The sequence below is a fragment of the Mustela nivalis genome (assembly GCF_964662115.1).
Source record: "Mustela nivalis genome assembly, chromosome: 18".
NCBI classification, from domain to species: domain Eukaryota; kingdom Metazoa; phylum Chordata; class Mammalia; order Carnivora; family Mustelidae; genus Mustela; species Mustela nivalis.
This window is the reverse complement of record NC_139037.1, coordinates 822,371-956,343: the sequence shown is the minus strand read 5'-3', so window position 1 is coordinate 956,343 and position 133,973 is coordinate 822,371. Positions and strand designations below refer to the sequence as shown.

Sequence of the window (133,973 nt, the reverse complement as noted above, 5' to 3'; positions counted from 1 at the left end):
TTACTCTCTTTAGGAACAAGATGCACTTTCCCCCCTCTGCACCCCCCACCAGGCTCCCTGGCCAGCGTGGGCGGTAGGCCTCCCCTGGGGCAGCATTTTGTCATTAAACTGGTTTCTGTTGGGGACTTGGTCTTTGCAGTGTTTAGGGTGTAGGGAAGTGAGGCCGGAGGGCAGGCGGTGGGCAGAATGCCCTCGGGATGTGCACGTGGGAATCCTGGATGGCCCAGTGGGCCTGGTGTCCCCTGGGCCCTTGTTGGAGGGCAGCAGACTGCAAACCTGGACAGCAGCAAGCTGCTGGCTCAGGATGGAGGGTGGGCCCTGAAGCTCTTAGAAGCCGGGAAAGCCATGGACACGGTCTCCCTGGAGCCCCCAGAAGGAACTGGCCCCAGCAACACAGATGGGCACTTCCACCATCTAGAACCTGAAGACAAAGTTGTGAGCTGCCCAGAGCATGACCTATCGGAGCCGCGACTGGACAGCAGTTCGGGCAGCCTGGTTTCCTGCCTGCTCTGGGCCACAGGAGGCCTGGGCAGCTGGCCAGGTGGGATTCCTGCATGTCGCCCCACGGCCCCGCCCCAGCACCTGGACCGAGAGCAAGCACTCTAACAAAGCAGTTTATTCACGTCTGTCTGTTAAGTGCACCTGCAGGGGGCTGGGCCCCGGCCTGAACTGCTAGCTCCAGGCCTTGATACCTCCAGATCCAGAGCCCGCAGGAAGGACCGAGACCACGGCCTAGGCACTTTGAAAAGGCAACTGCATGCACAAAACCGTTAAAAAAAAAAAAGTCCAGGCTGATGGCCGGTGCCCCCTGGCGGCCGCGGCGCCATCACTCGAACTGCAGGAGAGAAAAGAAGGGCACGGGTGCCAGCTTCTCCCTGCCCTTCAGCGACGTCAGCTCCACCAGGCTCACGCACTCCAGCACCTCGGCCTGCAGCCGGCTCAGCAGCTCACAGGCTGCGCGCATGGTTCCTGGGCGGGGGGAGAGGGGATCGGTATGGTGAGGAGGCTCCCAGTGGCCCTTGCGGAGTCCCGCAGCTCACTGGAAGCTGGACAGTGCTGCCTGGTCTGCTTCTCACTCCCCCTGTGAGGCACATTCTTCCAGCCCTAGCAGCGCCCCCACCAGGCCCTCCTTTGGTGGGGTCGGTCAGGGGAAGACCCTCACCGCCAGTGGCCAGCAGATCGTCCACGACGACCACCTTCTGCCCTGGCTCCAAGGCGTCTCTCTGGATTTCCAGCTCCGCCTGCAAATGGGAAGCAGGCGCATGGTCCGCCTGTGTCTGGGAATGGCCTGGGCGGGGATGTCTGGGCCCCAGTTTCAACCCACCCAGCGGTTTCCTGGCGGGCCTGGCGTCCCAGACAGAGGCTGAGCCCCAACCACGGCAGTGCTCCTCGACCCCATGACTGTCCTGGGGTGGGGGGTCCCCGAGGGGGGAAGGCGGCGGTGCCCAGCCCATTCACCTTGCCGTACTCCAGGGTGTATGAGGCAGACACAGTGGGGCCGGGCAGCTTCCCTCGTTTTCGGACGAGCACGCAGCCCAAGCCAAGCTCCTGGGCCAGGGATGGGCCGAACAGAAAGCCTCGGGAGTCCAGGCCTGTTGACGAGAGCTGGGGTGTCAAGGGGCAGCTGTGTGGTACAGCAGCCTTAGATCCCCGTGAGCCAGTGCTGGAAGGGGACACGGGGTCTTTGCAAAGACCACAGGCTCCTGGGTCTGTCAGCTGCAGCTGCAGCTGGAAGACCAGGACATCACACTCTCAGCAACGCTGACCAGCCCAGTACGCACGTGCTGCGCCTCAGGAAGTGACCGGACTCCCCCGCTCGGCGTCTAGCGGGGACTATGACAGGGACTCGGCCGTTCCTCATCCTTAAAAGCAGCATCTGCCTGGAGCGGCCGGAGCGGGGTCCTGACGCCATCCAGGAGAGCAGTGGGGGCGGGCTGCCCTGGCCGGGAGGACTCAGCCAAGTGGAAAGCTGTGGCCCCTGGGGAGCTTTGGGAGCCCCAGGCGAGGGGACTCGCACAGGGACCAGACCTGCCAGGGTGCCGCGGGGGAAAGGGCGCGGCCCAGGGCTCAGGGCTCTCCAGGGGAGAACACCAGCGTGCCTGGCCCGTGGACTCTGGTCAGACACTCCCTGGGCAACCGGGCCGCGGGGCCCCACGTGTCCGGAGCTGGAGGCCAGGAACCTGCGGCGGGGGGCGGGGACGCTACGGCCCGCCGGGCCACCCCAGGGGGGGCCCACGTCCGGCCGCCACGTGCGGCGCAGCGGGTCCGTCCCTACCACCCACCCCGGGGTCCCCGCCCACACCCCGGTGCGGCGTCCAGTGTGTCCGCCGGGGCCGCCCCCCAGCCCCTCCGCGCTCACGGCCTCCTGGCGCAGACCCTGCGGCCCCGGACACCCCAGGGCGCGGGCGCGGGCGCGGCGTCCCCGGTTCACTTGCCCACGACGTAGTCGATGTGGCCGCCGTGCGTCTGTCTCAGGTGGCGCGCCAGGAGGCCGATGGACGCGCGGAAGGCGGCGGGGTCCTTCAGGAGCGGCGAGATGTCCCTGGCGCGCGCGAGCGGGCGGGTGAGGCCGGGCGTCGCGCGTGGGCCCCGCGCCCCCCGCCCCGCGCGCCCCCGCGGCCGCCCCGCCCGCACCTGAACAGCACCCCCGGGACGGGGAAGTCCGGGAAGCTGCGGATGCGCCGCGCCACCAGCTGCAGCTCGGGGTCCGCCATCGAGCGGCCGGCGCGTGTCGCGCGCGGGGGAACCGGGCTCGGCGGCGAGGGGGCGGGGCCGGCGGCTCTGCGCCTGCGCTCGGCGCCCGTGGGCGGGGCCGCACCGTGGGGCGGGCTCACCGCCGCTCGCCGGAACTACCGTATTTCTCCGAATCTGAGGTGCCAAGGTTGTTCCGGCGCGCTTGCGGTTTTGCACCCTGAACAAACGCGTCCGCATCCGGGGTGGCTGCGCGGCCGGAGGGCGACCGCGGCGACCGCGCAGGCCCGGCCGGGCTCCCGGGGAAGTGCCGAGGGGCGGGGTCGGCCCGCGAGAGGCCGGGAGGAAGAAGGGCCCGGGCTACCCGAGAGCACCGCCCCGTCCGCGGAGGTGGGCGGTGGCTGGGCCGCCGCGGGGCGGGACGCAGCGAATTCCACCCCGGCGCACCGCTGCCCTCTGGCCGGCTTCTGCAAAAACAAGAACTCCCAAGTGCCCGCTCCTTTATTCTAAAACTCCTCTTCGCCATTTCCCAAGTCTTAGGGCGGCGCAGTACGGGTGGCGTCTCCACCGGCTCGCTCAGGCTCCCCGCGCCAGGCAACTAGGAGCCCCGGGGAGGAGGGTTGGCGGCAGGGCAGCTGAGAGGCACCGACTGGCCACAGGGCCCTGGGGTCAGGATCCCTAAGGAAGGGGGAAGGTCAAGGTCCCCACCGGACCAGGGAGGCCTCCCTTGGCGGTTGTCAAGATCGCCTTCCGCCTTCACAATCCCACTCAGTGGGGTGCAGGGGCCAAGGGGCCAACACAGGACTGGCGAGGCCAACTGTGATGGTGAGATTCAGGTCGCAGCCCTGTCCTCTGGATCGCTGGATGGAGGCAGGGCCCTGGAGGAGGCCAGCAGGAGGTCGGAGGGCAGCATCCAGCTCGGGCTGTGAGGCTGTGGGTCCTCACCGCAGGGTCAGGCCGACCAGGAGGGCTGAGTCTCTGGCACGTGGAGCCAGCAGATCCCGCTGCTGGCTGCAGATGAGGTTTGTCCCTGTGGGCACGGCCGGAGGGCAGCCGGGGCTCAGGGTTCATCCAGCAGGGAGCCCTAAGGCCAGAGTCTTCCTAGCCGCAGGCACTAGTGGGGCCAGGAGCACTTCTCTGGGACGGACTCTGGGGGCGTCAAGCACTTCCCTAACTTTTCACAGCCCGGGGGCGCCCAGTTCTGGCAGTGAGAATTGAGAGAGAACAGCAAGTTACTCTAAGCACGTCTGGGCTCCACCATGGCCAGAGTCCCTCCCCGCCCCATCTCCTCCAGACACACTTCAGCAAGGGCTGACCCTGGAGGGCCCTCACAGCCTGCTCAAGACCATCCACAGAGAGCTCTCTGATGGTCAGCTGCGGGGAGAGCTGGCCCGTTCCAGTGGAGCACGGACGGCCCCTCTACCCAGCGTCCACACGCCTCCATATGGCCGTATTCTCCTGGTGCGGAGGATGGGCCCTCCCTGCTTCGCCATGGCCTCCCACTGCCCATGGGGGTCTCTGCACCTCAGAAGGGAGACTCCAAGTCACTCTGGAGGCGTACCCCCCCTGAGCGGGCCTCCCAGGCTGTTCCCGAATCAGGTTACCAAGGGCAGTGAGAACCGCGCTGAAGGTCTCTCCTGCCCTGGAAGGCATCACCTGGCTTGTGGCTGCCCAGATGGGGAGAGGGGCCGGCCAGGCTTTGGAGAAGGAAGCTGCTCTCAACCTCGGACACAGAGCAAAGCACAGGGTGTGTGCAGAACAGACTCCGCCCAGCCAGCACCCGACTCTGGAGGCTGGTCCACACTGCTCTGGGCTGCCTTCAGTTCACTTGCGGGATTGGGGGGGGGCAGGTCCAGGGGTCAGGTGGCTGTGGTCATGCCCCGGCCAGTTCCCTCCACGCCCTCCCCCACTATATCACGCAGTGGGAAGGGACACGGGCACCACACGCACTGCTTGACAGAGGGCATGCTGGGGGTGGGGACAGCTCGCCTTCCCAGTGAGATTAAAGTGGAGTGGGCACGTGGGGCTCTCAGATTCCTGGGACCCCAGGCACCTTGGTGGTCCTGAGACGGGTACCTTCCTGCTCTACTCGGTGCGTTCAGAAGGCAGACCACTCCGCGGAGGGAGGGAGGAGGCCCTGGGGGCTTTTGCTCTGAACGTCCTTCTGTGGGGGACTTCGGGACACGAAGCTGCAGGTGTGGACAGCAGCGACAGGCCACCCCACCCTGGCCCTGGCTACCAAGGCAGCCCTGCCCGCCCCAGGATCACGCTCAGCGCCCGGAACACGTGGCTGACTCTGCTCCTGGTGCGCTCCCCCACCTGCTGCGCTCCCCCACCTGCTGCCCTAGCCCCTCGGGACAGACCAGACTCCACACGGCAGGTCAACAGTGTCCGGCTGCTCTCTGAACCACCGTGCGGGACTGCGGGACGTGCGGCTCAGGGAGAGGGGCCGTCAGGCCGGGAAGCTGGGCCACCCCGTCCTGACGGTGCTTGGTGGGCTTTGAAGCCAAAGCTTCGGATACTGGGACACCTGAATCACCCATGTCCGCAGCAGGGAGCCAGACACCCTCAGCTCCAGGGACAGGACCTTCAGGCCATCAGTCCACTGTGTCCATACCCCACGTGGGAGTGACTTGGGCCAAGTGACTCCCAGCCACCCCTGCTGGGTCTGCGCAGAGCAGCAGGAGGGGAAGGGGTCCAGCCCGCAGCCCCGGCAGCCTCTGGAGGCCCGCGGTCTACCACGTCCTGCCACACTGCCCAGCAGTCGCCTCCGCTGCCAGAAGTCTCTGCAATCCCAGACAGCTCCCAGTTGAGAAGGGGGGCGAGGGTGTGGGCTGCACAGACGTTCCACGGCCCCTGGGACACCCTCCCGGCACTGGCGGCCTGCGGCACATCAAGCACTCACCATGACAGCCTGGTTGCACACGTTGAGCTGGGGCTGTCCAGGGACCAAGGTCTCCTGGTGCTGCCGGACGGCCAGGGTGACCCCGCGCAGGGCACGCAGGTACTCGGGGCTGGCAAAGCTAGAGGCGAGAGGACCAGGTCACTGAGGGAGCAAGGCCCAGGCCGGCCGGCAGGACAGGCCACCCCAGCAGCGGGGGAAGGGGCCTGGGGAGGGAGGGGTCCACCGCCCCAGTGGAGCCACCAGCTGGTGGCCCCTACCTCTGTCCCTCCGTGCCCAAGGGCTGGCATGCAGCTCAGCAACTGCCCCACAGATGAGGCCGCAGGCACAGCAGCCATGACCCCTGTCAGCGTTCAGGGCCTGAGCCCCGGCCAGCACCACCGAGGGCACCAACAGGACCACGGGCGCCCCCGAGCAGACCTGGGGCCTTCCCGCTTTCCCAGTCCCTCCGACCCAGATCTGTGTGGCAGGAGCAGGGGTCCCGCCCTGCTCCCCACGGTCTCTGGGTCTGCAGCCGTGGCACTCCCAGGCTGCCCCGAACCTCAGGCCCTCCAGTCCATCCTGCAGGCCGCGCTCACCGCACACACGGCCTGCAAGCTTTTCCGAGAGACCTCAAGACCCTGTCAAGTCTGTCCCCTTCTCTGGCCAAATGCACTGCGAAGGACTGGCTTAAGCTAAGGTCGTTCGTCTCAGCAGCAAGGTCTGCCTGGCTCTTGTCCTCTGAAGCTCAAGTGTGCTGGGGACATATGTGACTTCTGGGTGACGCTGGGGGCAGTCAGACTGCAGGAGGCCTCATGGGCAGAGGTGCGGCCTGTGGCTCCTCCGCAATCAGGCCCTGCCGTCGGCTCCCATGGCCCCGCTCGGTGTTGGCTCTGAAGTTACTTCCGGGGACAGGAGAGGCCTCCGACTGCTTCCTCCCAGGCTCCCCCTGGTTTAGCCTGATCCCCAGCCCCACACGCACACGACCCTGGGCTCCACACCTGTGGCTGCTGATACCCGTGAGGGCGTCCCAGCTCCCAGTGCAAAGTGTCCTAGAGCCCCGGAGACGCGCGGCCACAGACTGGGGTTTAGACCCCCGGGGTCTCTTCCCTCCCAGGTCTGGAGGCTGCAGGCCAAGGTCCAGGCAGGAACGTACCCCCTGCGGAGGTGCGTGTCCCTTCACCTCTGCCTCCGAGTTCCTGCGGCCCCTCCCCCGTGTGTGTCCCCTCTTCTGTCTCCCAGGGCTACTCTCCGCAGGCCACGCCACCCTGATCCAGGATGACCTCCCCGCGACCTCGCCTTCACTGCACTGTCCCCACGAAGGCCCCGCTGCCAGGAAAGCCGTGTGTGAGGTTCTGGAGCGGGGCCCGTCCGTCCCCTTCCCACATCCCCGGGATCCGAGCTGGGCAGAGGGACCAGAAGTGTCTCAAGCGTCCCGGTTGGCACCACAAGGCCCCGCCCCAGAGCCTCGCCGGGAGGAGCCCCGGGGTGGATCTTTCACGCTGGTGCTGCCCGCCAGGCACGGAGGGGCTCGTCCACCCCACACGCAGAGGCTGCTCAGGGCGGGGGTCATGTAACTGTGTCACGCGAACCCGTGGTGGAGGGACAGAGGAGGCGGGCCACGCACACCAGTTTGCCGAGGCAGACACGGAGGACAGGCCTGGACCACCTGTGGGGGCAGGAGAACTACCCCACCCGCCACCGCGCGTCTCTCAAGAGCTCAGGACGTGCCTCTGCTTGGCAGTGCCCAGCCCGCCAGCGAGCATCTGCCCTTGCTTGGGGCCGGCTCACCTGAGGGGGAACCTCTCCCCGGGGTCTCGTCCCAGGTGGAAGACCAGGGGCAGCTCCGTGTGGTCCTCCTGCGTGTGGGTGGTGACTCCTGAGACGTTCTGCCCGGGGCAGAAATCGATGCCCTGAAACGGGAGGCCGGGAGGGCCGTGAGGGCCGTGCGCGCGTGTGGGCACGGGTGCGCCCCAGGAGCCCAGGAGGCAGGGGCCTCGAGCTCCCCGGGGCAAGCCAGCCCGTCTCCCTGCCACCTGCTGCATCCCTAGACGTGCCACGAGAGTGTCCCAGGGCTGAGCACGCCGAGGGCCGGCCTCCTGTAGGATGGCATCTCTCCCACGCCCTGGCCCCGGAGCCGCGGAGCCGCGGAGCCATTGTGTCTTTGTATCCCGCCGGCAGCCCCTTCTCGGGCAGGGACGTGATTTTTTGTTTTTAAGGTTTTTACTTATTTATTTGAGAGAGAGACAGAGAAAGAGAGAAATGACATGAGTGACAGGAGGGGCAGAGGGAGAAGCAGCCTTCCGGCCAATGCAGGGCTCGATCCCAGGACTCTGGGATGCTGACCTGAGCCGAAGGCAGACGCTTATCACCTGAGCCCCCCAAGCACCCCAGGAGATAAATCTCTTTACGATATTTAGAAGCACCTGGTGACTCGGTGACGCATGTAATTCCTGATCTCAGAGTTGTCTGATCCCCACGTCAGGTGTAGAGATTGGGTAAAAAATGAAATCTCAAAGAAAAAGGAAAAAAAGCGCTACCCCTTAAACAAATTGTTCCAGCCCGTCTGGCGGCCGGCCTGTCACTGAATTCCAGAGCAAAGCCACCCCAGCACGTGCTGCTCACCGCTCCCTGCAGGCCGCCCGGGAGCCCGGAAAGACAGGCCCACGGCGGCAGCCCAGACGCCCAGGAACAGCAGGGCCTGAAACAGACCACTGCCGACGCGTCCGAGGACACAGGACAGCAGACCGTGTGCATCGAGGCTCAGGTATATGGCCCCAGGTCCCCAGACAGGCCCAGTTCTGCAATTTCCCAGGCCACCTCTGCCCTCAGGGCTCCTTTGGGGGGACACTGTGGGGCAGCTTCAGCCTCTGAGGTCAGCGTGCGGCACGAGCCCCGTCCAAGGTGCTGGGACGGCCCTAGGCCCCTTCCCAAAGCTACTGCGCTCACGGCCTGGAGCTGTGTCCCCAAGGCTCGCAGGCCGTGGGACTCCGACTTGGGAACAGGAAAAGCCAGCTGTACCCCGAGGACACCCTGGTGAGCCCAGGGCCCCACAAGCAGCTTAGCTGCAGTCTTCAGCCAATACAGGACACGGCCTAAGGGAGGGTCTGGAGAGGCAGCTGTACACAGAGACGGGTACACAGTGCTCACGAACCCCAGAACCGGCGGCCGGGGAAGGCTTTCTGCAGCAGTCAGTGCCATCGACGGGCGCCCCCCACACCCCGTGTCCAACCCCCCTGCATCTGTCACGGACAGCTGGTCAGCGGAGCAGGCAACATTCTGCTTCTCAATAAAGCAGGGAGGTTAGGAACCCGTGACATTCCATTCATCTGCACTGAGCTGTGACTCTTGAGCCAGTGGCTGAAAATTAAGGAGACTCGAAGCCGGAGAAGACAGCCAGTGATGCACACCCAAGTGGGTTCCAGAGTGGGTGGCCCCTTGACCTTCGGGGAGTAGAAGTGCTGGAGAACACATGGGGATTTGACCACGAGAGAGCCCACAGCCTCCAGCACGAAAAAGCTGGCAGCTACCAGTCCAGACAAAAAACAAATCCTCACCTGGATGCAAGCCAAGTACACTACTTACCAACACTCCACTCACCAGCACTGGGTTTCCCTCACGACTGCTGTCCCTGGGACATCACAGCCGAGCCAGCCCACGTGGCCCCTTCTCCCTCGGAGCCCAGGGTGCACCCGTCCCTCCGCGGCCCTGGCCCTTGGAGCCATGCACTTAGTCTAAGTCTGGGAGTGGCCCCCAAGTGCAGAGGACCACATGCACGTGTACCCCACTCCTGTTGTGCCACGGGCTGCCACAGGGAAATGGGTTCGTCCCTCCTTCTCAGCCTGCCCCGCTCAGCTAGCCGTTGGGAAATGGAAAAGCCTGACCTGGGACGTGACTGGGCCCCAGGGACAAGAGTATAGCTGGGAAGCTAGCAGGGTCCACGCGGGTCACTCCCAAGCTAGGGACCACAGACCTGCACGCCCCTGCAGGGACGCAGCCCCGGCCTCTCCCTTAGGCTGGGAGCCGGCCCGGGCCTGGCTGAGCAGCCCCAGCCGGGCAGCCTCGTGACTTCTGAACAAAGCTGGCCCTAGCACGTTAGCCTCCTGGAAGGGCCATCAGAGCAGCCGACAGTGAGCCCACTCTCCTCCTGGGCAGCTGCCTCCCAGGGAGGGACTGCCCTGGGGAGCAGAGCAGCAGCACCCCGTTTCCTGGGAACTCAGAAGGGTGTCGAGCAGAGCCCGGAGGCAGCAGGAGCCACGTGTCCGGCGGAGGAGGGCGGGGCCCACGCAGCAGAGCGGCCTCTCCCGATCGGGGCCCCACCGTAAACACAGTCTGCCCAGGTCACACAGGCAACGGCTCCACCTGCAGAACTTTCTGGACTTTCCCTACACTCCTTCTGAAAGAAGCCCCCCCTGCTCTTCTGGGGTCTGGCCTGGGTGGAAGCTGGGACGGGTCTCATTTGGGGCTGCCCAGACCCTGCCCCGAGAGCCCCTGGAGCCCCAGGGAGGCCTGAAGTGTGGCTCCCGGAAGCCTGCTCCCATGCCACCTGGAATCTTGGGCAGCCGACAGCGGGGCCGCAGAAAGCCCCGGAGGGAGCAGTGAGGCCACACAGCTGCCCCCAAGCTCGCACAGCCAAGCTCTGAGTTTTCGGGGGCTCCTACGACCTCTTAGCCTCTGAGCACCTAAAGGGCAAACCACAGGCAGCCCTGCCTGATAGGACATGGGGCCAGGTGCTGAGGACGGCTGACATCGTGCCTGAAGGGCGGGCAGGCTCAGCTGTGGGACGGAGAGCAAGGTCAGGGACCCTGGGCGCGAGCGGGAGGGCCGAGTGGGCCTGAGAGAGTCCAGTGCTAAGCGCGTAGGCCAGGGGACAGGACTGTGCCATGCCCTGTGCTGACAGTGGTTTGGAAGAGGTTGGGGACCGCTGCCACAGCGAGTCTGGGGGTTCACGAGTCAGGTGGCGAGCACGAGAGGCCTGCGGCCACCTGTCCTCCGCAGTGGCCTCTGGTCCTGGCCCACTCTGTCCAGAGGTGTCCTCCTAAGAGGGAGGTGGTGGGTCTGCAGAGTTCATGGTACCCAAAGCCCCCTCACCTGTCTGAACTCCTCCCAAGAATTGGTCCAGGTCCAGAAGTGGGCCTTGTACTGGCCGAGGGTGACCGCCATCAGCGTGTTGCCGCGGTAATAGAATATTGGCCTGTTGCGGAGGGAGGGAAGGGTCAGGAGAAACTTGTCACAAAAACGACCACGCTGGGCTCCCACTGAGCACAGTGGGGAACAGGTCCACCAGGCCGCGGGGGGTGGTCGGGCCCCTGGGTCCTTGGCCCCGGCGTGAAGCTGGCGGCAGGCAGAGAGGCTCTGGCCCTCGCCGTGGGGCAGACAGCCTGCTGAGCCCCCACCACCACGGCGCTCCCTCCCCCGTGAGTCAACAAGCTCTTGTCCAGGGTTCGAGACAGCAAAGACAAGCACGGCTGAAAACGCCGGACACTGTCTCACCAGCCCAGACCCAGGCCTCAGCAGCTCTGCGGCGGCGGCTGCCTTCCCAGCCACGAGACTTCGCGTTTCGCAATTCCTGTCCCTTGAGCAACCTGGGAAACTGACTCTGTGTGAGCACAACAGCACCTGGTCTCAAGCTGGGAAGAAGCCGCGTCCGGCACCGGTGAAGCCCAAGCCATGGCCGGGCCCCAGGGGTCCGGACAGCCGGACACTCAGGCAGAACTCCCTCCACCCCAAGCGCTGGGCCTGGGGCCCCATGCCCTGGGTGCTGGGAGCCGGGTCTCGGGGTGCCAGGGCTCTCGCTTCTCAGGTCCTCCCCCTGCCCCGAGCCGGCCTGGGGAGGAAACGACCTTGTCAGCCAGGCCTGGCTCTGTCCCCTGGTGTAGGGGGCTGGCGCCCAGCGGGCACGCACCTGTCTGTCAGCTGGCCCCACAGCATGGCAGGGAGCAGGTCCAGGCCGTCGATCACCCTGTCGCTGGGCGGAGCCAGGCCCGCGAGGGACAGGCTGGTCGTGAAGAGGTCCATGATGCTGCCCAGCTGGTGGCTCACCTGCAAGGACAGGACACGGGGGCATTTGGAGAGCCCGCCCTGACCGGACGGCAGTCAGGGGCACACAGGGGGCAGAGGCCTTCTCTGCCCGATGTCCACATGCGGTGCACACGCCCCGGGCCCAGGCCCTTCCTCCGGGCCCTGCCTTTGCAGTCTGACCCCGCTCCAGGCCGTCCCGGAGCCCCGCACGCTCTGGAGGGTCAGGTCAGTGCGCGTGGGCCGCCACACGAACCCTCAGGCCTCACGACCCTGCAAGGGAGGGGCGAGCTCCTCCTCGGGAGAGTGGCTTCAGGAGGTTAGGGCTGGGTGGGGATTCCAACTGTCCCATCCCCAGTTCCCGAGTCCTCGTGTCGGTGGGGACTACGAATGAGACAGAGGTGAGAAGACGGGGCGGGCAGACACCGGTGGGGTCCGGCCTGCTGATGCCTCTCTGAGCCCATCTGTCACCACTGAACCACTGGGAGCTTCCCCAGTCAGGTGGGAGCACAGGCGGAGAGGAGACCGCGAGGCCCAGCGCAGCACGGAGGAGGGGCGGCTGGCTGGGGACGACCCGGGCCCGAACGGGATGGAGGCACCCAGCGAGACGGGTCTGAGAGGAGCACTCCTGGCCAAGGGCCACATGCTGGTCTCCACAAGACGCACATCTGCTCCTTGGACGCGGCTCTGCCTCATCTGGAGACCCCCGGGTTCACCCCACCACCCGGCGTCAGCAGCCTGGAGCTGGGGTGAGGGCCGTCTCGGGGGAGGCCGGAGAGTCCGCTGTTCAGCTTGGCGGGGTGGGCATCCGTGGGCATCTTGTTGGCTGGGACCTCCAGCCGCTCTTCCCAGTCCCCAGGGGTCCGTCACGGCTGCCCTGGGATCACGTGAGACGCCCCCGTCACGAGGAACTCCGTGTGGACACAGAGCGCACAGGCCACGGCCGCCTGCACTGTGGGTGCAGCAGCCCCGTGTGGGGAAATGGGAAGCTGGTGTTTGATTGGAACCTTCTGCGTGGGCTTGCAGAGGCAGGAGCCGGCGGCATCATCTCATTGCCGCGGCTTCTCCCCTAACGCTTGTTTTGCAACAAAAAAAAGAAGAAAGAAAGGAAAAAAAATATCAAGAAATCCCAATACTTTAACTGCCAAGCAAAATAAAGAGAGAAGAGACTGCGTGTGGGTGGGGTAGGACAGCGGACGTCCTTCCTGTCAGCACAGAGCAGCTGGGGGCACACAGAGAACCTTCCTGAAGGACAAACACTCTCGACATGCGTCACGTCTTTAAGAAAACGCCATCAGACTGCTGTGGGCACACGGAGTCCCTGCTGGTGCCACCGGCACTGCTAAGACCCCACGCGGGGGCGGTCCCTCCCCCAGGCAGGAGGGGCCTGAGTACCGGAAACGGTGGGCAAACCACAGTGGGTAAGCGAAGCCCTCCCGTGGTCGCCGCAGGGCGCAGGCCTCACCGCTCGTCAGGCTCAGTTTCAGCGTGTGCCATGGGACCCGGCGCGGGGAAGGCTGCCCGGCTGTTCCTGGATTCTCGCCTCAGGGAGCAGGGCTGAGGGGTGAGGAGCCAGGCAGACGAGGGCCGGAGGCGGAGGAGAGAAGGGGCTGGCCGCGGGGAGAGAAGTCCCCATGGAGACCGTCCCAGAGGGTGCGGCTGTGGGGGAGCCTGGGCAGGGGGGTGGGCTCCGTGCCCCACGCCTGGCGCCTGATCCCAGCGCCACAGGGGACGCCAGCGGTCCTGACAAGTCACTTCCTCTCCTCGGGCCCCGTTTGCTAGCACGTGGCGTGGGAGTGCTGACGACGGCGACGGCGACGGGTAACGCCCTGCACTGAGGTCCACGGCCCCATTCCCAGACCCCGCGCACATTCCTCACGCGGCAAAGAGGGAATCAAGGCTGCCAGCAGCGGACCTGGAGATGGGAGCGGATTCTGGGTCCCGGGAAGTGGCCGGGGGCCAGAGTCAGAGGGACCGGTGACACTCGACGGGCCTGGACGACGGAGGGAGGGGCCGTGGGCACCTCAAGGACCCTGGAAAGACGAGGAAACGGACCCTCCCCTGGAGCCTCCAGAAGGAAGCAGCCCTGTGACGCTGTGAGCCTGGCCCAGGAGGCCCGGCCGGTCTCCCGACCTCCGGCCCGAGTGGAGGAGGGTGTCGTGAAGGCATGGAGCGCGGCCCTGTGACAGAGACCGCGGGGCAGTCAATGCCCCTGCACTGTTGCTGTGAGGGCCGCACCAATACCAGCGTTCCCTGGGGGCGTCGAAGGGGAGAGACCGGTTCGGAAACCGGGAAAGGAGTATTTCAAAACGGGAGCCCTAAGACCCCGTATTCCTCTGGAGTCTGAACTGAGCTGCCCTGGGAGAGAAGGCCCTGCGTATGGGTTCCTGGTGGAGGCAGGGACAGAGCACGGAGCTCTGGGGCAGGAAAGGGCTCCGGTGTCTGGGAGGCTGCTAGGGAACCAGTGGCCGGGGAGAGCCTTTGGGGCCAAGCAAGCTTTTAGGGACTCAGTATGCCCTGTGCCTGCGGGTGCTCATTGAGGTCCATTAGCACACTAAAGCTCTGACGAGTCCTGCAGAAAAGAAACTTGCTTAACTTGGCTGAAGTCAGGACCGCCACGTTCACTGAGAAGGCAGCCTTGTCAGCGGACGGCAGTTGCTAACACCTCCCCTGAGGCCCCTGCCCGCCCCACCTGCCCTTCACCAGCCGCCTCCCGGTGTGGAGCGGCCGGTCTGAGTGTCACTCACCTGGCCCGCAGGGACTCGCCCGGGCCACCACGCGATCGCGGGCTCCCGCATCCCACCTTCAAACGTGGTCTGCTTCCCACACAGAAACGGGCCGTTGCTACCGCCTGGGGAGACAGAGTCGTCGTGCATCAGACGCCTACCCCGAGTCCCCAGGGCGTCCCCCCGGCTGGCCTGTTGCTTTCAGGAGGGATCTGCCACGGCTCCCAACCTTCCTGGGTCCTCGGGTGACACTGCTGCAAGGACCAGACACAGAGTTCAGGCCTCAAGGTCAAGGTCAGATGCCTGGACACGGTCAGGCAGTGACACTATGTCCCTGAGGTAGCGCAAGTGCTCAGAAATGGAGTCGGGGACGACGGCCCTGAGGCGGGGCTGGGACACAGGCTCCGCGGGAGCAGCTCAGTGGGGTTCACGGCCGCCTGCGGGGACTGTGTGACTTATGTGTTCCCGTCCTCGAGCACCCCTGTGTCCAATCAAAATGTGTCCCCCCCGGGGCCCAGCAGTGGGCTGGGGACGGGGCAGGTTCGGTTCCTGAACCACACGCGTGGGAAGCGCTGGAGGGCGGAGGGCCCTGGCCAGGCCGGCTGCCTCCCAGAGTCCAGGGCGAACGGCCGTTGCTGCCGCCACCGCCTGCTGCCCGGGGCTCCCACGAGCCCAGCCCCCGGGAGGAACAGAAGAGGCGGTGCTCTTGCTCCTGTGCAGGGCCCGCACCCCGGCCCCCCGCGTTAGCGCAGGCAGAGCCCGAGAGAGAGCAAGGAAGGGCGCGTCCGGGCGACAAGCGAGCATGCGGCAAGGGCATCGCAGGACGGCGAGACGGACGCGGCTCCTCCTGGGGCCTCGCAGGGCTCAGACGCACCGACGGGGCCCGACTGCTTGTCTACTTCGCGTCGCAAACGGTGAGGCGAACACACAAACTTGTGTTCTTACAACCGAGCATGTGGACTGCGTGCGTGGGAACCGGCGCCTACTTCAGGCATGAAGATGGGGCACCGCTGGTGGTCCTGGCAAGGGCTGCGCGTCTGGGGCTCTTGGCGCAGAGCCGGAGGCACAGCAGGGACAGCGGTGTCCAGCCAGGTCCCGGGTCTTTGCTGGGAGGGATGCAGAGGGTCCCACCCTCACCTCTGGGACCAACAGCAGTGCAGGGAGCGCCTGGTGAGGACGAGGTCCCTCCAAGGGCCGTGAATGGCCCCTTGGGGCCCCAGACCAGCCGGACACAGGCCCCAAACTGCTGTTCGGTGTCAGCAGACTCCTTCTCACCTGACCCCATCTGTACCCATACCAGCTGCGGGGCTCCCCCGACTGCAGGGTCCCCTAGCACCTCCCTGCCGAGGCCTGTCCCCCTGGGGTTTCCTGCTCCCCGTGGCCTTCCTTCCAGAGCCCTTTGAGTGACTCAGGGCCTGCTAAGGGAAAATGGGACAAAAAGATATGGTACCATGACAAGGGGGGGACGGACATGCTTCTAGGACACCAGGTGGAACCCCTTGCTCCCCAAGGTGCAACAGTCCACGAGCTTGCCGAGCAGCCCCGGGGGGGTCACGGCCCTGCGGCGGCTCCCTCGCTGAGCCAAGCCCGCACTCTGGGGTAGGGGCTGGGTCCAAGACACCAAGACACCACTTCCCAGGAGGTCTGGAGATGCCCCAGCAAGTCTCCTGGGCGACAGTCTTCCCCCTGGACGCGGGCTCTTGGGAAGGGAGCGGGCATCTCCCCCATTGGACGGGGCCCCTAGGAGGGCTGAGTGGCCCTGACGGAGCCTCACAGTGTCCCAAGGGCAGCCCCATCTGGGGAGGCGAGGTGCTTGGAACACTGGCCTTGTTTAGGAGCAGAAATGAGAGCAGCGCCATTGTCGGAGGTGAAGAAGACGAACGTGTCCTCTGCGATCCTCAGGTCCCGGAGAAGGCTCAGGATCTTCCCCACACTGTCGTCAACCTCCCGGACAGCGTCCCCATACCTAAGGGGAGAAAGGGCGTCCGTGAGCAGAGAAGTGACAACTGCGGGGACGGACAGCACACTGGACGGGCTGGCTTCAGAGGAGAGGGAGAGAAGTCAGTCCCCAGAGTTAACCCGGGACGGGACACGCCACACCGCGCAGCCTCCTCCACACAGACCGCGCTGGCCGGCAGCTTCGGGGAAGCACGAGAGCTGCCCTCCCTTCCCGTCAGGGTAACTGAGACCGAATGGCCGAGGGCCCCGTCCCTGGAGCCAATCACGCTCAGCCAAACTCTCCGGGGGGGGGGGGGTCCATGTCTCTAGGACCAAGGACTCACCGCCCTCGCCGGCTGGTGCCCAAGAAGGGCCGAGACGCGTACACGGGCGCGTGAGTGGCGTCGATGGCCCAGTACAGGAAGAAGGGGCGCCGAGCCGCGTGCTGCCTCTGCACGAAGTCCAGCGCTTCCTGGGGGAGATGCTGCCTTACCCGTCTGCCCGGAGGCCCGGCTCCCCCGCACCCGCCCAGCCCTCGCGTCCGTCACCTGCGTGTACAGCTGTGTCAGGTTGGCTTCCCCGGTCTTCAGATTGATCGGGAATTCCTCATAGTATCTGAAAGTAACACAGACCCAGACAAAAATCCGCCTCCCGGAAGCCAAGCGAGCTCCTTTCCCTGATGTCCCAGGCGGGTAGGCCCCGCTCACAGGGCGAGGGAACCACGGCCCGTGCGCGTCAACGACCCAGAGGCGTGCGCCGCTCCGGAGGCCCCGGGCCGGTCGAGGACGAGGCCCCACGGCAGCCCCCACCTGGCAGCGGCCACGTGTGAGGACACAGGGAGGCTGACAGAGGCGGCGCCGCGGTCACCCCGGGCCGGCAGCAGCTCATGGGCACAGGCGCTCTGAGCCGGCCGTGTTGCGCGGCACCACGAGCGCGCCAGGACCCCCGAACCCCGCTTCCAACGGGGCACGTTCTCCCTCAACGAGGCTGTCCTGGAAACGCACGGGCCCAACCCAGCTTTCTGGCCCCGATGCGAGAACTTCCACCGAAACCGTGAAGCCACACAAAAGGTGGGCAGGACGAAGCTGGAGGCAGAACGGGGCTGACCAAGCGGGGACGCTGTGGCGCCGTGAAGGCAGGCCCACGGCCAGACCGGAGCCCGGGGAGCCGCCCGGCTCGGGCAGCAGAGCTTCAGGCGGGCTCCTGAGGAAGGAGCAGCCCCGGGGGCTCCTGGCACAGGGCTACGAGCCAGCCTGGTGCAGGCAGACGGCCTCGGAGCCGGAGCCCAGGGCCGCCCAACGGCTTCAGGAACCAAACCTCAGGAGCAGAACGCGGTGCTGCGTGACACACCTCGGGGGTCCTAACCTCTCCCACGCTAAAGTCCCCTGTGGGCGGCTCGAACAGCAGCCCTAGGCCGTGGTTCTCCCTGCGGCAGAACCGCCGGCGGACAAAGCCGAGCGCTGGGAAGCCGTTCCAGAACCCCCGCCCCGCCCCAGCAGGGCATCAGAGGGCAGGGCTGAGCTCTGCGGTGTGCGGGGCGGGGCAGGAAGGGACCCGTTACCTGCCGACCATCTCCCAGTCCCTGTACACAGGGATGTTGGGCCTGGCCCTGTTGTCGTATGGTCCAAAGTGACAGTTGGGGGACCCGAACCACTCGTCGAACCCACGCTTCAGGGGGTGGAACTGAGGCCTGTGGCCCAGATGCCTAGAAACGGGAATCCAGATGCTTTAGGGACCCCTTCTCAGGGTACCCCAAAGTCCTGAGCACAGACCCCTCCTTGCCTTGTGTGTGCTGAGCCCCAGGCACCCTGAGACGTCCTCCTCCAGGTGGGCGCCAGGACCCCGCCCACCCCCGCCGACAGCCCACGGCCCTGGCCACAGCGGGTGTCTGGGCACAGAGATGCTCAGGCATCCTTCTGGAGTGCTGCGAGGGCTCAGGGAAGACACGCAGTGAGCTGTCTCACAGCAGCCAGAAGCCACCCAGAACTCTCCGCACTCTGGCTTTTTCCTTCTTCCATTTCTGGGGACGGTTCTATAGGTTCCGCCTTCTCCAGGACTGAGCCGGTCGCCGGCCCTCACAGTAGGGTCTTCAAGAGCCTCTTCCCCCAGATACGCATAATCACGCCCCAAAAGACGGCCGCGCGGCCCTGGGGGAGCTGACCGTCCCAGCCTGGCCTCATCACAGCCTGGGATGCTCCAGGACCTGCCAAGGCCATGCACTAACCCAGCGCCTGGGCCCCGCTCGGGGATACGTGTGCCTACGGGGTGACCACGGCCAAGCGCTCCCCAGCCCAGGCTCTCCGGACTGCGGGCATCATGACCCTCCCTTTGTCGGTTCTGCCAACAAGAAGCAGCCGAGGGAGGACCCAGCAGTCCCTGAGCCAGAGTCGTCTGCTCCTCAGAACACACGGCGCAGACGCATGGGGGTTTCCGCTCCGCCCATGGGCTCTTGGGGAGCACAGCGACTCTACAGGGCCAGTGGGCTCCCACGGGCCTCTCACGACCACACAAGCTGTAAAGCAGGGTCTCCCTCCTCTGCTGCCCTGGGGAGGCCTTGGAGCAGGCGACCAGGAGACCCCGCTGCCTGCTCAGAGGTGTTCTGGTGGCCCGTGCAGATGCCCAGGCACTGGTCACTTGGTCAAGGCGGTGTGGCACGGCACGGCGTGGTGGGGTGGGTAGGCCACGTGGGGCCAGAACTGAGGTGCCCAGTGCTGGGGTCTAAGAAGGTGCCGGTAAGTGTGTCTCTCGGGGCCTCGGCTCCCATGGCTGGTTCTCAAACACTCTGCCTCCCGACTGCCGCGTGGCCACGGTGCGGCTCTGGCCCCTGCAGGGCCCTCCGCTGGGGGCAGGGCCATGGGCGCTACCATGGCCGCTCGCTGCAGAAACCTAACCCGCCCTGCGCTCTGTGCTCCCTCTCCGCGCCTTAGGTCGGCTGGGGCCACTGCTCCGGCATGGTCAGCTCTCCACACGCCTACCAGCACTGGCCCGGAGGGGGACGCGCTGGCTAGCCAACGTGGCTGCACGCTCACACCCACCAGCTCAGGCGGCCTCCCTTGACACACAGCCGCTGGAAGGGCCGCTTTTGCTAGGCTGTCGGCTCCCGACAGCAGTGGGGCCGGCAACTCCTGCCGGTGAGCCTGAGTGGGCTGCAGTCCCTCGGGACCCCACAGTCCCCTGGGACCGAGGCGGCTGGAGGGGGTTCTCATGAGAATCCAGCCTCCACCCATCCCCAGACTTGCTCAAGCCACGGAAGTCTGGCTCCGTGGCACTGGGCTGGGAGGAAGAAGGTCAGTGCAGGCCACAGCCCTGTGACGGACCCCGCTGAGACTGGGACGCACCCCCCCGCCCCCGGGAAGTCTGCTGGCCCCAAGGCACAGCTGCCGGGCATCACAGGGCCCATCCCTCCCATGGGCTCCCCACAGAGAGGGCCCTGGCAGTCTCCCCGGGCTTTCCGGGCACTGCCCAGGCCTGGGCTGGTGACAAGCATCCTCAGAGCTGTGCTCTGCCACCACCTCCTCCAAGCACCGCTCGGCAGGACGGCTCCCAGCGAGACTCAGGAGCGAGAAAGCACTTGTCCCGCAGCCCCTGGATCACCAGGATTCTCGACGCTCAGTGCCCTGGTTCCCATGGACCTCCCACTGCTGTGACCACAGGGCTGTGCACGGGGCGCCCGTCCTCGAGAAGGCAGTGCCAGCAAGTAGCAGAAGAACTAAGGGCAGAGGGCCACGGTGCCGTGAAGGACAGGGCGGACGGCTGGCCATCGGAAAGGCTCCCCGGGGAGCCGGACCGGCTCTCTTCCAGAAGCCCCACAGCTCGGGAGAGGGAGCAGAGACCCTGTGACCTCCACATCTGCCTCCTGGGCTGCACACCTGGGGATCCCCGTGGAACCTGCTCCCAGTGGCAGGCACGGCACACACGCACGCCACGGGGGCCTCTGCCGTCATGACCGTAGGGCCCTCACGATCCCCCGCCAAGGGACTGTCCTCCGCCTCTCGGCTGCCCCTCCGTGTCCCCCCCAGACAGCACCCTGCACTCACCCACCAGCTGCGCACGCCCCGCAGGAGTGTCAGGACTCACCACTTGCCCACGATCTTGCTGGCGTAGCCGGCCCCCTTCAGCAGCTCGGGCAGCAGGCGCTCCTCAGCCGGGATGCCGCCCACGATCTCCTGCGGCGTGTAGGCTGCGAGAGCATGACCGGCCTGGCACGGGCTCCCTCCGCTTCCTACCCCGGGGCACGACCGGCCAGCACGGGCTCCCTCTGCTTCCTACCCCAGGGCACGGCTGGCCTGGCACACTTCCTGCTCAGAGCCGTAGGTGCTGGGCTGCCCTGGGCACAGGACAGCAGCAGGGAAGGAGCCATAAGCGGTGTCTGCCCAGACTGTCCTTGGCAGAGCAGTGGCCGGGAAGGAGCCTGGACTCTCCACCAAGTCCCCAGGAGGACCAGCACTCAGCCCGTTTCCTCTCCACTGACGACGCGCATTTCTGACAGCGGCCTGCTCTGAGGGACGGGCTACCCCCACACACAGCCTCTGGGCCCAGGCAAGCAGCTGGCGCTCGCAGAGCTGGCCGGCGGACGCCAGGTCACGCAGGAGAATGGTGGCAGACATCCCTCCCACCCGGGCCCGCGTCCCCTGTGTGCGGGTGCTGCCTGCGGCACTGCGTACCGTTTCTGGCGTGCCCGTTGGTGGTGTAGAAGCCGTTGCGGATGGGCAGGCGTCCAGTGAGCAGAGCTGCCCGTGCTACACCGAGGAAACAGAAATGTCATGAGCGTCCACGGCCAGCTCGCAACGCTCCTCTTCCCGTTAGCAGCTCCAGAGAGCCAGCCTAGTGGGCTACGCGCACGGCACAGCACGCCCCCAACACCGGCCTTCCTTCCCTTTCTCGGGGGGGCACGTAAAGAACCTTCCCAGCACGGGTGGTTGTCCTGGGAGGAGGGGGCGCTTGTCCCGAGCCACCCCGAGCCACTCCACCCTGGGAAAGGAGGAGAGCACGTGCCACTGGCAGCAACTTCTGCCTCCAAACCTGACATGCTCCGTGCCCTTGGCGGCCTGTGACAGCACGGAGCCCAGCTGCCCCAACGTGCTGGGACCCCGACGGGAAAGGGCTAGGGCTGCCACAGCCGCCTGCAGCCCGCCTGGTGCTCTGCTTGGAAGGAAGCCGGGAGGCGCGCGAGTGTTGGTCCCGCTCCCTGTGCCCATGGGCCAGCCCCAACTTACACGGCGAGCACAGCGGGTTGGCTGAGTAGAAGTTTGGGAAAAGCATCCCTTCTGCAGCCATCCGGTCCAAATTTGGGGTCTCTCTGGAAGGTTCTCCATATACTCCCAGGTCGCCCCACCCCATCTGCAGAAAAGAGCATGGACAGGTGGCACAGACCTCCTTTTGTCTTGGGGGAAGGTGAGAGCTTGGCCAGGAGCTGCTCGCCCTGTGCCCCACGAGCCACAGCATCCTCACTACACCCCGGTGCCCGGCGCGGGCCGTGGGCACTGTCAGCGGCTTTGTGGCCGGCTTATCGGGGACGGCCCCATGCTCGCTGCTCCTCAGCCTCTGACGCCAGCACCTGCGGCTCCCCGGGAACCGGCAACTCGGGACACAAACCAACACAGCGCAGGCAGGAGCTGGTGCACAAACTGAGACCGAAAACACGCGGCAAGGCCCCCGCCCAGGGAGATGCAGTGCGGCCACGTGACTGGCTGTTCCACTCCCAGGTCTAGCCGCAAGAACGGGACACAAGCACCAGGCACAACGACACAAGCAACATGAGTGTCCATGGAGGCATGACTGACAACAGCCCAGAGCAAACGCACTGGGCATCTGACAGCTGCTCCGTGGACACACGGACGACATCCGTTCGGTGGACACACGGACCGCAGTCTAGCCGCACGGTCCGGGCCGAAGGTCATGTCCACTCAGAACCTACGCATGGCCCCGTATGTGGAAACACAGGTGTAGGGGTGCCTGGGGGGCTCCGTCAGGTAAGTGTCTGACCCGATCTCAGCTCAGACCTTGACCTCACGGTCGTGAGTTCAAGCCCCGCACTGGGCGCCCGGCTAGCGGAGCCCACTTTAAAAAAAGCAGATGCTGCTGGTGTGACTGGCCTGGGTAGACTCATGGGACTAAGGCAGACCCCAAATCCAATGCAGAAGAACAGGGGGCGGTGGGACGCAGGCACAGGGGAGCACGGGAGAGCAGGGGCTGAGGGACACGGCTACGCAGTCGGACCGCCAGGAGCCGCCGGAGCTGGCGTTGCAGGAAGGGCCTTCCTCCGGGGCCTCGGGAGCCCCTGCTGTCACCCTGACTTCAGACTTGGGCCCTCAAACTGGGGCTGGAGAGTTTCCTGTTTGTGGTCAGTGGTGATGCCCTGGGCAGCGGCACAGGCACACTGGACACGGCTGGGCCGGGAATCAGGACGCTGGAGGCCAGGGTCAGCTACGAGGACCGCGCACCGTGGGGCTCTGTTTCCGGGAAAGGCCAGAACAGGCAGGTCCAGAAAGCCAGGAGGTGGGTCGTGGGAGCTGGGGAGAGGAGGCAGGTGCCTGCCGAGAGGCCAACGAACACGGCCTCAAGTGGACTGTATGTGGCTGCACAGGGCGCGGAGCTCACGAGAGCCCACAAACCTGCCCAGCTAAGCCCGTGACCCCAGGCCGGCAGCCTGCGCGCCGTCCCGGCACAGCTGTCAGCGAAGCGCAGGCCCCTGCAGGCCGAGTCAGCGGCAGCTGGTCCCTTTGGCCTTTTAGCTCCGGATTCCTCCGGCACGGCTTATCCTGACATCTCTGAAATGGCTGCTCTGTCCGGGGGCCACAGGCACTGGCACGGAGCAAGCCCCCGAGGGAGGCGCGGCCACAGGAAGGATGGAGGCTGAGCCGGGGGCAGACGATGTCCCTGAGTGACAAGAGTCTGGAGGCCGCACACACAGGGACAGGGCTCACATGCCCCAGTCGGGTGCGGGAGGGCCTGCGAGCTCGGTCGGAGCCTGGCCCAGCCGCCCACAGGGCAGGCCGAGGCCACGGGACTCACTTCCCTTCCTGGGGCCCGGCCCGGCCTCCCCTCCCCTAGAGCTTGGAGACTTCTGAGTCAGCTGCTCCCTGCGGCCCGTGAAGGGCCACCCTGGGCCCTCAGACTCACATCAACACGTGTAGAAGGACGCGCCTGGCTCAGCAGCTCCGGGGGCTCCCGCGGGTCCCCACCCACAGGCCCGCTGCACTCCCCCCGGAGCTGCTTCTCTTCAGCCCGACTGCACTCCCCCAGCCGTACACATAAAGAACCAAGACACAGCCAGTGTCCAGGCGCTCGGGAGCAGGCCTCTAAGCCCCTGCCCACCCCAGCCCTGCCAGACGCGAAGAAGGGAGGAAGATCCACGGGAGACCAGTGTCAGCATCCTCTGAACTCAGCACACAGCCGTGCGGGACCCGTCCGGTCCTGAGCGCACCGAGGACGGTGAGACAGCTGCCGGCCTGGCCTCTGACAGGCGCCCCCAGAAAAGTCAAGGGGCTGGTGAGCCCCGTCACCACTGCCCCCGTTCTGCCCCCCAACTGGCCCTCCCCGGTGAGCCTGGCTCCGGAGTGACCCACGCCATCACGTAGGGCCCTGCACTGGGGCCCGGCAGGGTGGGTGAAGCCACAGCTGCAGGAAGGGCCTCTGGCATTGGACCCCACAAGCCGGGCGCGATGCCACACTAGTCCCGCTGCAAAGCCCAAAGGCCCCATGGCCCCGGCCCGTCCAGCAGGAGAGCCGGGGTGTCTGCTTCTGCCTGAGTCACTGTGTGTTTTCTGTCGGTTGTCACCAAGATGTCCGAAATAACCTGCGTTTGCCAGCTAGAACAAAAGCTGTTGTGACTTCTTGGTGTTTCGGCTGTGAACAACCCCAAAGCCACAAGAGGAACTTGCACAAGAGAGGCCTGGCCCCAGTCCTGGCCACCCGGTCGGCTGTTCTGGTTCTCTGCTGCCTGGGGTGGGGTGCCCAGGTACGGGGTGGGGGGCTCCCCACAAAGCCCCCCGAGAAGCACACCTCGGTGCTGGTCGTGCACACTGAGGCCTGAGCCAACGCTTGCAACAGAAATGCCACCACTTGCACACATTCGCCTTTTCCGGCAGCCCCATCCAAGAGGCAAAAAGAAACGGAGGAAGGGTAAACGTATTTTAACTCTGTGTACTTGAAACAGGATCCTCTCAACACACACTCGACTAAACACTCTTGGCGCCGCTGAGGAAGCAGCAGGCGGCTGACTGGGTACCCCGCGGTCACCGCGGATGGGAGGACAGGGCGGGCACCAAAAAGGCCGGGCAGGGGGCGCCTGGGTGGCTCAGTGGGTTAAAGCCGCTGCCTTCGGCTCAGGTCATGATCTCAGGGTCCTGGGATCCAGCCCCGCATCGGGCTCTCTGCTCAGCGGGGAGTCTGCTTCCTCCTCTCTCTCTCTCTGCCTACTTGTGATCTCTGTCAAATAAATTAGTTAATTAATTAATTTTTAAAAAAAAGGAGAAAAAAGGAAAAAGGAAGAGAAGTGCAGAGACTTGGGCCTCCCAGCTGGCCTCTGCAGCGGGACTAGTGTGGCATCGCGCCCGGCTTGTGGGGTCCAATGCCAGCCCCTGGTAGCTGGGGTAGAACTGGACCGTGGCAAGATGAAGAAGCAGTTGCTGTGGAAACCCCCACAGTTAGAGTCAGAAGTATTTTCAGTAAAAATTGCTCAGAGTTTCCCCAAAAGGCCGGCAGAGGGCCTCATGGGAACCTTTGGACCAGGGCCACGAGCCTTGCTCCGCTGCCGGGCTGTCCTGGGGTCAGCACTGGGGAGCGCTGCCTGTGAAACACTCCGGTTCCCGAGACTTAGTTCAGGAAAGTGAACGTAGAATTTGTCCCTCAGTAACTTCGTTATGGGCGGGGGTGGGGGGCACCTGGGGGGCTCAGTGGTTTAGAGTCTCTGCTTTCAGCTCAGGTCGTGATCCCTGGGGTCCCGGGATCGAGCCACGCATCGGGCTCTCTGCTCAGCAGGGAGCTTGCTTCCCCCTTCTGTTTGCCTGCCTCTCTGCCTACTTGTGATCTCTGTCTCTGTCAAATAAATAAATAAAGTCTTAAAAAAAAATTGTCAGTCAATAACTTCATTATAGGGGGGACACCTGGGTGGCCCAGTCGGCCCAGTGCCTTTGGCTCGGGTCATGATCCCGGGTCCTGGGACCGAGCCCCTTAGCGGGGAACCTGCTTCTCCCTCTCCGGCTTCCCTGTGCTTGTGTTGCCTCTTACACTGTGTCTCTGACAAATAAATAAGAATCTTAAAAATATGTAACTTTATTATTAAAATAACAATTTCTTATTGTGATAAGTTAAAGGTTCTCAGATCATGCTGAAAGATGGCGGACATCTGTCCGTGGTTTTGCTCCCCTGGGAATAACCGTAACCACGTTTCTCTAATCCCATGTACGTGCTCAGAGGGGCGCTGCTTCTGAAGCCGGTGCCGGGGTCCTCGGATCCTGTCCTGACAGCGGCCAGGGAGACCTGCCCACCCGCAGAGAGCCCATCTTGGATGCGCGTGCTCTCTGGCTCACGGCGCGGCTTCTGCAGGCTGAGCCTGGAGGAGGCCGCCTTGCTCAGGCTCCTTGCGCAGGCCAGACCCTGCCAACTGCCCGGCCGTTTTTTTTTTTTTTAAGATTTTTAAAATTTATTTATTTTATTTGACAGAGATCACAAGTAGGCAGAGAGGCAGGCAGAGAGATCCCGGGACCCTGGGATCATGACCCGAGCCGAAGGCAGATGCTTTAACCCACTGAGCCACCCAGGCGCCCTTTTCTCCCTTTTCTGTACATAAGCTCCACACCCAGCATAGAGCCCAATGCAGGTGCAGGGTCTGAACTCACGACCCTGAGATCAAGACCTGAGCTGAGACCAAGAGACGGGTGCCTCACTGACTGGGCGACCCAGGTGCCCCCCGGGCATCCATACCTCTGGTGGGGCTCAACCATCTGCTGTGCACCCCGGGACGTGCCATGTTTCCTACTACCAGTTTGTCATAAAGGAGGTCTGGCAGGAACAGCAGACGGAGGAGACACCCAGGGCGAGGGGAGGGGGAGGTCCCACGGCCAGCACCTCCGTGAGTTCACCAACCCGGAAGCCCTCAAACGCACTCCTTAGGGTTTCGTGGAGGTCTGGCTACAGACGCAGAACTCATCACGTCACCGGCCCTCAGTGCCGGAACTCAAGCCCCAGCCCGCGGCCTTCCCGGGAGGTCAGGGCCGTGCTGAAAACCCCTGCGGAACCAGGCCTCAGGCTCTCTGCAGACCCGTCCCCAACCTCTCCAGCGGCCTCCACTCCCCGCCCAGGCACGCCGAAGCTCTGCTACCGTGGCGGGGTCCTTCAGGGTTTGAGGAGCGCAGGCCCGCACGGGAGACAGGCCCTGAGGGGCACCCAGACGCCCGGGCCTGCGTCTGTGCTCCGCTCTACCCCGACACCTCACGCCGAGTTCAAAACCTGCACTTCACTGCCAACCTCTGTGACCAAGAGGTGGTGACAAAGGCACAAAGACAGCGGGACGGCTCCGGCCCCTGCAGGCACCCCGCTGACCTCTACAGGGCCGGTCCGCCAGAGTGACCAGAGTGAGCCCGCGCCGGGCCGCACACACACCCAGCAGCGGACCCAGACAAACGTGACCCAGGGCCAGAACTCCCAGCCACCCAGGGCAGCCTGGCGGGGGAGACAGCAGTAGTCCCGGGCAGGGCACATCCTGGACGTCCCGGCAGACGGGCCTGGGTCCCGGTCAGCTCCGCACCCAGTGCCTGCGGGGAAGGTAAGGGGACCCCGGGGGGGGGGGGGTGCTGGGGAACTGGTCTGGGCCACCCCTCGGTCGGTCCGCGCTGGGACAGGGGGCAGTGCTGGAGGGCTCGTCCCCCGGGCAGCCCAGCGGGGCCCACCTCAGTCCGGCGCTGCCGGGGCAAGACCGCCGACGGCCGGACCCGGATCCAGGGGGCCGCTGGGCGCCGCACGGACCCTCCCTCCTGCCCGCCCCCCTACGGCCCTCCACCGCTCCCCGGCCCCGAGGGCGCGCCCCCAGCCCCGCCCCGCTCCGCCCCGCCGGCCGCCCGGTCCCGGCCGCCAGCCCTCCCCGCCCCTCCCCGCCCCGCTCCGCCCCGCCGGCCGCCCCCCGCCGCCCCGCGTCGCCCGGGGCCGTCCCTGGGAGCCCGAGCGGCGGCCGCACTCACGTCGTCCATGAGCAGCAGCACGAGGTTGGGGGGCTTGGGCGCGCCCACGGCCGCGAGCCCGGCGGCGCCCAGCAGCAGCAGCAGCCGCCATCCGGTGCCCGCGCCGACCCGCGCCATGGCAACCGCTGCGGGAGCCGCGGAGCCCGCGCGGAGGCAGGAAGCGGCGGCGGCTCTCCCGGGGGCGGGGCCGGGGCGGCGGGGCGGGGCCGGGGCGGCCGCGTGACTCGCGGCGGGGTCACGTGACGCGGCCGCCGGGCCTCCAAGATGGCGGTGTGCGTGGCGGTCATCGCTAAGGAGGTGCGTGCGCGGGCGGCCGCCGAGGGGCCGGGGGCGGCCCGGGGACCCCCGCTCTGGCCCCCGCCTCCCCCTGCCCCGAGGACTGCGCCGCGCCGAGGTGGGGACGGTGCGGGGGGCGTGGGATCCGCCCGGGCCGCGTCTGCCGCGGCTGGAGGGTCAGCCCCGGGCGAGCACAGCGCCCCGGACCCCGCTTGCGCCGCCGCCGTCCGTCCGCGGGCCGCGCTGGGTCCCGCTCCCCAGCCTGGCTGTCCGCTCGTGCGCGTCCGGCCGCGTCGTCGCCCGCCCCCGGGTCTCCCCAGTGGCTCCCCTGGCCGTAGGGCAGCGTCGGGATAGCTCAGTCGCCCCATCCCCTTCTCCCCTAACCAGCCGCTCGGCCCAGTGGGATTCCCGGCAGCTCCTGCGACGGGCTCTGCTTTCTCTGGGCCTGTGCGCCTGGGAACCCACTGCCGCCGCCTTAGCTGGCCACCGTGGGGGTCATTTCCTCCAGAGAGCCGTGTCGGAACCCTCAGCCTGAGCCGGGTGGCCATGCGCACGGTTTCCTGCAGCACACAGCGTCGGTGTCCGGTGTCTTCTCTAAGACCAGGCCCATGGGGCGGGCCTTACAGAAGTTCTTCAAGGGCCGTCTTCTGCCGTATTGGCACGTGACGTTATTTATTTGGTGGGTTTGTGGACTGTCCATTAGCTCAGGGACAGCATCGTGTTTATGGTGTCTGTGTAGCACCAGGTACGGGACAGAATCTGTGAATGGGGCCTGTGGGAGACCTGGGAAGACCCTACTGACCCCTGGCGTTAGGGTGGAAAGAACTGGCCATGCAGAGATGAAGGGAGGTTGGAGCTGAGCCTGGACAAGCTTTAGTGAGGGCAGAGCAGTGCCTGTGCCGAGGTGAAGGCATTGCAGTAGGCACAGATGGGGGATGGTCAGTATTTACCGGCGGGGTGGAGAGCACATGCGAGGACTGGGCCCTGCACAGAAGCTGAGTGACTTTTCCAGCCGCAGGGTTGCTGTCACACTGTGCTCAAACCCACTGTTTCTGCCCACCAGGGATGCCCCGTGCAGGCAAGAGGTAAACCTCCAGCGTAGACTGAGTCCCCCAGAGACACCCCTGTAGCAGCTTGGAGGAGTGAGCCATAGGTTTTAGAGATTGACAGTGTGTCCCCCTGTGGCTAACTGGCTCTTGGCCAGTCCCCCGTCCTGAGTGTGCTGAGGCCTCATCCTTGAGGCCTGTGACCCAGGGTGGTTTCTCGGCACCTCAGTCCTGGCGTCCTTTCTTGCAGAACTACCCTCTTTACATCCGCAGCAGCCCCACCGAGAATGAGCTGAAATTCCACTACATGGTACACACGTCCCTAGATGTGGTGGACGAGAAGATCTCTGCCATGGGGAAGGCCTTGGTGGACCAGAGGGAGCTCTACCTGGGCCTGCTGTACCCCACGGAGGACCACAAGGTGTATCCTTCATACCTGGTGGGGCGCCTGCGGGCAGGCGGTCTCCCCCAGCAGGGTTCCATATTTGGAGATCCCGCCTCTCGTTTTGAAGGGCACTTAGGATCAGGCGACCTTGAAAGACGCAATATCGCTTAGAAAGAAAGAGCTTTACCCAACAGGGAATTAGGGTTCCTTGAGACCAATGAAGACTTCACGCCATTTTTTACTTTATTTGGGGGATAATGTGGGAGAAACTGGGCATGAATTCCTTGGAGAAGTGTGGCAGTCTGCACACTGAAGAACCGGGCCTCTCCGCTTCCATTCCTGTGAGGATGGCTTTCTAGGCTCTGTCCTCTGGGCCACCGCTTCTGAGGAGGGACAGTTCTGTCACCAAGCCCAGCCCACAGGCCACCATCACAGCTTGACCAGTCCCTGGGGGTAAATGGCACGAAACCCATGGAGTGCAAAGACAGCTCCATGAGTAGAATTGTCGCTTGCCCTCCGGGACATCTGCCCGAGAGCCGCTGTTCTATCAGATAAAGTGGGATTTCGTGGCGTGGGTGCCTTAGGCAGGGTCCCGTGGGGTCCTCCTGGTATTGTGGGACAGGTCCAGCCTGGGGTCTTTGTATAGTGTCCTGTTTTTCCAAAGCGGCCTTGGAGCCAGGCAGGGGCTGTGCACAGATGGCCCTTGGCTCATACTGTCTCCGGGTGATGCCGTGTCTTGTACTGTCGCAGACTTCTTGTGAGAAACGCATGTTCCCTAACCAGCTCTGCAGGTACGGCTACGTGACCAACTCCAAGGTGAAGTTTGTCATGGTGGTAGATTCCTCCAACACGGCGCTGCGGGACAACGAGATCCGCAGTGTGAGTGTGGGGGGGTCTGCGGAACAAGACCCGCAGTGTGAGTGTGGGGGGTCTGCCGGACAGTCAGATCCATGGCGTAAGTGGGGGGTCTGCGGGACGAGACCCGCAGTGGGAGTGTGGGGGTCTGCCGGACAGCGAGATCCACAGCGTAAGTGGGGGGTCTGTGGCCGTGCCTGGGCTGGCGTGCCTTCTCTTTCGCACTTTGTTTTCAAATGCTGAGAAGTCGGGACAGTCGCAGCAGCCATGTGTACTGTGAACCGACACCGTTGGCTCTTGTCGCAGATGTTCCGGAAGCTGCACAGTTCATACACGGACGTGATGTGCAACCCCTTCTACAACCCCGGGGACCGCATTCAGTCCCGGTGAGCCGATTGCGGTGCAGCCCCTCCCTTGCGGAGAGCCGCAGTTACCAGCATGCGGGAGGGAAGGTCTGCGTCCGCGCTGGGCATCGTGTCTCTAAGCAGTGACGCTGACGCAGCAGAACCCTGTTTTTCCAGTAAACTCTTACGTGGGTGTCCGACATATAAAACAGACGAGGACTGGGTGCAGGGCACACACCTTGCCCTCTTGGTTTCCCAGGTGTGCCCCGTCAGTCCCAGGGCCCCCACGGAACCCAGTAGGGGCCCAGGCATGTTACCGGACCTTTGTGAGAAAATGCCCTCTTGTCTTCGGTGCTGCACTTGGGGGGTTAGGGAACCGGATCATAGGGGTCTTGCACGTGGTCCTCTGAGAGATGCAGGCATGACGGGGGACTCCACAGAGATCTTACAAGGAAGCGTTGGTGCGCATGCTCCGAATCTGCTCCCGGGAATCCCCTACATTCCTAAATGTGGTTCCCAAGGGGCTCCTCCGAGCCAGCAGATGAGAGGATCCTGCGTGGCCCAGCGCGGGGTCACCCCTGCCCGTGGCACCTGCCCTCAGCCAGGACTCGGTCTCAGTTCATCCTGGGTCCTGGGTGAGAGAAGCAGGTGTTGGTATGGAGAATCCTGTGTCTCCCAGACTGCCCGGCTAAGGGACAGCCGCCACCCCCTACCCCCCCCCGGAGAGCCAGCCCCAGCGGGACTGCGGGAACAGCACAGACCTAGCCTCCCCCTGCCGGGGTGGCGGGACACTGGCCTCGCAGCCCAGAAGTACGTGACTGCGGAGGGACTGTCCTGGTCCTGGGTCCCCGGTGGGGCTGCTCTGATGGCTGTTTCTCTCCACAGGGCCTTCGATAGCATGGTGACATCCATGATGGTCCAGGTGTGCTGAGTGACAGCCCTGCCGCTGTCGTGGGGGAGAGGCCCTGGGGACATGACTGTATCGTTGTGCGGACATCCGTGATCGCTTGCCTGTTTCTGAGCCTCACAGACGTGCTGCGTGCAGACTAAATGTCCTCTGGGATCGGATTTAGCGTTTTCCTTGTGTCAGTGGAGGATTTAGCTGGAGGGGTGGCACGGGGCACATGAGGCACCGCACAGCTCGGGGAGGGGCAGGGAGGGCGGTGGGAGGGCCCACGGCGCTTCGGCCCTGAAGATGCTGCCGCTGCAGGGGGAGCTGACGGAGGTGCAGGGAGACTTGGGGTGGGCTGTGCTCGGAGGCTGACCTGGCGGGGAGGTGTGGCAGGCCTCCGTGGCCAGAGCCAGGTCTAGACCCCCACCCAGCCCACACACCTCCCCCTGCACGGAGGGGCCTGCGTGGGTCTGGTTTTGCGCCGGGCCTCGGGAGGCCCCCCTCACAGAGCCCGGGAGCTTTGACGTGGGTTGTCAGGTGTCACTGGCTCTCTGAGGGCGGAGCAAGCAAGCCCCAGAGGCCTCTTTCTCGGTTGGGGCCTGGCTGGGTTAGAGGAGTCCCCGCTCACTTGCTGCCCTGGCAGGCCCCCGAGCTGGGAGGGGAGGGTCCCATTGGGGACGGAGCCGAAGGTGACTGGATTCCTGCACTCTGCTTCCCCAGAGGCCTGTCCGGCCAAGTGCACGTGACTGTGCCTTCCCGGTTGGCCCGGCTCTCGTGCCCTTAGTCGCTTGTTGAGCACACTGGCTTTGGGTCATGGGCCCCAAGACAGCTTCGAGTCCCTCCCTCCCCTCCTCAGTGCGCCAGAGAAGGTGACAGGAGGGAGGCAGCTCGGGGCCCCCTGGGCAGCGGGGAAGGCGGTCTGCGTCTGGGTGGAAGCCAGACACCTTCGCATCGCGTTCCCTTCCCGCCGGCGGAGCACAGGACTCGTGCTCGCAGGTCGGAAGCAGAGGGAGAACTCAGTCAGCAGCGGGTATTAAACCCAAGTTCCCAGACTCCCCCCCCCCACCGCAGGTGGACCGGGAGGCCTAGCGGAGGGCTGAGGCACCAACCGGTGGGCACTGGTTCTCGTGCCAGCCATGCCCTCTCGGCCGCGCTCCGTAGTATTTGCTCCCGTCTGCGTAGTGGCCGCGGGCAGCCGCACGTTGCCGGCTTGCTTCCCTGCTGAGAGCGCTACAGTTGCTGTTGGCTACAGGTGACTGACGGAAGATAGTTCCGCTTCTCCGTACCCACCACGGGGGGTCATCGGGGTCATCACGGCACGTGAGCGGACGGCACTGGAGATATTTGGACGGGGACTCGGCCAGCAGGTGGAGTCCCCGGCCTTCGTCGTTTCCTTCCGCGTCTTGGATGTGATGGCTGACGCGAGGGCAGCCCCCTCGAACGCATGAGGACGAGCTTTCTCTCCTACAGAGGGGGAGCAGAAAGCCAGAGGGAACATGGGTTTTGCTCACCGGGGCCTGGACTTCTTACAGTCAGCATCCTGTAGAGGAAGTTAAAGTGAACCACTGTGTTGTGGAAGGCCCCGCTATTTGGGTCTTTCCGTAGGTGCAGCCAGATGAGCCCTTAATCCTACTCTGCAGTCGGGCTTTCCGACCCGTGGTTGCGGGGCATCCCCATTTTAAGCCTGAGAGAAGCAGGGCTCAGAGGTAACGAGCTGGCCCACACACCGCCCGTGGAACCGTCCGATGGGGGCTTCCTGTCACCTTCAAGCACTCTGCCTTGAGGCCAGCCTCCTTGGGGGCCACCGCCTGCCTGTCCCCGCAGCCAGGAGCTGGGCCGCGCCCGGTCAGTCCGTCGCGCTGGGGTTGCTTGGGAGATGGTTCCCTGTCCTTCCCTCTGCCCCGGACCAGACAGGGAGCCTGTGTGTCTCGGCCTTCTCCAGGCACAGCCACGTGAGTCCCCTCAGCAGCTCTCACCTCTTGGAGCCCTCACCACCCGTGCGGCTCCCGGGTCAGGAGCGTTCCTCATCCCCTTTCTGTCTTGGTCTGTTTCGGCCCGAAATCCAAGGGAGAGGAGGAGCTCCTAGGTCACTCCGCAGAGCGGCCACACAGAAGGGGTCAGGAAACACTCTGAAAAGGAACCCGATGCGGGGTGGGGAGACTGCCCACAGGACCTTGCAGAAAGGCCAGCATGCACGGTGAGTGCCTCAAGATGGAAGCAAATCCCCCCTCACCAAGGAGGGGAGAAGCCCCTGGGTGCTTAGCAGGCAGGAACCCGTGTCTCCTGCTTGGTGCCACACAAGCTCCAGCCTAGGGGACTCTGTCCCGTGCCTGTGCCTCCTCTGCACCGCCCTGACAGCACGCCGCCCAGGGCCACCCCGGGCTCTGCCCTGACAGCCCCGCCTTCCTGCCTTCTCATGGGTGCACACATGTGCGTGAGCCAGCGAGCGGTACTCCCAGGTTCTGGAGGCCAGAGTCAGGAATCCAGGGGTCAGCAGGGCTGACTCCTCCAGGCTGGTCTGAGGGGGTATGTGGTTCAGGCCTCCGCAGCTTTGGACAGCCACCTGGGTTCCTTGGCTCAGATGCAGCCCTACAACCCCTGGCCCGTCGCCGCAGCCTCTCTGGGGGCATGTGTCTCATTAGATTTTGGGCCCACCCAGGTGACCCAGCATGATCCTGACCTCCTCCCAAATAAGGTCCCATTCGCAGGTTCTGGAAATTAGGGTATGGACCTTTTCTTGCAGGGGAATCCTCCACCCCACTCAAGGGCAGACCTGACCCCAGATCATGGGGGTTATGAAGCTGGTCTGAGAGAGGATGCCAGAGACCAATGCGGGTGGAGAGCCAAGGGGTGGCCAGTCCCCCTGACCCCACCTGTGGACCCCTGGTGGTTGGCAGCCGGGGGCAGCTCTGTCCCTGGGGTCAGGAATAGGTAGGTATGGCAACCAGGTGAGAGGCTTTAGAAGAGCCCAGTGAGGGCTGGTTGGCAGTTAGTTACCTAGTTCCAGAGCAAAGGGAGTTTCCTTGCCCAGCCCTGCACTGGGAAGGAGCACGTACTGCCCCTTCAGGGGGGATGTGGGTTGTGTCTGCCTCAGAGCCCCGGCAGTCGGAGTGCCCAGCATGGGGACCTCCCTTCTGCCCTCTGAACTTCTGACCAGGGCCAGGCTGGGGCCAGGCGCCCAAGGTGCGTGCCCTCCCACAGGGCCTCATACTGGGTCACTCACCGTGGGGGGGGGGCAGCACCGACCACGCAGGCCACCAGGCCTGGGCTGGACACGCAGTTAGCCGCGGCTCCCCATGGAGCAGGGGGCTGGCTACTGGCTGGGAAATAGGGCAGGGCCCAGTCTGGGACCCATCACCGGCCTTTCACGGTCAGGCCTGCACCCGATGAAGAGGCGAATAAAGGGGAGGCCTGCTGTCATGAGCTTTTAAAAACTATTCAGATGTAATCTTACGCTTACCGTCAAGATATGTTTCTATTTTTCCTTAAAAAGACTTGGACAGCTCCACCTGCCCGAAGCGTTACCCGGTGCCTTCCGCAGCCCCGAGCGGCGCAGGACACCGCCCCCCCCCCCCGCCGCCTCCAGCCCCGGCCCCACCCCCACCCCACGGTGCCCGGCTCCACGCACGACCCGTGGCTCGGGCTGGGGCGCCGCGGAGTGAGTCCCGGGGAGCGCAGCTGTGGACCCCGGACCCACCGCGGCCGCACTCAAAACCGCACCCGCCCTTCTGCCCTGCGGACACCTCGGAGAGAGCTTCCACCGCCCCTGCGCGGAGAAACGGGGCCCCGCCCCCGGCCCCACGCGGGCCCGCCCCCCCACCGAGTCCGCACAGGCTCGGGCCCCGCCCCCCGGTTCCGCCTTCGCGATCTGAAGCCAGTCCCGCCCCGGACGCCGCTGCGCGGGAGAGTCCGCCTCCGGCGCCTGGGTGTCCTCGGAAGCCCCCGCGGTCCGTGGGGCGGGTCCCCGGCAAACTGGCCCTTTTGGGCAGCACCTGGCGCAGCAGGCGGACTCCCTCGGAGACACCTGCTCTCCTCCCCTCTTCCGCAGCGCGGCAGAGCCCAGGGCTAAAGCTGCCTCCAGGAAGACTTCTTGGGTTTCTTCGCTGGAGGCTCCCAGGCAGGTGCGCTGCGGGTACTGCAGCGGTAATTACGACCCGCAGCTCCTGGGCATGGAGCTCTGGGGCGTCAGACCCTAACCTGTTTCCAACCTTCTCAGAATTCCCACTCACACCTGAACTGTCCAGCCGCAGACAGGGGCGGGTGATGTGCCCCTGTGGGCCCAGCATCCCCCAGGGGTCCAGCTGGGGAAGGGAGCCCCCAGCACCCCCTCCCCGCCCGTGCCCATCCAGTGGAGACCCGCTGGGCCCTGAGCACAGACACTGGGGACTTGGAGAAGGATCGTGGCCTCCCTGAGCCCGAATTTCCTGCCTCCTCAGGGAGTCAGAGGTTCATGTGGTTTAGGGAACACACCTTGATGACTCGGCCGGGGACGACGGTCTCATCCAGCCCCACGGCGGCCTGGGCTGAGCTCTTGGTGTCCAACTCTATGCATAGCTGGGGCGGATGGACAGAGCGAGTGGGAGTCACCCCAGGATGTCCGGGCTCTGTAGTACCCCAGGGCGCTTGGGCCCCCGGAGGTCTCCTCCCAGAGCCCCCCCTCTGCTCCCCACTACCTGGCTGGCACTGACCCCTTGGGGTGTCCGGAGAACTTGGCACACAGGATGGTGATCCGGCGGACCTCCTTGCGGGGGCTCAAGTAGGCTACCAGCTCCTCTGCTGTGCCCCCGTAGTCCACCTGCCGCAGGTATGGACTCCCGGTGTGGAGGGGCCTCCGCAGAAGCCTTGTCCCCCTCCCCCCCAGGGGCTCCCACCGCAAGTTTTCTTAGTAAAGAGGTGGAAGTGGCTGCCACAGTCTCGGTTCCCTGCCCCTGCTGTGGGTGGACTGGAGACAGACGTGTGCTCTCCATGTGGGAGATGACCCCCTAAGTTCATCTGGCCTGCCCAGATAACGTGGGCCTTTTTAAAGTGGGGTTTGTGGCCACAGTGATTGGCCAGCTGGAGACTTCCCATGGAATGGTTTCTGTCGGGACACCAGGATGCCTGAGGACACAGGCCCCACGTTCCATCCTGGGCAGCCCACCCCCCAGTCCGGTCCTGTCCTCTGGCTTCTCCACTCCTGGGCCTGTGGCTCCTTTCTTTAATCCTCAAGGCCAGGAGGAGGTGGCCAACTCTGGACACCCACGGCAGGCCCCATCTTGCCCCTGCCCGGACTCACATTGCCCGCATGGAGGGACCTGTGGTCCGACTCCACCTTCTCCATGGGGGTCCAGGGGCACAGGCAACCTACAGAGAGGGACCTCAGGATAGGGGTCTCACTGCAGGCATGGGCTCCAGGCAGGTGCTAAGGGCAGACACCTCACGTTCATGGCTTCCTTCTCGCTCCTTGGGGAAGAGGCTTACCCCCAGGGACTGTTCTGAAGGGCTAACCGCACCCCGGCCCCTCCCCGTGGACCGGCACCGAGCCCCCAGCAGCTGCAGCCCACCCAGATGCACGGATGGGGCAAGGGGCTCAGAGCCAAGTGCCCAAGGACTCGTGGCCGACCCACCAGGGAAGGTGGCGGCCGGGCCACCGGCTCTTACCTGCCTCGGGGCTCAGCAGCTGCGGGCCCCGTCTCAGCAGCCGTCTCCGGCCCTTGGGTCTGCTCCATGGCCCACAGCTTCAGTTTGACGGCCTCTAGCTCCTGCCCGCACGACCCCGGGTTGAGCCCGAGGCATGACGGCCCCTAGGCTCCTCTTGAGGGAGGGAGGGGGAACAGGCCTGACCCTGTCTGTCCTCAGGGTCTGGCTCCAAGGGGACATGCCGGGAGGACCAGGAAGGCCGTGTGGGCTGAGGCCCTGCCTTCCTCCCTGGCCTTGCAGGGGTGGACGTACCCATGACCCTCTTCGGGGTCACGAACAGTGGCCTGGAAAAGGGTCAGGGCTGCAGCCGTCAGTGCCTCTGATCTGTGAAGCACCTGAAGCCCCTGCCAGGGTCGCTGGGCTCCGTGTGGACGTTACCTGGTCAGGCTTGGGGCGCTCAGCCAGGTCCTCCCCGCTCCAGAGAGACAGGAGGGAGCCCGCCTTTTCATCTTCCTGGTCTTCCTCCGCTTCCCCTGGCTCCTCCTCCCTCCTGTCCCCACCCCCTGACCCCAGAGTGGGCTTCCGGGCTCCCCGGTCCTGGGCCTCAGGGTCCCTGGAAAGGCTTTGCAGCCAGGCCTCAGTAGGGGGTGGGAAGAGAGTGTGGCCGCGGCAACACGCCACGTGGGTGGTGGCTGGCGGCCTCCCTTGCCCGCCTGGCTCTGCGCCAGCACCTGCCCTCCCCCAGGGCTTTAAGCGCCTCCCCAGGCCAGCTGCTCCCATTAGAGCGCTTAAAAGGCTTCCCACGGGGCTGACCGCCAGCCCCGGCTTCTGGGCCCTTCCCCGTCTTCCTCACCCAGGAGGAACCCCCAGGGCACCGGGAGGCAGGGCTGGGCAGGTCTCCACTGCGTGATCTCTGCCACGCTCCGCGCCACACCTGCTCAGGGTCCGACACGGGTGGGACGACACGGGCGGGCATAAGCGGATTCCTAAGTGCTCACAAGCAGCGAGGACGGCACTGGGGTGAGGACGGGCCTCCTGGAAGAGACGGGGCTGCCCTAGAGGGACTGGTCAGGCAGAGCTGGGGCAGAGGACGGTGTGGGCAGAGGGACCAGCATGAGCAAAGGCCTGGCAGGGGGTGAGGGCAGGGCGTGTGCCACAGGAGGTCGGAGGCCCATGGTGTGCACAGGGGAGGGCCCCGTCCCTGCTCCTGCTACCCCGACGGATACCCCACCGACGCCCCTCTCGCGCCCTCACTCTGGACCCGATGGCAGGGGGGAGCCGGAGTCCTTCCCTGACTACAGGTCGTAAACGTCGAGTCAGGTGCAGACCTGTGATGGACACTGGAGGCCCAAAGGCCGCTTGGCTTCCAGGCTGGCCTCTGGTCCTCACTTGTCACCTCTGGAGGGCGGCTGTGGGCCCGTGTCCCCATGTGCCCTGGCCTCCCATCTGTCTTCGCTGGAGTGACTGCTCTGGCTGGCCTCAGCCTGCCTCGGCCTCAGTGGGGCTCCTGCTTCGTGTTTATGGGGGACTCCTCTGGGCACATCTGCTCACCCTGGCCCAGAGCCCCCCACCCCAGGCCATAGCTGGTAGGTCCACGCTGGGCTCATTGGAGTCTCTTCCCTGGGGACTTGAACTGTGGGGAGCTGCGTCTTACATGATGCTGGCCTGCGGGCCCTGGACCCAGGACAGACTCTCTCCCCAACGGGGCAGAGGGCATGGGAGCGCTGGTCGCTGCTGCACTGTCTCCAGGAGCTCCCTGCTGTCACACTGCCTCCATTCCAGAGGCCACACAGCCACGCACACTGACAGTAGGCGCAACCTCTGCGCCGCTGTTTCCAGGAAGCCTCCCTGATTGCTCCTCCTTCCGCCAGGACTCCCCCTCAGTCTCCCCGGGCAGGTCATGGTGCCTCAAGGGCAGCATCTGTGTCTGCACTGAGGACGGGGCCTTGGCCCAAGGCTGGCTGGTGAGGATGGAAGTACAGCCATTCTGAAACACGAGGCCGCCGGGTCTTCTGCCTCCTGGGGGTCCGAGGCCCCGTGGAGGGCCTGCAGCCCGGGCCCTTCCCTCCACTTCCACGTGGGAGGCAGAACACCACGGTGGCTGTGTCCGAGCCAAGAGCCGGCTGGACTCAGGCTGGGCCCCCCGCCAGCCTCTGTCTGAGCTCAGATCTCTGCAATGGAAAAACGCCGTCAGCCTGCTCTCTGCTGGGACGGCTGACACACCAGGCCCAGCTGGGGCTCCCGCCAGCCGCCTGGCAGGGGTACAGACTCGCCCCCACGCTGGCCTTTCCAATGACACCTTTCAAAATACATCATGTTCCAAGCCTGGGCCCAAGTATTAATAACAGCCTTTCCTCCCAGGGGCTGCCAGCACACCAGGAATGCCAAGCCCTGGGCATCCGAATCTGGCTAGGACCTGCCCTGGGAGCAGGGACACTCTGGCCGCGACACCCTGGCTCCTTGGGGTCAAGGTGTCCCTTCCCTCAGTGTCCTCCCTTGGGAGGGTCTTGGGGAAGGTGCCCAGCCACAAGCCTGGGTGTCCCCGGGGCCCAAGGTCATCCAGATCACCTTGAGGACCCAGATCTTGGAAGTTCACTCTGCTTGGCAAGAGCACAGGAGGCTGTGGGTGAACTGAGCCAGGGTGTCCGTCGCCACGCACACCCCAACTTACGTCACCCATCTGTCCAGCACCCCCATGGGGCAGGGCCTTGTCTCTTGCCTGGGACCGGGAGAGCCCTCCTACAGAGACGGTGAGCGGCCCCACGAGATGCGGCTTCCCTGCGGTCACCAGGAACCAAGGAGAGGCACAGCCCCGTGATGGCAAACGTTAGCTTTATTACATGACACAGATAACGGGTGTGACCTGAATCCGGACGTCCCACAGCACCCAGGCCAAACACGCACATCAGGGGACACGCGACGGGGTCGGCATGCCATGGGTCCCATAGCACTGAGGAAGACCCGTCACAGGAAAATGGAAAACGGACCAACACTCGCTCCAACTCCTTCCGGGGAGTTAAAAAAATAAAAATAAAAAAAGCGGGAAAATCCATCCAACCCCACGAGCCTGTTTCCAGGACCTGACACCCTGGAGGCCAGCCTGGCTGGGCCCCTCATCCTGGTGGACAGCAAGGGTGTCCATGGCCTCTGTCCTACAAAAACGGCTCCAATTTGAGTCCGGACATTGTTTCACAAGGCGTCTTTGGGGTGGGACTCCGAGAGCCAGTCAAGTTGAAACAAAAGGCATAGAAAGCATGCAAAATGGAGTTTTCCAGAACTGTGGGGGCTCAGACAGGTGCCGTGGCAGACGCTGGGCTCCCCAGGCCTTAACCGTGAGTGGGTTGATGGACGAACAGATACGTAGCCCTGGCCCTGTGCCTCATGCTCTTTCTCCTCCAGTCCTGCCCGCGGGACCATCATCTGGGGGCCTTGCTCCCAGCCCCATTTTGGAAAATATCCCATGTGGCGTGAAGCCTGGGGCTAGGAAGTGCTGCGCCTCCAGTGTCCCAGAGAACATCCCCCGCCATTCAGCTTGGGCGGGGGCTGTCCCTGCAGCTCTCTGGAGCTCTGAGGGGCTCATTTCCAGAGTCTGCCGGCCCAGGATGGAAGGCGGGAGCGGGAAAGAGGCACAGCAAGCCATGCACGCCCAGGTAGGGGGTTCCGGGGCACTGGTCTCTTTCTCCCCGCCCCCCTCCCTTCCTGAGGACACCTCCTCCAAGCAGTGAGCCTTGGACACAAGGACAGGACGCCCACAATGTCGGGGTCTTGCCAGGGAATGTGCTCACCCTGACTGGTGGCCCTGGTCACGGGGCCCCCGAGCAGGTGTGTGGGCCATCTCCCAATGAGTGCTCCTGGCCTGTGGCCACCACACTTGCCAAGCGGTCTCAGACTGTCCAAACCTGTTGCTAGGACATCGGTCCAGTCTCTTCACAATGCCCGGAGCAGGCTTGGACCAATGGTTGAGGAGCTGGGGGAGGCCAGTTGAGTCCACAGGCAGATTCCTTTAGGGCAGTTGAGGTCATGGAAACATCCAAATTGCCCTTGTCGTTTTGGAACACTGCAGGATTAGGTGATGCTACTCTGGGTTCAAGGGATGGAGAGGCGGACACGATGGAGGGACTGAGGCATAGTTGTGTGGGTTAGATTGGAGAACAGACGGACGTATATGCGTCTGGTGTGTATTGGGGTGGGTGGTGGGCAGACAGGTGATTAGGAGAAAGTCTGAATGGGGGACAGTAGAATCACGTGGCAGCTGAGATAGAGAGTGACGGACGGACAGAGCGCTGGGTGGGTGTTTGGCTGAATGCGCAGGTTGGGGGGGGGTGAACGGATGAGTGGATGGCTGGACGGACGGGCAGATGGATGTGTGGACGTATGGATGGACAGGTGGACGGATGGGTCAGTCCATGGGTGGGTGGGGGGGTGAGTGGCCGGCCGGCCAGAGAGATGACTGGTCAGAAGGGTTAGCTGACGTAATAAAAGAACTGAGGAACACCTGGAGTCTGGCTGGGGGCGCGCAGCATAACGGCCGGCCGCGCCGGCTACAGCAGGCTAGAACCTGCAGGACAGCCGGGTAACAGTGAAGGGCCTTTGGTGTCGTTTTGAAGATATGTTTGAGAAAACCGGCAAACAGAAATTTGGGATCTCTTTCTACCACGTCACTGAGATGGAAGCAAACCAATACCTCCTAGCCCCGGCCTGTCCGGCTCCCTCTGCTGCTGAGCCTCTAGAAGCCCTGATGAGCGGCTCCCCCGTGGAGCGCATGCGGCAGCCCCTGGCCTGGGCATCTGCCTCCTCTCATCCCGCCCCTGACGCTTCTGGACCTCCAAGACTGACTCCCAGCTCTCCTCTTTGCCCTGGGAACACCCACAGCTTCCCTTTGGTTGTGATGAGCTGTCGGGATGGGGACCCTCTATTCTGGTGGAGTCTGGGGTAGGCCAGCCTGTTCACACGTGGAGTAGGAGGCACTCATCTTTGCAGGGACACCCCCCCCAAGACACCACCTGGGGATGGTGACATGTCCTAACGGGTCCACGGCAAGATGGGAAACGGAGGTAGAGGAGCGGGTGGGAACGTTGAGGGACAAACACGGGGAGGTGGGAGGGCCTGGGGGGCCCGTCCCCTTCTCGCTGCCCGCCCCCCGCCCCATCTGCGCACTGTATGCGCCTGGGCTTGGGGCGAGGGAGCTCTGGCTGCTGCCTGGCTGCTGGCCTCGCTCCGCCTTGCTGCGGCAGCCTGGGGCTCAGAATGGGAGCCCTTTGAGCTTGATTTAGGGGGAGGGGGGCTCCATGAGCACCAGCGTCTCCCTGAAGTTTTGGGTCACCTGTGTGTCTAACCCTGGCGCTGGCTGGCGGGAAGGAGACTGGCCAGTGGTTTACAAGCTCAGGAGGTAGCAGGGCACGAGGGTCTCTGAGCAGAGAGCAGGAGCAGAGAGCAGACCCCTCTTTGCATAAGAAAGGCAGGTGCACACTCCAGCCCATCTCCTAAAGGCAGAAACTCTGCCACAGCCCCTCCCCAAAGTTATTGATTCTGTGTTTGGTGCTGCTGTGAGGTCTTTGGCCGAATGGGGCCTGAGCACATGACGGACAGGAACACCAGCTCCCAAAACCTGGACCAGCCCCAGTCCCTGGGTGGGAGGCACTGCAGGCATTGGCAGACACAGAGCTTCCCGGGACAGCTCTCGGGGGCTGGCGCCAAGCCTCAGCTTCCTCCCTGCAGGCCCCCTGCCCCAGCTGCTCTGCTCTCAGCCCGCAGGGGCTCCACTGTTGGCTTGGCCTGCGGCCTGCGGGCTCTCCATGCTGGGCTCCTGCAGCCCCCCGGGAACTGGCTTCTTGATATACGGGACACGGGTGGGGGAACAACACTGGGAAGACGGGCTTGAGAGGGACCTGTTCCCAACAGCGACGGGGGGAGGGGCTGCCCCATCTCAGACCCCCGGCCAGCTGACACACTACACTCCCTGGTGCACCTGCTTGACCCTGAGGGGGGCCTTGTGAGGAGCAGGGACACAGGCTGGCAGCGCAAGCCAGCGGGCCCCAGGGGAGGGCTCCTGCACGCCTCGCCTCGGACCTGTGGCCTCAGCCTAGTCCTGACGTCAGGGACTTGGATCATCGGGGCCTCAGACCTGCTCACCCAGACCCCCAGGTTACCCAGGGCAGATGCACTCTGGACACAACCTTGGGGAACAGCATCCAAAAGCACCTGCCTCCAAGGTACACCAACCACACGGCTGTTTTCATAGGTTCGGCGCTTGCCAGAGAGAAAGACGGAAGCCTGGACGCACGGCAGGCGTGTCCAGAGTCTCATCGAGAGCCCAAATCCCACACCGGTCCTTGCTTTTCCGAAACCCATGGAAGTGGACCTTTGACAGGTGCCTGGCCCCATGGCTTGAGCCCAGGGACATTTCTGGAGGAAAGGTAGGCCTGTCTCGACTTCGAGACTCAGGTTCACCATCAGGCAGGACTTGGGAAGTCCCCTGGCTGCGGCTCCTGGACGGAACCTGTCTTCCCAGGACCGCACGATGAACTACAGCTCTGGGAGAGATCACGGCGATCGCACAAACCCACTGCTCCCCGCAGGACCACAGTTCTGATTTCTTTGAAAATCTATTTTCTGAGCTTTCTGTGCTCTGGCGGTTTCTCTGTTTTTATTTGGCAAACAACCCTTCTCTGTTATCACCACCATGAACATCATGATTTGGACCTCTTCGAAAACTATATACATTCACATTAGCATATACTAGGACTTCCTGCCTCTCGGCGGGGCCCCCAAGAGCCCCAGTTTCAGTAGCTGGTCACTCCCCATACTGCGGTCCTGGGAACCCCTCCCAGAGATGCAAGAAAACGCCAGACCGCGAGCCGAGCCACCGCCGGTCCTCCCACGGAGTCCCCGCGAGGGCTTCCCTACTCTCTCACGTCCTCTGTGAGAGGGTCGGGGCAGCTGAGTGGGGTGAGGAGACGGGGCTGGGGGCCCTGAGCGGCACAGAAACGCGGGGCTCCCTGCGGCCAACCCAGCCTCCAGCAGGCCGGCGAGGGCATCCTGGTTTGCAGCTTTCCTTCCGTTTCTGCGACAGCGTGCCGAGCAGAGTGGGGGCAGCAGACCCCGGGCCGGGGTGGCGGCGGCAGCCTCGTGGGGCGCGAGGGCAGGGAGAGGAGGAGAGGCGGCGAAGCAGCGTTTCCAAGGCCCAGGGGCCGCCTCCTCGAGCTTCCAGAAGCAGTCAAGGATCAACCCAAAAGATTGTCACAGTTTTGTTTCAGTTATTCTCTCCTGGGAAGGACACGTTAGCGCTTTCCCACACGTGGAAAAATGCAGCGTGATGAAGATTCACGGAGGGCGTGGGGACAGGCGGGGGTGGCCCCGCACGCAGTGGGCAGGGCGCTCTCCACGGCAGAGAAACCCAAGGGACCTCTCGTTGAGCGAAGCCCTCCAGACCCGCGGTCCTCACACTCCAGACACGGAGGCAAAGCAAGAACCTGAACAAGTCCGAGAGTAGAGTAAAACCGTGGACAAAATACTTTGGCAGTGACGAAACCATTTTGGATTTTGATGTCTTGTGTTTGCTTTTTGGGTTTCCTTTGGAGCAGAGGTGTGCCTGGCGTCCTTGGCGAGCTAGCGGGCAAGGTAGCTTCCAGGAATGGTTCCTTTCCTTGTTTTTTTTTTTAAAAAAACTTTTTGGATTTCTACTTAAAGCCAAAGAGTTTAACGTTAAAGGAAAAAAAAACTCTGAAAAATGTTTCTTGAGTTGGAAATGGGAATCATTCTTACCGTCTTCACCGCGTCGGGCCCACGCCCCTGGAAGAGCTCCTGGCCACGGCAGCTCCGACCTCCCGCTGGGACATGTCCGAGTTCTGTTTCCCTTTTTAATCACGGAGGGGACAAAAGCCCGTTTCCTTAGTCTACCTCTCAGTAGGTCTATTCCACAAAACCCCCCAAAATCCTTCACTGAAAATATAAGCCACCAAACAGATTTCATCTTCAAGAGAAAGTGTACAAGGGTCACAGAGACAGAGACACGGGGAGCGCGAGTGGGCGGCGGCTGGGCCGCTCTGTCGCAGGGGGTCTCTGAGGACACGCGGTCGTGCTGAGACCGCCAGGTTGCTGAGGAAGTTGCGTTGATGCAGTCTTTGTTGGTTCTGTTTTCTTTTGGAGAGAAGCAGTAGCAGCAGTGGCTCCCAGGGCCGGGGGAGGGGGGCGCCCAGGGCCGGGCGGGGCCAGAGGGCTCGGCATCCATGGGCCGCAGCCGGCTTGGGGGGCCGTGGGCAGGGGCGGGGACGGGTCAGCGGGGCGCGGCGTCCAGGGGCCCCGGCGGGCCAGGCGAGCCGGGGCGAGAGGGCCCCGCAGAGCTGGCCTCGCTGGGGCTGGCGGCGCCCGCAGGCAGGCAGGGGCCCAAGTTGGCCGTGGCGTCGGGCGGTGTGGGCCCCGGGTCGGCCACGGCGGCCACGGGGCCCTGCAGGCTCTGGCCGCACACGTGGTGGTGCTTCTCCCAGTCCCGGTGCTGGCAGAAGGCGCCGCAGTAGCGCGCCGCGTTGCAGCCGCTGCACGTCTCGCTAGCCTTGCGCCCGCAGTTCCAGCAGCTCTGGGGGGGGGACACAGTCAGGGGGTGGCTACGGGGCGGAGCTGGGCCCCGTCCACCCAGGTGCTTGGCCTGGCCGATAGGGGTGGCACACGCCGCAAACACACGCACTTGGTCCGGCCACGGCATCCCAGAGCGAGAAGAGGACAGCCCTGACCAGTGACTCGCAGCAGCTCGTGGGTGGCCTTCAGCGGCCACAGCCATGACCACGGCCACCTGGCTAGGCCATTCTGGGGATCGGGCTCGCAATACTGAGGCACCCAATTCCAGCCAGCTGCGGTCAGGTTCACGTGGCATTTACAGGACTGTGGGTCCTCAGGAGGGAAGGCAGTCACACCCTGTCCTCTCTTCCAGGAAGCCCTCCTAGGTTAGCTGGACTCTAACCCCAGAACATGGCGCCCTGGCTGGGAAAAGACTGCCAGGCTCCCGTGTGGGGTCACGGCCAGGCCTGCCCCAGGCCATCGGGCATCTGCTCCCTTTCTGTGGGATGAGCAGTAACTTCAGGCGTGCATGTGAGCAAAAGGTGGGCAGGGATACCAGCAGGGACCCGAGCTGGCCGCCAGGCCGAGGGTCGGAGAGCCCATGCCTGCCCCAGGAGGAAGGCCCAGCATCTAGTCAGCCCCCAGAGCCTCTTAGGCTTGCTCTGCTCGGCCACACCATCCTCACTTGGCCCGGCGTGCCCCTGCCTGTGTCCTCACCACCCCTTCCTCGTGGGGGCACTGCTCCCCCAGGTCCCTGCCTGGCTTGCTCTCACCTCCTCCAGCACTCTGCTCACACACCCCTGCCCCGGCCCCGAGCGGTCTGCCTGCTCCTCCCGAGCTCCGTGTCTGCGGAAGCAGCCGCTGCAGACACACGAGCTGACCCTCAGGGCCTGTCCACGCACACACACACACACCAGGGCTCTAGAGGTGTGTCCCTTCCAAAGGGCAGTTCCAGGAGCCCCCTGAACAAGCTGTCTCCTTTCCCCTGACTCCTCTGACACGAGAGCCCTTTCTGGACAAAGACAAGAGGCACCCGGCCCTTGCTCTGCTGGACCCTGCACAAGCAGGATGCTGGCGCTTATGCCCCTGCTGGGCACATGCGTGGGTGGCAGCCGGGGAGGCGCTCTGTGTGCACCTGTGGTTTCCACCCACCTGGCACCCCTGCTGTCACCATTAGCCGGAGCACAGGCGTCGGACGGCCTGGGTTTGAATTCTGGCCCACGAGGCCTCGGGTGTGGCCTAGAGCAAGCCACCTAGCCCTGGAGCCCTCAGTGTCCGCACCCACACGATGGGGAGCCCCAGCTGCCCAAGGTCGTGAGGCTGGGAGGTGACCCAGTGAGGGTTCGGGGCCTGGACCTGGAGGCTGGGGCTGGGGTGGGGGGCCGGCGGGCAGCGGTACCTCGCTGGAGTCCTCCTGCTGGTTGACGACGGTCAGGGCGTCCTCCGAGGCCTGCCGCCGGGCTTCAGCCAAGGCGCGCTCCATCTTGGCGCGCTCTGTGCTGATGAGCTCGTGGGCCTTCCGCTCGGCGTCCGACACGGCTTTCTGCAGCTCGGACATGGCCTGCCGCTTCACTTCATTCACCGCCTCCTCTGCAAACGACATGCGGGCTGTCGACACGCGGCCGGGCCCCGCCGGCCTCCTTGCGTTGCGTGCACCTGCGACCGGGCGCGCGTGTGGCAGACTGGTGTGCGGGCGTCTCCCAAGCCTGGCCCTTCGCTGCTCTTCCCAAACCTCAGTGTGTGGTGGCACTGTCCTGGGGGGTGTGGCCGAGTCCACCCTGATGTGGACCCCGTGGGCATGAGAGGAGGGACCCTGGAACCTCGGGACCCATGAGGTCCAAGGGACGCTGATGCTGCCGGTGCCGGCGCCCACCTCGAGAACCAGAGCTCTACAGTTCTGCCCCCTGGACGGTCTGCTTCTCCTGGGCCGTGCTGAAGCAGTCCAGGGTCGCCCCCTCTAGGGCTCTGCATTGCTGTCACCCACCCATGCCGCCTCTGGCCTGCTCCCGCCTGAAGATAAGCCGGCCTGGGGCTGCGGCGTGAGCTCAGCTGTCTGGCTGATAGCAGAATGTGTTTGGGTTTCACGGTGCTCTCCAGCCCTGGCAACCACCCACGGCCGCTCAGGCCTGCCTCAGTGTACCTGGCATTGCTCCTCCTGCGGTGGTGTGCGGGGATGCGGGTAGGGGTGACCAGGGCTCAAGGGGCCTTCTGTGCGAGCCTTTGCACGCCGGGCGTGGGCGGCTGCCAGCGGAGCTCCTGAGAGCTGCCCGCCCCCAGGGTACCCCGGGAGTGCCGTGCAGCTGTCGCCAAGGGTCTCCCGCGGACAGACGGAGGCAGAGGGGAAGGCCGAGGGACACGAGGACCCCCTCACTGTCCAGGCCTGGGCCTCCGCCATCTCGTCCCAGGCAGCTGCTACCCGTCTGTGGCCCCTCGGTCTGAGTCTGGGGAGGGGTGCTCCCCTCTCTCCGTTCTCTAGAGTCTGAGACTCTCCCTCGGCCTTACACTTCTCCTCGAATCCACCCATGAACCAAAGCATCTCAGGGACCCTGCTGCTTCTCTCCCCGGGCACCCCCCAAGGGAGCCCCCGTCCCCCTCTTTTTTTCTCAAGCTGCCCACTGGCTCCTACTTCTCCACAGTGTGTCCCCATGTGCAGGGAGTGTCCCCGGCCACGGGACTCTGTGCCACACCCAGAAGGCCACAGGCACCCCAGCTCTCACCCCAGTTCTCTGCCACGTGTGTCTGTGCACACGCGTGTGTGTGCAAGACCCAGGGACCAAGTCGGTTCTGCTGAGCGGCCTGAAAACGGCAGGTCGCCACCGTCCTACACTGAACACTGAGTGCGCCCTGAGCCTTCCCGCAGGGCACGGAGGGCACGCCGGGTGCCCCCCCGCCCCCCTGCCCCCCCCCCCCCGCACTCACCAGCCTTCCTCCATATGTCCTCGGGCATGTAGCCAGAGAGGCTCCGAGGCATGAACTCCCGGTGGGCGTCTGCAACACAGAGATGCGCGCTTCACACACAGAAGAGGCAACACCCAGCCGGGTAAGGGGAACACAGTGTGTGTCCCTGTGGGGGGTCTCCTGGCACGCCCCTGGGTCGGAACCCTGTATCCACTGCCGGGGGGCTGGGGTGGGCAGGGCACTGCCAGGAAGGAGGACCCTCGGGGGCCCCTAGGCCTCGGCTGGGACCTAAGCCTTGCTCGGTTTCCGCGGTCACCTGCCCTGAGTCAGGGCTTCCGGGGCTTTGGGCTGTATCCTTACACTGCCCCCCGTGGTGCCCCCTCGCACGCACCTAGCGGAGACCCCTGTGCACCCGGGGAGCTGTTGAGGGCCCGGGTGGGGGCAGGCGCAGGTCGCTTCTTGGCGTCTTCACTGTCGCTGCAGCGCCGGACCCAGTGGCTGAGCTCCTCCCGGTCTGCTTCTTGGCACTGGCGCAGCACCGTCAGCGAGCGCCGTGTCTTCTCGGCCATGTCCATGATGCAGTTCAGAAGCTGTGGGCGGGCAGGCGGGGGCAGGGAGCGTGTGGGGCTGGGGGGCTGCTCTGTGGGGGACGGCCATGGAACTTCTCCTACGCCCTGGGCCTGGGCCAGCCCGCCGGCCACGAGGGCCCGCCACAGTGCGCTCAGCGCCATGGTGTGAAAACTGCCTCCCGCTGCCTGGGCACCAGGCCTGGGGTGGGGGGTGACGGCCGGATTCTCCATCTGGGGCCGTTCTTTCAACGCTCCAAGGGGTGCTCTGCCGGGGGAGAGCAGATGGGCCAGAGCTGCTCTGGGAGCCACACCTGCCGGGGCTCCGGCCCACAAAGGAAGCAGGGGAGGGATGACCCTGAACAGAGTGGAAGGGGTCCCAACGCCCCAAGCCCCCTTTCTCCCAGGGGCAGACCCTCTCCGTAGGGGCGGAGATGCGAAGGTTCTGAGGGGCCGACGGCCCAGGCAGGTACAAAGCGGGGCGCACAGGGAGCCTGTCCCCCCGCAGCCCCAGGGCCCCGCGGGCTGGGCGGAGCCCCGGGAGTCTCGGGCGCCGCGCTGGACACTCACGTTGTTAACATGCTTCCACTCCTCTGCCCACTCCCGCTCCGTGAGCCTGTGGTCGATCACCTCCTCCTGCCGGGACCCCTGCGCCGCTGCAGGGTGCGCAGACGCTCAGTCCAGACCCCCGGCCCAGGCCCCCCAGACCCGCAGACCCCGCCCTCATGCCCGGCAATGGTCTTTTCAGTGTCCCTTCCCCAGTCCCAAGCCCTCCAGGCCCCGCCCCACACCGAGGCCCCGCCCAGTGCCCCAAGCCCCGCCCCTCACCCCAGGATCCGTCCTGGGGCTCGGCTTTGCCTGCCTAAAGGAAGTGAAGAGGATGAGGAGGAGGACCCTAAACACGGATCCTCTGTCCACTGCCTTGGGGGGAGGTCAAGAACAGGTCTGGCCTCTACTCCGTGTTTGGGAGGAAGAGTCGGGTCCCCATCCCTCAGTCCAGGCTGGGCCACCCCTCCCCCACCTCCCTGTCTCCAAACGGAGGGTATCTCCCTCTCCCTGCTGCTGCTGCCCATGAAGCTGCTTCAGGCCCCACTTTGATGGCCTTTTCACTCCTCCAAACTGTCAGGGGTCACTGGCCGCTGCCCGGCTCCAGCCCTTCTCCAGCCCATGCTGCTCTACGCCCTGGTAGCCAGCTGGACTCCTACACACCCCTCAAAGCCCAGGTCCCAGGCCCCCTCCTCAGCAGTCCTGAGCCCTTGAGAATTCATTCAGCCCCACAGGGATCTGCGTGCGAAACAGTCCTGGCTGCTGCCCAGTTCATTCTGTCCTGGGCGGGGCTGCTGAGTCTCCTGGGCCCAAGTCCAGTGGCACAAGAGGCTGGGCTCTGGCCCATGGGCTGGGTCCAAGGGGGCCCCCTGGGAGACGGAGGTCTGGGAAACCCTTGTTCCCCACAGGCTCCCAGGCCCCTTCTCCTCAGCGCTCCGTGTGCATTTCCCTACCCTGCTGACCTTCCAGGGTGTGAGAAGGCTCTCCAGAGGGGCACGGGCGGGGAGGGCCCCCCAAGGTGGCTTCTACTGTCGCTCCCATCCGACAGACGAGAACACCGAGGCTGGCTCAGGGGGTGTGATGGCCCAAGGTCGCCCAAGGTCAGCCCGAGCCTCAAGTGTGCCCTCAGCTACTGGCTGGCAGAGCGCCAGCGACGGAAACAACGGGGTGTCCTCCCTGCCTCCCAGCGGTGGTGAGACACAGCCCTGAGCCCATGCAGCAGTGCCTCAGGCTGTCCTGACAGCTCGGAGGCTCCGGGCCGCACGCTGCTTCGGATGCTCCCGTCGCGGGGCCACGAGCTATGCCGCTAACCCAGGGCTGGCCGGGGCTGCCCGGTCGGGGCTCTCACTGTTTGGGCCTTGTCCAGTCCCTGAGGGTCCTCTAGCCTCCCCAAACCTGAAATGCCTCTTCAAAGTGCGGCAGGAGTGAGCGTGAGAGGTGGTGGCCCAGCCTGCCGTCCACCACCGGGCCCCGCCACCCGCGGAACCAGGGCCCGTGCCCACACCCCAACCAAAATAGTGGCTGAGATGTGCCTGACAGCTGGTGTTTATTTTTGCATTAGCAGAAGCGGGTGGGAATTAGCACCTGCCCCATGCTGTCACCTGCTGCCTGGGCCCAGGCCCTGGAAGCTTCTGCAGAGTGGGGGTGGGGAGATGGCCTTGTACAGGGCGAGGCCTCTGCTGACCCTGCCTCTGGGCCCCCCAAGGGCACCCAGGGACTCTCTGGGGCAGCTGTTTCCAGGCTGTTCCCCAGGACGCTGGGGGCCCTGGGGTGTGGGCTGGTTCTTTTCATCTCTCTTTCCTCAGCACAGAAGAGGTCAGAGAGTCCGGCAGGTAGGACGAGATGGCCTTGGGCACACGCACTGGGTTTTCTGGGTCTCCGCGTCTGTGATGTGGGCCTGCCCTCCCGTCAGTACCAGGCCTTCCCCTGTGCCAGGCCCTGTGTGAGCTCTCCTGCCGCCGGAGGGGTGGGGCGCCTGCCGGTGACGGAGGAAGAGACTGAGCCTGGGAGGTCAGCGGACGCACGGGAGGCTGCGGGGTGGGCGCTGGTGCCTCTCCGAGGCTCCCTGTGTCCCCCGAGAGCCGGGCTCTGCACGTCCCTCCTGCACGCTCTGGGATCTGGTATGTGGGCCTCACTCTCCCACTCCGAGAGCTGGACTCGCCCGGTGTCGTCGGCGGTACTCGGAGAGGGCTCGTGAGTCTTGGGGGGGCATTTGTTTTCTCTCGGGATCCTGGGCCCAGAGTGTGGGAGTCCCCGGAAGCAGGCTAACAGGGGTCTCCTGCCGGCTGGCCGGGCCCCCAGCCTCCTGCTGCCCCTAGGGACCCGCAGCCCCCAGGCAGCACATCCTGTGTGTGGGCCTGGCCAACAGCCAACACCTTTCTAGGTTCCCATAGAGGGAATGCCTGGTCCCAGGGGACAGGCAGCTCTGCAACCACACCCCTTCCCCCTGGGGGAGGGAGGCCCCCCACCCATCAGGGATGTCAGACCCCCAAGACAGAGGGCTGGGAAAGATGGCCCTCACGAAGGCCAGGGGCACGCCCCACTCCATTCCGATTCTCTCCCACACCTGTCTCCTCAGCATCCTTCCTGGACAGACAAGGCCCAGAGGCATCTGCCTGTCTCTCACCGCGGCTCTGTGTCGCTCCCCAGCCCGTGCAGGCCCACACGGCCCCCCGTGCTCTGCTCACCGAGCTGCCGATGGCGCTCCCGCAGCTCCCGGGGGTCGGGGTGGCGGTAGGAGTCGCGGAAGTGGTGGGCCATGGCCATGTCCTCCAGGCGGTAGTGCGGGGGAGGCGTGGGGTGAGGCAGCCCGTTGCTGGGGCTGTAGCGCTGGGCGGGGCTCAGGGTGCACGGCCGTTTGCTGAGGTGGTCGGGGTGCAGTGGGTCACGGTCTGACCCATTGTCTTTGGTCCTGACGCAAAGAGCAGGTGGGGTCACAGACCACGAACCGTGGACAGAAGCTCGGGCAGGAGGGGTGAAAGAGAGACAGGCACGGGCAGGGAGAAGGAGAAAGAGCCACAGGGCAGAGACAGATGCACAAGGAGAGAGACGAGGCCCAGCCCAGCCCCCCACTCCCCCTCCTCCTGTGGGGGTCGTGCTTCCACTGCCCGCTGGTGGCTCCTGGGGCTGCGGTCAGGGAGCCTGAGCCTCTGCGGAGGGTCTAGGAAGACAGCCACACGTTCTCCAGCGGCCAGACAAGCGTCTGGCATTGTGACCCACACTGAGGGCCAGCCCAGCCACCTGGAGACCTCAGGTGCCTGGACGCTCGGGTCCACCTGCAGCCCAAAGCGAAGAGCCACCTCGTTCCCGGCACACGGACTCCCTCCTGAACACTCCCTTGTCCTCCCAGGGGCCCCCCGAGTCACTGGGATGCCAAGCCCCGGACCCCATCCCTCTGCGGCCTCCCCCCTCGGCCCCCCCCACCTGTCAGGGGTCCTCCTCTTGCCATGCTCGTTGGTGTCCAGTAGGAGCTCCGAGGAGTCGACGGGGGAGGAGGCGTTGGCGTCCAGCAGGAGCTGCTCGTGCTGGGCGAGGTACTGGGCGGGGGTCTGCTTGGCGAGGCGGGCACAGTGCACGAGTTCCCTCTGCAGCAAGGGCAGGTTTGCCTGTGGCAGGGAGAGACGGCGGCGGTCACTGCCGACAGGGGCCAAGGCCCAAGTGTGCTCTGCTGCGCGGTCGGGAGGCTGGCGGCCAGCCCTGCTCTGGGACCCCGGACACACTGCACGAGCTCTCTGGGGTTCCTCCAGTACAGTCTGGGAACGGGGGTGGGCACAGTGATCGAGGTGCAGGGGGGCCCTGAGCCCAGATCCTGGACCCCCAGGCTCGGGTTTTCCCGCTTCGGGGAGCTTCCTCCCCTGAGGGCATCCGGAGGAAGGACTCCTAAGCAGGGCTCTGCCTTCACCCGCGGGGGCACCCAGTCAGCTGCGGTGTGGAGGGCAGAGCTGAGGCTCGGGGAGGCAAGGAGGCAGCCCCCCCCCCCCCCGCAGACCATGAGAGGAGGAGCTGGGAGCCGCGCCCTGCGTGTGCTCCGGACCCCGACGTGCGGCCCTGGCTCTCCCACGTCCTGCGGTGCCCTGCGCTCCGGACCCCGACGTGCGGCCCTGGCTCTCCACGTCCTGCGGTGCCCTGCCCAGCCCAGCCCCGAGCAGCCTGGAACCCAGAGCACACGTGGGCCCGTGCCCACCCCACTTGCACCATCACACGCGTCCTCTCCCGCGATCCTTACAACCACCCATGGACACACGTGACCACTTGGTTCCATGTCTGGGTGAGGAGAGCACAGCCCACATCCGGGGGGGACACGGGACCCGGGGCAGTCCCAGCCGCTGCCGCCCCAGACCTGCTCCCACGCCCCGCCCAGCGTGGGCTGCTGGGGTGGGCTCCTCCAACGGCACGGCGGGGGGCAGGGGACAGGCCGGACAGGGGCCCAGAGGTGGGCTGCTTGGGAGAGCCGGCAGCTCCCAGTGTTTTGCAAATACACAGGATCCCCCCAGCTTCCCCGTGGCCGGCTCTCCAGCCCCCCGTGGGCGTGTCCGACCAGACCCGATCAAGCAGCCGGCGAGGGTTTGTGAGGCAGAGCCGGCCGCCAGGCCTGTTTTCTATTTGGAGAGCTGAACAGCGGCCAGCCCGCCATCTGTCGGACACGTTAGGAGCAGGAGCTGGGAAGGGAGGTCCCGGGAGGTCTGAAGACGCCAAACATCCTCCGCTGCCTTCCCCACCCCCCATGGCCTCCCCTCAGCTGGCTCAGCAGGGTGGGGACGGCTGGGGCACCGGCTGGCCGGCTGGTCGCTGTTCAGGCCGTGGAAACATCTGGATTCCTGGCAGGCTGGGGCCAGCTGGGAGCCGGCCCGAGGGCGGAGGGCTGGTCGGGTGGGGCGGCATCTCCCAGCTTCTGGGAAGCCCCACCACATAAGCCTGCTGCATGTCAGGCTGAAAAGAGGGTTCAGGGGTCTCGGGGCCCTTGGTGGGGGTGGGGAAAGCGGAGCCACAGGCCAGAAGAACGAGGGTGGGCTGTGGGGCAGCTGGTCTCACACGTGCCTCTGGGGCAGTCATCCCCGCTGTGTTCCCAGGGCCCCGGTCACAGGGGAGACCCAGCCCCGATGTCAACAGGCTGAGCTCGTCACCAGAGCCCCGTGAACACCAACACTGCAGGAAGGCCCCGAAGCCCCTTCTTCACAGGCGGGAACTCAGGCCAAAGGGAAATCAATGTCTGCACGGACACGTGCGACTGTGGGCCTGGCTGAACTGGGCCCCCCGTCTCACGAGGGCTTGTGTTGCTTCTGTGGCCCGTCCAGGGCCTTCCCTGATGCCCACGCGGCTGGGGTGCTGAGGGCCCGACGATCAGGCCACCCCGCCTCCGCCTCGGGACCCTGGGTGAGACCTTTCCCGCGTGTCGCACCCGCAGCGGGGCCGTGCGAAGCTGCCTGTTCTCCCAGCCTCAGGCAGTCCTGCCCCAGTGAGGGTTACTGGGGGAGAGGCCCGAGACCCCAGCTCTGGGCTCTGAGCCAGGCCCGCGACAGTTCCTGCCTCTTCGGCAGGCAATAAGACACCTGTGACAGCTCGTGCCCCAAGGTGGGCCTGGTGGGTGGTGAATCCGTGGGAAGAGGCTCCCCACCTCCAGCCCAGGTCCCAGACGGGAAATCAGGGTCGTGCACCCCCACAGTGCCGTGTTCTCAAGTGGCTGGGGCTTCCGCTGGAGTGGCGTGGGGGCAGGACCTGGGGGGCTCGGCCTGCAGACAGAACTGGCTGCACCCTGGAGCTCCAGGTGAGGGAGACAGACTCCGTGTCCTTAACGGCGTGCTGGCCCCGAGCCCTGGGGTTGGGGGGGCGCGACAGGCACAGACAGTGGCTGCCTGGTGACCACGAGAGCCCCGGGAGCCCTTCAAGGGGACAGAGCCGGAGGGCACCGTCACAGGTGGTGCTGGGCCCTGGTGTGACCCGCCTGGTGCCACATTGAGGGGACTTTGGGTGGAGCCTGTGTGGGGCGGCGGGGCCGGGGGCGGGGGGCCAGGGGCCTGGCTGGGCCCAGAGCAGGGGCCCCCGGATGTGCCCGGCTCCTCCCGCCAACGAGGGCAGCTGCACAGACTGCAACATCTGCTGTAAATATTTGATCTGACGGATAAGCAGGCGCCCTGTGTCCCCAAAGATGGAGAGCGTGGGTCAGCAGCAGGGCAGGGCAGGGCAGGGCAGGGCTCCTGACGACTGGCGGGCAACGGCCAGATGGGCCCAAATGTTGGCGCTGCCGCAGGCGTCCGGCCCAGGGTGTGAGCCCAGCAGGGTGTGGGCGGGAGGGCAGGAAGCAGGGACGAGGGGACGGGCGTGGGGCGGGACCCAGGGTCTCCTCGACAGGGACTGCAGGGACTGCGGTGCCAGCCCAGGGCGTCTGATGGCCCCGGGGCGTCCGGACTGCAGCTCTCTACAGTGGGGACCTGCGAGCCAGGAACGGTGGGGGTTCCTGCGCCGTCCGCTCACAGGGCTGCGGTGGGGGGCGGGGTCAGCAGGGGTGCTGGGAAGAGCTTTCTAAGCAGGCCTCGTCCACAGACGCTGACGTGCCCAATGAGGACGTCCCCATGAAGCGAGCATCTGCCGCCTTCCCAATGGCAATGGGGCCACGTCCATGACACGTTTGCAGAAACCAAGTCCGAGGGGCTGAGCTAGCTTGGCCCAGGCCAACAGCAGCGGCGCAGGGGCGGGGCTCAAAGGCAGGAGCATCTGCCCTCCTCTGTCCTCAAGACCCTGGAAGGCAGCCCTGGCCAGGGCCCGCCGCGCTGGTGAGCAGGGCCCGGGGAGACGGCAGCGCCTAAGTGAGCTCTGGGGCCACCAGAGGGGCTCAGAAGTAAAGTGTCACAGGGTCACATGCATTTGGGAAGCATTTCACCTCTGCTCTCTCCAGAGACACAAGGCCCTCCTGCTGGAGGGAAGGCCCTGAGAAGTCCCGCAAGGAGAAAATGGCCCGCAGGCTGTAGACCTACGCTTGTCCTACTTTGTATGCACTCGGCCCCTTGTCACAAGGCAGATTCCGGCCCCGGGGCTCTGGGCTGGGGCCCAGGAAGCTCCATGGCTCACAGCCCTCACAGTACTGTTGCAGTCGGCCTGCCACTACCCTTCCCTGCGCCGAGGCCCTGGTCCACTGACGACCCTCCACGTCTGGCCACACGGCCCTCGTTCTGACACCACCCGTGTGTCCGTCAGCCCGTCCCTCCATCTGTCCCGGTCACTCTCCCCTCCATCTGCTCCAGCCTCACAGCAAACACAGGAGACACATTCCTGCCTTGGGCCGCGGGGCGTGTAGTCCCTGCTGCTCTGTGCCCTGTGGCCCACCGGCCTCCCTCCCTCATCCTCCTTACCCCTGCTGATCTGTAGCCCTGGCTGGCTGGCTCAGCTCCCTCACACCGCGTCCCCAGGCCTCCTGCTGGCCACCGGGCGCACAGCAGGTGCTGCGGGGAGGAGCCGGGGGGGGGGGGGGGGGGGCAGGGTCTCGGAGCCCTGGGGCTGGAGGAGCTGGTCTGCAGCCACAACGCGGAGGAGTCGGGCCTGGCTGGTCAGTGCTGTTCCCACACAGGAGCCCGTGGGGTGGGCCGAGCGCGGTGCCTGGTCACAGCAGGCGGGGGACAGACACGGGACGGCGTGGGGGCCCCGCCGCTGGGGGACGGGGACGCGGGCTCACCTTCAGGAAGGGGATGACGAAGGGACGCAGAGGGAAGTTGGTGGCCTCCTGAAGCTTGGAATGGAACTCCTCGATGGTAAGCGTGGCGTTCTGGGCGAGGAGACACGGCCACAGTCAGCCCGAGCCCCGCGGCACGGCCCCGCAGCCCGCCGGCCCTGCCAGCCGCCCCACTCACCACGAGCCCCAGCACCAGCGTGCGCACGCGCTCCCCGATCTCCGGGGAGATGTCGGTGCCGAACTGCTGCAGGGTGGTGAGGAAACGCTTCAGCTTGCTGAGCTGCCGCGCCCCGCAGGCCGGGGGCAGGTGCTGCGTGGACAGAGAGGCCGTGGACGAGGTGGCCGGGCCATTGCTGAAGCCGCTGGGCGTGGACGGAGCCCCGTTGACGGCCGTGGGTGAGTGACCACCGTTCATCACTGCAGGAGGGAGAGGTTGGCTGAAGACGCGGGGGGCCGCAGGGCCAGAGCCCGCAGCGGGGGCATGGGGGCACTGGACACCCTGCACAGATGGGCAAACGGGACCAGGTCAGCAGTGGGTGGGGCTGGGCAGGCGTGGGTCCCTGACTGCACCAGGCCTCTGGCCTTGCTCTGGGCTGCATGGCCAGGCCCTCCACAGCCGGGGGTGCACCACACCAGGACCCCCGCCAGGCTGCTCAGGGGTCTGCTGGGAGCGGGCAGAGAGGCTTCTCCCCCACAAGGGACCTGCAGACCTCTATCCCCATTCAGGGGATCAGGGGCTCACCGTTCCAGAAAGGCCATGACCCTCACCTCGGCCATGACGGCCCAAGTGGTGCCCCATGGCCTCCACAGGTCCCATCACTTGGGCTGACAGGGCTTATGGGGGCACAGAGGGGCCTGGACACCCTGCACGGGTAGGGCTGGATCCTGGCCCGGAGGCTGCTGGTGGGCCGCTGTCTGGGGCTGCCACACGCCGGAGGTGAATGTGCGGGAGCCCCGGGCTGTGCAGGGAGGACAGGCGCCCTCCGGACCGGAGGCCGCTGTGATGAGTGCGCCGAGTCAGGGGAGGGTCAGGGGAGTGGCACCGGTGGTCCCCATGGCCCCAACACTGGGGGCAGTGTTCCGGGACGGTGGACACCTGGGTCACTGTGCCATGTCCTGAGACAAGACCTCACTCCTCAGCTTTGAGGAACAGAGGGAAAGGCTGAGCCTGAGCCCGGCCGGTCTGCGCCCCGGTCCCCTGGCCTCAGAGTCCGACCGCAATGACCAGGGCCTGCACCCCGGTCCCCTGGCCTCAGAGTCCGACCGCAATGACCAGGGCCTGCGCCCCGGTCCCCTGGCCTCAGAGTCCGACCGCAATGACCAGGGCCTGCGCCCCGGTCCCCTGGCCTCAGAGTCCGACCGCAATGACCAGGGCCTGCGCCCCGGTCCCCTGGCCTCAGAGTCCGACCGCAATGACCAGGGCCTGCGCCCCGGTCCCCTGGCCTCAGAGTCCGACCGCAATGACCAGGGCCTGCGCCCCGGTCCCCTGGCCTCAGAGTCCGACCGCAATGACCAGGGCCTGCGCCCCGGTCCCCTGGCCTCAGAGTCCGACCGCAATGACCAGGGCCTGCGCCCCGGTCCCCTGGCCTCAGAGTCCGACCGCAATGACCAGGGCCTGCGCCCCGGTCCCCTGGCCTCAGAGTCCGACCGCAATGACCAGGGCCTGCGCCCCGGTCCCCTGGCCTCAGAGTCCGACCGCAATGACCAGGGCCTGCGCCCCGGTCCCCTGGCCTCAGAGTCGGACCGCAATGACCAGGGCCTGCGCCCCGGTCCCCTGGCCTCAGAGTCGGACCGCAATGACCAGGGCCTGCGCCCCGGTCCCCTGGCCTCAGAGTCGGACCGCAATGACCAGGGCCTGCGCCCCGGTCCCCTGGCCTCAGAGTCCGACCGCAATGACCAGGGCCTGCACCCCGGTCCCCTGGCCTCAGAGTCCGACCGCAATGACCAGGGCCTGCACCCCGGTCCCCTGGCCTCAGAGTCCGACCGCAATGACCAGGGCCTGCACCCCGGTCCCCTGGCCTCTCAGAGTCCGACCGCAATGACCAGGGCCTGCACCCCGGTCCCCTGGCCTCTCAGAGTCTCACCGCAATGACCAGGGCCTGCACCCCGGTCCCCTGGCCTCTCAGAGTCTGACCGCAATGACCAGGGCCTGCACCCCGGTCCCCTGGCCTCAGAGTCTGACCGCAATGACCAGGGCCTGCACCCCGGTCCCCTGGCCTCAGAGTCTGACCGCAATGACCAGGGCCTGCACCCCGGTCCCCTGGCCTCAGAGTCTGACCGCAATGACCAGGGCCTGCACCCCGGTCCCCTGGCCTCAGAGTCTCACCGCAATGACCAGGGCCTGCACCCCGGTCCCCTGGCCTCAGAGTCTCACCGCAATGACCAGGGCCTGCACCCCGGTCCCCTGGCCTCAGAGTCTCACCGCAATGACCAGGGCCTGCACCCCGGTCCCCTGGCCTCAGAGTCTCACCGCAATGACCAGGGCCTGCACCCCGGTCCCCTGGCCTCAGAGTCTCACCGCAATGACCAGGGCCTGCACCCCGGTCCCCTGGCCTCAAAGTCTGACCGCAATGACCAGGGCCTGCAGAGATGGCAGAGAGCATGGGCTGCTGGGGCCCGTGGGGACGGTGGAAGGGGCTCCAGATGTGGGAGGGGACGGACACGTCTGGGTTCCTGAGGCTTGTCTGATATGCCCAGTGGTCACTCACACCTTGCCCCCTCTGGCAACTGCTCAGGGCAGCCCCCGGCCCCTGATCCCGGTTCCCCGACACGTACGCTCCGTTCCCCGACACGTACGCTCTGTTCCCCACCCCCCTCCCCACCTCAGCATCCTTGCCCGCTCTCCCATGCACACGCACTCGTGTCTGTACACAGCTGCACGTGTGCCCTACACGCAGACGTGCCCATGTCCTCTCAGGCCCGTGTGCACACACAGACACGTGCATACAAGGGGACATGGACGCTTGTGCACACACGCAGGCACACACATGTGTGCACGGACATACACACGAGGACACACGCGCACCCATCACACGTGTACTCACACAGGCACACGCACACACACACACAGCCCCGCACGCGAGAGCACCCACGTGCCCAGCACAGAGCCCTGCGCCCCCGCGTGCAGTGCCGTCCTGCGGGCCCCACCCGCCCGCCCTTCCCCTGGGCTGCGCACGCAGCCGGAGCCGGGGAGTTGGGGGGTGCTCAGGGCCACTGCTCCCTCGGGACAGACTGCCTCAGGGCTCTGGCCCCTCCAGGGGCCTCTGGCTGAGGCCCAGCAGCCGGAGAGCGTGCGACGGGGGACAGGAGCTCCTTTCCAGGGGCCAGGGTGGGGATGCCACCAGGGTCGGCTCTGTGAGTGGCTGTTCCTGAGCACCCGGCACGTCCGCTGGCCGGGGCCATGGGGGTGGGGGTTCCGCTCCGGACCATGGCTGCCCAGCCCATCCTCACCGGGCCTGGGCAGTGTCCTCCGCAGATGCTCTCGGCCTCACCTGGCCCGGAGGCTCGGGCTCACACGCCAGCCACCTCCCCGGGCCTCGGCCTTCCCCCAGCTGTGGCTTTCCCGGGGTCCACGTCACCCCCCCACCTGCCCTGCAGGGCTGGGGGACATGGCTCAGGACTGCACTCTCCCCTGTGCCCATGCCTGCCCGCCCCCAAGCCCGCTAGCCCTCGGTTAACCCGGAGGCTGCTGTCGGCGGGCCTGGCCCCACAGACGCTGCTCACACCTCCCTCCACGCCGGCCTCCTCCCCCAGACCCGCTGGCCAGAGACACTTGCAAACGTCAATCCGTGAGTCCCTGAGTGGGCCAGGAGGTCCCCAGTCCACAGGTGGCCAGGACCACGCACACTCCATGCACTTCCCCAGAATGCCTGCCCCCCGCGGGTTGACCCCCGCACACCATAGGCCCTCAGCGGCAGACACACCGGGCCTTGCCCTCGTGGCTGGGAGGGGGCATCCTGCCCGCGGCCTCACCTCTGCCGGGGAGGTGCGAGTGGGGGCCTGGACTCCATTTCTTCATTTGCAAGTGGCCCTTGGCCTGACCCGGCCTGACCCGGAGGACGGGGTCAGTCCCCTTCCCCTCCACGGTTCCTGGGTTGTGGCCTCGGCTGTCCTACCGCCGGGAGGAGCGGGAAGGCTTGGCCCTGACGGCTCCCATGTGGGGGGCCACTCGTCAGTAAGGGGCCGCCGCTCAGCAGGAGTTTGGAAGGCACTGCCCGGTCGGCGTGCACCCCCTCCTGTCCCCATACGGGGCCTGCGTGCTGGCGTCAGCCGTCCCCTTCCCAGGAGGCACCCGCAGTCGAAGCCCGTTCGCCCCCTGGTCTGAACGTCCTCAGGGGCACCTTCCGGGGCCTCGACGGAACACACCAGCCCCCCGGGCCCCTCGCTTCTGCGATGGGCAGTGAACGCCGGACACAGGCAGGAAGCCTTCCCGCCCTCACCTTCTCTGAGGCGCTGTCCGGAGGACCTTCCGGAAGAGCAGGGGACCCCACTGCTGGGCCCGTTTTCTCTCTCCCTGATGGCTGCAGCCGATACCCTGGTCGAGAGTGATGACAGCCGCCGGCCGTCCCCACGCCCCGGCCAGGAGAGGGCTCTGCTGGCCCGGGGAGCTCACGCCGCAAGGACCCGATTCCTTGCAGCAGAGCTGGGCCATCACCTGGGGTCTGGAACTTCCCGAGGCCTCTGAGACCAGCGGCTTTCTCTACCTCCTGGGCCCCCACACGGCCCGGCCTGGCCCTGACCCCCCTGCAGCTCTCTTACCAGCTTGCCCTCGGCGCCTGGGTCCTCCCGGTGGCCTGCTTGCCCTCGGCGCCTGTGTTCCCTCCCGCGGGCTCCTGGGCAGTCTCAGCAACTTGCTAAAGAGACGCCGAAAATAACCCCCGGCCACAAGCGCTTTCATTCCCACAACAGGTGTGTTACTAAGTTAGACCGCACACGTGTCCCCGGCTGGGGTTTGGGGGCACACGCGAGCACCCCTGTGGCTCCCCTGGCCCTGGGGCCTGGGCGGGGGTCGCGCTGGGACATGGAACCCACAAGCAGCCCCTCCCGCCAGCCCCTCTCCCGTCAGCACAGCGGCTCCTGGGACACGCTGGGCCCCGAGGCCGGGCCCAGCACACAACGATGACAGCAGGACGATGGCCTCCTGGGAGGTAAACAGTGCAGGACCGTCATGTCACTCCTGATCACAGCCCGGGCTCCACGGGGCCGCCCCGGGCCAAGCAGCCCCCTGACCTAGAGTTGGGCCTGACCCGAGCATGGCCCTTGAGTGTCTCCTGCCACAGGCATCAGCAGGGGGGTCCCACGGCAACGGCAGAAACATCCACTGGCCGCCAAGCGCGTCCCAGACCCCGCGTGAGACCAGCCGCATCTCACGGCTCCTTGTAATTGCCGGTGGCACTGGGTGCTGGGCTGACCACCGTTTCACAGGTGGAGAAGCAGGTGCCGCACCAGCTGGCGGGGCGGGGGGGGTTGTGGGCGCTGGGGCTGAGCGACCAACTTGCTGTTGACAGGATCTCACAGATCCCACGGGATCTGAGCCTGCCTTATTCTCCCTGTCCTGTGGCTGGAGAAAAGGGAGCCCAGAGAGGCCCCCCACCTGCCCAGTGCCACACAGCCCGTGAGTGCAGGGCTGTGGACGTGGGTCTGACTCGGGGCGCTACGCTCTGCCCTCCTGGGCCTGCCCCTAACCCCCTCCTAAGGGAGGCAGGGCTCACGAACACAGCAGACACAGTGATAACGGGTGCAGGCTGTGGGGGCACTGCCGCGGCCTTCCCAGAGCAGAGCATGCTGGACCAGCACCTCCCAGGGACCACAGTTTTTGTTATTTTACTTACAGAGACAGACCATAGACCATTTTAAGCAGCCATGAAAACGGCCGTGGGGCAAGGACATCGGGGGCCCATCCTCTCGATCTGTAAGCAAAATAAGAAAAACACGCTGTCAGGAAAGAGCAGGCCAGGGAGGTTCGCGGGGGTGGGCAAGGCCGCCTCTGAGGGCGCCCGCAGCCCGCCCCTCACCTCTGCCTCTCCCTGCAGCTCTGGGGCTGGGACTCTGTCAGTCCAGTCCCTTCTCTGGGGCTCACTTCCTCCACCGTGAAATAATGGGGTTGTATTGGGGGGTCTTAGGGCCATTTCTTGTGGGATCTTCAGAGCTCGCCAGCACTGTGTCATCTCCAACAGCATGGGTGGGACGCTAGGATCCTGAAAAGCTCTCTTCCTGGAAGGTGCCCAGTGACCCTGCTTGGACCGTCCTCAAGGGACCCGAAGCCCAAGCTGATAGGGCATGAGGTCTGTTGGCAGACAAGCCAGTTCGAAAACAAGGCCCAGGACCGAGCCACTGTGCAGGGGGAAACACCAGCAGGCAGCGATATGATCTGTCCCAGCTGGAGTTATTTGGCACGAGGCGCGGCAAGACAGGCTGGAACACTGCAGACAGGCACAGAGCCCCCTGTCACAGACGGTAATCAAGAAAGGACGGGCCTCTGAGGGTATCCTGAGCCATCTCAGCCATCCTGACCACTGCCACAGACATACCGCAGCTTCCACTCCAGGATGAGTTTGTGCCCAGACGGTCATCAAGTCAAGGAAAACCACAGCCCTCAGGCTATGGCTCAAGGTCAGTCTGGCCAGCATGGCTCCCAGGCCCCCGCCCCCAGCAGCCAGGGCCACAGTGCAGTTAACCAGGGCTTTCAGGGAGTTCCACGGGTGAGGGCACAACACCGAGGCCCCTTGGAGGTGGCCAGGGACCCAGAAGCACACCCCAGCAGGCCGGAGACATCCAAGTGCTAGCCACCAGCCTCTCGTGACCTCCATGCTCCAGATGGAGCCAGAAATGTGATCCCATGGTGTCCTGGGGTGTGCGGGGGACAGAATGGCCGGGAGGGACCCTGAGCTACACATGGGACCCACCCCTGCCCCCAATCTGGAACATCTGGTTCCCAGACCAGTGCTTTTGGGAACATGGGTCCTGGACCAAGAAGGAAAGTAGGCCGAGGGCGACGTGCCTTTCATACTTGGGCAACCGGCTCCCAGCCCTCGGTCATGCCGGCAGACAGCCTGCTGCCTTCTCTGCCGGGAACCGGACACTGGAGGATGGGTTCGTCATTTTAGGTGGAGGGCCCATGGCCTTGTGTCTTGGGAGCTCCTAGTGACGGTTAAAGCCAGCGTCCTACAGACAAGGGGCCAAGCCTGGCCTTGAACTTGGGCTACCTGATCACTGAAAGCAGCACCTTTCTCCAGATGTAGGCTGGGTCCGGCCAAGCCCCCAGGAACCCTGGCTGCCTGCCCTCGGATGACAGGGGAGGCAGGAGCTGGGCCCTGCCATGTGGCCTGGGCTCTGGGCTGACAGAGGAGTGTCCGAGGAAGCCATGTCCACCACCACGCGGAGGCACTCGAGGCTCCCTTCCCAGAGATGAGCTTTGCTTGGATTTCAAACGTGGGGAAGCATTCCCAGGTGTGGGGCTTCCTGGCCTCGGGACGTGGAGGGCAAAGATGCCATGTGGACTCTCTCCACTGCCCACCAGAAATGGTTAGGACACACTGCTAAGCCTCTAATCTTGGGGGGCAGGGGATACCATACCCCCATCGGCCAATTTCCCCATCGGGCCAAGGCTAACGTCTCCTTCCCAAACACTCAGGACCCCAAAGTCATGGAGTCACTGAATTTTCTGGCTCGAAGGAACAGGTCCGCAGTGGTGTTTGTGGACTGTGGAAGGCTTCCCCGTGACGCCGTGTGTGCCCCGAGGCTGAGCCCAGATCAGTCCTGGGCCAGAGAGATGCTGGCCTCCCCGATGTCCCTGGCAGCACAGGCTCCGGCTGACCCCAGGTCCTGAGCAACCCCCACCCCCACGGCAGCTGCAGAGCCCCTCTGACGGCCCCCGGCCCCCGAGAAAGCTGCTGTGCGCTAGTAGGGATCTCCCTGTCCCTCTCTGGCCTCCAACACTCCCCGGGTGAGAACTTGCCTTCACTCACTTGTCCTCACAGGGGTTCCGTGAGGCAGGGACGGGGCCAGCCCTGCACCGTGGCTGAGGACTCCAGGTCAGAGAGCTCTAGTCGCTTGCCCCAGGCCAAACAGCCACAAAGCAGGAGAACCAGGATGTGAACCTCCAGGCTCCGGTTCGGACCGTCCCTTTCAAGGGTCCAGCGGTGGGCGTTTATGGGTTTGGGACGGCGGTGCCCCCGTCACCCGCCGGACGAGCCTCACGCAGCTCCAGGGGCCTCCGCTCAGCCCACCCGGTGCCCCAGCCCTGGTCACTCACTTGTGTGTGGTGGGAAGGAGGGGAGCCGGGTGGGCCCCTGGGACGCGGCAGGCGGTGGGGGCAGCATGCTGGGGGGTGTGGAGCGAGGCTGCGTCTTCACCTCGGCCGGCGAGTCAGGCATCCTTCCTGTCTCGTCCTTCCTGTCCACTGCGGGGGGCCGTGCGGGGGACAAAGAGAGGCAGGTGAAGCGGGCTGACGGGACGGGAGGCGCCCACGCCGCGTGAGGACTGGCACTGCTGGCTCCCCGGGGGACGTCTGGCTCTGCGTGCAGCCGGGCCCAATCCCAGGCCCCAGGGGGCAGCAGACAAGCCTCAGCTGTGCTCCCAGGGGCTGGCTTCCCCCACACTGGGCTCAGAGGGTGGGCGAGGGCGGCCGTTTCAGGTGGGCTGGAGGGTGGAGCTGGGAGAATCCGGGCCGTCGGAACGGGACTGGGGTCCTTCGGGGGCTGTTTCTGGGGGGGCTGGTGTGGACTCCCCTGCAGATCAGGGGGCAGGTGGCCCCCATCCCCGGCAGCGGCTACCAGACACAGCCTCTGTCCACACGCCCCGGAGGGCCTGAGGTCTGGGAGAGGCCGGAGCACCTGTGTCCCTAACAAGCTCCCTGGTGTGGGGCTGCAGGTGGTCCCCCTCCGGAGGAACCACGGCTCCCAGGGCCCTGCCAGCTCTCACGCATCACGTCTTGGCGCGGTGGGGGGGCCCTTCCCAGGAAGGCCTGGGGGGCAGGGCCTCGGCGGTGGCAAACCCTTATTTGAGCCCTTGGCAGCCTGGGTGATTCCTGGGCCTGACCAGGCAACAGACACTGTCAATTCCACATTGTTCCAGGCTTGGTCACTTGGTTTGTGGCCCACGGTGGGGCACGTGCCTCCCACGTTGTCAACATTCCCATGTGGTCCACGGTGGCTGTGGAGCCGCGACGTACCAGGGCCTGGGGGTCTCCGAGCCCCGGGCCCCCACAAAGCAGGGCCTCCGGGGGAAGCTGACCAACCGTACAAAGCCTGAGCCCGAAGCCAGCCATGGCCGCAGCTGGAGGACAGCAGGCCCTGGGCCTCACTCTCTGTCTTGACTCGGGGCAGCCAGCGCCCGGGCAGGGCCAAATACCACAGCAGGCTTGCTGGGACGCGGGGTGGCCCAGCGGCTCGAGGCCGTCAGGGTGGGCGTCCTCTGCCCACTACGGAAGGACAGCCCGTGCTGCCCCAGGCGCGGCCCCGAGTTCACCCTGCTAACACCGGGGGGTGTTGCCAGGGGCCCGGGCGGCCCACCTGTAGGCTGTCCCTGTGTGACTACACCTCGCCTGCCCTCCGCGTCTCCCCGTTCTCTCCCGGGCGCCCCACAGGCCCAGGACACACATGTGCAAACGGGGCGGCGAGCCTCTGTGGCTGGAGGTGAATCGTGGCGACGGATGGCATTACTGCCCCCTCCACTGTACAGAGCGGAGAGGCCCCTTGTCCACCCGTCCGGTGGGCTCTGACAGCCCTCTGCGCTGCGGGCCGGGGGCTGGCCGTGAGGACGCCCCTCCCTGCTAGGCCCCCTGGGGCAGGGAAGCAGCCGGTCATTAGCAGCCCCCCGGGCCACACCGCACCTGCTGTCCTCAGCTGCAGCCACGGTCCTCCCTCCTGCCAGGCGCCCTGCCCCCTGCGGCCTGTCAGGGAGCTGATGGCTGGGCACACGTGCACCGCAGCTGTGGGCGCCCGTCAACGCCGGGCCTGGAGGCACGGCCGGCCGCCAGCCCCTGGTGACAACCAAAGAAGGCAAACGTGGCCGGCCCCTGTGAGCCCTGGGCCACCTTTGCAGGGAGCAGACGTGGCCCAGCCAGCCCTGGGAAGGACCGGGCATCCCGGGACAGCCAGTCCCCCGGGCCAACCTGGGTGTGCGTGTTTCAGACACGTGGCCGGCCCTTCCCCGCTGGGGGCTTCGTCCCAGCCCGGCCGCTGAGGACGAACCGTGTGGAGAGGGCGGAGGAAACCAGCAGGCCCACCGCCCGCCCCTTCCACAGCCGGTGGGGGGACCGCGGGCACCAAGGGCCAACACTGCAGGGCCCTCGGAGAATCCGGTTGGTGGGCACACTCTGCCAAGGGCCGCCCGCTGAGCCCCAAGGAGGGAACCGGCCGTGCCCACTGGCGCCCGCGACCTCCTTTGGCAGAAAGGGAAGGCGAGGTTGCCCGTTCCCTGAGCAGACACGCCCGCTCCCGGCCCCCCCACCGTCCCAGCTCCCGGTTCTGGCAGAGGCGCTGGGGGCGGGGGTTCCGTCGCCAGCCCTGGGTCCCAGGCACCGAGCAGCGCCGTGTCTGCCGTGGTCACTCAGCGGGGGCGGGCGCGCCTCCATGGGGGCCCGTGGGTCTGTGAGCCGCGTGGCCTCAGTGCACCCTGTTCTCCCAGAGGCGGCCTTGGGTGGGGTGCAGACCGAGGCTGCAGGGTAGAGTGGGGGTGGCGGCCTCACGTCCCAGGGTCACCGTGTGGGACCTCCTGAGTCCCTTGTGTCTTGGGTCGTGGCTCTGCGGCTCCCTGGCTGCGCCTCCCGGAGTCTTTTCCTGTGGAGGGGCAGCAGCCTGGGCACGCGCTCAAGGAAACTTGGCAGAGATTTCCGGAAGGACTGTGTGCCCAGCCCCTGCTCTGGAGGCTGCCCTCAGTGCAGACCCCCGCTCCCCCGGGAATGACGAAGGCCGTCCGGGGAGGGCAGAGGTGACCCGGTGACGGTGAGCAACAGCGTTCCTGCGGCAGGAAGGCTCAGAGGGCTTGGGAGTCTTGGCGAGAAGTACGTGGGCAGGGGCCCCGGGACGGAGGGTCAGCGGGGGCCGGGCGGGCACAGGCGGACCCGCTGTGTGGGCAGGAGGGAGCCCCGAAGGCTTGCACAGCAGCTAGAGCGAGCTTTGGCCCGCATGTCCACGCCCCTGCCCACACCCGCCAGCAGCTTCCACGGCGCCTGGAACGCTGCTTCCCTCTTGGCGGTTCGGCTCTGGCCTCATGTCCTCTGCTGAGGTGCCCCTCGCCCTCGGGGACGTCGGCCCTCTCTGGGGTGCCCCTGCCTCCTGATCTCGCTGCTGCAGGGGCACGTGGGGCCGGGCGTCCAGAAGGCTGGGCTGTGTGCACATCGATGCAGGAGCAGGACGCGGGGCGGACGGGGGCTCTGAGGGCATCTCCCTGCTTCGGGGCTCCAGGGGGCTGGTGGGAGCGGAGGGGCTGGCCAGGCAGGGACAGCAGGTGGGTCGACTCGGCGCGCGGACCGAAGGGAGCTGGGTGCTGGGCCCCAGGATGAGTAACTGCCTCTGCGAGCCCAGCGACTTACTTCTCGCCCGAAGCCGGCGCACGGCCCAGCTCCCCGGTGTGTGGGATGCACCCAAGGAGCCGGAGGGAGAAACACACTTAGCAGAGACCTGGCGCCCGCCGGGGTCACACTACAGGCGGCGTGGGCTACGGTCACCCTCACTACCTGTCAACTCCTCCCCATCCCCAAAGCCCCAGGCCCACCAGCCCGCACAGCCTGACTGGCCCACAGCCCCTGCGGCCTGGAAGCAAACAGTGATGCGCTGCCGGACAGGGAGGCCTGGTTTCTCCACCGCTGGCTCCAAGGGCTGCTCTCTGGCCCCCCGGGACCCCCGCGAGGCTCAGACTCCCCGGAGGTCACACGGGCAGGTGGCCAGCATGGGGCCGTCTGGGTAGGATCCTGTGCCCAGAGCGAGCAGGAGCAGAGGCTGGCTGGGCTCAGGGTGTGTGGGTGCAGGAGAAGGGTCCCTCGTCAGAGGCTGAGTGCCAGGAGCTGGCGAGGGGGACGGTCCTGCTTCCTGCCGAGGCTGTGAGCGAGGGTTGGCTCTGCTCCCTACAAGGCCAGACCCCGCCTGGAGACCCTGGGTGGGCCCTGGGACGCTGTCCCCCCCCTCAGGTCCCCTCAGTGCCCCTGCCCAGCGGCCTCCCCGCCATGCTCTGCACACAGTATCTGGTAGAAGCTGGGGTTCCCCAGACAAAGTGCCTTTAGGGAGCTCTGTTTAGGCAGATCAGGTCAAGCCTTACAATGTTAATATATAATAATAAGGGTATCAACTGCCCCCCGTGGGGCTCCGCACGAGGGAGCTTGTCCACCCCTCAGACCAGGAAGCGTGAAGTGACGGGTTTTTATTAGGAATCCACAGGCAGACTGGTTACCACGCTCACGTGCCCTGTGCCCAGCGTCCCCGTCCCCTTGCCCAGCACCTCGGGTCCCTCGGCAGCAAGGGCAAAGGCATCATGGTTCTTTCCAAGCCACCCGCCAGGCCCAGCTGCGTGAGTGCACAAGGCTGCCTTAGCCAAGTGAGGGGCCAGTCCCGTGATTGGAGGGAAGCCCAGATTCTGCAGCGGGGACGCTGAGCCCCGTCACCTGATGCCGGGGGTCCCCACCAGCCATCCTGGAGCCTGAGCAGGGTCTCAGCCAGAGCAGCAGCCTGGGGGGTGGGGACAGCCAGGGGAGTGCCCGGCCCCCACCCCGCAGTCTTGGCTCTGAGGTAGGCAGACGTGAAGTGAGGGGCCCGTAGCCAGGGAGCTCCAACGTACATGGAAAAGAACATTCCTCATGGGAAGGGCCCAGCCCACCGGCTTGTGTGACCCTCCCACAGCCCTCGGAGGCTGATGGCGCTCCTCTGCTCTCTCAGAGGGGGAAGACCGAGGCTCAGAGCGGCCCGTGACCTGCTGGGCTCACACAGCAGAATGGGGAGCCAGCCGGGAGCGGGACATCTCCCCCCGCCCACAGCCCTGAGGCTTGCAGGTGCCCTGCCCACCCCATCCGTCGCCCCGAGGGGGTCTTCTCTGTGGTAGTCTCCACCCGGCCTCCCAGAGGGCTGGGGGCCTGTGAGCACTGGGCGGCTGGTGCTGGTGCGCGTCTGGGTGGGCAAGAGGCAAGTCACGTCTAGGGCGTCCCAGTGAGCAGGGAGCCAAAGGGGTCCCTACCCCCAGCCTTGCCTCCTCCCCTTGAGAACGCTCCCAGCCCTCGGCCCACATGCCACAGGCCCGTGGGAGACCCTGCTTCTTTCCCAGACGGCGTAGCCAGCCTCCAGCGGACTGTCCCTAATCTGTCCACAGAGGAAGCAGCTCTCCAAGGCCGGGCGGAGCCGGTGGGAAAGAACATGGAATGTGCCGGAACAAGCCACCTCATCCATCACTGTCCCTGTCTGCCTGTGGTTCCCAGCCCGCCCAGCTTGGCTGAGAACTGGCCACAGCCCAGAGCTCCCAGCCCTGGGGTTCTAGAACCTTCTTCTGCCCGCCTCCAGCCTGCAAAGCGGCCAGAAATAATAAGGTCCTGCTTTGATCATGTAGGGTCTGACCTACTGGTACCTCTACTGACCCTTGCAAAGGCCGTGGGAAAGTAGGAAGCTGAGCAGGTCACCCGCGTCGGGCCCTTTGCATAGGGAGGGGTGGGCACCGACGGTAGGTCACGAAGCCCCGGTGACAAAGCCCTGACTGTGTGCTGGGCCTGTGCCAAGGCCTCCTGCGATTCAGCTCAGCTCACCCGGCAACAAGCCTGCGAGGCAGGCATAGGAGGAAACCCAGACTCGAACCCAGGCCGTCTGGCCCCAGGAGCCACTCTCTCTGTGGGGCTTTAGGGTGCTGGGGCCCTGCTCCGGGGTCTGCTGTCCTAGGATGGACACAGCCCCACCCCAGACCCCTCTCCTGGAGCGGACAAGCAAGCAGGCCGGGGTTCCTGAGGCCTGCGGGAGGCTGGGGGGCCCCCAATTTTCTGAGCCCCCGCTGCATCCCCAGGAGGACAGGGCCTAGCCTCAGAAGCACCAGAGCAGAAGGCTCCTGGGGCTGCTGGCGGGCAGGGGTCTGGGAGTGCAGAGCCGGGGTCCTGCCCTCCTCTGTAAAGGGCAGGACACGGGGCTAGAGCAAGGGGTCTGGACACCACGCTGCCCTCAGCCTCCGTGTCCACACCTGTACATGGGGGTGGGGAGTGAGCACAAAGCGTGCACAGGGACCGCTGAGGCCGAGAAGACCACGTCCCCAACGGGGCCTGACTGGGCTCCTGGCTGTCACCCAGTCGTCATAGCTTCCTTACAGGAACACAAGGAGGAGAAAGCCCCCTCGAGGTCGCGGGCCAAGGCCAGTCTCCCTGGGTGCGCCACACCCCTGTGACACAGTGAGCCCGTCTTCCCTATCCTCCAAGAGGGAGGGAGCACGGGGCAGAGCCAGGAGCAGGGTCTGTCTCTGAATTCCCAGCTTCTGCCCTCAGCCGGGTAGCAGGCCAACATTGTAACACCCCAGCCAAGGTAAACCCATGCACTTGGCTTTCTCGGGAACCAGAGGGGAAAGCTGGTCCTTCTAAGACATATTTCCTAAGCCTGCCCCTCAGCCAGGACCCTGAGCCTGCTCACGGGGTCCTCTGTGCCTGGCCTGTCCCTTCTCTGTCCTCGTCTCCCATACCCTCCCTCATGCAGACTACTCAGCTACCCCTACCTCAGGGCCTTTGCACAGACCATTCCCTCTGCTGGGGATTCCTTCCCTGGATTCTGTTAGGGCCTGCTCACATCCTCTGCGTTTCTGCCTCAAGGCGACATTCTCTTGTATAACTGAGTGCTTAGAACAGTGCCAGGCACACAGTAGGTGTTCAATAAATCCTCACTGAGTGAAAAACAGGACAATCGAGGGAGGCCCAGTTCACTGACAGCAGCCTCCCTGGTGTCACGGCTCCCTTCTAACAGATGTGAGCCCCGACTCTCCACCTCGCCTGCCCGGTGGGGCTGGCCAGAGATGGGGGTGGGGAGGGAACCTCTGCCCTAGCAGGCCGGTGTCAGCTGTCCCCACTCTGCCCACCTGCCCCGCAGGGAGAGCCCGTGGGTGCAGCGGGAGGTGGGATGGGGGGTGCACACAGCCGCTATGTCCCAGCACGCAACATCCCGCTCAGGTCGGGTAACTCCAGAGGGAAGAGCCGCGACCCGTCCCCCGCAGACCCTCTTGGCCCCTGCTTTGGGCAGCCTGAGCCCGGAGTGGGGGTGGATCTGCCCGTCGGAAGCCCATCCTCTGCCCGTCCAGGCCCCGCCCGGGCTTCCAGGGTCCTGAACTGGTGTCCATTCACCTTCCTCCCCTGGAAACCCGCGAGGAAAGCTATCACCCGCGCGACACACAGGGACACTGAGGCCCAGACGCACACAGCAGGGCAGACGCCCCACGGGGACCCAGGGTCCAGGCTGATGCGGCTCCCGACCTTCCCCATCGGGTCCAAACTGTGGTGTGGCCTGCGGGGAGACCCACGACCCTCCCCAAGCTGCCTGCCCAGCCTCTGGCCCCCAGTACCCCTCCTTCCCAGGCATGGTCCCCGGGGGGCAAAGCCCCGTCCCGCCGGGCCGCGCCGCCCACTGACAGGATGAGGACAGCGAGGGTGAGGCTTCGTCCGACCTCCTGTCCCAAGAACTCCCCACTTGGCGGGTCTGAAGCCACCCAGACCAGCCGGACACCGAGCTCCGACAGATAAAACACCGCGACGCGTCTGAAGGGAAACCAGGCAGAGGGGCCCACGGCAAGGCCATGGCTGCTCCCGCGCACGCCCCGAGGGCAGGCCCCACCGGACGGGGGCCCGGCCTGTGAGGGTCCGAGCAGCGGCAGCGGGTTTGGGGAGCCCTCCCAAGGGCTCAGCGCCGCTGGGGTCTCCCCGTCCGCGAGCGAGGGCCTCATGGGAGAGCCAGGCGGAGGCAGGGGCCACAGGCCGTAGGAAGAGCGTCCCACGCGGTCCCCACCCTGACCTGAACCCACCAGGCACACAGAGACCCCCTGGGAGGCCGCTGAGCTTGGTGTGGGTCCCAGGCCAGAGCGGCCAGCCGGCTGGGCACCCCGGGTGTGGGGTGCAGAGAGCAGGAGCCCAGACCTCGGACACGCAGTCCTGCCCCTGCAGCGAACCCCTCCTTCACAGCTGCCCTGGGCGGCCTGAACTTGGCCTGGCCGGTGTCTCCTCTGGCCCCAGGTCTCTCAGAGGCCTCCCTGATTGGGGGCGAACTTCCTGGGGCCTCCCATGGCATGTGTGGGACCAAGAGGAAAGTTGAACCCCCAGGAAGAGACACATTCTGGAAGGTCTGAGCAGTGATGGGCGGTGGGGGGGCACCAGGCTGGGGTGACGGGCTTGGGGGCTGCTTGCCTCCCGAGCAAGCCCAGGACAGCGGCTGACCCGGACGGCAGGTCTGACCAGGAGGCTGACCGAGGCCGGTGTCAGACGGGAGCCTTGTCTCTGACCCCCAGCAAAGCAACGCGGGGCGTTCAGCGGGGTCAGGCCTGATGAGTCCCAGGCTCTCCCCGTGTCTGCTTTCCGGCAGGCGTCCGCCGCCCGAGGAAGTCGCAGTACAAAAACCCAGGATTCCTGCTTTCCCCTCCACAGGGCGGGGTGAGCCTCCCTGCCTGCGAGTGCTGGAGCCCAGCCTGTTCCTCCGGAGCCCCCCGCCAGGCTCTGGGGCCGTTCCTCTGGCTGGGAATCTGCCTGCTCGCGCCCTTCCCATTGCTCCGTGCTGAGCCCCCAGAATGCCTGTTCCCAGGACCCTGCGACCCCCTGCGGCTGTGGGGCTGGTGGCAAAGGTCACGGGTCACCATGGTGACAAAAATGGGCCAGGTGCAGGAGAGTGGGGTTCCCCTCTGGCTCCGCAAACAACCTTGAACTCGGGAAGACGACCCCAGCATGTCTCTGAGCCTCGGTTTACCGGCTGGTAAAATGGAGCCTGTAACTCCCGCTTCTGGGGCGGGGGTGGTCTTGGATGAGAAACCCAGGAGGGCTTCTCAAGGTGGCCAGCCCGCCGCTCCTCCAGGCCTGTCTCTGTCTCCTGGCTGGAACATCAGTGACATTTCTAATCTGGGTCTCGCTGTCCACACCTGTGACGCAGGGAGGGCAGAGCCCACCTGGAGGGGTCGCAGCGGGTGGCCCGGGGAAAACATCCAGCGCTCGTGGACTGGGCATGAGTTCAACAAGCTGTTAGGGCCCAGAGCAGGCCCTGCCGTGGGGGTCCCGGGGGAAGGGGTGTCCTCTGCACGCCACCCACCTGCCCAGCTCTGAATTTCAACTGGCTCTCTTTTGCCAAGAGCTGCCCCTGTGCCCGGCTCTGAAGCCATCTGTCACTCAACTCCTCCTGAAAAGGCCAGCAGGTGTTGTTAGAGCTCCAAGGTAGAGTGGGGGAAACTGAGGCACAGAGTGGTGATGTCCCCGGCCCCGGTCACACAGCCATCACACAGCAGATGGGTCCAGCTCGAAGGCTGACGTCCGCACCTGCTGGCAGAGGAGCTTGTCCCTTCCCGTGGACGTGCGCAGAGCCCACCCACAAGGCGGACGGTGAGCCTCTGTCCAAGCGAGACGGGGTCCACAGGAGAGTGTCAGAGGGGTGTCAGGGTGACAGAGGGTCACCCTGTGTAGCCGCCGGGCTGCTGACATCGGCTCAGCAGTGACAGGGAGACGGTCGGCCTGGGAGGTCCCTCCCACCAACCAGAACAGCACAACGGGCCAGGCGCGGCGCTCACGCAAGTCCCTTCCAGGCCGGGCCCACTCACCGCCTCGGACCCAGCTACGAGGCCCCAGGCTGCAAGACCTCATCCCGGACACAGCAGGCCTGCCTGCTCCCAGCATCTCTAGAAAAGCGGGAACTTGTACACTGTCCAGATGAACCTGGTCTCATCAAGGCCTGGGAGGAGGGCACGACTGTCCCTTCTTGTTTCAGGCCCCATGGGTGGCAGGCGGATGGGCAGACGTCTGCCCGTTTCCTGACTCGGGCAATTTCCTCCTCCCTCCTTCATTCCTGTCTAGCCCTCCCGTCCTGCCGCAGGGCCTTTGCACCTGCTGGAACACGACCCCAGATCTTCACAGGGCTGGCTCCTCATTAGTCAGGTTTGGTTCAGATGTCCCTCCTCAGAGAAGCCTTCCCCGACACCCAGGCCCGAGCTGCCCCATGGCACGTGCCCTCCGACACCTGCCTTCCATTCCCCTGGAGCACTGGTCTGCACCTGCACTCACGTGCTGGTTCTCGCTCTGGTCTTTCTGTGCACCGCTAACCAGAACCATGCCAGACACTTGGAAGGTCTCCAGCAGACTTTGAAGCTTTACTGACTGGCCTATGAGAGCGAGCGTCCCCACCTGCTGTAGCGTGGGGCACGGGGTTGCGACATGGGGCACGGGGGCTACAGTGTGGGGCACGGGGCTGCGGCGTGAGGCACGGGGTTGCGGTGTACAACAGAGCGAGGGGGCCAGCTCCCCGGACAGCCACGTGTACCAACACAGACGAATCTCACCACAGCAGAGCCACGGACGCCAGAGCCACGGATGCCAGAGCCACGACCCACATGCCAGGCAACGCCATTTTCACAAAGTTCGGCAACAGGCCAAGGGGCATCTGACTCTTAACGTAGGAGTCAGGAAACGTCCCTCTGATGGAGAGCCCGAGAGGGGCCTGGACTGGGGCGGGCCAGGCAACCTTTGTGACCGGGCACGCTTCGGGAGTTCAAGCCGTGGACTTCCGTGGGTGCCACTAACTGCAGAAACGAGCCCGTGGGGCCCACTCTGATGGACGGGACAGTGACCCACGCACACTGAGAGGGGACACGCGCACGCGGTTCTATCTTGAAAACAAACTCATGCACAGAAGAATGACCAGACACGAAGGTGACCGTGGCTTCTGGGTCAAAAACAGTTTAGAACCAGCACATTCCCTGCCTCTGTTTTCCGGAAGAGCGTGGGATTTCCGCTGGGCCACACAGCTCAGAGCTCCGACCAGCTGCAGAAGCCTCAGGCCAGCCTCAGACAAGCGGGAGAGGCGAGTCCTTCTCAGCCCTGAGCCCTGCGGACGGTTCTGCATCCCAGGCCTTCCAGCAACCCAGCAGCCAGCAAAAAGTTAAAAGGCCGGGGAGGGGAGAGCGCAAGGCTGCTGCGGTGAGAACCTTCCGTGCTCTCCTGCTCTCCGAAGGGCCACGAGCACCATCCAGATGCCGGGCCCACTTGCCCTGTGGCCGGCAACACAAAGGAAGCCCATTCCTCGCCCAGCGGCTGCGGCCAGCGGCCCCCTAAGAGCTGTGGGGGAGGCACCCTGCCATCTGGCCGCCTGCTGGGGGAGGGGCAGTGGGAGGGGCAGTGGGAGGAAGGGGCCCTCCTTGTCCCGCACTGGCCCTAGAGCTCCGGGAGCCCTCTGCTTGCCGGCACACCCGCGTGTGACCGGGCTGTGACAATGAGTGTGGTGGCCCGGCTGCCCGGGCGGATGGGCGAATACGGGAAGATAAGTGAGCGGGGGAGGGGGACGGACGGACGGACGGACGGACAGGTGGGCGGGTGGACGGAAGGACGATGGGTGAGTGGACGGGGCTGGATGGTGGCTGGGTCCCTGGGTCCGTGGACGTCAGGAGCCAGGCTGCCCTCTGAGGTGGGGGGGGTCAGGTGGGCAGTGCCACCGACGGCCCCGGGCACACAGGGGGCTGTGTGGGGACACAGTGAGCTGTGTGGCCCCGGGGACACAGTGGGTGTCCAGTGTCAGAGGAGCTTCTAGGGAGAGGTGGAGTGGCCGCTGGAGCCCGACGGCCGTGGGGTCTGCACACCCTAGAAAGGCTCCGGGTCTTTCTCCGACGGCAGGGGGACCGCCAGCAAGCACGGGTTGTGTCCTGTCCTCGCGGGGAGTGCGTGAGAAGGCGGGTCTGCGGCGGGTCTGGAACACCCCACAGTGAGGACCCTGCCTGCAAGGAGGGAGGAAGACGCCACGGAAGGCTTCAGGGACCCCTAAACCTCATTAGTTTAAAAAATGGGCAAATTGGTCGCATTACCACCTTGAACTCGCCAAAGGAAAGCTGCCCAAATTGAAAATAACGGTGGTGCCCGCGTGAACAGTAACGAGGGACGGGTGCCCTCCCCCACGCACACTGACAGCCTTTCTCCCGAGGGGCAGGTGCGCGTCCTGCCGGGCCCAGCCGCACACGGCAGCGGTCTCGTCTACGCGTGACCCGTGTGGAACTGCTTCCCCTGCCGCTGCCCACGGGAGGCCGAGATGCGGACTGGCCTGAGGCACCCGGCACCTGGCGGCCTCTCGGAGCCTCCCGGTCGCCCGTGGTGGGTGCAGACCCCGCGCCCTGCCAGCGGCCCCCGAGCGGCCCCGGGGGACACCGTGCAAGCAGAAGCCGGAACAGGCGAAGCTGCAAAGAGCAGGCGCTCGGCCGGCCGGGGCGTGGGGAGGCCGGTGGGCCGGCCGGGCTGCGGGAACGCTCTGAGGCTCCCCACCTCGGATGCTAGGATGGCCTGCCCGCAGGTTCTCCTGAGCTGCGGTGAGCCTGCCCCCATGGGGGTTGCCTCCAAGCACCCGTGGGTCCGGGACGGGGCAAGGGGCAGACCTGTGTCTGTCTCGGCCCCACGCAGGAGCAAAGGAAGACCCACTACCCCGGGGACAGCAGCCCCAGGGCTCCGATCGCGGACATCAGAGGGTGGTCCTCTTGCCTCCCCGTCACAGGGGGAGGGGGCTGCTGGCGGGGTTCGCACTTCCTCCGGCGGGGCAGGAGGGCAGCCCCGATGTGTCACAGCTCCCAGCACCGGGGCCCTCTCGGCCCTCACTCCCAGACACTCAGAGAGGGGCAGGTCCTGACCCCAGGTCACACGGCACTGGAGAAGGGCTTGGGTCCCCTGCTCACCTCCTCCAGTATCCATGGCCGTGGCTGATTTCATGCTCTCAGCTCCGTCACATGGGAGAGGCCTGGGGGTGGGCGGGTGGCCTCACACCACATCCAGGAGGGAGGGTCAGGGCGCCGCTGGGCATCCTGAGCCGGGAGCTCTGGGAAACTGTCTTCCCAGGCCCCTCCCTGGTGGATTCTGGAACATTCTGTCTTCTTGCCCTCGGAACCGTCAAAATGCCCCCGATAGTCCAGGTGCCAAAAAGGCACAGCCCAGACTCCTGCCATGCAGGTATGGCCAGTGGCCTCAGGGCTTCACACACCCGGTTCTCAGAGCCAAGATCTTCCCATGCGTTCTCGAAAGCCTCTGGCCAAGCCTCGCCAGCTGCCCCGCCGTCTACACCTCTTCCAGAGAAGTTGCCTCGTGCCCGGGGTGGGCCTGCGCTGGGGGCCAGAGGGGCGGGCGTCGGCAGGTAGGGGACCCCTGCTCCCGCAACGCTCCACCAGCAAGGACACTGGGTGAGGAAAGGTGACCCCCGCCCCCGGGAAGCAGCCTCTGTGGCCAGTCGTCGTGGAGCCCTCCAGACAGTTCCAGACACGCGCGTGTACACGGAATCCGGCGTGTGTTTACTAGGGAAAGACAAGCACGGGCACCCCCAGGCCACCCCGTGCGACCCCAGCTCTTCCCCGCTGGGGCCGCGGCCTCTTCTCCAGAGACGACCAGGAGGCCGCGCTCAGGCTGCAGGGCTCGGCCCCCCCCTCCCGCACACCTGCCCCCTGGGGCTGATTCACTCTTCTTCAGAGAGTCAACGGGGACCCAAGCAAGAACGAGCACCTGTCCAGTCTGCCACAGCCGCCAGGCATGCAGTAAGTGCCAACTTAGGACCACCCTATGAACAGGCAACTCCCTGAACCCTTTGCGCACTGGCTCTTCTGTCCTGCCCTCGACCCTGAGAGGTGGAGAAGGGGGTGGTCGGCACCCTGGCCGCTGTCCCCCCAGCACACGCTGAGCCCACCACCTACCCCCTTCTTCGTGGAGAGCGCCTGTGACCATGGAAGGTTCTAGAACTGTGCATTCCAGGCACCATGAGCAAGGTGGCCGTGTGACGCAGACCTGACCCTGGACTCTCACTTCGTGTTCCCGAACGTGGACGTGGCGCAGGCTCCCACGACGGAGGCACAGCCCCACCCCCAGGGCGTGGCCGCGGAAACCGCAGGTGCCAAGGGAGGCCCTGCCCTCCCCACGCAGCGGGGAGCCACACCAGCCGCCCCCATTCTGCCAGGACGGCCGGGGTTCCCTGTGCCCCAGAGCCACCCGGGGAGGCGCTACCGGGGACCGGCGTCCCCACGACCCGGGAACAACACCTCCTTTCTGTGAATTTAAAGACAACAGGCTCCCGTGGAAGCCAGCCCTTTAAACAGATGTTTCCTCCTGGTGGGGCCTCCCCTGCCGGCCCCGCTGCTCGCTCTCACGCCCTCACGCCCTCACGCCGAGGCGCAGGGAGACCAAGCGACCGCAATTCTTTTTAGGAAGAGGGAGGAAAATATTTTTAAAAAATGTGTTTTACAAGCCTGGCTTTGCCATTGTTTATGTAAACAGGTAAATTGTTTCCTGCCTCAATTAAAAACATCTGCCACATAAATGAATACCAATTAACTCATCCTGTTTTTAATTACTCTGTTAATTACACGCAGGCAGCAGAGAGGACGGCAGGGCGCAGGGGAAGCCGAGCGCCGCCCTCCCCCAGCTTGGCACGGAGCCGGCGTGCGTCTGGCTCCTGGTGGAGGAGGGCGGCGGGGGGCGGTGGCGCGGAGCCAGCCAGGATTCCCCGGCCCGGCCTGGAGAGTGGGCGCCGCTCCCCGGGGCCCCCCCGCTCTCAGCAGGGAAGGTGCGGGCCCCTCCAGCATGCCCCGTGTCCCCGCCACCCTGCTGCCACAGGCCCCCTGTGGCCCCACGACTCCGCCTTGTCACCGGACAGGAATGGTGGGGTTTCAGGGCGTCCCCTCCCCTCCTGGCCCCACTCTGCTGGGGAGGGAGGCGGCCAGAGGGATGGAGGCCTGGACCTCCCGCGGGAAGGCCTGGCTGGGGATCGGAGCTACGGACACTTGTCTTAAGCCCTGGTTGCTGGAGCTCGCAGCCCGCTCAGAGCCGTCTCGCAGGGGGCTTTGCCCCGACCCCTCCCAGCCCGGCCTACCACCCCCGTCCACAGCCAGCACCACGGTCTGATCGCACAGCCTGCCTGCCTGCGTCCCCCCGTCCAGCCCAGCGCATGGCAGCAGGTGACCGCCGAGGACACACGAAGCCACATTGTCATGGAGGCTCGGGAGGGCGCAGCCTGTCCCAGGTCCTATGGCTCACGCCTGTGCGGGGTCTGCATCCCACAGCCATGTCCTGGCTCTCCGACCTGGGGCATCTCGGGGTCCCCACTCACCCTGCCCCCCTCAGATGCGTGTGGCTGTGGAAGGCTGGCCCCAGCCCTTCCCCTGGGGTTTCTGGTTTGTAGATGCCAAGAGGGTCAGGGCTGCTGGCTCTCAGAGCCTGTCCAGGCTGAGAGACCTGAAGGTCTCCGCCCACACGCCGAGTCCAGCCACGTGGTGGCCACCAGGGCCGCTCATGAGAGCGAGCGAGCCTGGGAGCTCTGGGCCAGCTCAAAAGAGAGAGAGGACGGCGATCCACGAGCCACGTCAGCCCTGGGCATCGGTGTGGACGCAGATCGATCAGCCACATCAGCCCTGGGCACCAGCGTGGCCAGAGGGGTCCATTCTCTGTGGATGTCAGTCCACCCCTCACTCCACAGGTGGGGAACCTGATGCTCACAGTGTTCTAGAACTTTCCGCCTGTCTTCTTATCTGCAGGTGCCTGCACTGGGAGGGGGGGCTTCCCCGGGAGGTCAGCAACACACAAACGGACAGGCCATCCGCAGGGGCAAGTCCCTTCCACAGCCGGTCCTGCTGGCAGGCCTGAGATGCTGGGGACAGGCTGCTGTCTGGGGTCCCAGCCACAGACGGACGACAGGGACACACAGGCCAGAGTTCCTCCGACAGCCTGGGACGCTGTTCTGTTATCGAACGGCCATGGTGAAAACTTAAGACCTGCTACTCCTCCCAGGGGTCGAGAGGGGTCACGAGACAGCGTGAAGCACACAGTTAAGACGGACAGAGCGGGGTTACGGCCCCGTCGGGACCCCAGCCTGGTTCCTCCAAACATCCCGAGTCCCCCCAGTTCGGCGGACGGGGTGGTGGGACCTGCAGGGGACTCACAGCCTGCCCCGGACACAGCAGCTGGGGGCGGGGTGGGTACAGCCTCTGGGTTTGAAGTCCCGTGGCTGTCCCCCTACTGGCTGCGGGCTGTGGGCTTGTCCCCTGGCAGTGCGAGGCTTCAGCATTTCCCGGAGACGCGGAGGGTGCTTGCCTCCACTTTGCGAGGGCCCAAGGACGCTGGGCTCTCCTGCAGGCCTCTCTGCTGATTACTTCCCGCTTGCCTCCCCTTCCAGGCAGCCCACCAGGCTGAGCTCCTATGTGTTGTCTGGTACTTTCCTGAGCCACTGGGCCCGAGACCCCATTTCTCAGGACCTGCCCTCATGCTCTCAGTGGCCTTGTACGCTCAGACCGCAGCCTGGGGTGAAGGTCTCCTTCAGACCCTCTGCCGCATACTGCCCCTTCCCACACCCACCAGCCATCCTACGGATCTGGGTGGCTGTTCTGGGGCCTTCAGCCAATGTGAGCGAGAAGACGCATCTCTGCTGGCGGGGACTCATCGGGGGCAGGCCCCGCAGCACCTGGGACGCCGGCTCGCTCGCACACAGCCCGAGGCCGGCGGAGCCTGGCCACTGTCCTCGCGGCACCAGGAAGCAGAGTCCGTCCCCAAGGCCCGTCCCTCGCTAGCCATGGTTGGTCCAGACACGGGGGCTCACCCTGCCACAAGGTGGTGTCCACCTGCCCACTGGCCGTGGTCCCCTGCGAGACAACCGCTGGGAGAAGACCCTCAGTCCTGCACGCCCCCAGCCCGGGGGCCGCGGCTCAGGGTCGAGAGTGGGGACCCCACACGCTCCTGAGAGGCCGAATGGGCCACAGACATGGCCGAGCCCCGGGGTTGAACCCCAGTGACTTTGGGCCAAGACTCACCCTCTCTGTGTGAGGAACGAATTCGGTGGGGTGGGGGGGGGAGCTTGCCCGAAACCTGAATCATTTCTGCCTCAAACCACAGAATCACATCCCACGGGTAAGACGGGCATCGGGGCGACGTTCGTAACAGAGACACGGTCCTGAGAGAACAGGACGCCACCGGCCAGTGGCACTCCCTGGGGTCCAGCCTGGGGTGCGGCGTCCCCACCCTGCACCAGCCCCAAGCTGGGCCGTTTCGGGGGGCAGGGAGGGCAGGAGCCTGGTGCTGGTGTTCGTTGGACAGTGACGGGGGCCATGGGCACCAGGGGCAGAGTGCCCGTGTGCAGCCCTGCCCCCTCCCTCGCCGTGGGAAGGCACCAGGCAGGCAGATGGGCCCGGGGCTGGCGCAGCCGCGGTGGCAGCTGTGTGTGGGGGGAGCGGGGGGGCACGCGAGGAGCCGCCTCCCTCCGGGAACCTTCTGCATGTTTTGACGCATTCCACCAAATGGTCTCACAGAAGCTTGAGGGGACCTGGGGTAGGTTCCTGCTGAGTCAAAACAGCCCCGGGGGGTCTTCTGCAGGGCTGGCTCCTAAGGCTGGTGGAGGACGTCTCCCCTTTGGCAGCAGGGAAAGCTGGGGCTCAGAGAGGCTGGGGACACGCCTGAGGACCCGTCCCGGGCCTGGGGGTGCCCCTCCGGCCCGATGGGCTGGGCAGGGCCCGTGGAGTGCCCTTTGCTGGTGGAGCGTCTGGCTTACCTCCGGGGGTTTCGGGGCCGCCCCGAGCTCCTGGGGCCGCTGCACCCTTGTCTCCCATGAGCCCTCAGGCCAGACCCCATGTCACACACTCTGGGCAGCCAAGGCTTCCAGCCCCCTTCTGTCGCCCTCCCACGCACAGCCCACCCACGAGTCCCCCGGCTGGTCCTCACGTGCGCTGCCCATCCTCCTGCCCCAGGGCCTTTGAGCGGGCGGGTCCCCATGCCTGTCCCTGTGCTGGCCTCCGCTGAATTTGTGTCAACCACAGAAGCCCGGCTAGCCTTAATGGGGGGACTGGATTTCCACGGCACGAGAGAGCGCCCTATCTCCCGACTCACGGGAGTTTAAATTCTGCCCTGTGTCCAGACTGGCTGGGGGAGCCGAGGGTCTGCCGGTCCTTCTGCAGGTACCGCCCCGAGAAACAGCACAGGAGGAAGATGGGGTGTAGACGCTCCCACAGGACACACCCGCGAGTGTCCACGGCCCCACAGGACACACCCGCGAGTGTCCACGGCCCCACAGGACACACCCGCGAGTGTCCACGGCCCCACAGGACACACCCGCGAGTGTCCACGGCCCCACAGGACACACCCGCGAGTGTCCACGGCCCCACAGGACACACCCGCGAGTGTCCACGGCCCCACAGGACACACCCGCGAGTGTCCACGGCCCCACAGGACACACCCGCGAGTGTCCACGGCCCCACAGGACACACCCGCGAGTGTCCACGGCCCCACAGGACACACCCGCGAGTGTCCACGGCCCCACAGGACACACCCGCGAGTGTCCACGGCCCCACAGGACACACCCGCGAGTGTCCACGGCCCCACAGGACACACCCGCGAGTGTCCACGGCCCCACAGGACACACCCGCGAGTGTCCACGGCCCCACAGGACACACCCGCGAGTGTCCACGGCCCCACAGGACACACCCGCGAGTGTCCACGGCCCCACAGGACACACCCGCGAGTGTCCACGGCCCCACAGGACACACCCGCGAGTGTCCACGGCCCCACAGGACACACCCGCGAGTGTCCACGGCCCCACAGGACACACCCGCGAGTGTCCACGGCCCCACAGGACACACCCGCGAGTGTCCACGGCCCCACAGGACACACCCGCGAGTGTCCACGGCTCAGGACCCGCGAGGCGAGAGGCGGAGACAGCCTGATGCCCGTGCGCCATCGGCAGCCAGCGCTCTTCGCTCCGTGAGGAGGGACGTGTGGCCGCGGCGACGTGTGTGCAAACCCTGAGCACAGCAGCCATCCACAAAGGCCACAGGGTGCGCGAGCCGGGCCACCTGGATGGGAGCGGATCTGCGGTCGTTGGGGCTGGATGCGGGGTTGGCAGTGAATCCTAGCGGTGATAGGGTCTCTGGGGGCTAGAGGGTGGTGACGGTTGCATGACGGTGCGAACGTTCTAAGTGACACGGAGGTGTCGTAGGGCAGCGCCTCCAAACACGAAACTGCACTTGTAGCCGTACGGACAAGACACGTGAAAGCAGGGACTCGAAGTGACGGCCGCGCCCCGCGTTAGCATCAGCCTCGCCGCAGCCAAAGGGTGGAAGCAGCTCGAGGGCCCCCCGCAGAGGAATGGTGAGCAGACGCGGTCCATCCACCCGGTGGCCGGTGACTCAGCCGTCACAGGGAAGGCCGTTCTGACACGGGCCACCGCGGGGGTGGACCGGGAGGGCACGAGGCTCAGGGAGGTCAGCCGGTCTCAGAAGCACCAACACGGCAAGAGTCCCTTCTCCCAGGTCCCCAGAAGAGTCCGACCCACAGACACAGAAACAGCTGGCAGGCGCAGCACGGCCAGGGCTCCGGCTAGGGGAGATGAGAAAGGTCCGGAGACAGACGGCACGGCCAGTGCACAACAGTGTGGATGTATTTAACGTCGCTGAACTGACCCTGAGAAATGGCGCAGGCCAGCAGTTTGACGCTCTGTGTGTTTGGCCACAATTAAATAAAACAGCCAGTGGGGAGACTGAGGCCAGGCATGAAGGGACTTCCCCCCCTCTGCCTTCTAACGGCCGGTCTACACTGCTAACAGCACAGGCTGGGCACGGCTTAACCGCGGCTCGACTGCGGAAGGATGGCAGCCTCCCTCTTCCCAGGCTCTAGGCCCTTCTAGACCCGAGAGGCGGCAGGCCGGCCGCGGCCCTCGCCGACCCTGCTCTGGCTCTCCCCTGGGGCTGCCGGCGTCGAGACTGAGGAGGGCAGAGGCCAGGCCTGGGCAGGCTGGTGACATGCGGCTTCTGTCTATGCTCCCCACACCCAGTACGTGTAGGCACGCCCCGGGGGGTCTCACTGGGCTGAAGGCCTTTGTAATGTGAGGGTTACCAGGGAGGAAGGGGTCCGGGCAGTAGCTTCGGGGGTCCCAGCCCCTTCGAGAAGCAGACACGAAGCCCTCCACACACGCGCTCAAGGGAGGTCAGGTCCAGTTCACAGCCACCTCCGGACCCGTGTCCTCAACCTCAAAGCCCCAGACCCTGGGCAAGCTCTGACCTCACTTGGAAAGAGAAACTGTGTCCACCCCAGCCTGACAGGGCCAGGTGCTGTGCTGGGTCCCCCGACCAGGTACTTGACTGCCAGGCCCGCTGCGATGCAGAAAGGCGGGCTCGCGCGGACGCAGAAGAGCCGGAAGGGCCCGCCCACACGATACGCAGAGGAAGGTTGGTACACGGGCCGCGGGGCGACAGGTGTCTAGGGACAGCCTATACAGACACGCTGACTGTCAACCTGGACAGTCCGTGTAGTGTAGACGGTAGTGACAGGTGTCCCGGGACAGTCGTGCAGGTGTGTGGTGCCAGGTGTCCTGGGGATAAAGACCCATCTGTGAGTCCTCTGCTAGCCATCTCGCTGGACGCCAGCGTGGGTCTCCGGTCTGCGGGGTCCTGGCAGGGGCTGGCCTACGCGGACTTCTGAGCCGGTTCCCCTGAGCCTGGGGACCCTCTACACGCATCTCCTAGGGGCTGTAGTGCAGACGGCCTGGGAAGACGAGCTGGGGGCCCGATGCTGCTGGGCCCTGCTGTGGCAGTCAGCCCTTGGGCTCCCGGTCCCTCCTCCCGGACACACAGGCCAGCACATGGGCTCCCCCAAGTGCGTGAGGGCAGCCGCCCTCTGGACAGCCAGGTCAGAAGTCACGCTTCCTTCTGGTCTGGTTTTCACACCTGTACACACCCATTATGCACTCTCATTCACACACTCAGACACACGAGGACTCCATAGGCAGGAGGACAGCTCAGTCACGGTCCCTGGAGTGTGGCACTCCGCTTCTGGCCGGACACCCCCCCTCCGGGGACAGGGCCCTCCCCGCCGTCCTCACAAGGCAAAGAAGGAAGTAAAAGTGGCTGAGAAGGACCCCCTTTAGGAAAGAAGCTGCCTGGGCCGCGTGTTCCCAGACAGAGACTGTGGGGCAGAAGGAGCCTCTGAGCTGGTGCTGGGACCTCCATGTGGCACATGCAGGGCAAGGGGCAGAAGGTGCAGCTCTCCCTGCACACATGCACTTTCTGGAGACTGACCAGGACACAGGGTCGCCTGGATGCTTCCCTCAGCTGTCCGGCCCTGACCACCCTCTCCCAGGGCCCTTGGTCTCCCCAAGTTCTGCCCTGCTCGGCCTTTTCAAAATGCAAATCCGACCCATCTCCACACTGTGCAGCCAGGCTTGGGGGCTCCAGGGACAAGAGCCAGAGTCCCCTCTGCCTCCCCTCTGCCCAGGGTCCTGCCATCTGGCCTTACCACCCAGCCTCTCCCTGCCTGGAGCCCCTCCCTCCCACCTCTGCGGCCCGCCACTTCCACGGGGCTGTCCCCAACATCGCGCAGCACAGTGCCACCCCAGCCGTGCCCACTGCGGGTCCTCTGGGAATACCCTGTGCCCTCTGCCCTGTTCCGTGGGATCGTGCGGCCGTGAGCCGGCCGGCGTGGCTGCCCAGAACTGAAATGCCTGGCACGTCGAATGCATACGGAACTTCAAAGTCTCTTAGAAAAAAAAGGTCTCAATTATTTAAAAAGTCAATAGCAGAGTGAAAAGACATTGTGGGTACGTCGGGTTCAGTAAGTCGTACGGCTAACATCACCCTGTCTCCCTTTCCTGTTTTTAACAGGGCCACAGTCTAAGTAGTCACATGTGGCCACCTGGTGTCACGGACACGTCTGCTTTGCACAAGGGTGCTGGGCACAGCCCCGGGGCCCCCGAGGCTGGTGGGAGCCGGTGCTTCTGGAAGGGAGCTGCCCTTGAGAACACGTGCTGCGGGTGCGGCCTCCGGCCCGGGGCGCACGGGGAGTCGACCCTCTAACATGCGTCCCAAGGGAGAAGCCAGTGAAACCCCACGCTTGCGAGAGGCACCCAGAGGGGCCACATTTTGGTGACAGGGACTCTTGGCACCCAATCAGACCGCAGCTGGGTGGGGAGGGTCACAGCCCAGACCCCCACCCCACCCCACCCCACCCCACCCTGAGCCACCACAAGAGGGCGCGCTTCCCCTGTGAGTGCCGGAGCCGCCCCCTCTGCAGGACACCCCACCAGCCGAGGTGGGGGACCCACTGGACCGTGAAGCTCAGAGGGGCGTGACCCACGGGGGCCACAGCGAATGGACACCCCACAGCTGGGCGGTGTCCATCCTGCTTCCTGCCTGCAGACCAGAACCCGGCCGTGGGACAGGCCCTGGAGGCCCTGGGAGGAGTGGGTGGCCAGATGCTCAGAAGGATGCGGTCTCCGAGACGGCAGAAGGGCCACCCTGCGGCACCCGTGGCCATGCCTGCCGCGGACACCCACTCTATCAGCGGCGCAGGAGCCGCCTCTTCCTTGCGCCCGGGACACGGCCAAACAGATGCGAGCGGCACCCTCTGCCCAGGGCTGGCAGGTCCTATTCCGACGCCACGGCACAGGGGAGAACAGCAGGAAGGGGTCCAGGCTGGGCTGCTGAGGCTGTGCAGGGTTGCCCAAGGGAAGAAGAGGGAGCCACGGGACCCCAAGGCCCCCCGCTCTTTGGGGACCCTGGAGCGGCAGAGACAGAGTCAGGTGACTGGGGTTCCTGGGTTGGAATCCCACCTCTGTCACCAAGTAGCCGTAGGACATGAAGACCTCGGCTTCGGTGTCCCCTCCATGAAGTGGAAGGGGGAGAGGACTGGTGTCCCCGCACGCAGGGCAGAGGGTCAGCAGCGGGGCCCTGGGCTGCACTGTGGGACACAGGTGCGGGGAGAGTTAGTGCCCGCACAGGGCTGTCTGGGAGGGGCAGAAAGAAGGGTTCCCCCTCCGCAGAGCCACCCGGTCCCCGCACTCACCAGCAAACCCCAGGATGGCCACAGGGACACCGCAGAGTGGGAACGTGATGGCCACGTCCACAGGCCAGAGGGGAGCAAGGAGAGACTGCACGCCTCAGCGCCATCTGAAGAGGGGCGAGGTCGTGGGACTGCGTTTTGCATTTGAGACTGAGACACAGAGGGGTGAGCGACCTGCGGACGTCACACAGTCCCTGGAAGCCCGTCCAAGCAGCGGAACTCAGAGAAGCCCGTGTGCTGCCCACCCTCCCCACCAGCCACAGTCTCCTCCTGCCCTGCCCCTGCCGAAGACTTTTCTCTGCCCCAGGACGGAGATGCACGAGCCTGTGCCCGGAATCCTCCCCAAATCTCCCCTGCCACGTCCACCAGGCTCCCAGCCTCAGAGGCACCCCAGGCCCCCGGTGGTGCCCAGCTGTGCAGTGCACACACTGCGAACAGGACCAGTGCGGCCGCTGAGCGTGTGGGTGAACAGCAGAGCCGGAAGAGACCTCTTCCTTATTACTGCCAAATGCATCTCTGCTTTCCTTCCTAGGGATGTCTGGCTCACCGTGAGGTCCCAGGAATTACGAAAAGCAGAAGTCTTCACTTCTGTTTTCGTGCTGCAAACAGCACGGGTGGGAAGCGTCTCCTCGCACGTCTGAGGCTGCAGCTCAGCTGTGTGCCCCGCGCCCCGGGTCGAGCTGTGAGCCCAGAAGCGGGAACTGGGAACTGAGTATCACTGCTGCGTCCTGAGTTCCCGTCCCACAGCCAGACCTCGGCCTGAGTCCTTCCCCTGACGCTCTAAGGGCGGTTTCTGCTCTAAGAATGTGTTTCCAGACACCAAAGCCTGCACCTGCATTTGTGTCCTTGGCTAAAGGCAGCCCACCAAAGCAGCCGGGGCCAAGCCACCCCCTGCAGCCCTCACCTTCTGCATGGCCTCATCCAAGCCCCACATGAAGGGGACCCCAGCTTTGGGGGTACCTTGGACATAGAACCAGACCTGCTTGTTTGCCCAGAAGTCTGGGGTCACAACCCCAGGAAAGGGCTTGGAGGTGTGGCTCGCCACCCCCAACAGTCCTCTTGGGAAGACCGGGAGCTGCAGGGTTAAGATGGTCCAGAGGGTGACTGACCCCTTGAAGCCCCCAGCATGCTGCCCGCCCAATCTGGCTGGGACTCCAGACACCCAGTCTCCCCAAAATGTGACGGGTCCAGAGAAGGAGCCTTGGTTAAACCCTCTGAGTGCCCCACACTGAGCCTGGGTCCCAAAGGCTGCACCCCAGATGGACATCCACCAACCCCAAGTTCCCAGGCCCCTCCTGCCCCTCCAGACTCAGTGGCCCCACTCTGTCCCTCTGGACGGCCGCACTGTGCGCAGACAGTGAAGGGACGGACACCACACACGGGAGCCTGTCCACCCTCGGTCACTGGAGCAGTGTGGCACCTGCCCGCCTGCTTCTGGTGAACCTCTCCGGGCCTCTGGGTCCCTGCCTGGAAGATGGGACAGTGAGAGTGCCCCCATGCAGGTCTGTCGCAAGGTCACACACAAGGAAGCCCAGCCCTGCCCAGCCTGCGGGCCCTGATGTGACTTAGGTCACTCCTGCTTCAGGACCGCTCTGCGCCCGTCCCCTACGACGCAAGGGCTCCCTGCGACCTGCCTGGGGGCTGAGCCGCGGATGACCAACTCCTTCCGGGGCCGGTCCTCTGCAGTTACCAGTCCACGGCAAGCCCACCGTCTCACGTGCCGGAGTCCGGGGGTGCAGGACGCCGCACCCCTCTACCACTCCACACGGGAGGGGACACCAGCTCCACAGCAGGCACTGAGTTTGTGTCCTCTCCTCTACTAGCAGACACACCATGTCCATGGGGTTCTCAATGGTGTCCGACGACAATGCCCCCTTCCGCTCCTGTCCTCCCCCAGGGCGCCAGGGTGGGGTAGGGGTCTGCCTCTGGGCTTCCATCACCCAGACAGGATAGAGGTGTTCCTCCTCCCCATCCCAGAACCCAGGGGAACTCTGACTCTCGGCAGTGCCACGCTGATGGCCGTCACCGCTGCGCCCCATGGGCCTGTCCAGAAGAGGGACTCGCACCGGGGCATTAACCACTGGTCAGCACCCGGTAGTCAGGCCGGGAGGAATGTCAGCAGTCAGGCCGGGGCACAGGTGGCCCTCGCGGTAGGAGGAGCAGCTGTCACCTGCAGTCTCGGCACGAAGAAGGAGCGGAGGCCAACAGGCAGGCGTGGGTTCCCCTCCCTGACGGGCCCCCACCTCTCTGGGCATCAGGGAGATACGGTTCCCACACCCCCACCCATTGTCACCCTGCCTCCGGGAGCGGGAGCCGCTCAGCCAGGCCCAGGGACCCTTGCAGGTGGGGGAGGTGCGGGGGCAGGACAGGGCTGCCCCACAGGAGTGCCGGTTCCTCCTCGCAAGCAACGCTCGTTAGGCGCCCACTGGATGCCAGCTCTTCGCCACGGGCCGGGGCCATGGGCCGCAAAGCCTCTTCCGTGTTTGGGATTCTGAACACACACGTGTGCACGCGCAGTGATACATGACTCAGAAAACGACCTGGGACCCGCGGGAACCAACAGCCGTCCTGCAGGCCCGGCGCCGTGGGAGGCTGGGGATGAATCAGACGGCGCCCGAGCTCAGCCCACTGGTGGGGCAGCCGGGCGGGGAAGCCCAGCCAACGGCCGCGACCGTTCCGGAAGGTGGCAGGGAAAGGCATCGCCGGGACCCCACCCAGGGCTGGAGCAGCCGTCCCCCCCACCCCGACCTGGCAGCCCTGATGGCTTGGATCTTGAGGATTAGTGGCCCAGCCTGCCGGCTCTCCAGATCCTTGCGTAGGAAGGAAAATTAATTTCTTCCAGTCATGCAGAAATGAAAATATGTGAGGCCGAATCAGAGATTTCCTGGAGGTGGGAACTCAGTTACGCAGATAACCCGGTGACCGAGGAGGAGCTCTAGGCCGGAAGGGAGTGCGGGGGGCCCTGCAGCCCCGGAACGTCCCGCAGGGACAGGTGCGGCCGAAACGCCCCGGCTTACCAGCCCCGGCTGGCCTGTGGACAGCCTGGAGCACCAAAGGCCTGTCCCTTCTCCCTGGGCCCCCGGAGACCAAGGCACCTCCAGAGAAAGCCGGATTCCACCAGATAATTGGTCTAACCTGACCTCCTCCTCCTGCCTTGTGCCTGTCTAGCTCTCGGGAGCGCAGCGCGGGGCCGTACATCTGTTCCTCCTGCTCTGCTCCCCTCTCAGTGTCGGAGCGGTGGGGAAGCACAGCTGGGCCAGCTCCAGGCGAGCGCTTGATGCTGCACATGGCCGCGCGGAGCAGAGCCCTCTGCCTGCCCAGTGGCTGGGCTGAGTCTCCCGCTTCCCGCATCTCCTATCCTAGGGGCAGAAGGGGGGTGGGGCAAATGCCTGTCACGGCGCCAGCTGTCTGCAAACGTGCCGGGGGACTGTGTGCCAGGCCCTCCTGCCCCTGCCCTTGCTGGGAGCCACTTCTGGGCCTCTCAGCCCTGCCCCCTCCCCCAAGAAGTTTCTCAAACCTTGCAGCAACTTGCAGGAGCAAAGCTAGGGTACGGACTAGCTGCCCAGCTGTCCCCGGCCAGCCCCAGTGCTCTTAGGGGCCATCCCCGGACCCTCCCATGTCTAGGGCCAGGAGAGGAAACGCAAGCCTGTGGGACATGCGGAGGCAGCATCCTGGCTGCTGGGCCAGAGACCCCGGCCTGATGCAGGAGCGCAGGGTCTCAGCTGCTCTCAGAGGAAATATGCTTCTTCCCAATCTGGAGCAGCCGGGAGTCCGCCAGCCAAGGTCCAAATGTGGGGAATGCAGTTATTTTTCTGGAGGAAGAGTGTGCATACTTGCTGGGGTCTGCCCACTCCTCTGTGGCTGCCGGGCCCAGCACACACACGCACACACACACACACACACACACACACCCATGCGGCTCCCAGGGGCGGGAAGGAGGGACAGCCCGAGGCTGTGTGTTCAGAGCCCAGCAGCTCAGAGTGTGGCTTGCCACCAGCCCCGCTGCCTTCTGCTCTCCGCGAGCCCGTCTAGGGCTGCTTTTCCAGCCATCTGTCCCTCCACGTCGGCTCACACCTCCCTCAGAGCGGAGCCGTTCCCACAGCCTGGCTCCCGGCCTGCCCAACACGCAGATGGACGGTTCCCAACGGCTGTGAGCAGAATCACTGCGTCCCAGGCATGGCTGCCTGCTGGGACCCCACGGAGGGCCCGTGAAGCCCCTATCCCCGCACACAGCGTGGGGGGCAGCCCCCTCCCCCAGGCTCTGGGCAGACCTCTCCGCGCTTAACCAACCGGCCACCTACCTGGGAGCAGGGCTAGGGACTAAAACAAGACAGGAGACCCACCGCCCATCTCTCCTGCGGCCCCTCCCTGTCCCCTGTCTCCTGGACCAGGCCTTTTGTCAGGGTGCCCAAGTGCCAGACGGGGTGGGGGGGCCTGCGGGACACTCCACCTCCCGCACGCAGTCCCCGCGTTAGGCTTGACCACACCCCCCGCGGGTCAAGCTCTGCTCGCCCGAGTGCGGTGCAGGGACCGAAGTGGGTGGGCACTGACTGGCCTGGCCCCACCCCGCCGTGGGCTCCAACTTTCCGAAGTGGGGAGGGGGCGCCCGGGGACTGCCCGCACGCTCCGCGCGGCGGCGAGCAGACCCCCCCACCCCAGACGGCAGCCGCGGGCGGAGTCCGGTGACAGCGGCGGCGGCGCGCGGGACGCACGGGGCACTTACGGTCCGGAGGTCCGGCGGAGGCGGCCCGGCTTCTCGAGTGGCTCCTCCTCGAACTGGGTCCCCGCCCGCGTAACTTGGGGGCTCAGGCGCGGCGGTGCGAGCGGCGGGGCCGGGGCTCAGGCGCGCGGCGGGGCGGGGGCGCGCGGGGCGGCCGCCTGGGCCATGCCCGGGCTCGGCTCCCGCGGCTCGCTCCGCCCGCCCGCGGGGAACAAAGCGCGCACGCCGCCCCGGGCGGTCTCCGGCCTCCGCGGCCGCCGCTCCAGCCGCCGCGCCTTTGACTCGCGGGCGCCGGGCTCCGGCTGCCGCGCGCTCGCCCGAGCGTCTCACGGGGCCCCGCGGCCCCCGCCCCGCGCGCTCCGCCCCCGCCTCCTGCCCCCCGCCGCCGCCGCCGCCGCTGCGCCACCTGCCTCCCGCCCAGCGCCCGGCGCGCTCGGCTCCGCCCCGGGGCGCGGGCGGCGGGCGGCGGGCGAGGGGCCCGGGCTCGGTGCGGGGCCGGCGCGGGCGAGGGGCTCCGCCCGCCGCCGCTCGAGGCCGACCGCAGACCCCGCCGGTGGGGCGGCCGCGGAGCCCGGGGCGCGCCCTGCGACCTCGGCAGGCGGCACGGGTGCGAGTGCGAGCGGGGCGTGTACGCGGGGCGCGGTGTGGCGGGGCGCGGGGCCGTGGCGGGGGGCGAAACGAGGGGTGCCGTTGGGGGCAACGCGCGCTTCTCTGGAGGGAGGGGGTAGTGCCCGCTGGGCGTGCGGGGGCCGGGGTGCCGCAGGGGCAGCGGTGTGGGCGTCGCGCGGGGAGCTCGGGTCCGGTGCGTGGCGCGACCCTCGCCTGCGCCCGCGCCCGCCCCCGCCGGCTCCGCAGGCCGCGCCCCGGGCGGGCGGGTGGGGCTGGAGCCGAGCGCGCCGCCGCGCACCCCCTCGCAGCAGTCGGCGGCCGCCGGCCTCGCGGTGTCGGGAGACGCGCGTCTGGCGTCCGAGCGGGAGGCGAGCAGCGGGCGCCCCTCCTCCGGGCGCCGCGCCCCCCCACTCCCCCGCCGGCCCGCCGCGCGGGGCGGGAAGGGGTCCGGGTCGGCCCCGCGCTCGGCCGGCAGGGGGCGCCCTCCCCCCGCCGCGCGCCCCGGGCACCGCGCGCCCCGCGCTCACCCCGGGGGCGCAGGGTCTCCAGCTCCCGGGCCGCTCGGCCTGGGGACATTTGCATGTACTTTGCATGTCTTTGCATATCATTCTTTGAACGTCTGCAGAAATGCCCCCGCCGCGGGCAGCCCTTGCCCTGGCTCCCCCCCCCACCCGTTTTGCCTCTTCCCTCACAGCGCTTTGTGGCGAAACGGATGCGTTTGCCTGGTGCGTTCGTGGTAGTAAATCGGCGCTTTTTTCTTTCCTTCTTCCCCCGGACCACGCGCACTTTGTTTCTCAGAGACAAACCGGGGTCCTAGGGTGTCCTCGCAGACAGGGGGACCAGAACCTGGGAAGAGCAGTGCCCTGATTTGCATCTTATTTGGCATAAATCTGCATGTGAAGGTCCAGGGTCCCTAATTCCCAAGTATAAAAATGCAGCGAGGTGCCAAAAAGTGCCCCGTCCTCCCCGGCTTGCTTCCCAGGCCCATTTCTCCCCAGCCCCAGACCGACCTCTCCGGACTGAGCACGGCCCACGGGAGCTGAGCCAGGCAGAGGAGGCCTGCGCAGGCTCAGAATGAGGCCTGAGGAGAAGAAACTTGTCCCTGCCCCTCCTCCCGTGGCCGCCCCCTGGGGCGCTGGGTCACCCTTGACCTCCTGGGCCTCTGTCCCTGGAGAGGTAAGAGGGGGCGTGGTGACTGATTAAAGGATAACACGAATGTCTGGCATCTCTTTCCCGTTGCTTTCCTCATGTGCTTAAATGTGGACTCTGTCCGGTCCTGCGGGAAAGCAGGGGGTCCCGAGCCCATTTCACAGAAGAATGTGGATCAGTGGGCAGCAGGCGTGCTGCGGAAGGTCCCAGAGTTCACGCACGGGTACTGACCGACAACGGCTCCTTTATGTCACCGGTTCTGAGACAGCATTGATTTTAAATGCGCCATGCCCTTATGTGTCCCTAAGAAAGCAGAGCAGCTCCCCACCGTCACCCCCAGATGCCTCTAGATTTCAGAGATGCCAACGTGCAGGGAAGGGGCCGCATGGGCAGTCAGCCGACGCCCAGAAGCTGGCCTTGGGAGTTGTCCCCCAGGCACAGCACTGTGCTCACATGGGACGCTGGCCAAGCTAGGCCCAGCATGGGCCCGGGGGTGCTGAACCGGCCCCCCTATAGACGAGTGTTAAATGACCAATCACAGTATCATCAGGTGAAGCAGGAGACTGGGAACCACTAGAGATGCAAGAGGTCCCCAACCCGGAGAATGAAGCTGTGCTCCGTGGGACAGAGCTCCAGGTCCTGGAGTCCGTCCCAATGTCTCCCTCCTCCTGGCCTGAGGGAACTGTGGCTGGAGGGAAGGGGCCACGGGGGGAGGGCTGCTGCTTGGGGTGCAACAGGACAGACAAGGGCCACATCAGGGCCGTGGTGAGTGTGGATGCCGTGGGGGTTCGCCAAGGGCGGCCCTAGGCTGGGCTCCGTCTCAGCATTTTCCCAGTTAATTCCCACCCATCTGCCAGAGAGGGGCTCCCGGAGCCCCATTTCATAGGTGGAGGGATGAGGCTCGGACAGGTTGCCTGGCTTGTCTATGGTCACAGGGGCCCACCTGGGTGGAGGTTGAATGCCCACACTGCCTCTCACCCACCGGGTCTCCCGCAGACAGTTTCTGACATTGGAAGAGGCTCAGGCACTACTGCTGGGCACTGCAAGGTGACATTGAAGGAAAAGCATCCCACCCCTTCCCAAGAGACCTATGCAGTTCGACCAGCAAGGCCAGACGCCCCTCCCAGGAGACCAGACCACAGGCAAGTCAGTGCCAAGGCCGGTGCCGCACTGAAGGGCCAGGCAGAGGATGCAGAGCAGGAGGGACGGCGGTGGGGAGAGTGGGGTGGGGGTCGGGTGCCCCTGGGCAGCCTCCAACGTGCCAGCATCTGCAGAGACAGGAGACCAGCTCGAGGAAGAGGAACCTCCTCCCCTACCTTGTGGCAGCACGGCCCCCCGAGTGAAGAGAGCGCCCCACCAGCATCTCGTTTCCCTGCTCACATGCACAGAGAGGGACTGTGCCCTGCCCAGCGGCTCCCAGCAGCAAAGCTGGGGACAGCACCCAGGGTCTCTGACCTACCCATTGGGGCTCACTGTGGGGCCCTGTGTCCACTTGCCTCTTAGGAAAGTAACCTCTCACACCTAGTCCTCTCCAGCCGCCGTCTCCAGGGCCTCTGCACTGGCTTCCCCCACCGAGTCCCATCTTAACCCGACAGCTTCAGGCTCAGGGCTCTGACAAAGACACACGTGGTTTGTACACTTGAGCCTTGAACAACGTGGGGGCAGACAACATGAGGGTCTGGGTCACCCCCACCTGTGCAGTTGAAAATCCACACATGACATTTGATTTCCAAAACCTTTGCTAAGGGGCGCCTGGGTGGCTCAGTGGGTTAAAGCCTCTGTCTTTGGCTCGGGTCATGATCTCACGGTCCTGGGATCGAGCCCCGCATCGGGCTCTCTGCTCAGCGGGGAGCCTGCTTCTCCCCCTCTCTCTCTGCCTGCTTGTGCTTTCTCTCTCTCTGTCAAATAAATAAATAAAGTCTTAAAAAAAAAAAACCCACCTTTGCTAATAGCATGCTGCTGACCAGTGCCCTACTGACGGCGTAAACAGTCGGTGAACACACACCCCATGTGTTACGTGCGTTGTCTGCCACGCTCTTACAGCAGGTTGCTGGGGGGAAGAAAATCTCACTCAGAAACTCACACGTACAGAACTTAGCTGTGTTGATGGAAGAGAAATCCGTGTGTAAGTGGACCCGCGCATTTTGAACCGGTGTGGTTTGGGGGTCACCTGCCAAAGACCCCTCGAGCTGCGAGAGCCCCTTCACCCTCACACCCAGTCCTGTACTGGGCCCTGGCCAGGGGCCCCAAGCGCCACCTGCCAGGTCCTCATGGCTCTCACCAGCTGCCCGGGAGGTGGGTCTTGCCCCCGGCCTCGCTGGCCTGAAGGGTGGGGCCCAGAGAGCTCGGGTTCTTGTATGGCTTTGGCAGAACTGGAGTCCCACCGGGTCAGCCTGGCCTGGGGGTCCAGGCCGTCAGCTGCTGCAGACTCACAGGTCTTCATAAAGAATTCTGCACAACTCAGGACCGCTTTGAACATGCTTGTGTTTCATCAGAAGATGGAACAGAAATTTAGAGAGCTGCCAAGAGTATAAAAATCTGACGTACCATAAACATGGACTTTTTTAAGATAAAAGGGTGGGGAGAATAGATATCACAGCAGTTTGATAGCTGCCCTTACCCATTTTTAAAAAAATTTTAAAAAGATTTTATTTATTTGAGAGAGAGAGAAAACATGAGAGCGGGGAGAGGCCACGGGAGAAGCAGACCCCCCGCTGAGTAGGGGGCCCGACCTGGGGCTCCATCCTGGGACCCCGGGATCCTGACCTGAGCCAAAGGCAGACGCTTCACAGACTGAGCCCCCAGGCGTGCCCAGCACCAGCCATGAAAAATACGCAAACTCTTCTTCAGCACCTGCGTCCTCACGCAGGTCCCCGGCTGTCACAGAGACCTTTTCAACACAACACCAAAGATCTGGTCAGCGGAGCCTCCCCGCGACGAGAGAAGCGTCAGCGCCGCGACAGACGTCGGCGCGAGGGTAAGACGGGCAAGAACGCGTCTCACGAAGGGCCGTTGCCCAACACGGAGAACGAGCTTGAATGTCAACAAGAGGAGAAAAACAGTCCAGGGAAAACCCGGACAGACCTCACGGAGGAGGACACACGGGTGGCGCATCCGGTGTGAACAGATGGCCCGCGTCACACGGCACCGGGGAGACACACGCGGGGACAGCCAGGGGACACCCCGAGCCTGCTCTTCGAGTGGCCGAAGCCCAGGCGCCGACCGCCGCGGGCGCAGACCGGGACGGGGCCGGGACCAGAACCCGTGACCACAGGAGCACTCACTCGTGGCCGCGGGGAAGGAGCTCGGCACGGACACCGGGGAAGGCAGGTCGCCGTTTACCGGAGCATCGTACAGACCGATGTCCCCACAGAAACCCGCACGCGGATGTTCATGGCAGCTCTGCTCAAAACTCAAAACTTGGGGCGCTTGGGTGGCTCGGTGGGTTAAAGCCTCTGCCTTCGGCTCGGGTCATGATCCCGGGGTTCTGGGATCGAGCCCCGCGTTGGGCTCTCTGCTCCATGGAGAGCCTGCTTCCTCCTCTCTCTCTCTGCCTCTCTGCCTACTTGTGATCTGTCTGTCAAATAAATAAATAAAATCTTTTTTTTTTTTAAGATTTTATTTATTTATTTGACAGAGAGAGATCACAGTAGACAGGCAGGCAGAGAGAGAGAGAGAGAGGGAAGCAGGCTCCCTGCTGAGCAGAGAGCCCGATGCGGGATTCGATCCCAGGACCCTGAGATCATGACCTGAGCCGAAGGCAGCGGCTTAACCCACTGAGCCACCCAGGCGCCCAATGTATAAAATCTTAAAAAAAAAAACCAAAACACAAAACAAACAAACAAAAAAAAACTGTCAAAACTTGGGAGAAATGAAATCGTCCTTCAGTGACGCCCACACCGCGGTCTGCCCAGACCATGGGGGACATTACTCAGCACTGAACAGAAGGGAGCTGTCATGCCGTGGAAAGATCTCAAAGAACTTCTCACGCACATCTCGGAGTCAAAGAGACAATCGGAAAAGGCCGCCTGCCGTGTGGTCCCAGCCCTGTGACAGCCGGAAAACGCAAGACTACGGAGCTGGTCAAACCATCCATGGTTGCCAAGGTTGGGGGAGGGAGGTGTGGGCAGAGCACTGCGGGGTTTAGGGCAGAGGAGCTGGTCTGTCTGATGCTGTGACGGTGGAAATCTGTCCCTGTCCACTCGTCCCAAACCACAGAACGTCCACCACCAACAGGGGAGCTGAAGGTTACCGTGGCCGTTAGTCGCGAATCATGTTCTCATGTGAGAGCCGGAGAAACCCGGTCATGTCAACCAATAGGCCCGGAAGGAAGGCCTCTGTGCCCCTGAGACACACTGTGGCCTCCTCCGGACGGTGCGATGCCCGAGCCTCATGGTGACCGTCATAAAATGACTTAGTCAGCGGACCAGTCCGCAGTCCTTCTCCAATCCTGTTGCAAGCGAGCCCTGAAGACTGCCGGAATTGCAAAAAGTTGTGTTTCCGGACGGCGCAGGTGGGGTGTCAGGACTGGGCCACGGCGGGGACACTTGTGCCTTTTTGGGAAGTGAGAGGCAGGGGCCCCTCGAGGGGGGCTGGGAAGCAGGTCGGTGCCCGGCCACCCGCTGTGGCTGGTGTGGAAGCGGATTCTGGGGTTCTATGTTGTCCGTGCAGGGAAAGAACCAGAAAGCGGACGAAGCTGGGGCTCCAGCCAGGAAGCCCTCCCCACCCCCAGAGCATCCCTTGGCTCACCCCCCTCACCCAAGATCGGCTCAGCTCCGATCCAGGAGTGACCCTTCCTGCCAAGGAAAGCCCCACTCCAAGCCCCAGGCAGAGACACAGCAGGAAGGCCAAGGGGTGGGCTGGGGGTCATCTGGTCTGCCCGGCATGGGGGCCGCCAGGCTGGGCACACTGCACCAGTGAGCAGGGACGCGGGCGGTGCTGGGGGCTTGGGGAGGGAAGGTGCGCCCCTGTGTGCAGCTCTCCTGTCTCCCACGGCCCACCTCTGAGAAGAATTCGTGAGTTCTCCGTAGGGACCCCTGCCTGCCTGAGGCTGGGGCCCACTGCCTCGCCCCCCCATCCCCCGCTCCTTCCTCACAAGCACACCCCCAAGGAGGTCAGGGATACATTCCTCCCCGCTGCAGACCCTCCCAGCCCCTGCCGAGCCCTGGACACTGCCTGCCCCCACCCCCCGCCCCGTACACCGGTTCACAAGGAGGCTAGATCCCTTGCCGGTGATGGGTTCTGCCGTGAACATGGGATCCAAAAGTCGGCCTGCTTCCCGCGGGAGAAACTGCCCCATTTTCTCCCAGCCTGGGGGCTCTCCAGGTGACCTGGGCCTACCACTGCCCAGAGCTACCGGCTTGAGAGGTGCTGACTTGGGGGCAGATAGACAGAAGGGACGGGTGCACTTCTGCTGCTTGGCCGACCTGAAAACGCACGGACTCCATGTGGCGCTTGCTCGTTCTTTGTTTAGAAAGACTTTATGTATTTATTTGACTTGAGAGATGGTGAGAGGGAGAAGACAAGCAGGCAGAGAGAGAGGAGGAAGCAGGCTCCCCGCGGAGCAGGGAGCCCGACGCAGGGCTCGATCCCAGGACCCTGGGACCGTGACCTGAGCCGACGGCAGAGGCTTTAACCCACTGAGCCACCCAGGCACCCCTTCACTTGCTAATTCAATAGTTAATTGCCCTCATGTTCAGGCTGGTTTTACCCAAAGTTTCTGTTTCTCGCAACCAAAAGCAGTCTAATCATTGCATTTCCTTGCTGGAGGGTCTTTCTTTATCCCAGCTGTCCAAGGGCCACAAAGGCTTACTGGTCACCCCCAACTCGACCATGCACCAGGAGCACATTGAGTCCTTGTGCAAGCGGGATCGGGACTGGTGGCCCACACTCCGGCCCAGAATTTAAGGCAACACCAAAAACTTCAGTATTCGAGATAAACCACACTTTAATCCGATATTTAAAAATATTACAATCACTGACAGAAAAGTCCACGGTGAGCAAAATGCCAGAGCTTTAAATAAAGACAGGATTCCCATGGCCGATTCCCCGCTTTGGGGTCAGCCGGGCGCTGCCCGGGCTCCTTCCCTCGAGATGGGGGTGGAGGGCTGGCCAGCCAGGCGTCCTGAACCTTGTAGTCACTGATGACTTTTCCCCCAGGTGACTCCAGGGGTTTGAGGCCACAGCTGGAGAAAGAGGGACCCAAGGCACGGCATGAGCCACTCACCGGTCTTTGTGCTCAGACCATCCCTATGGAGGGGACCAGCCACGCAGGTGGGTAGGGGCAAGCTAACCCCACGGGGTTCTGAGAATGGGGTATAGGCCCTGGTCTGGGCCAGGGCCCGGACGGACGGCTGGCGCGGTCCTCCTTGGCTCCCCCGGAGGAGGACACAGCTGAGGCTGGCGGATGGTTCGGATGGGCTGCCTGGAGGCCCTGGGCTGCGGGTGGAACAAACGTACAAAAGCTGCCCATTCCCCCAGGGCCGCGGAAGCTTTGTCCTCTGGGCACCCGGGGAGATCTGCAAAGAGCTGAGAGGCCGGGGACTGGAGTGTTCGTGTGACACCCTGTCCCTGCCGCAGGGACGCACCCCACCTGGTCCTCCCACACAGCGGCCAAGCGGGCCGTAGATGGGGGTGGCCGGGGCTGGAGGTCTGGAGCCAGAGGACACGCACAGAAGAGGGACAGGGGATGTGGGCAGGCAAGTGTGGGCACTGGCCACGCCTGCATGGACCCTGCAGACCCGGCTCTGATGCCCCAGGGCTCCCCCAGCCCGGCTCGGGCGCCTCCGCGGCGCAGAGTCCCGGCACGCTCCGTGGGCACTCCCACCACGTTACTCCTGCTCATTTGTGTTTTCAAATCTGTGGTGTAGCCTTGCTTAGGAACACCAGAGACAGACTCGGGCTCGGGTCCTGATCCTGGAGTCCCGGGATCGAGTCCGGCGTCCGGCTCCCTGCTGGGCGGGGAGTCAGCTTCTCCCTCTGCCCTTCGCCTGCCCAGGCTCTCTCTCTCTCTCTCAAGTAAATAAACAAAATCTCAAGAAAAAAACAAAGAAAACCAACTCGGGACGACAGCTGAGTTGGGAAAGTTGTGAAGACCAGCTCTCCAGTGGCATCAGCAACGACCGTACGCGGAGCCGGGCCGCTAAAACCCCCGTCCCAGGCTGGGCCAGGTACCGGCTGGCCTTGGCGGGTGGAGCCCTCCGGCAGAGCACCGCCCCGCCTCCTCCCACTGGTTCGGTGCCGTGATGGGCACGTTTCTAACTCCCTCTCGTTCAAACCTTGAAACAACCCCTGTGGCAAGTGACGCCCCGTGTTTCTGCAGCTGAGGAAACCGAGGCCTGGGGAGGCCCAGGACTCGTGTGGGGGTTCACCGCGTGGCGGGCAGCTCTGCCCAGGGCCCCCCCGCCCATGTCCCTCTGTGCTGTGCTGCCGGCCCTCCCCGCTCAGTTGTGCCCTGTTATCTGGCCTGGCACAGCCTGCCCCCCCCAGGCCCACCTGCCTGCCAGCCCGTCCGCACCACGGTCGCAGGTCACAAGGGAGGACGACACAGACGGTGGCCCACCTCCCTGCCAGACCACAGGCAGCAACCAGGCAGAGCCGCCCAAGGAGAAGGTCGCCATCAGGGTGTGCGGTTCAGGGGCTCCTGGGTTGCTGCTGGAAAGCTGGGGAGGGCCCGGGCACTGGACAATCACTGGGCACAGAGCCCGAGGGCTCCGCTGCTGACCCTGAGGCAGCCCTCGGGGGACCAGACGCTCCCGCTGCGGCCCTCGGTTCTCCAGCATTCCAGTCCCCACTCTCCTGAGACTCCGGATGAGCGTCCGGGCACTGGCGCTCACCCAAGAGGGCCCCACACCGCGAGGCTGAACCTCACTGGGGATCAGAGGCCCAGGGTAAATCATCAGGCACTGTTTCTCGCCCACAGAAAAGGTCAGATTTTGAGAAGGACACCATTCCTCGGGGGTGGTGCACGGGCACTGTTTCCCCACAGGGCACGCTGGCAGCGGCCATCCAGAGCTGTGAGCGGGTCCAGCAGCTTCCATGGCCAGATATCTCTATCACAGATGCTTGTTACAGAGACGGCGCCGTGTAACCATGGACAACGGGACGTCTGCGGACCGCCGTGGCCACCGACACGCCACGGGGCGCCCTGCCTCCTCAGCAGGGGAGTGGAGTGGAGGGCCCTGGCTCTCCATCGGCAGGTGGACGGTACAGATGCCGTCGGGGAACGGGGGTCCCAGGAAGGGGCCGAAAGGGGCCCAGCAGGTGCAGGGCGGCCAGTGGCTGCTGGGACCCCGCTTTCTGCTCCTCTAACTTTCTGACATTCCTGCCACGCGGCAGCCTCATCCGCTCGCCTTTCCTCCCCGTGACGCAGCCCGGCTGGCCGGGAGCTCGGACAGTAGCCACGGAGCGGCTCACGCATCTCGGCCCAAAGATGAGTTCTGAGTTCTCGCATGTCTTCGTTCCCTTTCGGGTGAGAATCGGGTGGGCCGTGGACACGTGCCGCGGGAAGCGCGGCCGGTGCGGCCACATCACAGGCAATGTCCACAGGACGAGGGTCGTGTGAGTCCCCAGGGAGCCGTGCAGTCCCCGGCAGGAGGTGCCAGGCCAACCGCCGTCCTGGTTCGGGGGAAATTTTTCTATGCGCCTCACCTCACTTTGAAAAAGAAATTCCGTGTGTGAAGGAATAAAATGTGAAAAACAAAATGGGCCAGGATCAGAGGAGAATCCCAGGCGTCTGGGGGACGCTTGCTTCTGATGAAGGAAACAGGAGCAAAACAGACGGACACACTTGGCTCTCTGAGTGGTCACGGCTGTGCCCCGAGGGGCTGAGCAGGGGCCTGGAGGGCAAGGGGCGTCCGGCAGAGGAGAGAGTGACCCTTGTGATAAATGACTCGCGGGTCTACAGCCACAAGAAAAACGGGCCGAGTATATGACTAGGTACGTCCCACAGGAAGACATAGCAAAGAGACCATAAACTTCTTCACTTTTAGGGTTTTTCTCTGAAACTCCCCCGAAAGCCAGGACCAGCCCTGCCTGTGGGCAGCCCCCTGCCGGCCCTCCGGGGCCTCTCTGCTCCCCGTGGCTGCGTCCCCCGGCTGCACCTCAGAACCCTGCCCGGCGGCTCGGGGACCCCGTCTCTCTGGGGCCTCTGTGCCCCACGGCCCCGTGTGCAGCACACCCTTCTCTCCCCGCAGCCCGTTACCCGAGCCTGTCATGCCCCGTCCTGCCCGAGCTCCCCCGGGGCTTCTGTCGTCTGCCCCTGGCATCCTGGCCGGCACACGGCCTCACCCCACGGCCCCCGGGAGAGGAGGGGACGGACCAGCCTGTTGCGGTGCCAGGGCACACAGGCCCAGGTGTCAGCCTGAAAGGGGCGCTGTTGCCGGACGGACGGTCTCCAAGTCCACACACATCTCCTGCTCTGATAATGGGGTGCGGCCATCACTGAGGCCCAGGCCCCCGCCAGCAGGGCTCAGGCACAGCTGAGAGTCTGGTCCTGTCACTCCCGCATCAGATAAGGCATCCCCCGCTGGTCAGGTGCACATGCAGTTGCCACCACCTGTGGCCACCTGGAACTTTCTGCCAAGCAAGTCCTGCTGGGGCTGGGGCGCCTCCTTCTGTTCCCCACGACAGCCCGCCTACTGCACCATGGCTTCTCCCAGGAGCCGGGTGCCCTCGGCGCCACGGCCTCAGTGTCCTGCCACCGTCGTGGCCTGGGGTACGAACTGTCCAGAGCCCACACGCACGGCCCTGTCAAGACGGCTTTCCCGTGTCTGCTACTGTGTGAGCCGCTGACGGAATTAACCGTCATCCTGCTGTCCATTAACTCTGCACCAGACAGCCCCGTGCCCCCAGGGGATGGGAGAAGTCTCCAGGCTGTGGGTGTGTGCCGGGGAGGGAGCCGCCGACCTCGGGCTCCCTGGACACCGCTGAGCCCTCCCTTGTCCCTCATTCTGTCCACAGTTGTCCGGGTCACCCTGCCCTTCCTCGAGCTGTGACTTTCACAGCCGGGTGCAGAGGACAGATGTCACCAGACCGAGCCCCTGATTTCACACACGCGGAGACACATCCGACCTCTCTGCTTATCCCCCAGGTCCAGGCGGACCCTGACCCCCAAGGGGTGTTTTCTGGCTAAGAGGCCCCGATCGTTCAGGGGCACGTGGAGCCCACCCAGCCCGAGGTGGGAACCAGCCCGTCCTCCCCCGCCTGCCTGCGGCGCAGGGCTGGTCCAGGGAGCGTCTCTGAGGCCAGACGCGGACAGAGGCTGCTGAGCACCGTGGGGACAACAGGGCTTTCCTGGTGGGAAGACGGGCTGTGGCTGGTGAGAGCCCCCTGCCCGCCGGGCCCCGTGAGACAAAGGCTACCACAATGGCCTGAAAGCAAGCGCTTGCCGCCCCCCCGCCCCACCCCCTCCGCAGCCTCACTGGCCCCCGTCTCCAGGAGAGGGCGTCACCCTGGCTGCGATCCACGATCCACGATCCACCGGTTTGCTCTCCCCTCCCCACCCCCGCGGCGGGTTCCCTGTCTGGCGACACCAGTGCACCAGAGCAGGCACATGCCCCAGGGAGGACCGAGGGAGGGAACGGGGCCCTGATCTGCAGCGCACTCCCCCACCCCCCACCCTGAGACCTCTGCACCCCTCAAAGCCCAGTCCCTGCCCTGGGGCGGAATTGCACAGCAGCCCAAGGCCTCTCGCCCTGCCAGGCTCCGCGAGGGGTGAGGCCGGTGGAGGGGCCGAGGGGGTGGACGTGAGGCCCAGCGGACTGGGGGGTCCCCGGGCTCCCTGGGTGCCGGGGCAGAGACAGGCTCCGATTCCTCTGCTTCCGGCTATGGGATTGCTGATGGCTTTCATGGCTCCTCGGTGCCGGGGTCCCTAATTTCTGCCTGTTGAAGTCATAATTTACCACCAGGAAAATAAACCCTTGGGATCATTTGCTGCGACTAAATCGCATGAATCTTAACAGCGTGAGGTCTCTGGGTTTCCCTCCAGGGGACAGGCTCCCGCCCTGGCGCTGGCCTTCCAAGCAGGACCTGCTACAGGTCCCAGCCTCAGACTCCGTGTGAGACGCGTGGGGACCTGCTCCCGGATGTGGACGCCGCGCACAGTGGGGAGACCCAGACGGCACAGTGCCCCCCTTTCTGGAAACAGACTTGCCTCTGGCCACAGGCCGGATCCCTGACCAGACAGGGGAGGACCCCCTGGGCCGGCCAGTGACGACGGGCACCCTTCCTGGGGCGGATGCTGAGGGCAGGAGAGCCGTGCTGCTGAGCCGGGACCCCGCTGCCTCAGAGCCAGCCCGGGTCTGCGGAGCCGCCGCCGCAGGACCAGAGATGGGGAGAAGGGGGCAGACCTCTCCTGCACACTCGGGCTCTGCTCTGTCCCCGGGATGAGCCGCCCTCTCTTCCCTCTGATGCCACCAAGTCCCGTTCAGTCCCGACTCTCTTGTGTGTGACACACTTCGCACACCTTATACGCGTCACCAACCACAGTGGGGCGCTTCCATCCTGACGACCCCGCAGGTTCCCCTCAGCCACGGCTGGCTGGTCCCTGAGCACAACATATGGGTCCCTGAGAATTTGGGGGAGGGGCCCTGGGGCGTCAGCCAGGTGGCCCAGAGGGACTGAGAGGGGAGCTGCCCGGGCTCCGACACTCTCTCCCACCTGGCCCGCGGTCCCAGAGGGAACAGAAAGTCGGGGTGGGGAGGTCCAGACACCTGGGCGGCAGAGCCTGGCTGCTTCTGTGCACAACAGAGTAGACGCACCGGGTCAGAGCTGGGACGCCCGGCCATGCACAGCTCCCGTCCTGGGCACCTTGAACTGCTCCGGGCTCCCGACCTCGCTGGGCAGGAGCCCTTCCCCTGCCTCCCAGCCAAACGGACAGCACACAGCCAGCCCAGCTTTTCCCCGGGAGCCTCGGGGCCAGACCCCGGTAATGCTGTCCGGGGCAGAGGCAGGGAGAGCCCCAGCCTCAGGGCGCCCCGTGTGTGACTCCTCACGGCGCAGCTCCCCTTTGGGGCCCGACACGGCATCGCACGGCAGTTGGCGCACCCCCAGCTCTGCGTCTGAGCACACTCTCCCCGGGAGCCGAAGCCGCCCCTGGGACTTGAGCCCCCGCGGCTGTGCCCGAAGGCAGCTGGGCGCCAGACCTACGGAGGACGGGTCTCTGGGGGGAGCCGGGAATCTCTGCTCTCATCTAGGGTTCTGGAAGATTCTACGGCTCACAAATCCAGAAACCCAGCCTGCTCTCTGGGCTGCTCCCCGGGCCGACAGCGCGGCCTTCAGGGCTGCATCCCCGCCCGCTGTCGGGCCGGCCCGAGACGGGGACCGCAGTGCTGGGCGCAGAGCGCCTGTGGTACCAGCCGTCGGCCTCTCCCTGCCATCCTCAGCACAGGGAGGATGACGGCCCGGAGGTCGACCCCCCCCCTGCAGGGCCCTCTGCGGCACCCCTCTGCGTCCCTGCGCCGGTCCGCTGTGGCAGCTGGCAAGCGCAGCCCCAGAGACGGTGGTCAGTCGCCCGAGACGCACAGCGTGTGGGCACTGGGCTGGGCTCGCACCAGGCTCTCCTGCCTCCCGGCTCGGCAACGTTCACGCGGAAGAAGGCCCAGTGCCAACGGGGAACACGACTCGGCCAGGAAAAGGAGTGCGGTCCCCGTTCTGTCATCGGCCCGCGCTGCTGCGGACTATCCGGGAGAGCAGGCCACGGACTGAGGGGCTGAGGGCAGGTCGCGGGGCACGAGGCCGGGGGCACGGCGCAGGGGTGTCGGGTGTCTGCTGAGGGGTGGAAATGTTCTAAAATTCCGTAGCGGTGCCGACCGCGGCACAGCTCGGCTGCAAGCCGCTGGCTCGCACGCACCCGGCCTGAGTTACCGCAGGGAAGCTGCTTCAGAGTCCAGCCGGACCCAGAGACCTTCCGAGCCTCATTGCGACCGCCCTGTCCGAGGGGGCAGGGCCAGGGAGGGGCCGGGCCGATGGCAGCCGTGTGCCCGGGAGGCCCTGGCAGAACCGCTCGGGCTGCAAGGGGCCCCAGAAGCCAAGGCGGAGCCCGTTGAGAGGGAAGGCCCCAGCGCAGGCCACACGGGGAAGGAGACCTAAAATAATTCTAAGAACCTGAAACTCCAGGGAGAAGCTGGTGGGGGGAGCTGTGGTCGGCTCGAATGGGAACTCTTCGTGCAGGGAGGGAAGGAGAAGTTTTATCTTGGGGGTTCGGGGGAAGCCGGGCAGGGAGGGAAGGACCCCCACGCGGAAACACTCCGGTTTAGGGGCCTCATCTGATTGTGGCGAGCGAGGACTCCCCGTTCCCCTGATGGGGAGACTGAGGCTGGGCCCGCCGCGGTCTCCGGAGGCTATGTGGACGCAGGCCCAGCGTCTCCGGGTCAGAGCTCTGTCGGGCCCCCGCGTGGGTCCTCTCTGCAACCTCTCCCCAACCCCCTCTGAGGCGCTCATGTGCTTGACCATCGTGGACTGAGGGCCCACGCCATGCCCGGCACCGCCCAGGGCGTGGGGGTTCTGGTGAACGGGCTGAAAAGCCGGCCTCGTGGCGTTTGGTTCTAGCAGCCGTGAGAAGGCCTACCCTGTTTCCACCGATAAAGGGGTTGGGTGACTTGAAGCCACCCTGGAGCAGGCTCTGTGCCCAGCGCCAAGGACACTGGCCTGTGGGACCGAGCTGGTCCTGCTCTAACCAAGGTGACCGGACAGTCCCACGGATAACTGCTGTGACCCCTGACCGGCTTTGGCAAACGGGGGTGCCTCTCCATCCCCAGCACACAGTTAGAGCCCCCGGCAGATAATGGCGGGTTTGCAGAGAAGACCGGCTTGGAAATCCAGGCCTGGGAGGAGGGTGGGTGCCCGGGGCCCGAGAGCAGGCCTGGGGGCTGTCGCGGCGGCCCAGAGGTCTCAGATGGGAGTGAGGACAGAGGTCAGAGACGGCACGGGTGTGCTGTCCCTGTTCAGCTTCGGCACAGGAGAGAATATTCTACAAGTAAATTAGCACGACGCTGTGACTGTCAGAGAGGTTGCGGGGAAGAAAGACGGAGGGAACCAGCAGGAGGAGACAGGATCAGGGGAGGACTCCGGGGAGGCTCGCAGGGATGATGGCGAGAAGACAGGGCAGGGAAATGCCCGTCCAGGCCCCAGGAGGAAAGGCTGGCTCTCAGAATAAACGCTCCCAGGAGGACAGGTCTGCCAACCCCTCGGGTCACGCTCAGTGGAAACCTGCAGGGCTAAGACGAGACCCTTCGAGGACGAGTCCAGGACCCCAGGTCACCGTCCCACAGCCTGTGCCCTCGGGAGGCCCTCGAGAGACATGTGGTACTACACCACTGTCTTGGCACGGGGGCTGAAGCCAGGGTGGCCCACCCCACACCCTCCACGGCCAGCAAGGATGGCCACCGGTGTGGGCTGGTCATAGGGTCACCTGCACCACAGACCTCGAGGGGCCAGAGCTGGGTCCATGGGGCTGTGGGAGCAGGTGCCTCCAGAAGGCCACGGAGAAGAAACAGAAGCCGGACTGTCCTGGTCTGGGAAGGAGCCTCGGGGACGGAGGCAGGAGCCCTGTTGTGGTGGGACAGCCCTCGGGGAGGCTGGCATCTACAGAAACCTTGGTTTTCCTGCTGGGAGGGGCTGGCCCAGGGTTCGTCCTCTGTACTGTCTCTCTTCCTCTTTCTTCCTGCTTGGAAGGCAGATGTGATGGTTGGAGGCGGCGCAGCCACTCTGCAGCCAGGAAGCCTCGAGGAAGAGGATGATGGAGGAGGGGAGCGGAATGGCCTGTGACTGGGGGTGGTCCTGTGCCGCTCGCCTCCGGGCTTCCGTCCGCGTCGCATCTACGTGCCCGGCCGCCCCCCTCCTGGACACGGGCTTCAGACCCTTCATGGGCGGGGTGGCCAGAGGTAGGAAATAAAATCACGGGAGGCCCAGTGGCATTCGGGGTTCGGGTTCGCAATGAGCGAGCGTCTGTGTAAATGGGTCCCTGCGCGGACGGGGACTGGCTTCTCACCCTCTGCCGCAGGCCTCAAGCTTGACTCTAGACTGCAGCTCCGTTCACGGAGAAGTCATGGCAGCCAGAGGGGTCTGGGGTCTCGCCAGGAGCAGGGGTGGGAGCCCGGGGGCCGCCTGTGTGTTCATTCCGGCCTGGTGTCTCTAGAACTTTCCTCCGCGTGCCGCCGTCGGACGCACGGAGACTCAGGAAAGCCACACTGCTCCCAGGACAGAAGGCAGACGTGTCCGAGGGGGGCAGCAGGGCGCTCTCATTGACGCTTTCCCTGCGTTTGACCAGAGTGTTGGTGGCCCACGGGTTGCAGGGCTGGTGTGGGGCTGCCGACCCGGGCTTGAAGGCAAGGGGCTTTCAAGTTTGCTCGAGTGCCTCGGCCATCAAGGACTCCGTGTCGTGCCAGATGGTGAGGCCTGGTCCACACGCAGTGAGAACTGTCTGTGAGGCATGGCCATGCCCGTGACATGCCCTGGAAGGGGCACCCAGGTCCCTGGACAGTGGCCTGCTACCCAGGCGCCTCCATGGGGCCGAAGGTCCACCTGAGAGGACTGAGAACCGACGCCCAGGTTCTCGGGGACCACATTCCCAGGAGCGGCCCTCGTGAGCCACGGAGCACCTTCCCCCGCGTCTTCCCCTGGCCCTGGGGGTGCTCAGCACACCCCAGCGCGGAGGCCTGGCGTAAGCCCAGGAGACCATCCCCAGGGCCCTGCACCTGGGGGTCATGGCACCAACCCTCTGTCCATTTCTGCACACAGACGCAGCTCCCTGCCCGGGGTGACCTCGGGGCGCACCCCCCACGACACAAGCCCGTGCCTGCTGTGGGCTGCGGGGGAGGGAAGGAGCCGCTGTGGCTCGTCTTCAGCCCCGACGTGGCGCCTGAGTCCCGGCTGCGCGGCAGGCTGGGGCCAGGGCAGGCTTTCCGGCCGGCACCGCAGGAGGCCAGGACCAGGGCCGGCGGGAGGTCACGGAGCACAGGCCCTGGATGCCGGGCTGGGTGGAGGGAACCCGGGGTGCCCTGGAGCAAGGCTGCTGGTGAGCCCCACGGCCTGCGGGACATGTGCGGGAGGGTCGGCAAGGCCTGAGGCTGAGGAAGGGCTCACTTTTCGCGATGGTTTAGTGGTGGTTTGTTTTTATTTTTTAAGAAAACTACATTTTCTGTGGTAAAAAAACCCAGAATGGAAAAGTGCCCCTTGTAACCATTTTGAGAGGAACGAGGCTGCGGCGGCCAGGGTCCTGACGGTGCCGTGCAGCCCCAGCCCCATAGGTAGGAACGTGTTCCCACGACCTGTCACGCGGTGCCTCGCGCCGCCAGCTGCCGGGGACCGCTCCCTGTCCGCGGTGGCCTCCTCCCCGCGTCGGCGCCGAGAACGGCACGGGGGTGGCCTCATGCCGGGGCCTCGTTCTAAGCTCCCCAGCCCCATGCTCTGCCTTCCCAGAGCCGCTTGTGGCCGATACTTCTAGAGCACCCAGTTGCCAGGCACCATCCGCGTGGGGCAGCGACCCTCCGACTCCAGACCCTGGTGAGAACGGCCTCTGCCAGATCCCACAGGGCCGTGGCCCAAACCGACAGGGGTGGGCGGGTCAGCACGGGTCTGGTTCGAGGCTGGCCCAGCCACAGAGGTGGTGAGGCTCTTGTCCCTCTGACCAGCCGTGTCCTCGAGCTGCGCGTGGAGGGCTGTCGGCCCACAGGGTCTCCTCAGGAGCAAGAGGGACCCGCTTCAGGGAAAAGGAACCGAGAACCTGCCGGCCCCCCAGGCCAAGCCCCCCGCAGCGGTGTCCATAGCCAGAGTCTTTACAACCCGGGAGCCCACGACCACTTTCCAGGGGCCGGGAGGAACGGGTGTGGGCCTCGAGCACCACGTTGTTTTGGCAAGAGTATAAGGGACTGGGGGCTGGCGGCGGCCCTGTGTCACCTCACCTCTCCAGACCGAAGCTCCTCCCAGCACCTCCCCTGCAGGGAATCTGATCACGGGCCATTGTCTCTGGGCATCAAGCCCAGCCGGGACCCCGGTCTCCTGACCTTCCTCTGCCGGGCTCCCCGTCCCAAGCCGGCCAGAGGAAACACGATGGACTGAGTCCTCCTGCTGCTGAGCAGGTTGCCAAGGGTCAGCGGCCCTCGGGGTATTTCGGGCCCCTGGGCAGCCCTGCTGTGTATCCCTGTCCCCTACGGGCTTGACGGGGGTGCACCTGCCACCATTCTGTTTCCGACTTCCCCACCATCCGTGGCGGCCCCCTCTGCAGGGCATTAGGACGACGGGGCCGGGTCCTGGGCAGGTGCAGAGGCCCCTTCGAGCCTCTTCCTGCTGGGGAGCCCAAGGCAGCTCCTCCCCCGCCACTTGGAGCTTTCCCAGTGTCCTCGGAGGCCTCGTGCTCCCAAGAGGTCCCCACTCAACCCTTGCACGATGCCAGGCTCTCCTGCCCGACGACCTTCCTCCCCTGTATCCTTGGCAGGAGAGGATGTGGCCGCAGGTGAAGAGGCACGTGAGTGAGAGCCTCCCGGCCTCTGTCCTGCAGCTGGACACGTCCCACCGCCTCACCGGGGCCGACCAGGAGCCCATGTTCGGAAAGGATTGCGCTAGAAGGGCTGAGGCGCCCCGCTCCGTGCTCGGCCTCCTGCCTCCCCTCTCCGGCTGGTGCTGGTTTCCACACCCGAGAAATCTCCAGGAGCCTCAGCAGCTCAGGACCTCCAGAAACATCCGTGCCATTGCCAGACACCCGCACAGTACAGAAGGCCTTTAACAATGGCCGCTGGGAAGGAGTCTCCGTCCAGCCTCACCCAAAGCCCGGCCTGGGCTCTTGGAGCCCACTGCCTGCACCCAGGTCATGTTATCGTGGAGGGAAACTTGGAAAGACTACGTCGACCACGATATGTTTATGTAACAACGTAAAATACCAAAAATCACAGTGTATCTGAGAAGCACACACCCAGACCGACATAGTCCCTTGGATGGTTGCAGCCTCCAGCCAAGAGGGGTTCACGTGTCCTTGCCCCATACTGCGGAGGAGGCTGAGGGAAGGCGTTAGGGTCCCGCAGCTCAGTCCAGACGCCGCTGGGGCTGGGGCAGCCCAGCTTGAAGCCGCTTGTGGCCGCGGCAGGCTCTGGGAGCCGCCACGACGTCTGGGGTAACCGATGCTGCGGAGAAGCAGAGGGGAGGTAAGGCCCCCCAGGGAGGCGCAGCTGGTCCCCAGTGTTCTGGGTGATGTGCCTGCCGGCTGTTTCAGATTGAATGAACGAGGGGCCACGGAGAAGCAAGGACCACGGGCGAGCCTGGGGCCCGAGAACAGGTCAGACGGGTTCCTCCCCCAGATCCACGGACTCGGGGCAGCCTGCCCACGGACGGGGGACCACGTGCAGAATGTGCCATGATCCCCAGCCGGAGGGAAGGAGAAGGAAGCCAGAACCGTTGGAGTTAATGCTCTGTTAAGTCTGACCATGCTCACAGGCGTCCCAAGCTAGAAATCATGAAGGTGGTCTGCACCCTGTGTTTTGCACAAAGACCTTGAAAGCCGGCGCCAGGGTGGCTGAGGCTGAGGCTGCGCCGAGGCTCAGAGGGGCCCCGTGCTGGGAGGCGAGGCCGCGCGGTGCTCGTCGTTGGGTGGAGGGCTGGGCTGCAGGACGGTGGGGCTGGCTGTCTCTGGGTGGCCCCGGGAGGGAGGGCAGGCGGGAAGCACCTGGCCGTTTCGGTTTCCGACAGGAAGCAGCCTGCTCCTATCTCCCTCACCCCAGCTGCACCCGCTGCCCCGGAGCTCGGGGTGGCAGCCCCGCCCGGAGAGTCCCCAGGTGGGGACAGCCCCTCCCGCTGCAGACGAGGAAGCCTGGTTGAGGGGCCGGGCCGAGCAGAGCCCCTTGAGGCCTCCTGAGCCTTCCAGCACTTGGAGCGCAGCCCTTTGGGGCCTTGGGGGGGGGCTCTGACTTGCATTTTTGGTCACCTGTCGGCTCCTGTTTTGGGGGTGTGTGGTTCCAGACTTGTAGAGAATGTTGTGGTATTACAGGGCAGGACCAGGCCTGCCGTCTGTCTGTCTGTCCATGTGTCCAGGCCTCGCCAAACATCGGGACAAAGTACCCCCGCAAGGCCCTGGCAGGGGAGTGGTAGAAAGCAGGGGCTGCTGAGGGCGGCGAGCGGCAGCAGGAGGCCGGCTGCTGTCCTTCTGGGCTCTGACTGAGCTCCAGCCTTAAGTGTCGGGGTCCCCTGGCCTGGCTGGTGGAGCCCCACACAGGCCGGGGTCTGGGACCCTTACGCCTCGTCTCGTAGGAGGGGAGCCCAGATGGGAGGAACCCCCGGCGCCTGGCCCTAGCACAGAGGGGCCCCGAGTCTCCCCTGGGGGTGATCAGGGCTGCGTCGGGCTGGCCCTGCTGGCCTGGGATCCGCGGCCGCGGCAGCTGGCGGTGAGGGGCACAGCGGGTGGACCATGGCCAGAGGCCCTTCCCGCCCTCCCACTGGCCCTTCCTCCCACCGCTCTCCCTCATAGGGTCTGCAAGGTCGGGGCTTTCCACAACACTCAAAATGCACCCCAGCTTGGGAGGGAAGGAGGAAGCTCCCGGAGCCGCGGGCGGGGGAGACGGCCCAGTTCCTTCTCCACTGCAGGCCCTCTCAGCCGCCCCAAGTGGCCTTTGAGGGAAGGACCTGCCAGGGGTCACGGGCAAATCCCTTGGCAGCAGGGAGCATGGGGGCCGGGGTGGGGGAGGAGGGCGGAGGGCCCCGGGGTCCCTCACCAGAGCCCCCAGCCTCTTATCCTCACGTCACAGACAGAGATGGGCCTGTGGGGTCACGGGGTGACCAGCCCGGACCTCCCACCAAGGCTCTGGTCTCCCCACCCCATTGGCTTACGGCTGCGCACCCCACACCAAGGAAGCCAGGCCACGCAGGGTTAGCCCAGAACCCGGCCCTTGGCCCTGTCCTCGGAGCAGCCTCCTCCTGCCTAGACCTCCCCACCCTGCACCTCCCGTACCTCTGCGCGGGTCCGCAAGGCTCCTCGGGCCTGGGGGAAGGACGTGGCCGGCATGGGTACCAGGCCCTCGGGCTCCCCCCACCCCCGGTCCGAGGGCACCACGGAGGAGGCCACATCATTAGGGTAAGGACCGTGGTGCGGGGCTGGGCCCTGATCCGCCGTCGGCCCGTGGGTTCTTTGTCCCCTCAAGTCTGAGAGCCCCATGTGGGCAGGTGCCGACACCACTTCCTCTCAGAAAGGGACCCCTCTCTCCACACCCACCCCTCCGCGAGCCACACCCCTCCCAGACCTCAGCTGCAGGGAGCGGCCCTCCAAACCACTTGGAACACGTGGGTGCTGGGCAGTCATACGCCGGGGCCCGGGTCAGCGGTTCCGAAGGGCTCCCCAGCGGCCGCCAGCGGAGGGGGCTTGGCTGGAGGGGCCCTGGGCTGGGTGCGCAGCTCTGCAGGCACCGGCGGGGACGCGTGGGGCCCAGGTGTCAGTGCACCTGCTCTGGGCTCCCCAGGTGGGGCGAGCCGAGCCCACCGAGGGCTTGCAGAGGGTCCTCTGGGGCCGTGGGATGCTGGGCACAGCCTTCATCTCTGGAGCAGGGGGTGCAGAAGGGAATCCCTTTCTCGAGGTCCCCCTGTGGGCCCTGCCCAGGACGTGCTGTGGGGCCTTGAGCCGGCTCCCTGACCTCTCTGATTTGTGTTCTCGTCTTGTAAGCAGGCTGATGGCGCCGTGAAGGCTGCTGGGAAAGCCGCGTGCAGGCCCAGGAGGGGGTCTGGAGTAGGTTTTCCCATCAGGCCTGTTCCCTCTGGCAGCCGGGGGGGCCGACAGCAGGGACCTGCTCCCACGTCCTGTTCTCAGGGACAGTGATGCGGCCGGCCGGGCCCCCAGCACTGTGTCCCAAGGAAAGCCTCAGGCCCCCTTGAGAGACCTGCACTGCCCAGGGATGCCTCCTGGGGCTCCCCCCTGCCCAGAGCATCGCTGAGCCAGGCCCTACCTTGGACTCACCGCCAGCTTCTGAGCCGGCTCCAGATCGGAGCGGTTTGACCTGGCCAGGTTGGGGGCTGGAGGTGAACACAGTGCAGGGGGCTCAGGGGGGCTCCAGAAACCCGCCAGGGCCTCGGCCAAAGCAGCCCTCTCTGTGGACCAGCCCTCAAGCTGACCTCTGACCTAGACCCCCTGCTGGCCACGGTGGGGTGGGGGGAGGGTCACCCAGGCTCTGTGGGGGGTGCCAGGTGGCCGTCCCACCCCTACCATCTCCAGGAGGCTTGGACGCCTGGTGCCCCAACATCTGGCCACAGGGCTCCCCACAGGGGCCGAAGGATCAGCCTCCGGGTGCCACCTGGGCCCCGGCCCCCTTGCTGTGTGACTCCAGCAAGTCACCCTCTGTCTCGGAGCCTCCGTTCCTTGCCTGACAGCGGCTGTCACGACAGACGCAGGATCTGGAAAGCAACGCGGACGTCCCCTACAGTCCCTGCGGTGGCGTCAACAGGCACACGCTGCGGTGCGGTGGCTGATGTCCGGGGGCACGGCACGTATCCACTCCCAAGTGCTGAGCGCCCCATGAGCCGGCACGGCCGTGGGCACCGAGGGGACGACAGACCATGGGGCAGACCACCTGTGCTGCTGGGGAGAGAGACGGTAGACACGCCCAGAGCCCCGGGCAATGCCGAGTTCACCGCTGGAATAAGTAAATGCAGCGGGGAAGAGGGGGGTGAGGAGGGAGCAGGGCACGTGCCTGAGGGGAAGGCTCTGGGGGGGCGGGCAGCACATGCAAAGGCCCAGGGGCTGGAAGGGCAAGGGAGTGGGAAGGCAGGTGGAGAAACCCCCGGAGGCATGCGTGCCGGTGCGAGGTGACCCCGCTGCCGGCGCTCGCAGACGACTGAAGACAGAGCAGTTCGGCAAAGTGCCATGTGAGATGTCCCCACCGACACCCGCTGGCATCGTGGGCAGCTCTCCGGCGATCGCCCCCGGGGGTTGGCCCGCGCCACACACGGCGCTTTAATAACAAGCATTTCACCAGCGCCCACTGCAGTCTGACCTCCAGCCCCATGACGATCGCTACGAATGGCCCGGAGTCCACGGGCACCTCGGCCGGCCTGGAGTCTCCCCCGAGGGTGGGGGGCTCTCCGAGACGCCTCTCTTCTCCCCAGGAGCCGCCCCGCCCTCTCCGTCCCGTGGCGGCCAGTGCGGCCTCATCCAGAGCGACGTCTCTGGAAGGAGCACTGGAGGGAGTCCTGGCTTGGGGGCAAGCGGCTCTGGCCTCTCCTGGGGCCACGCTTCCTGGCTGAGCCTCCCCCACCAACTGTCGGGAAGTGAAAGTGGGTGAGAAAGCCCCGCACAGCCGGGTGCTGAGCCCGGCTGAGCAGGACGCCTCTCTTTTCAGGCAAGATACCTTGAGAAGTGAAAGCCTTCTTCACCTCCTCCAGCGGCCCCCTTGGGGCCGCTTCCTCCAGGAAGCCCTCTTTCTTCGCACCCACCCTGCGGCTCCGGCCTCCTGGGCTCAGAGTCAGGGATCAGTGGAGGGGCCTGCTCGAGGATGCTAGGGCATGGCCCAGGGAAGGGACTGGCACGTTCCAGCAGGAAGGGAAGTTCCCGGGGGGCGGGGGGACCCTCCACATTTACCAGGAGGGAGGAAGCCCTCCTCCCCACCCCCCAGCTCCTACCCCGGGAAGCAGAGTCTGCTCTCCACCAGCTTCGTCCTGACGTGAGACTTGGGGGACCAGGCTTCGGGACCGAGTCCAGAGCTCCTGTTTGCCCAGGGCTGTGCCCAGCTACCATGCTCTGTGCCCTGGGCGATGGCCCGGGGACCTCGGGAGAGGCTGGGGCTCCTGAAACTTCCCGACAGCTCCTCTCCGCTCCCCCTGCCGGGCTCTCTCCCAGCTCCTTCCCCGCCCCTCCTCACCCCTAAGGGGGGTGTCAGCCCCCAGACCTCTGCTTGTCACCTGTTTGTCACCTAGACAAACGGTTCCCCTCAAACCACCCATACGCTGTCCCTCTTCAGGGCTGCTGGGTCCCGGCCGGGACTGACCGACCTGGCTGACCACTCCAAACGCCCACACGGGTCCTGTATCCATCAGGGCCTCAGAGCCCCTGCTCTCGCCTGCTGTGTGCCCTTGGGAACTTTGGTTTCTTTTTCCATGATGGGAGTCACTCTGTCACACGGGCGTTGGCAATCCTGCCGTAGGAGCCCCTGGCGCTGTGTTTGTGGGGGCGGGATGTGGGGGATGGGGTCTGTCACCTCGGGTCTGGGCGGGGGCTGAGTGAAGAGAAAAGTCCCCCACACGGTGTGCGCCGAGCAGGGACAGGGGCCATCCTTGCATGGTGACAGCACAGACACTATGGAACCAAAAAGTTGTCAGCGGTACTTTGTACACAGACGCACGCAGGTGGACAGCCACGACCGGGTCACAGGTCAGGTGGCCCCTGAGGGGCTTGACTGGCCCTTGGCTGCCGCTGCCGAGAGGGCCTCCTGCACACCCCCAGCCAGATGCCCAGGGCCTCCCTGCTGAGTCTGCCAGTGTCCTGACAGTCCCGCGAGCATGGCCAGGGACCGTGGCTGAGTGGTAAGTGGGGATGGTGTGGGCTAGGCCGGGGATAGCCTTGCTCCCCTCGGGGGCCCGGGCCTCCCTTTCAGCTGGAGGCCCTGTGCCCAGGTCCTGACCGCGGGCGCTGACAGAGGTGGGCCATATGGGCTCTGGGCACCTTTCCCCAAGCCTGCTGCCTGGATGCAGAGGGAACAGCTGGAGATCTGGTCACCTGGATTGCGGGGCCCCAAATCCAATCACTAGTGTCCTTCCACGGCGAGGAAAGGACGTAGGGACACAGAGGCGACGCCGTGCGAGGCAGCGGCAGAGGCGGAGGCACGTGGCCACAGTGGGAGCCTCCGGAGCCTCTGCAGGGGGCCTGGCCTTGCCTCGATTTGGGACTTCTGGCCTCCAGGCCTGGGAGGGAACAGACTTCTTTTCTGAGTCACCTGGTTTAGGCAATTTGTCCCAGGAAACTGACAGAGTGGGGGAGGGCGTGCCCGGCCGAGAGATGCTGCAGAGCCGTGGCCCCTGGGGAGGCTGGAGGGGACAGTGAGGGGACGGGCGCGGGCGCTGGGGGGGCCGAGCCTGTGCTCTCGGCGACTGTGGTGGCCTCTGAGCCCCCCTCCCCGCGGACCGAGCTCTGCCCCGCTCCACTCAGGGTGGCACCTGCCCTGGGATCTGGCCACACCCACGCACGCCCCAGCCTGCGTTTACTTGGACTCCTCCAGGGACGGCTCGCTGTCTCCCTGGTCACACGGGCTGTGCTCTGCCACGCAGACCCCAACTCGTCCTTCTCTGGTGACACAAAGCAGGCCTGACTCAGTTTCCCCCCAGGCTGGCCACGGTAAGCTGCCCCCCAGCCTCCCCTGCTCCAGGAGTCATCGGGGGCCTTCAGGGCTTCCGTCCCAGCCCCTGTGCAGGTGTCCTGGCTCCCACCTCCTGCTCTTCAGGGGGCACGGCAGTCCAGCCTTCAGTCTCCCCATGTGCAGAGTGCGCTGCTGGAATCAGCACAGCTCCCAGTGCATACAGTAGGCGCCTAATAAATCCGAGTAAAGTAAACACTCCTCTAGAGGGGGCCGTCCCTTCCCATGACGCAGAACAGGTCCGCCACCTCGTGGGGTCCTGACCTCTGCCACCAGCAGAGGTGGTGCCAGGTTGGCCAGGACCCCAGGGCCCTGGTGAGGCTGCTCAGGGGCCAACCCAGCGCCCAGCAGCGGGGTCTGGTGGCCGGAGGTGCAGCGCTGCCTGCCCCCACCCCCGGCGCCTGCCTCCCACCAAGCGGCGTTCAGAGACGTTTGCTCACTGACGGGGGATGTTACTTTCTGTTCTGTTCACTAAATTTAGAAGCACTTCATATGTTTTGGGGTCTCCAAGGTTTTGATGGATTCTTGGGGTGCCTATGGGCCCCAGAAACTTCAAGGTCACACTGTGCTGCCCATAGGCCCGTCCCCCAGACCTCCAAAGGCCCCCTGGCTGGATCCCACCGGCTGCTCCCGCCCAGCGTCGCAGAGCCCCAGGGGCCTGGGTTGGCTGAGGGCCACCATGTCCCCCAGCACGGCTGAGGCCATCCCATGGATCCAAGCGATTAAGGGAAGACAGTGTGTGAACTCCCACGGGTCAGAGCATCCCAGGGCTGGGACCCCCGGGCCCACAGAAGCCGCCAGTCCGACGCACCAGCCAAGTACGCGGGGCTCCGTGAGGCCCCGAGGGAGCAGGGAGCTCGGGGCACGGGGACCGCGGGGCCAGTGAGTCAGTGGCGGGGATTCGGCATCAGGGTCCGCCCAGACAGTCGGCTCTCGGTGCCTGCAGCCCTCCCGCACCGTGATGACGCGCGCACAGTCGCGATACCTCCCGGCCTCCGACTCCTTCCACGGGTTAGCCCGGCCCCCCACTCACACAGAAGAGCTCAGCGGCCCTCACACACACCCCGTCTGCCCTCACCTTCCCCAGCCTCGGGGAACTGCTCCGACACGCCTTCGGGGTGTGAGGCCAGGACCTGACCCAGGAGGAAACTGAGGCCCATGTGAGGCAGGGCTGGACCCAGGGCCCCGCGGTAGAAGCAGGCTGCCGGCTCCGGGGCGGGGTGGGGGGGCTGCCCCAGGGAGGGAGGGGCGTGTGGTACCCGTGGCAGCAGACCGGCCTGAGGGGCAGGGGACCGTGTCCAGGGCTGGCCACCTGGCACCTCCCTGTGGTGGCTCCGGATCCCCCGCGCCTGGTGGCTGTGTGCCAAGTGGGCTTTTGCACAGCCGGTGTTTCGTCTGGGAAGTCCAGGTGACCAGTGGAGGCCTGTGTCAGGGGCTGGCCTTGGGCCCCAGGACAGCAGCAGGGTGGGGAAGGTGGTCCCTGTAGAGGAGCGTCGGGGGCGTCAGGGGCCCATGTGGACTCCGGACATGGCTGTGACCGTGGGACTTGGGGCTGTGAGCTCTGGAAGGTTCCAGAGGCTCCTTGGAGCATGGCCACGTGGCGTGGCTGGGGAGCGGGGCCGCCCCCTGAGTCCTGGGATGAGGTCCTACAAGGCCCCTGGGACCTTGTAGTGGGGGCCGGGGGTGTCCAAGAGGCCTCCGCCCAGAGCCGCAGCCCAGGGTGGGGTGCAAGGCCTGGGCCCTTCCCGCCCCCCCTTCCCTCTGGCACTGGCTCTAAAGGGCGGGAGTCTTGGCAGAGATTGCTTATCGGTGGGGACCGGGGCTGGGTCCTGGACCGTCACTTGATCCAGGGGCCTTGGGCCAGGCCCTCTTCAATGTGGCCTCAGTGTCCTCGTCCACCCCTACATCCTGGGGTCCTCCCAGAAGGAGGGGCACCTCCACTCCTCTGCACACCACCTTCCTCGCCAACTCCTGGGACCCTGCCCGCTGAGGAGGACAGAGCCCACTCCCTCCTAGATGGGCCTGAGCAGGGCCCCCTCCAGCCTGTGCCTCAGGGAGGGGCACCCGCACCCAGCCCGGCACCTGCCAGGTCCTCCCGGGGCCACCTGTCCCAGCTGTGTGGGACGGCGCCCGGGGGGAGGCCCTGCTGGTGTTTGAGGTGACTCTACACGGCCAGCCCCTGCTGTCAGCAGAGCCGGGCGGCGGCGGCAGCCCGGAGATGTCACACTCCCGCCATCTGCTCCCACGGTCCTCCCCCCGCCGTCCTCTTACCTGGGCCGCCCTTCCTGGGACCCCGGGGCACGGAGCAGCTGGTGGACGCCAGGAGCCCGCCGTCCAGCTGCGGGGAGGCCTGGGACATGGGTCTGGGGGTGGCTCTGGGAGACAATCCTGGCGCTGGGCGAGAGGCGGGCCGCCTTCCAGGGCCGACGAAGGTGGGGCGCGCCCTTCCTGACCTCAACGGACCTTGAGGGAAGGACGAGGGGGCGCAGCCAGCCCGGCTCTCTCACCGCCGGAGGCCTCTGCCCCACAGACAGCGCCGGGCCTTCTCGCAGCCGCTGCCGGCCAGCCTGGGGAAGGGGCGGGAGGCTGGAGGGGCTCATGTGATGCAGGGCGGGCCGGGGAGGCGCCGGTGGGGGAGGTCTCCCGCAGCCCAGGCGGGGCAGCCAGCTGTGTCACCGTGATAGCGCGGCTGGGGGCTGAGGAGGCAGCTGTGCCCACCGCTTCCTCAACAGGAACCATCTGGGCCCGGCCCGGCCCGGCCTTCCCTCTCGGCCATTCCGGTCTGACTTCCAACAACTTCCTCCTGCCCCCAGCCGGGGGACACCCCACCCACCTGGAGCCCCAGGCAGCCCACGCTTCCTCGACCAGGACTGGGGGACAGTGTCCGTCCTGCATGGTTTATGCCTCTTTCCTCCCCTGTCCTCAGCCAGACTTTCCCCAGAGCCCCTTTCTGGGGCCACTTCCCTGAGTCTTGGCCCTGCCCCCGAGGCCGACTCGGTGGGGCGCCCTGACCACCCCGGCTTCCTGGGCTCTCCCTCAGCTGCCCAGGGCCTCCTGGCCCCCTCCCACCCGGGAAGGACCGCTGCAGGCCAGGCAGACACCTCTCTCTGTGCTTGGCCTCCTGGCTGGGGGCTCCTGGGAAACCTTCCCCACTTCCCAACGGGCGCCCTCGGAGAAGACTGGCCCATTTGTCTGGGATGTGCTGAGGGTACTAGAGATATTCCCCCAGTCTGAGGGTCCAGAAACCGTATCAGAGTCCTCTGTGACCTTTCAGACCCCCTGTGTCCTGGAGCCCCGTCCCCACTAGACATTCCACCACAGGCGACAAAAAGGCCACGTGCTGAAGGCAGCACTGGGACAGCAGCGGGGGGCAGGGGGCCTCGTGCAGGAGATGGCGTGCCCCGTGTCCGGCACCGGCCCACGGGCAGCCCTCCTGAGCGCCCAGTCGCAGCGGCAGGCTCCATCCAGCGGCCGGAGGTGTGCCGCCGGCCGGCCCAGGGCTGGCTGGAGGGTTCTGGGCTATGCTGACCCTCTCACACCGAATCCGTGGGTCATGCCTGCATGTGGTGAGTCCTTCAAGTTGTACAGAAGGGGGGCAGCCCCGAGTGAGGCCCTCACCCGCGGTGTTTCCCGGCTGCCGTCTCCTGGGCCCACTGTCGTCACGGCGGATTCTGTGGGGGTCCGTCTGTAGCTGGTGCTGGGACGAGACCCTGCTTGTTCCTGGAAGCCCCTGCCCCGTGCATGTCTACCCCATAGGGTGGCCTACGCCCCACCCCTTCCCCCTAGGGTCCCAGGGAAAGAGGGGTCCTGTGAGCCGGGCCTGGCCCTGAGCCCCACCGGTGCCTCCTGGCCCCTCCTCGCTCGTGGTGCTGGGACTCAGGGTAGGACTGAGCGTCCTAGGCCCAACCTGCCTGCCCTGCGTGGCTGGTCTCCTCCCTGGCCCAGGGCGGTGCTGGCGGGGCCTCAGGCCTGGCCTGTGTGCAGGGGAGGGCCCCGCGCATGGCTGCCCCCCGGCCAGCAGCTTGCGGGGACCTCGTCTCTCCTGCTCTTTCCCACCTGCGCTCGGCGAGGCCCCTCCGAGCTGGTGGGGAGAAAGCTTTGGGGGCAGAGACCAGCGGCTCAGCCCCTCGGCGGGACAGCCCCCGCCCCGGGTCAGATGCTCGGGGCTCACACCTGCGGGGAGTACCCCCAACAGATGGGACACTTCCACTTTCGGGAAGAGGCCGCCTGTCTGGCCTGCTTTTCTAGTTGGCGGGGCTCTTGGGGGTTGAGCTGGAAGGCGTAGTCTCCCCGAGTGGGGGGTAGGGAGTGCCCAGGCCCTTGGTGGGCACCTTGGGGGCACCTGCCCTCTCCGTGCCCTCCCCTCCCTGGCCAGGCAGTTGGTGCTTGTGGGGAAGCAGACGTTGGCTGTGGCTTTCAGAGCTGGGAGATAAGGAGCCAAGGAGGAAGTGGCTGCAGCGGGAGGGGGTGGGGTGCTGTGTTTGCCCGTGCTTGTCCCACGCCACTCCCTCTAGAGACCACCGCCGTCCGACCTGTGGCCCTTCCCCTCTCCCTTACAAGTCCCTGTGGGCCACGTGGAGGTTACGCAGCTGCCCTGCTTTCTGGGAACCTACAGGAGACAATCAATAAGTCCTCAATGGATGTGGCCCGTGAGGCAGTCCCGGAGGGTCGCTGGGAAGCTGCATCTGAGGGACCCGTTAGGAGCTGCGCCTGGGGATGTTGGGGGAGAACATTCCATGTAAGGGGCCCTGAGGCAGTCTTACCTCCAGGCTTCCAGGAATCTGTAGGATGACCAGAAAGCTAGAGGGAGGCCAGTGGGGGACTATGAAGGAGATGACACTGAATGGAGGTCGGCAAGGACCTTGTTAGGCTGACTCCGTTACTTCTGCCTCCTCTGCCAGCATATATAGGAGCCCCCATGACTGCTGGGTGGATGGATGGATGGTGGATGGATGGATGGATGGATGGACGGACGGATGGACGGATGGATGGATGGATGGATGGTTGGATGGTTGGATGGATGGACGGATGGATGGACGGATGGATGGGTGGATGGACGGATGGATGGACGGATGGATGGGTGGATGGACGGATGGATGGATGGGTGGGTGGATGGACGGATGGATGGACGGATGGATGGATGGTAGATGGATGGATGGATGGATGGCTGGATGTTTGAGTGGATGGATGCATTAGTGGAAGCGTGATTCTATGCAAATCTCACGTAGCCTGCTTTATAGAGGAGGACTGGGCCCACAAAGGTGATGTCCTCCGTTGCAAAGCCCCCAAAAGAGAGATAGAAGTCACAGACGATATAAGCTCCAGGACAGGTCAGATGTGGGGGGGTGTGAGCAGCTCCATGGGAACCCAACAGGACCAGCACTTTCTAGCCCAGAGCCCAGATGGCTGCCAACCTCTGCTTTCCAGTCCTGAGTGCGGTATGGCTGAATGGTGGTGGACAACAGGGAGGGGCGGGAAAAATCCCGTCTGCCTGTGCTTACTGAGTACCCAGCAGACGGGGCCACCTGAGGACTAACTGCCCCGCCCCCCACTGCCCAGCTCAGGGGCCACTGGGCAAACCCAGAGCCACCAGGAAGGCAGCATGTGCTCGGCTGGGCAGATTGTGGAAAATGCTCACACGGGGAAGGGCCCCAGGGGTCTCTGGCTGCCGTCACTTGATGGTGCCTCTCCCGGAGGCGGGGAGAGCGGCTCGGCCGGAGCCCACATTGGGAACAGCCCAGGAGGAGGCTGACCCTGAACCACCAGCTTCAGCCCTCCTGGTGCTGCAGGCCCCTTTACTGGTGGAACCAAAATAATGGCCCTTTTCTCCAAATACTGTTTTGAGAACACAAATGCTCGTAGAATTACGGAAACCATTATATTCAAATACAGTTGCCGAAATGTTAAACAATTTCAAATATACATACTTTCCCGTTCAACCATGAGTTTGGAGCGGTGAGGGGTGTTAACTGGTTAACTACGCTCTGAACCGTGAAGGGACCCAGCAGGCTGAACCCACTGAAGGCCCCGCTCCGGGCGGGCTCCGGACCGCGGCAGGCGCACGGGCTGCTGGCCCCGAAATCCTGGGCAGGGCGCCATGGCTACACGCATGCTAAGTGTTGGGTTGGTTGAGGTTAATGGACTCAGATACAATTTGTTTTCCTATGCAAGTCCATGGACCCCCAACTTCTAAGTAAAGAACTATGCTTCAAGCCCGTCTTGAAGACCCCTCTCTTGCCTGGCCTCAGCCAGGGCCCTCCAGCCTTGGTGACCCTGTCACTGTGAGGCTTCAGGAGTCAGGGGCCTCCAGGCTCCCCAACATTGGTTTTATTTGCTGGGTGCTCTTGGGGTTCTGTTTCCTCCCCGGGACCGTGAGAGGACCAGGGTAGCCACCTCGCAGGGTGCTGAGGAGTCAATGACCCGGTTCCCATGTGGACCCTGCCCCGTCTCAGTTGGCGGTGGCCCCCGTGAGAACCGCCTGCTGGGAGGGCCACTCAGGGCAAGGCTTGAACGGTCACGCCCACCTCCAACGCATGTTACCCTGAGAAAGCACTTCCTAAATGGAGCCCAGCCAGTCCTTCTGGGGGTTCTGCGTGGTGAACCCAAGCCCCTGTTCAGGACAGTCCTTTGGAAGAGAAGGACATTCTCTCTGTTGCCCACAGCACCTGTCACCCCCACACCCCCCAGGGGTCTGCAGCAGCCTCTCCTCCCCAGCCCCGTGGCTCCCAGCCCTCCCACAGCGCAGCAGCGAGATCTGCCCAAAGCCCAGTCTGGTCCCCCAACTCTTCCTCCTAAACCTTTGCCTCAAGATCTGGCCAGACTCCAGAGGTGACCCAGGAGACCCCCACTCTAGGTCCCTCTCCCCTCGATGTAAGCCTCTCCCGTTGGGAGCAGCTTCTCTCCCCACGGCTTTGCCCAGCCCCACCCACTGTACCCCCCGACGCCTCCCTCAGAGCCCTCAGGAAGCACCGGTTTTGGGCTCCCACGGCCCCTGGGCACCACCCACCCCCCGCAGCGTGAGCACCCTGTGGTGCGGTTGCTGTGGGCATCTCCCTGCTCCAGCGGGAAAGCAGCCACGGGCCCGGACCCTCTCTTCTCGGGATGGCTGTGTCCTGGGCGCGCAGCCCTGGGCTCCGGCCGAGCCTGACGGATAGGTGAGTGAGTGCGCCAGCCCGCGTCTGAAGGCCGGCCCCCTGCCCTCATCAGTAACTTCTCCCGGCTCGAATCCCACCGTCTCCCACCCTCAGGCCTCTGCTTCACACGAGCACCGAGGGGGATGGCCGGTAATCCTCGACCCCCAGGCCCCCTGCTCTCTGGCTGGGGCAGAAGAGGCGGCTCACTGGGCCCAGGACCCCGGGGTGGCTGGTGCGCTAAGGTGGGGTGTGCTCTAGGCCCAGCTGCTCAGGCCAGGCCTCGGGAGCCCGGGTCAGGGCTGAGAGTGTCCCCGACACCGGGGAGGTCTGTGCCGGGGTGACACGGGCTGCCTGAGGCCGGCAGTGGGTGTAGTGCAGGGAGAGCCTGGCAGCCTCGCCCTTGAAATGGGCTCCAGGAGGAAGATGCTGCTTTGGGGCTGACCCCAGCAAGGGCGGACTGCGAGGGGGTGTAATTCGAGCGTGACCGAGTGACAGCAGAGTCCCCCCGACTGTCGGCTGAGCCCCCGTGAGCCTGGAGCCAGTCACATCCTTGAGCCTCGGAGAGGTCAAGCTGTCAGCAGGGGTGTGGGGGGCTGGGGTTTGGGTCCCAGGGTGGCCAGAGGCACAGGGTGGAGGGTCCTGATGTGCTGAGCCCCCACCCCGCCCCCAGCGTCCTCCCTGCCCTCTGTTCCCTGCCCACTCCCAGCCGAGCCAGGAGCATCCGGCCCAGGCAGCCCATTCCACAGAGGAGCTAGCAGAGGCTCGGGGCTGGGGGGAAGCCGGCCACAGAGGGAAGACCGTCACCCCCACATGACCTGGCACTCCTGGGGGACAGGTCCCTGCTGCTGCCGCCTGCTTCAGAGTGTGCCCTCTGGGTCCTGGGGTGCCACCCACACAGGGAAACCCCCGCTCCATCGCCACTCTCCCTTCAAGGAGCCCCAGGTGGAGGGTGGTGAGTCACCTCGCTGGGCCCTGTCCGGGGTCCGGTTTCTCTCTGACCGCCCGGGCTCAGCTGGCCTGGGCACTGTGCGTCCCAGGAGAGAGGCCCCTCTTCTGGGCATGCTTGCTGTTTTCCTGTTTGCCTCTCTCTTCTCCTCTCCATCCTGCCTTGGGGTTTGCAACAGTTTAAAAGGGGAGGAGATGGGCTCTGTGCACTGACCAGCCACCTAGAATCTTCCAGAACATTCTACCCATAGAGTTTGGGGCCTGGGAACTACTAGAGACCCGGCCAAAGCTGAGTCCCGACAGGAGCTGGTCAGGGGTCCATGACGGGGGAGTCGGGTGGGCTCGAGACGCGTACAGGCCAGGGCCTCGGAGTGGAGGAGGCGTCCGCTCGCCTTCGTGGGGACGGCCCTGAGACTGGGGAGGGGCTGCACAGGGGGCCCAGGGTGGGACCTTTCAGACAGCTGTGGGCTGGGGGAGTGGAGGTCCCCGCCGGGACTGGCTGGAGGGAATGAGGTTCTTCCAGGTGCCGGAACCCTGGGGACGAAAGACGCCGAGGCCTGACCTTCCCCAGCGCGCCACACGGCAGATGCCGGTTGCTTCTGAGAGGCCCCGTGATCCTGAGCACGTCACTGTGGTTCTGTCACGTGGAAGGGTCTCTCCTTGGGTTGGGGGAGAAATTGGCCTATATCCGTCAGGAAAGAAACTGTGTATTTTATATTCTCTCTCCTTATTAAAAATTTGAGTTCACGCTAACGTTTTTTCTCCAACACACACAAGTTTCGAGACCGTAACGCTCGGGTGCACAGCCCCCCAGCCTCCCTGAGCCGGCCGAGCTGCCGACATCAGGCCTCACTTTAAGGATGAGAACGTCCCCGCTGAAGGGGGCCCGGCCATCCCGCTGAGGCCAGCGTGTCTGGAATCCGGCATTCCCGTGTCGCGGCGATGCTCCTCGTGGCCTCTGGGTGTTGGCAGCCTGGGCCGTTGCCCGAGCCTGTCCTGGTGGCCTGCTCCCCTGTGTGGGCTGTGGCTGGAGGTTGGTGCCCTCGAGGCTCTAGTTCCCCAGGAGCAGAGCAGGGGCCCCTCCCCCTCTGCCGTCACCTACATGATGCCTTAAGTCCCCAACTTCTCTAGCTGAGGTTCAAATTCCCACGGCAGCCCCTCCACGGGAAGCCACCCCGGACCACGTGGCTGGCCAGCGTCCGCCAAGCCCCGCGAGCGTGCACCAACTTCCCCAAGTTCCCAGCCGCCAGCCTCAATGCGACCCTCTGCTCCTGCGGCTCCCACGACCCCGGGTCAGCAGTCTGGGAGACCCTGGCCCTGCATCTGGTCACTCTGAACCCCAGACGTCCCTGGGCGCAGAGCGGAAGGGCCAGGGCAGAGGGCAGGCCCTTCCAGGGCGGCCCCAGCCTGCAGCGCCAGCACCCCTGCTAACGTGTCAGAAATTCTCAGCCCCATGGGACTTGCCGAGTCGGACACCTGGGGCTGGCTCTCCTCCACCCACTTCTTCTGATTCTTTTGGGGGAATTCCTCCCAGGGGGGTGCAGCCATGCTACCCACCCCACCATCAAAAGAGAATGCCAGTGACCCAGGGCAGCCTGTGGGAGCCTTCCCCAGGGCAGACCCACAGATAAGGCCGAGTTGGTGATCCTGCAGGTAGGGTTGTGATGGGCTGACTTTGAGGCTGAAGTGGCCATTGTGCCTGGACGGGCAGAGACCAGGAGAGCAGAAGCTGGAGCTTCTGATGAGACAGCTTTGGTGAGCCCCTGGATACAGCCATGCCTGAAACCTTCATGCATGTCTGTGTTCCAGGCATTCAAACATCCCTGTGGTTGACCCAGTTTGAATTATGTTCCAGACGTGGCCACTAAGGCAGCCCCAGCCGACAGGTCTCTTACCACAGTAAGAAGGGTCGAGTCACCTATCTGTTCGTCTCTGTGTCCGGGCCACTTCTCAGAAGTCCTGTGCATTTCACGAGGCCTGCCTGACCTTGGCTCAACTTTGTCGCATTTCCTGTCCACCCTGGGCCACAGCTGGTGAGGCCCGCAGGACACCTCTGCCCTTGTCATGCCCCAGAGCAGGAGGCAGCCACGCCTGCAGGGTCGGGGTGTGGCCCAGGCCCGTGCAGGGGTCCTATGAGGTCAGCAGCAGGATGCCGACACTGTCCTCGTCATGCCTGCGTGCATGGTGGGGGCCTCCCTGACACAGATGGAGCTCGGAGCACCCAGAGCCCCCCACTTTACCCCTCAGGGGTCCCTCAGGTGACCCGGTTCTCCATGTGGGGCTGTGAGGTCGGGTGTGGTGTTCCCAGGAGAAAACAATGATCATGGAGGGGCGGGGACGAGGCTGGCTTGCTCACCCCCTTTCCCCACATTATCACAGAATGTGACCAGTTTGTCATTCAGCCGTCTGGAAGCTGGCCCCGGCCCCAAGTGGCCTTCCCGCTGGGTCCCCCATGTCTAGGGACGCCCTCCAGCCTCTATCTAGCTTCTCCGAGCGCACCCAGTCCCTAGGAAGTTCGGGAGCTAGACCTGGGGAAGGGGCCTTGGGATCCATGGCAGGGAATCTGGGGGTCCTGGGACACCAGAAACCCCAGGAAGTCTGCAGGGGTCTCACTAAACCGCAGTGCCCTGGGGTCTCCAGACACCAACAGCCGAGTGCTGGCGGAGGGACAGGACCTGGGGGTGGGTCTCAGACCGCATTTGCTGCCACACCGCCCCTACTCACCCTGGTCTCGTCACTTCCACGCACAGGCGAGGCTCGGTGCCCCAGGGCCTTGGCACAATGGCTGTCTCCGCCGGGACTGCTCCTCCCCAGTGAATCTTCCCCTCCCTCTCCAGCCTGCCCAGTCCTCGACCCCCTCCCCCCTGCTTGGTGTTTCTCCAATGCCAGGTGTCACTTTGTCACTTTCTGACGGGGTAGACGGTTTACGGATCAGTTTAATGCGTCACCTGTCCCTTCACGGGAAGGTCAGCTCCACGGGGCCAGATTTTTGTTTGTTTTAAACACGATTTTTTAGAGCAGTTTTAGGTTCACAGCAGAACTGAGAGGAAGGCCCCACGTGCCCTCCGCCCGCACCGCCAGCCGCGCTGCTCGTTTGCCACGGTCGGTGACCCTGCACGGACACCTGTCGTCTCCTAGAAGCCGCAGTTTACCTGTGGGTCACGCCTGGGGCTGGACGCTCTGTGGGTTTGGGCACACGGGTGAAGACGTGTCTGTCGTCAGACCAGGAGGGTGTTTTCCCTGCGGTGCCCCGTGCTCACCTGCTCGTCCTGCCCCCCAGCCCGGGGGACCACGGACCCTCTGACCTTTTCCAGGAGCTGGTGGTTGGACCGCCACCACACACAGCCTTTCTGATCGGCTGTGCCGTGCCTCTCTGGGTCATGCCAGCTCATTCTCTGAGCCACGGTGTGGACGGGCCACGCTTCACTTACCCATCAGCTCCTCGAGGTTAAAGCCGCTGTAGATGTCACCTGCAGGACTGTGTGTCCAAAGCTCCCTTAGAGGGACGGCCGTGAGAGGGGGTTGGGCCTCCCCACTAGCCTCACTGTGATTGAGTCCCCACTGGGAAGACCGTATCTTCAGAGCGCCTGGGCGGCTCGCTTGGCCTCTGCTCTCTGTCCCTCTCCCTGTGCTCACCCGTGTGTGTGTTCCCTCTCTCCAATGAATGCATCGATCTGGTCTTAATGACAAACATCCTGGGGTCAGGGCTGCAGCAGAGGAATTCTGTGGGAACCTGTCTCAGGCCACGGCATCCTTCCCCTAATCCTTCAGGCAGAGTGTGGCCCTGCTGCCCCCTTGACTTCGGACTCCTGGCCGCCAGAACCACCGTCCAGAGACAGTTTCTGTCCTGTGAAGCTCCGTCTGGGGGGCAGGTGAGGCAGCCCCAGGGACGGACACCACCATGAAGGCGTGGTGGTTGCTACGGGCTATCCCCATTTTATGGGACCTGGCGGACCCCTCCCCGCACCTCCGGCCCCGTGCATTGTCCTTCCACACGCCGGCTGTCCCCGCACTGCACACAGGGGACGAGGTGGTCCTCTGGGCAGGTCCCACACAGCTGGCGTAGGGAAGACCGTGAAGTCAAAGGCAGAGTCCACGCGGGACCTGGTGAGGCCTGCTGGGGAGGAAAGTAGCCCCAAGGGGCCGGGGGGACTGGGTGTGCCTCGGGGTGGGGGGAGAGGCCTTCTTCTGCGAGCACACAGTCTGGGGGGCACCCGTGGGCCGATGCCGTGGGACGCGGCTCTGAGGGGAGCCGGCTGCAGCCTGCAGGCTGGGCTCTGGCCTCCTCATCCCCTCTCGGAACCCACAGGCCCTGGTGTGCGTCTGGTGTGCGTCTGGCCCACCTGCTCGCGGGGCGCCTACGTCGGGGGCTGCTCGCGACATTGCTGTCAGCTCCCCGGGAAGGCGCGCCCTCCCCAGCCAGGCAGAGCTCCCTCCCAGCTGGCGAGGACAGAACCCTAGGCTGGAGGCAGAAATGCGGCATATTGGGACGTATTTCGATGTAAATATTTTCCGCCCGGAGAGTAGCTGGGAGCTGAGGTCCTGGTCCTGCTTGTCTCCTGGAAGCGGGAGTCTGGGCCATATGGCTCCTGTGGCAGCTGCCTGGCTTCCTCGCACTGCGGGGAGGGGAGTGTGCAGGCCAGGCCCGTCTCCTCCTGCCGGGTTTAGCAGCCCCGGGGGGCAGGGGGGGAGGGCTGCGCTCTGACGGACCTGGTTGGGCCCTGACTCGTGCTGGCTGCCACCGTGGGTGAACCAGGTGCCTGTGGCAGGATTGTCTTCTCGGGGGAGAAAGAGGCTCAGACGTCTCCCCAGGCCACACAGAGGACCTCAGGAACACCTGCCTCCCACCCCCTCCATACGGAGCCTCCTGGCACCAGATTGGGAGACGCTTGTGAGTCCCCGGAGAGGGGGGCAGGTCAATACTCAGACTGGACAAGGGGAATGCTTCCACTCAAGAACCTTCGCTGGCTGCCCATCTCCCGTCGAAGCAAGGCTAGTGCCGCCCAGCACCCCAGGTCCGGAACACGCCATGCTGCAGCCTCGTCTCTGTGCTGGCCTCCAGGCCGTTCTTAGGATTCCCTCCCCTAAGGTGTCCAGCCCCATCCCGCTCTGCCGGGAGGATGTCCTCCCCTGAGGTCATGGAGTCCCCAGTGACCCAGCTGACAAGGCCTCAGAGGTGACTCACTGGACCGGACTGGAGTGTGCTGGCGCGGCCTCTGCCGGGGAGGGTCCTCTGCCAGGAGGGTCCTCTCCAGTTTCAGATGGGAGGCAGAGGCCCCACGAAGGGAGGTTCGGTGACCTGCCCTGGTCTCCAGGCCGGGCGCGGCAGGGCCGTCCTGCTCGGCTCTGCACGTCCTCTCCAAGGTCGGCCCCCACACGGGCGGGCCCAGGGGTTCCCAGGGAGAGCTCTGTGTTTCGATGGGACGCCCTCGGCCACCAGCAGCGGAGCCTCTGGCCAACGGTGGCTTTCTAAGCCCAGACCTTTACTTCTCGGGCAGCCTGGAGGCTGGTGGGTCGGGACTGGGTACGGCCGGTCACCGACGTCCTCGGGCTCCCGGGCTCCCGCCACCCTTGCTCTGCTGTCCCTTGTGTTTGGGCGGGTCTCGCCGACCCCACGCGATGACCGTAGCTCCTGCTACCACCGCATTCAAGGAAGGAGGAAAAGGTGCCTGGGGAAAATCTCGGAACCTCCGGGCAGGGCTCCCCTTCCAGCTCATTGGCTAGAGGGCCCCGTGGCTGTGCCTGAGTGCAAGGGGGACATCCTGGTGGTCCCCGGCCTTTGGGAGAGGGTGAGCTCACCATGGGCACTGGGGAGGGGGAGGATGGGGGCACAGGGTCAGAGAAGGCAGAGGGGCAGGACCCACAAGGAGAGGTGGCATTTCCCTGAGGCTGGGCCGTGTGGGAGCTCAGCACCCAGGAGGCCGGCGGACGGCGGGTTTGTCCCAGGGCTGAGAGCGGGCTCGAGCCTGGTGGCAGGGCCCAGGCCTCAGGCACGTGGACCCTGGGCACCGAGGACACATCCTGGAATGGTGGTGGGGGGCGCGGGGGCCCGTCCTAGGACGTCACAGGGGAAGCACAAGGGCCTGGGAACGGCGTCCCCTCCTTTCCTGGGCGGAGGGTCCGCAGACACGAGCCCCAAGCCCAGGGGCTTCGTGGGGGCCGTCTCCCTTCCCCCCACTGGGCTGCGGCCGGCTGGGGACGTGTGCTGTGGGAGCCCAGAGTCCCCTCTTGGAAGGTGGCTATTCTCGCCGCCACACCAGACCCAGCGCGTGTCCTCCTGCGACCACAGAGTCCTCAGCAACGTCTTCCCCTGGGGGCGCCAGGGGCTGGCGGGGATCCGTGCGCCCTCGCGTCCGCTGCTTAGCACGAGCTGGGAGCCCTAAAGAGGTTAGCTTTCGTTGTCTGCAGCCAGAATCTCAATTCTTACTTTTCAAACGAAGCATCCTGATTTCTCTAACTTCCCCTCACGCACCGGACACTGGCGTGTGCCTGCCGGAGGGCGGGCACCTGCCGGTCTCCTCCCGCTGGGGCCGCCGCTCCTGAAGCCTCGGCTGACACGCAGCTGGGGGCCGGCGACTGTTTGCCGATGGCCGGATGCTCCGGCCCAGGAAGCAGATGTGACCCGCTGTGCCCCTGTGTGCTTGTGCGCGTGCGTGTGTGCATGTGTGAGTGCGTGCGCGTGCGTGTGCGCGAGTGAGTGTGCGTGCGTGGGTGTGTGTTTGTGCGTGCGTGTGCACGCATGTGTGGTGAGTGTGTGTGTGCACGTGTGCGTGCTGGAGGCAGGTGGCTGGGAGCCCCTCGGGCCAGACCCTCGTGCGCAGCAGTGATGGTGCAGTCGTGAGGACTGACCGGACAGGCAGGCTGACCCCTGGAGAGGCCCGTGTTCCTTCAAACAGGGGCTCCCACGGACTGCGCAGGGTCTCCTGGGAGCAGCGGGTTGGCGAGCTGGTGAAGCCACGGCCGCACACTCAGCCCACGGTGCCCGGGGCCCTGGCTGCCCGTCTGTGATTTGAGGCCACCTCGCTGACTGCCCGGGGCCTCAGTTTCCCCACCATCAGCCGGGATGACAAGGGG

The 133,973-nt window shown here is 65.3% G+C and overlaps 6 protein-coding genes and 2 long non-coding RNA genes across 16 annotated transcripts in view; 3 read left to right on the top strand and 5 right to left on the bottom strand.

The window, feature by feature from the left end:
- The window catches only part of CDT1 (chromatin licensing and DNA replication factor 1), a 4,414-nt gene extending 4,289 nt beyond the window's left edge, over nt 1-125 (top strand). Inside the window, exon 10 of the mRNA XM_082711544.1 lies at nt 1-125. This exon is cut by the window's left edge and continues 212 nt beyond it. The gene's annotated coding sequence lies outside the window, so the exon portion shown is untranslated.
- Nucleotides 126-601: 476 nt separating this feature from the next.
- On the bottom strand, nt 602-2,786 carry APRT (adenine phosphoribosyltransferase). Its single transcript, XM_082711593.1, has 5 exons — nt 2,635-2,786; nt 2,436-2,542; nt 1,459-1,592; nt 1,163-1,241; nt 602-969 (listed from the first exon to the last, which is right to left on the bottom strand). The coding sequence occupies exons 1-5, from the start codon at nt 2,712-2,714 to the stop codon at nt 827-829; spliced, it is 543 nt and encodes a 180-aa protein (XP_082567719.1). The 5' UTR covers nt 2,715-2,786; the 3' UTR covers nt 602-826.
- Nucleotides 2,787-3,174: 388 nt separating this feature from the next.
- GALNS (galactosamine (N-acetyl)-6-sulfatase) lies at nt 3,175-27,601 on the bottom strand. Of its 2 annotated transcripts, XM_082711499.1 has the most exons (15): nt 27,435-27,601; nt 21,471-21,594; nt 20,919-20,993; nt 20,332-20,434; nt 17,816-17,959; nt 16,803-16,869; nt 16,599-16,726; nt 16,143-16,282; nt 14,338-14,441; nt 11,478-11,614; nt 10,664-10,766; nt 7,364-7,485; nt 6,574-6,731; nt 5,597-5,714; nt 3,175-3,892 (listed from the first exon to the last, which is right to left on the bottom strand). In XM_082711499.1, coding segments are annotated over exons 1-15 (1,641 nt in total). In that variant the 5' UTR covers nt 27,552-27,601; the 3' UTR covers nt 3,175-3,891. The 2 variants fall into 2 exon arrangements, with proteins under 2 accessions (XP_082567625.1, XP_082567626.1); XM_082711500.1 differs by lacking the exon at nt 6,574-6,731.
- Nucleotides 27,602-27,633: 32 nt separating this feature from the next.
- Nucleotides 27,634-31,408, top strand: TRAPPC2L (trafficking protein particle complex subunit 2L). 5 transcript variants are annotated; one of them, XR_014305711.1, is made up of 5 exons: nt 27,634-27,731; nt 29,007-29,179; nt 29,933-30,057; nt 30,130-30,382; nt 31,226-31,408. XR_014305711.1 is itself a non-coding variant. In XM_082711594.1 (5 exons), the coding sequence occupies exons 1-5, from the start codon at nt 27,699-27,701 to the stop codon at nt 31,269-31,271; spliced, it is 420 nt and encodes a 139-aa protein (XP_082567720.1). In that variant the 5' UTR covers nt 27,634-27,698; the 3' UTR covers nt 31,272-31,408. The 5 variants fall into 5 exon arrangements, 1 of the variants encoding a protein (XP_082567720.1); XR_014305712.1 differs by having other exon boundaries at nt 29,933-30,063; nt 30,136-30,382; XR_014305713.1 differs by having other exon boundaries at nt 29,007-29,594; nt 29,925-30,020; nt 30,303-30,382.
- LOC309853502 lies at nt 29,360-34,707 on the bottom strand. Its single transcript, XR_014305761.1, has 5 exons — nt 34,693-34,707; nt 33,661-34,609; nt 33,209-33,361; nt 31,102-32,772; nt 29,360-30,971 (listed from the first exon to the last, which is right to left on the bottom strand). It is a non-coding gene; the product is annotated as an uncharacterized lncRNA (long non-coding RNA).
- On the bottom strand, nt 34,708-37,844 carry PABPN1L (PABPN1 like, cytoplasmic; the record flags this gene model as incomplete). The annotated part of the gene is made up of 6 exons (XM_082712540.1): nt 37,290-37,844; nt 36,873-36,973; nt 36,508-36,575; nt 35,906-36,027; nt 35,703-35,786; nt 34,708-35,367 (listed from the first exon to the last, which is right to left on the bottom strand). The coding sequence occupies exons 1-6, from the start codon at nt 37,629-37,631 to the stop codon at nt 34,708-34,710; spliced, it is 1,377 nt and encodes a 458-aa protein (XP_082568666.1). The 5' UTR covers nt 37,632-37,844.
- A 5,599-nt stretch (nt 37,845-43,443) lies between these two features.
- On the bottom strand, nt 43,444-121,582 carry CBFA2T3 (CBFA2/RUNX1 partner transcriptional co-repressor 3). Of its 4 annotated transcripts, none has more exons than XM_082711488.1 (12): nt 121,093-121,582; nt 65,332-65,478; nt 62,909-62,986; nt 57,256-57,494; nt 57,081-57,170; nt 52,838-53,019; nt 52,102-52,325; nt 49,439-49,524; nt 48,694-48,892; nt 48,324-48,392; nt 46,804-46,994; nt 43,444-45,426 (listed from the first exon to the last, which is right to left on the bottom strand). In XM_082711488.1, the coding sequence occupies exons 1-12, from the start codon at nt 121,178-121,180 to the stop codon at nt 45,127-45,129; spliced, it is 1,893 nt and encodes a 630-aa protein (XP_082567614.1). In that variant the 5' UTR covers nt 121,181-121,582; the 3' UTR covers nt 43,444-45,126. The 4 variants fall into 4 exon arrangements, with proteins under 4 accessions (XP_082567614.1, XP_082567616.1, XP_082567615.1 ...); XM_082711490.1 differs by lacking the exon at nt 121,093-121,582 and adding an exon at nt 92,753-92,944; XM_082711489.1 differs by lacking the exon at nt 62,909-62,986.
- LOC309853508 lies at nt 67,045-70,607 on the top strand. The gene is made up of 3 exons (XR_014305767.1): nt 67,045-68,082; nt 69,952-70,062; nt 70,377-70,607. It is a non-coding gene; the product is annotated as an uncharacterized lncRNA (long non-coding RNA).
- Nucleotides 121,583-133,973: the final 12,391 nt, after the last annotated feature.

What these genes read in the sequence shown, in the direction of transcription:
- TRAPPC2L (XM_082711594.1), top strand. Translation starts at nt 27,699, where the DNA reads ATGGCGGTGTGCGTGGCGGTCATCGCTAAGGAG. An exon ending in TGGCGGTCATCGCTAAGGAG is followed by an intron (nt 27,732 to 29,006) that starts GTGCGTGCGCGG and finishes CCTTTCTTGCAG; the next exon opens with AACTACCCTCTTTACATCCG. An exon ending in GGGGACCGCATTCAGTCCCG is followed by an intron (nt 30,383 to 31,225) that starts GTGAGCCGATTG and finishes TTCTCTCCACAG; the next exon opens with GGCCTTCGATAGCATGGTGA.
- GALNS (XM_082711499.1), bottom strand. Translation starts at nt 27,551, where the DNA reads ATGGCGCGGGTCGGCGCGGGCACCGGATGGCGGCTGCTGCTGCTGCTG. An exon ending in TGGGGCCAGCTGACAGACAG is followed by an intron (nt 10,767 to 11,477) that starts GTGCGTGCCCGC and finishes CCTCCGCAACAG; the next exon opens with GCCAATATTCTATTACCGCG. An exon ending in CTTGGGAGGAGTTCAGACAG is followed by an intron (nt 7,486 to 10,663) that starts GTGAGGGGGCTT and finishes CTCCCGTTTCAG; the next exon opens with GGCATCGATTTCTGCCCCGG.
- CBFA2T3 (XM_082711488.1), bottom strand. Translation starts at nt 121,180, where the DNA reads ATGTCCCAGGCCTCCCCGCAGCTGGACGGCGGGCTCCTGGCGTCCACC. An exon ending in TGCACAGGGGTCTCCGCTAG is followed by an intron (nt 48,393 to 48,693) that starts GTGCGTGCGAGG and finishes TCTGTGTTGCAG; the next exon opens with ACGCCCACCGGGAGTTCATG. An exon ending in AGCAGGAGGACTCCAGCGAG is followed by an intron (nt 45,427 to 46,803) that starts GTACCGCTGCCC and finishes TCCCCCCCCCAG; the next exon opens with AGCTGCTGGAACTGCGGGCG.
- APRT (XM_082711593.1), bottom strand. Translation starts at nt 2,714, where the DNA reads ATGGCGGACCCCGAGCTGCAGCTGGTGGCGCGGCGCATCCGCAGCTTC. An exon ending in ACACCCTGGAGTACGGCAAG is followed by an intron (nt 1,242 to 1,458) that starts GTGAATGGGCTG and finishes TCCCATTTGCAG; the next exon opens with GCGGAGCTGGAAATCCAGAG. An exon ending in CGATCTGCTGGCCACTGGCG is followed by an intron (nt 970 to 1,162) that starts GTGAGGGTCTTC and finishes CCCCCCGCCCAG; the next exon opens with GAACCATGCGCGCAGCCTGT.